Source organism: Trachemys scripta, chromosome 13 (genome assembly GCF_013100865.1).
Source record: "Trachemys scripta elegans isolate TJP31775 chromosome 13, CAS_Tse_1.0, whole genome shotgun sequence".
NCBI lineage: Eukaryota > Metazoa > Chordata > Testudines > Emydidae > Trachemys > Trachemys scripta.
The window spans coordinates 28,135,704-28,279,882 of NC_048310.1; the positions used below are offsets into that span (position 1 = coordinate 28,135,704).

Below are 144,179 nucleotides of genomic sequence, written 5' to 3' on the forward strand. Positions count from 1 at the left end.
AAGATGAAATTACTCTCTTTCTGAATAGACATTGTATTCCCAGATGGCACAGGTATAAATAGCAATGTAGATGGTGGGACAAGGCTTAGGTGAATAGACTGACTGACTTGCATGAACCGCCCGAGCAGTGCCTCCCACATAGCAGCATAGTATCCCGATATTGGAGCTTTCTCTGCTGCAGGGAAAGGCCCTAGCGGGGAGGAACAGTAGTGAAAAGCTCTGGCAGTTCCCTGTTGCCAGAGCCTTTCACTGCAGTGTGTAGCTACACGTGTAATGCCTGTACTCTACAGGCTGTTAAAGGGTAGACAGCCTAAGAGTGCATATTTACATTTTTACAAATAATGTATGGTTAAAATGTGAACTACAAGTTACTTAATGATTCCATGGATGCAAACCCTTAGTTCTCACCCCTGTTGTTGCAGACTAAAGAGAAATTAACACAGATAGCCTTACTACAAAGGTGAATGTTATGTTAAATTTCAGGGTTTGTTTGAACTTTAATTTTTCTTTTGCAGACTGGAAAATTAATTTTGAAACCTAGGCCCCATGTTCAATAATTGCGATCTTCCTTCAACTCTATCCACCGCCATGGAAATCAAAATGACCTTTTCTGAAGGTAGTGTGGCACAAAAAAGCCAAACAGGACTGGTTTTCAGTTGCCTAGGAGTGAGTCTTATTTACAGTTGACAGTGAAAGTGTGCAATATTACTGTCTGGCATATTTGTCTAAATTCTCTTTTGACTATCCTCGTGTTATCAGTGCTTTTGCTACCTTTGATTACCTCTTTTTCAGTATTACTGTCACTTTTGTTCTTCAAGTAGAGCAAAACATGCAGGTGAAGTATGTTAATTGGTTACTAAGTTAAACTTGGAAACCAAACCTCGTTTGTTTTTTTATAATGTGTTTTTTGCAAACTACTGTAAATAGCAAATCAATGCCAATGTTAAGCAAAGAGTAATACATGCTGTGTGAATTCTTGTTCTCATGAACCAGTATTTAAGGGGATGCTTATTTGCCATTCCCAGAGCTTTTTATTAATTACAGTTGTCTTTTTCATTCCTGGTTACAATATTTTTGGAATCAGCAAACAAAAGAGACTTAAAAGAGAAATCTATGGTATGGGGAAAAAGGTCTTATTATGTTTAAGAATGTTGCAAGTATGTTAAAGTATCACTTGTCTAACTACATGCAGTACTTCGGCCACTTTCACTGTGGTTATCCTTAATTCAGTGCTTTCATCTAATTCACAGTACAACCTGTTTTTAATGATTTTAACTTTTTAAAAACTCTTAAATATATTTTCGTCTTTCAGATTATAAAAGTTCTGTACTGTATCTGAATTCCATAATCACACTGTTTTAAGAGTGGATTTTATGCTATGATAATCTGGCCATGAAACTAGTATTGCAAATATTTAACTTTGGATTCAAATAATTTGATAACGGAAATATATGATCAGTGCCACCAATAAATTAATAAAACTCTCTAAAGTGTTAAGAGAAACTAAGTGTGGCTGTTATGTATACACAGTACAATAGTTCTTGAAATATTTACAATAATCATAACAATTTAATTTTAAGTGTTCAAGGTGCCTTTTTACCTGTTTCAGATTTTTTTAAATTTAATTGAGCATAAGTCAGCATAAAACACAAAGCTATTGCCGGCACAGTAACCTCTCACTACAGATAAGACTAGCAAGGCTGCCTCTTAAAGTGAGCATAGTTTGACTTTCATTTATGTTAAATTTTCACTCAATTGAGGCAATAAAATCCTTTGCTCCTAAAGTCTCTTCCAGAGGTTTTGTACTTCTGTCCTTCCATTGTTTTTAACTGATGTAAATTTTGTAGGTAAATATGTGCATTAAATAAATACTTTATATACAATAGTATGTTTGGGGGTTTTTTGTATTGTAAATTGACAAATGTGCAGATATAGGTGACAAAAGCTAAACAGTTATGTACTTTAGTTATGAACAGCTGAAGACTCCAGTCACGGAAGTATGGCTTTTGTTTTTTTGTGAAATGTCATGTTTGTTGTTCTGGATATTGATGTCACCAAAATAGGGACAGCATGGAAAGCAGCAGCCCATAGTCCCTCTACAATAATCCACCAGTCTACCTCAACCCTGTTCCAGGCACCTTCTCATGCCTAGAGCAGGTATTGTCTCTATCTCCATTCAGGGTTTGTCTACACTGGCAATTAACAGTGCTGCAACTTTCTTGCTCAGGGGTGTGAAAAAACAGCCCTCAGAGCACAGCAAGTTGCAGCTCTGTAAAGCGTCCATGTAGACAGTGCCCCAGCTCTGGGAGCTGCGCCCCTCGTTGAGATGTGTTGGTTTTTTTTTTTTTTTTTTTTAGCACCGCTACCACACAAGCAACATTAAAGCGCTGCTGCTTTAGATGGAAACTACTTTTAGTCCCTTCCAAACTGGTCTGGATTTGGACTAATGATCTACAGGTCATCCAACTTCCTTGTAATGCCTAAATCAGTGGCTCTCAACCTTTTCAGAATGTTGTACCCCTTTCAGGAGTCTGATTTGTCTTGTATACCCCCAAGTTTCACCTCACTTAAAAACTACTTGCTTACCAAATCAGACGTAAAAATACAAAAGTGTCACAGCACATTATTACTGGAAAATTATTTCTCATTTTTACCATATAATTATAAAATAAATCTGTTGGAATATAAATAGTGTACTTACATTTCAGTGTATAATATGTAGCGCAGTATAAACAAGTCATTGAGCGACATAAGTTATACTGATCTAAGCGCTATGTCAGCAGGAAAGCTTAAGTGAGGTTTTTACCCATGAAAGCTTATGCCCAAATAAATCTGTTAGTTTTTAAGGTGCCACCAGACTCCTTGTTGTTTTTGTAGATACAGACTAACACGGCTACCCCCTGATACTTGATATCCTGCGCCACTGTAAGTGCTGTAGTGTAGACCATAGCCAAGCTTATACAGAGGTCTTCAGGTCTGGGAAATGTCACAGCTAAATACAGGTGGAACAGATTGTTTAGCATAAATAGTTAGCACATTTCAAGGGCCATTCAAGGTGAAGTGGCTTGTTAACACCGGTCCAGTCATGGGAAGGGAGTGCAGAAAGGTAGGGGGGAGCCAGTTTTGGGGGTTGTTAGTGTTGTAAGAAGCCATAAATCCAATGTCTCGGTTCAGTCCATGATTTTTAGCATCTAGCAAAGTTATGAATTTAGCTCCCAGGCTCATCGCTTGACAGTGTTGTGAAGGTTTCCATTGAGGATGAGGACTTGATGGGTCAGTTACAGAGTGATGGCTTTGTGAAATGTTCATCCACAGGTGATTAAAGCTTTGTTTACACTACAGCTTATGTCTGTATAATTTATATCAATTGGGGGGTGTATGAATAAATCACCCACCTTGAATGACTAAGGCTATGTCTACACTGGCAATTGAATGACAAAACTTTGTCTTTCAGAGGTGTTAACTCCCCCCTTCTCCCCCAAAGACAAAAGTTTTGCCACGACAAGCGCCAGTGTAAACAGTGCATTGTCAGCAGGAGAGCAAACACAAATGCTGCTCTTTGCGGGTGGAAGTTTTTTGTTGGCAGGAGCTGTGTAGTGTAGACAAAGCTCTGAGGCTACATCTACGCTACGGGGGGGGGGTCGATTTAAGATACGCAAATTCAGCTATGCGAATAGCGTAGCTGAATTCGACGTATCGCAGCCGACTTACCCCGCTGTTGGGACAGCGGCAAAATCGACCTCTGCAGCTTCCCGTCGACGGCGCTTACTCCCACCTCCGCTGGTGGAGTAAGAGCGTCGATTCGGGGATCGATCATCGGGACGCGATAAATCAATCCCCGAGAGGTCGATTTCTACCCGCCGATTCAGGCGGGTAGTGTAGACCCAGCCTGAGTTACACTGACATAAGCACCGGTGTGGACAGCACTATGTTGGTGGGAGAGCTTCTCCCGCTGACATAGCTACAGCCGCTCATGGGGACCACAGTAGTTAAGTCGATGGGAGGGCACTCGCCCATTGGCTTAGAGCAGCTACATTAGTGCAGCTGTAAAGTGCCCAAGGTGTTTTTTTGGTCGTTCATCACTTTCCTGTGTGAGTTCATTCAAGAGTTTACTGATTGGTTTTGATGAGATACACCACTACGGGCCACTTGGCCTGGAATGGCCCTTGAAATGTGTTAACTACTTATGTTAAACAATCTGTTCCACCTTGTATTTAGTGGTGACACAGAAGGCACGTCTACATTTAAAACTCTGTTGGCACAGCTGCACCACCGTAGCGCTTTAATGGAGATACTCCAGGTTGATGGGAGAGAACTCTTGTTGCCATAGTTAATCCACCTCCTGGAGCAGCAGTAGCTATGTCTGCAGGAGAAGCTCTCTTGTTGACAAAGCATTGTCTATATGGGGGGTTAGTTATACCAAGCTATGTCGCTCAGGGGTGTGGATTTTTCACATGCCTGAGTGACAGTTATACCAATATAGGTCAGTAGTGTAAACCAGACCTGAGGAGGAGCGTTGTGTAAGTTCGACAGCTTGTCTCTCATGAATAGAAGTTGGTCCAATAAAAGAAGTTACCTCCCCCACCCTTTATCTCTAATATCCTGGGACCAACCTGGCTACACCAACACTGCATATAACTATGACAGATAACTTTCACAAGGCTGCAAAAAATAAAACCAGTGTGCCCCATGTAAAAGGCAAGGATAATAGTTCTGGATAATTTAGGAAGAATCTGCCTAGGCTGTGTCAGAATCTGGATATTTTTATTTCCTATTGGGTGCTGCTCCACTCTGTGGTTCCAGTGTTGGATACAACACAAGGACAGTACTTTAATAATCTAATAAATACTTTTGAATTAATCTGCCTTTGCTGCTGTTGTACAGAATTTTAAAGAAAACCTATATTCTCCTTTAAGTCCTGCCCTGGTCTCCATTATTCTATAACAGCCCATAGTAAATATGCAGCTAAGTGTTAGGGACAGATTAAAAAAAGCATCCAAATAATTTGTATCTGATGTTGCAGTGGTTTATGTGCATATTTTTGTAGCTGTATTATGTAGCAAACTGTCCATTGAATAAAATATCACATCTGTGCAGAAGTGTCCAACTACATTAATCACTTGTACTATCCAGCTGTGAACAAATGAGATGCAGTTTACTCCAGTTGATAGGGTATAGTAGTAGACTCAGAAGATGTTTTATTATTAATTTGTATTGAGTGGAGAGCTTAGGAGCCCCTAGTCATTGAGTAGAACTTCATTGGGTTTGTAGGAATCTAGACCAAGGACTATTCCTATGGCTACGTCTACACTACTGCAGTAAGTTGATCTAAGTTAAGCATCTCCAGCTATGTGAACAATGTAGCTGGAGTCGACGTAGCTTATGTTGACTTACTGTAGTGTCTACACTGCACTGGGTCCATGGGAGATGCTCTCCTGTCTACTTACCTTACTCCTCTCGTTCCTAATGGAGTACTGGGGTTGATCGGAGAGGGCTCTGACAACCTGCTAAATCCATCCCTGGTGCATTGATCACCGGCGTGTCCATCCCGTGGTAGTGTACACGCAGCCTAAGGGTATTTGAGGCAGACATACGCTATGTCTACACTAGCACTTTTGTCAGTATAATTTATGTCATGTGAGTGTGAAATAAACACCCCCCTTAAGTAACATAAATTACACCACCAGAAGCGCTGGGGTGGACAGCGCTGTCCATCAGAGAAAAACCCTAGAAGCTGTGACTCCAGGAGTGGGAGCTTTAAGAAAAACACCAACTACTGTGCACTTTGGGCTCAAACTGAGTGGATACCACGGCTCGGCTCTTCTCACCTGTGAAAAATGTAGCCGGGGCAGCCGCGGAAGGAAGGAGTGCACGGCTCAGCTTCTTTCCAGCCTGGTAAAGGAGCAGCCGGGGCTGGGCCTCGTCTGTCACACAGCGATGTGCGCTGGCCGTGCAGCTGGGTGTCCTGCCCCCGGGCCGTGCACGCTGCAGCCGGGCTGGGGCGCCGGGAGAGCCTGCAGTGGCGCAGAGCCCAGGGCGCTATTGTAGGCCGCGGCGTACGCTACCGGGCCGGCGCAGCGCCCCCTCGCGGATCGGGGACCAGCCGCGCCTTCCTCTCCACGGCGCCTGCGCAGGGGTCAGGGCCGGCCGGATTGCGGCCGCACACGTGGGGGCTCTGCGCTCGCCTTCGGCCCGGCGGGGCAGGGTCGCCGCTCCCCATCCGCGGGCAAACACCATGGGCAAGAGCAAGGCCAAGAGGTTTCGGAGCGCCCCATTCTCCCCAGCCGGCCCGCAGCGGGCGGCTGGCGGGGAGGGGCCGGCCGGGGAAGACGGCGATGGAGGCTCCTCTGCCGCTGAGCTCCTGGAGAAAGTAAGTGAAAGTAGCTTCTCCCTTCCTCCCCGCAAGTCGGTGTGTGGGGGGCTGGAGCCCTGCTGCTCCCCCCTACACACACGGCTAGTGCTCTGCAAGCAGCTCTCCCAGCAAGGGGGGGGAGGGTCTCTCCTTTTGTGGGCCGGGACCCCCTACCTGACCCCCCGCCCACGTGTGTCAGGGAGGAGGAGAAGGCCTGGGTGTGTCTTCAGTAGCGTGCTTTGAGCCGTGCAGGCTCCGGCAGATTGATGGGTAGGTGGTTTTTGAGCCTGGTTTACCCTCCCCTGAATCTGGGAGGGGAGCTGTGGCCTCTGTGCCGGAAGAGGCTGCACTTTGCACCTGGCTAAGGCTTGATCTGTGGTGGGCAGTAGGTAGCCTTGGTTCTAAAGCCTTCGCTGGCCAGTTTCCCACCTGGGATGTGTATGCTAGCACCATACAGGGAGATGGACCGCCCCCCCCCCCCCCCCCCCCCGCATCTCTTCAGAGGGGAAGTGGCTACAATGTGGGCAGTAACTTCTGTGAGAAATGCACAGATTGCTGTCAGACACCAAGTGGTGGGTTGTCATCTGTTTAGTAGAGAATCATACAAGTGTAGGGCTGGAAGGGCCCTTGAGAAGTCAAGTCCAGTCTGAGGCAGAACCAAGTAAATCTAGACCATCCCTGACCAGGTGTTTATTTAGCCTTTTCTTTAAAATCTTCGATGATGGTGATTCCACATCTTCCCTTAGAAGCCTATTCCAGAGTTTAACTACTTTTATAGTTCAAAAGTTTTTCATAATATCTAACCTAAATGTCCCTTGCTGCAGATTTTAAACCCATTATTTCTTGTCCTGCCTTTAGTGAACACAGAGAACAATTGATCACTGTTGTCTTTATAAAAGCCCTTAACATATTGGAAGACTGTTATTGGTCCACTCTGTCTTCTTTTCTCAAGACTAAACGTGGCTAGTTTTTTTTTAACCTTTCCTCATAGATCAGGTTTTCTAAATCTTTTATCATTTTTGGTGCTCTCCTCTGGACTCTGTCCAGTCTGTCTGCGTTTTTTCTAAAGTTTGGCGCTCAGAATTGGACACGATACTCCAGCTGAGGCCTCATCTCTGCCAAATAGAGCAAGTACCTTCTGTACCTTACATATGATGCTGCTATGAATACACCCAAGAATATTATCCTTTTTTGAAACTGCATCATATTGTCAACTCATATTAACCTCCACATCCTTTTCAGCAGTACTGTGACCTAGCCCAGTGTTGCACAAACTTTTTCAGTCACCATCCCTCCTAAGCATTAACGGAATCTGTTCTCACCCCTCCCTCTATTACTGCACAACCAAGGCTTCTTCAGCCATGGAGCTTGGTCTGAAGGTGGAACTGGGGAGAGGAAGGAGTTGGGGCTAGAGGTGGAACTGGTCTGGGAGGCAGAGAAGGAATGAGGGCAGAGCTGGGTAGGAGGTGGAACGGAGTGGAGTGGGACTGGGGGCGGATCTGGCCTGTTAATATTAATTGTGTTGCCTATTTGGTCACTATTAACCTTTTTAGTGACGATTGAAGCAAAACCTTAGCTGCCTGGATGTCATCCGTTATTATTAGCTCTTCTTCCCCACTAAGTAGAGGACCTATGTTTTGCTTCATCTTTCTCTTGTTCCTAATGTATTTAAAGAACCTCTTATAATGTTTTAAATCTCTTGTTAGGTGTAACTCATTTTGTGCGTTAGGCTTTCTTATTTTGTCCCTATGTGCTTGTGGTATTCTTTTTTTACTCCTTCTTAGCAATTTGTTCATGTCTCCACTCTTTGTAGAATTTCTTTTTAATTTTCAGATCATTAAAGAGCTTCTGATACAGTCATATTGGCCTTTTACTAGTCTTCCTGTCTTTTCTTTGCAATGGGATAGTTTGCAGCTGTGCCTTTAATATTGTCTCCTGAATATTGTCAGCTCTCCTCAACTCCTTTTTCCCTTAGATTTTCTTCTCAGGGGACCTTACCTACTAGTTCTCTGAGTCTCTTTTTTGTTTTTTGTTTTTGAAATCCATTGTCCTTATTCTGCTGCTTTCACTCCTTCCTTTTCTTAGAATCATGAAATCTGTCATTTCATGGTCACTTTCACCCAAATTGTTTTCCACCTTCAGTTTCATTACCAGTTCCTCCCTGTTGGTCAGAATCCATCAAAAATGTCAGTCCTGGTTACTTCCTCCACTTTCTGAAACAAAAAGTTGTCCCCAGTATATTCTAAGAACTTAATGGAAATTTTGTGTTTTGCCGAATTACTTTCCAACAGATGTCTAACTAATTAAAATAATTCATTATTACCAGGTTTTGTGTATTGGATATTTCTGTTTATTGTAGAAATGCTTCATTCAACTCCTCTTCTTGATTTGGTGGTCTGGAGTAGCCGCTCCCATGACATCACCCCTATTTTTTATCCGTTTTCTCTTTCACCAGATACTTTCCACTGGTCTGTCTCTCACCCTCTGGAACTCAAAACAAGTCTATATATTATTGATGTATAATGCAACACCTCCTCCTTCTTTACCCTGCTTGTCCTTCCTGAACAAGCTATATCCTTCTATACCAGTATTCCAGTCATGAGCTTTATCCCTCTAAGTCTCAGTGATGCCAACTAAGGCATAGTTTAGCTTGTGTACTCATATTTCCACTTCTTCCTGTTTATTTTCCATACCTCTTGAATTTGCATATAGATATCTAAGATGTTGAGCAGATTTTTCCACTCATTTCCCTCTTGTTGCTCCTATGGCCCTATTGTAATTTTCCGTCTCTCTCCCTCACCCCACAACAACTAGTGCTCTGTTAAGGTCATCTTTTTTTATGCTTACCTGTGAGCTTTTATCACCTGCCCCTTTTTAATGTAGTTTAAAACCCTCCTTGCTAGGTTGACGAGTTGGTGCGTGAAGATGCTCTTTCCCTTCTTGGTCAGGTGGACCCCATCTCTTCCCTGCGGACCTTCTTCCCAGAACAGCATCCTGTGGTCGAGGAAACCAAAGCCCTCCTGTCAACACCATCTGTGAAGCCATGGATTCTTCTCCAGGATGTGCATGTTCCTCCCTTACCGTCAACCAGGAGGATAAATGAAAATACAGCCCGCACTTCTGATTCCTTTACCCTCCCTCCCAGAGCCCTATAGTCATTGTTGAACTTTTCAGGGTCATACCTGTCAGTATCATTGGTGACTATGTGGATGAGCCACATGGAGTAGTGAGTGGTCAGAGGGACAGATGAGCCTTGGCAGCCTTTCTGTAATGTCTCAGATGCAAGTTGTAGGTAGGCAGCACATCTCTCAGGACATCATGTCAGGTCTGCAGTTGGATGCCTCTGTCCGCTTCAGAAGAGAGTCTCTGACTATCAGCACCCTATGCTGCCGCCTCCTTGTGTGTGGTGGTCGTGAGCCTCCCAGCTTGGGGGCAGGTGGCTCCTCCTCAGCCATTGAGGTCTGCTCCTCACCTCCTGTTGCAAATACTGCATACTGGTACTTTACCTTGATGAATGGGGGACCTGGGTTGAGGGCGGAGCAAAGTCTATGGCCTGAGGTGGCCAGCAGCCAGTTCTCCTTCTCTGGTACAGTCGTCGTCTGTAGTTGGCTAGCATCCTCCATCTTGGATGTTTCCATGTGCATCCTGTCAATAAAGTCTTCATGCTCTTGGATACTATGCAGACAAGCTGCCTCATCCTGCAGCTCTCTTACCTGCTTCCTGAAAGACTCAATCAACAGACACCTCTCGCAGCAGGTGGGAATGTGCAAGCTGCGTTCTCAGCAAGTTAAGACCAGGGCTTGGGCGGAAGCCTCCAGGGTCAGGTTGTCTGTCTGGCGAGGGCCTCATAGGTGCAGGTAGAGGAAAATCTAGCCGTGGTATTGGCAACCCATTGTTGTGCTCCCATGGCAGGTTCTTCATTGTAGAGTACCTGCAAGTTAAGGGAAGGGGGGAGGGCGGGGCGGGGAAATGAAAACAAAACCAACAACAGAAATGGGGGGGGAGGGGTGAAGTGATTTGGGAAACCACAGTCCTGTTAGTTTGACCTCAATTGTATGCAAGGTTTTGAAACAAATTTTGAAAGAGAGAGTAGTTAAGGACATAGAGGTAAACAGTAATTGAGATAAGATGCAACATAGTTTTATAAAAGGTAGATTGTGCCAGACCAACCTGATCTCCTCCTTTGAGAAGATTACTGCATTTCCTTTGTCTAAAAAATCAGTTGATCTAATCTAAGTTGGATTTCAGTAAGGCATTTGCTACAGTGCCACATGGGAAATTATTAGTTAAATTGGAGAAGATGGAGATTAATATGAGAATGGAAAGGTGAATAAGGAACTGGTTATGGGTCATACTGAAAGGTGAATTGTCAGGCTGGAGAGAGATTACTAGTGGAGTTCTTCAGGGATCGGTTTTAGGACCTATCTTATTTAATATTTTTATTAATAACCTTGGTACAAAAAGAGAAAGTGTGTTAATAAAATTTCCAGATGACACAAAGTTGGGAGGTATTGCCAGTATGGAGGAGGATTGGGATATCATACAAGAAGATCTTGATGTTGAAAGCTGGAGTAATAGAAATTAGATGAAATTTAATAGTGCAAAGGGACTAACAACAAGAATTTTTGCTATAAGCTAGGGCCTTATCAGTTGGAAGCGACAGAGGAGGAGAAAAACCTGGGTGTATTGGTTGATCATAGGATGACTATGAGCCGCCAGTGTGATGCAGCAGTGAAAAAGGCTAATCAGAGGACTGGAAAACCTACCTTATGATAGGAGACTCAAAGAGCTTGGCTTGTGTTAGCTTAATCATAAGAAGGATGATAGCAGATATGATTGTGCTCTATAAATACACCAGAGGGATAAATACCACGGAGTGGGAGGAGTTATTTAGTGCTGATGTTGAGACAAGAACAAATGGATACAAACTGGCCATCAACAAGTTTAGGCTTGGACTTAGAGGAAGGTTTCTAACCATCAGAGGAGTGAAGTTTTGGAACGGCCTCCTAAGGGGTAGTAGTGGGGGCAAAAAACATATAAAGCCTGAGCTTGGTAAGTTTGTGGAGGTGATTGTATGATAAGATTGCTGTCAATGGCATGTAGCTGATTTGTGACTGCTAGTAGCAGATGTCTCCAATGGCTGGTGATGGGGAGGGCTCTGAGTTACAATGAATTCTTGCCCAGGTGTCTGGCTGGCTGGTCTTGCCGATATGCTCAGGGTCTAACTGGTCACCATATTTGGGGTTGGAATTTTCCCATGGGTCAGATTCCAGAGACCCTGTTTTTTTTTCGCTTTCCTCTGCAGCATGAGGCACAGGTCACTTGCAGATTTAAACAAGTGTAAAGGGTGGATTCTCTGTAACTTGAAATCTTTAAACCATGATTTGTGGACTTCAGTAACTCAGCCAGAGTGTATGGGTCTATTACAGGAGTGAGCAGGTGAGGTTCTGTGACCTGCAATGTGCAGGAGGTCAGATTGGATGATTATGATGATCCGTTCTGGCCTTAAAGTCTGAGTCTAACACACAACCATACCTCTCTGCCTTCCTCCACTGGCAAGCTTTCAGGTGCCTCCATCTCACCAGCCATCTGTCTTGCCACATATACCTCAGCTCTTCCCTTGAGTCTTGGTACCATTCTTGAGGAGGGAAAGAGGAGGCAACTGGACATCTGAAGTTTAACTCACTCTTTTTTTCTCCCTGACTATTGCTTTTCTTAAAAGGGAAGGTCACGCAGAGTAAATGGCCAAACTTGCTCTCCCTTTGAAAGAAAAATAGTGTAGTTTAGTCTTTGACACGTAAGGCCCCCTGACCAACCCACTTCTCTGTATTCTTCCTGTTTGCCACCAGAAGCCCTGTCCTGGGGAACTAGTACGTCACATCTTCTGCCTCTTTCCACTTGTCTGCTGCTCCTGCTCTTTGAAACAGCTGTTGTTGGCCCAGTGGGTTGTAAACCCTGTGGAAAAAATGAGTCTACCTGAGCAGAACTTTAGCCTGCAGACAGGGAGAGGAGATCGTCAAGGACTCAGCAATATTAAGAGAACATACATACCTCCCCCTCCCCCCGCCAATAGATGTAGCCACTCACCCATCATAACCCTTCATTTTTCACTAGTGTCATCGAAGAGGTTTGCACTTAAAACTCACGTAGACATGTTATATGAGTGTGAGAAATCAAATCTGTTTTTCAATAATCAGACTTTTGGTAGTCCGTGATTATTTGAACTGATTGAACAAATCATTGCTTCCCTTGTCTCTTGTATGCTCATTTTTCTTTTGATATGATTTTTGCCTTTCAGAGTTTAAAACTAGGTGAAGATCTTCTGATTTTTAGAAGTCTTTAGTTCTTTTAAAAATGTAGTCTTCTTCCTTTACAGAAATAAGAAAACATGATGAGGGGGAAGACAATGCAGGGTGATGGTGGGGGGTGGGGGAGGAGGGAATGACAAGATTTGTCTCTTGCTACAATGTAACCTTCTGGTGAACTTGCTTTCTAATCTCCCTTGTCCTGTCTCCTCAGCTGCAGCATCCAAGTGCTGATGTAAGAGAGTTTGCCTGTGCTAGCATTTCCAAAATGTTGCAGCAGAAGCATGCAATCCCAGCCTTTCTGCAGAGAGATGTTGTCCGGTGTTTGGGTCCCATGTTGCTTGATCAAAGTTTAGCTGTTCGTGAGACAGCTGCGGGAGCTCTCCGGTAAGTGATTGATAATGTATTATAGAAGAAGGAGTTGTTATTGGTACAGTAGAGAAGAGGAATTTCTTGAATATTGTCATCTTTGGGTTTTTTACTTTAACCCTATTATATATGTTGTTGTAATCAGAAAAGTCTTGATGTACGAATGACTATGATCCTGATCTCACAATGAGATTCATATGGACAGATGCTCATTAACTTCAGTAAAGCACAACTAGGGTCTCATTGCAAGATCACAGCTTACGTTAGTAGTTGTTGCTACTCTGGTTCCTGCTTCCTGTGGCATGTTGTGTTCCATCTCTGTAATAGAAAGAAATACTAAGGCTAGGTCTATACTACCCGCCTGAATCGGCGGGTAGAAATCGACCTCTCGGGGATTGATTTATCGCGTCCCGTTGGGACGCGACAATCGATCCCCAAATCGGCGCTCTAACTCCATCAGCGGAGGTGGTAGTAAGCGCCGCCGACAAAAAGCCGCAGAAGTCGATTTTGCCGCCGTCCTCACAACGGAGTAAGTCGGCTGCAATACGTCGAATTCAGCTACGCTATTCACGTAGCTGAATTTGCGTATCTTAAATCGACTCCCCCCTGTAGTGTAGATGTACCCTAAGAGAGAAAATTTTAAATGCTTGAAAATATGTTTCATGTGGAAATCTTTGTTTTGATAATGGTTTGGGAGCAGTGGGTTAGTGAGAAAATTCAAAATAGCTAGTTTTTATATCTGACAAAATTGTATGGGACTAACTGTACTGCACCCTGACCTACTGTTGGCTTTCTTTATTTGAACAAAAGCATAATGTTAGCGTTTCCTTTAGAAATGTGTTTAGTAACAGTTTCCTGTAAATGTTTTGCACACACATGCTTTAAAGATTAGCTTCCAGGATATCAGAAGGAAGGGCCCGGGGATATGTTTCCCAAATGAAATCTTGCCATATTTTAGTAGGAATAAAATAGGCTCAGGGGACATCTACACTGCGGGGGGAAGACTCATGGCAAAGTCTGAAAGCCCAGGTCATCTGACTTGGGTTTGTGCTACAGGACTAAAAATAGCAGTGTAGACGTTTGGGCTCGGGGTTGGAGCCTGGGCTCTGAGACGCTTTCTCCTCACCAGGTCACAGAGCCCAGGCTGCAGCCTGAGCCTGAACATCTACACTGAACATCTATTGTTAGCCCCGTAGCGCAAGCCTGAGTCAGTTGACCTGGGCTCTGAGACTTGCTGCCGTGGCTTTGGCTCATTGCTCTGCTATCTACATAAGTCTGTTTTTTTAAAACTGAGTTTAATATATTTTTAGATTAAGAAATGTAATAGACTAAAAGCAGGTGATTCATGCAGTATCACCTTAGTAATTAAACGTTACTTTAAAGAAGAAAGTAAAACCTGTCATAACCTCCAAATCTGTTACTGTAGAAATATTTAAATATATTTGAAATATTCAAGGCAGATAACTTTATAATATGTGATCCAAGGCATTTAACTTGTTCCAGAAATCTCAGTGCTTGTGGAGGATTTGAAGTTTGTGATGACATGGTGACTAAAGATATCATGACACCCCTTGTAGCGCTTTTGAAAGAGGTATGTTAGTTGTTGTGGTGGTTTTTTTTAACTTCTATACAATTTTTAAATTTTCCATGTCTTTCTCTTTTCAAAACTACTGTGAAGTGTTTGTAAAATTGTTCTGAAGGAGTCACTTGATATTTAAGCAGAAATTCTGGCAAGATTAACATATTTCATAGTGTTAGAATTGCAAATGTGTTTTTTTTCTATTTGTAGTAGATACAATCAAGCAGAATTAGGATATTAGTTGAAAATAAATTGCACGTGTGACAATCAGCAACCAGACACCGCAAGGGGAGAACAGGGGGGTTGAATGCTAAAGAATAAGCATCCGAAGAAGTGGGCTGTAGTCCACGAAAGCTTATGCTCTAATAAATTTGTTAGTCTCTAAGGTGCCACAAGTACTCCTGTTCTTCTTTTTGCGGATACAGACTAACACGGCTGTTACTCTGAAACCATATATAATGACGTTATACTAGACAAACATGCCAAATAAGGTCTTTTGTGAAAGGTTGTAAAGTTCTAAACTTAAAAATCATTATGAGGTATGTACACAGACTATGGTTATGAAATTATGGATTTGTGTATATGGAGAACTCATATGCTCATAAACTTCAACTCCACCTCCCAGCAGGACACTGAGCAATCAGACAGGGAGAGGCACCTCCCGAGCCAGGTGTTCACACAAAATCAGACTCAAGTAACCATTGCACAACCCAGGAAAAGACAATGATGGGCCATTAAAGTTAATGAAAGTCATTGAGACAAGTGGGTGTTTTCCCACTTTGAATATCTGTAGTGATTGAAGAAAAAGAAAACCCTGCAAAGCCTTTTAAAATGGAAGGGTTTGGAAGTGAAAGGCAACTGAGGGACAGTCTCTAGATGGGAAGCAGTCTGTGGACGCTAATGCCCCCCAATATCTGGGGCGTATGCTGAATTGTTCAAAGGCAATAGGTAACTTGTATTAGAAAAGGGATTTTATTGAAGATGGAAGTGTAAACCCCGAGGGCAGTTCTGCGCTACAAATTTACATTGGCACAGCTGCAGTGAGTCTGGTGAAGATGCTCTAAACTGATGGGAGAGAGCTCTCCTGTCAGCTTAATAACGCCACCTCATGAGAGACGATAGCTATGTCAGTGGGAGAAGCTCTCCCGCAGACGTAGCACTGTCTACACAGGAGGATAAGGTCGGTATACCTACGTCACTTGGGGTGCAGATTTTTCACACCCCTGAGTGACACAGTTGTACTGAAGGAAGTGTGTGGTGTAGACCAAGGGTGAGGCTGCATCTTTGTTTGTTTGCTGGGTAACTTGTGTATGTTTGCTTTCCTTTACTATTTCATATTTGAATCTGGGGTTTTTCTATTAAATCCACTTCTTTTGTATTTGTTTTTTATCCCCAAGCAGATCTGTTGTGCAAACTGTGTGGAGTGCGTGCGCCAAAGTAAACTGATAAGTAGGGGGCCTGTTTCATGCCTTCACGGGAATGGTCCAGGTGACTGGTATTTATGAACTCGGGGAGGATGGATTTGGGGAAACTCAGGACTTCAAGGGATGATGGAGTCACCCCTCAAGGAGTGACTAAGCTGGTGGAAGCCAGGGTGAGACCTTGTGCTTGTGGGCTAGCTACTGATATCAGGGTTCTGAGCCATACAGCGTTTAAGGCACCCCAAGGTACAGGGCAGGTGGTTACAGAGCTCCTTACTCATCTGGATGATCTCCGAGATGTCACAGTAGCATAGTTGGTACAGGAGTTGCACTTCAGTATCAGTGAACTAAGGTTCACACTCCAAACACTTGCTGAACAAACCCTAGTGGATTGAAAAGTGAGGGAACAAAGTACAAGCTCCACAGGTTATTTTCTTTTGTTTATTTCGGGTCAAGAGGAATAATGAAGGAAAGGGGAGAATGAGAAAATCGAGTCCTTGTATGCAATGGATAAAAAGCAGCTTGGGAGCTTATGTTTGAAATCAGAGCCGTAGCAGCAGAGCATTAAGGCACCCCAAGGTCAGAGGGCAGGCAGTGACTGAGCCCCTTACTGGTTGTGATGATCCCCAAAATGTCACAGCTCCCTAAGGAATTGCTACTAATCCCTTTTCACATAAATTATTATACAAATGGAACACTTTATTTCTATGAGAGTTTATCAAAATTATATGCAAATCTAGAGAGAGATCCCAAGCAAGGACCTGATTCTGCACTCTGATCTGCTAGCACAGACCCCTGTGCCCACACAGAGGTCCATTGAAGTTAATGGGACCCCACAGAGATATAGGGAGGGCGAATCATGCAAGCAAATCTGATTGCAGGATCTTTACAATTTTACATTACATGCTATGTCTACTGAGGTTCACAGTGAGTGCTGTAATCCAAATTAATGATTGAATTTACAGTTGGCAACGCTGTACTAGTCACAGTAAGATAAAGTGTTTCTAATACCGCTAATTGTACTATATAGTCTCCATTTGGTCCAGTGGATAAGGCCCAAGACTGAGAGTCAAGACCTGGGTTCCATCTATCCGCTGACTTTACTGTGTTTTGGACAAGCTACTTAACCTCTGTGCCTAACTTTCCCCATTTATAAAATGTGGATAACTGTTAATCCCTGTGTAGGCTGCCCTTCTGAGACCCTTTTCCAGTCCACTGAGTGCATCCCTTTTAAGTAGAAGGTCTCCACTTCCCTTTGGGATGGGATTCCACGAACCTCCACTCTCCCATTGGGTCTCTGATTTATGCCTGCTAGCTGTCAACGATATTACGTAGTAAGCCCATGGACTTGGCACCTGCAAGAGTTTTCCTCTGGGGGTTTATGGACAAGAATAGTATGCAGTGACACAGGAACAGATTCTTGAAAACAAAGAATATTTGTTTTGCCAAAGGGTACTCAGCTCTTAGAGAAGTGGATTTAAATTAACAGAGATCTACACGTACATTGTCTTACCTACACTTGGCATTCCCCTTGAGGCCCTGGGTAGACCTGACTTAGCTCTGGTGCCCCTCTCTTCTCTTTGGGCACCAAGTTACAGCATGGTTGCTGCAGACCCCTAATTTCCAGTAAGTCTCTGTGTCAGCCTGATAGCTTCCCTCAGCATAGGGGCAATCATTTAACAGAACAGTGTTTCTCCTAAATTCTGAGTCTTTCCAGTCTGGTTTCGTTAACAATCCTTTTTGGTCTAACTATGCATTCAGACAGGGTGATTACACAGAGGGGCATATGACATTTATAAAAAAACAACATATTTCCCAGTTCTCCACATTAGCCATGTTTGTAACGTTAGTCACTCCTTGAGGGGTGACTCCAACAGCCCTTGGAGTCCTGAGTCTCCCCAAATCCATCCTCTCCGTGCTGTGAGATATGCAGATGACATTCTGTAAAAGTGTTTAATTATTAGTATTAATGGACATTCCAGTGTTTCTGAGAAGTATCTGGCACTGTTTTTTCTTGTGGCAGTCAGACAAAAGTTTAACAAGTTTATTTATCTATAAGAAAATGCTTTTGAAAATGAGGGTATTTGTGACAAGACATCGTACAAGGTGATTTTGTAAAGGTGTGATAATTTCTTTTCTGTAGAAAGGAATAGTTGAATTTGTATATGACACTGTTTGCCATGAAGAGTTGCAGATGAACTGTAATTTCTGTCATTAAGTAGCTGTCCTGAGATCTCTACTTTCAATTTTTTTCTCTTGTCCAGTTTTTTTCCAATTCCTTTTTGCCTATTTGGTTACAGTGCAGTGCTGGACTAGAGGCCAACGAGGTCTCCCCCACGAAATGCAAAGATACAAAGAAAAATTGTGTTGAAGACATAGCCAATGAGGCTGTTAATGTGCTGTGGAATGTATGGTAAGCTCCATTTTAATATTAACACAGATGCTTTTCTTATATATCTAGTTCCTTTGAAAAATGGTTTGACCTGATATGCCCCAGTGAAGATAAAAGCAATAATATCTGATCACTTCATTCCTGAAAGTAGTTTATATATTAACATGGTTATTCCTTTTCAAACTTGGAAAATGTATTTATATACCTTTCCCCATAAATGGCAAATAACAAAAAACATATTTTGTAAGTGAAAGATCTTGAAGATCCACAAAGTTATTATTTTAAAATTATTATTAATCAAACAGGTAGGACTGTGCTGAAATCTGACTTCCAAGAGCTACTCAGCCTAAACCGTGATTTTTGGCTTTTGTGCAACTACTATATCATAGTCACTCTGAAGGTGAAGACTTTTTCTGCAGTTCATGGGAGACTGAAGACTACACCTCCCAAATTTCCTGTAGGACCATTCTGTAATGGAGAAGTAGGGGAACATTATAGTCCAACCAGGAGACTCCAGTGCTGTCCCAGCCTCAATGGGGAATGTAGGCCCCACTTGAGTCCCTGCTGCTGGAGCCTAATGTTTTGCTACAATTAAACTACTCTCTGTGGGCCTGATCACACACTCAGTGAAGCCAAGAGGAGTTTTATAATTGATTTTGTTGAATTCCGGCCTCTTGAGTTCTGGAATGCTCCAAATCATGGATTGTATAAATGGGAGTCCCCTAATATTTATAGCAAAGCCACAGAATGGAAACCTAGGGTGCCCCATATACTGCTGGGCTCTGCATTCTCCACTGAAGGGGTAGAGTGGAGTTTCCTGTGCCCATTCTATCAGCACCTAGAGATCACTCCGTGAAAGTGTAAAGAGTGCTGAATCTAGAGGGAGAGGACATTAAGGAGAATGCAGAATGTCTAGGTAGGAATATGGAGTATTGAAATAGGGAAAGAATTAAGACCTATAGAACATAGAGGTTAGTAAACCTTTAGGGTGTCTGTAATGGAGAGAATGCTGCAGAAGAGTAACAGAATAGTGAAGAGAGTGCTTAAAGTGACCTATGCAGATCTGTAGCATAAAGAAAGGGGACACTGACCGGGTTCAGCAAAATGTTAAAATCAAAGGCAACTGAAGCAATGCACAACCTGATAACAGATTTGTCCACTGTGTGCTTTCCCCAGGTACTGCAATCCTGAGGGGAAGATTAAAATGATGGATCATGCCACCCTTGCTAGAAATAGCTTCCCCCTCCCTCCTGCTATCTGACATTGTAAAGAGAAATGTCACTTGTTTTAGGCAGGCATCTCCTCTGTTGGGCCAAATCCTGCCACCTCCTGTGTGGGGATGGGCGACTTCGTAGCAATGGAACACATCCAGTTATGCTATACATAAGAGCCATGATTTTCTAGCTATTAGGCGCCACCATTGTGGGGGGAAAGAGTGAGGATTTCTTTTCTTCCTCCTCCCTCTGCAGATGTTCCCAGTGCCCGTTAGTGCTTGGATACAGGATGAGTGCTTAAGCATATTTAAGCATGTGAATAGTCCTGTTACTAATTTACATTGATTTGTGTAACTGACATGAAGAAAATTATAGGTTGCACAAAGAGAAACAGAAACAATATTAATAGAAACTCTAGTGCAAACATTGGGATGACACAATCTGACAAAGACTTGGGCTAAGAGTTCGAACTGAATTTCAACCTAGAATTGTTTTTTGTTGTTGTTCATTTTGGCTCCATCATGTAAGCTGCTCCATGGGGGTGGAACCTTGAGCCCATCTGAAGCCCTACTGTCTTCATTTGGGCTCCAGGCATCTACCAGCATGGGGTAGTAGCAGGGTTGGGGCCTTAGTGTCTGACACACACAGAACTATAAAATAACTGCATGCACAAGTCTCTGTGCTGCCATATAACCTTTTGTTGTGTAACCCTTGCCCTCGATAGAACTAGATTTCTTGTATTCGTCACTTGTCAGGTCTTATTTCAAATGTAAGTGACTTTGAGACAGGGACCATGTTTTGTAAAGCACTTAACATATTTTGGGAACTAGATAAATAATAATTCTCACAAGTTTCCTGGCCATGGTTGAGTTCTGTGGTGTTTCTGATCTGTAGAAGTCACAGTCCCGTCTTAATATTTTGGTTCTAAGTGAAATAGGTGAGGCAATTTAAATAAATACAAGTAAGATCAGTAAGATAATTAAAGTAAATGGGACCTTTCAGATGGTTTTAGAAACTTAGTACAGACTCCTGAATGCCAACTATCTGTGCTGGAACAATGACTTCTTATTACTTACTGGAAAAGAACCACCCTTTAAAGTGGAAAATGTGTCCTGGAGCTGTTAGTTTTTTTAAAAAATTGATTAATAAAAATATAAATTCCAAAAATAAAATGTTTGAATAAATTGTTTGAGTTCTATTAGAGTGACTTTTGTTAAAAGTGAAAAATGTTTTATCATTCTTTGTTTTTCTTAGTGAGTGCAATGGTACGGCAGTATCTATATTTAATAAAGAAGGGTGCTTGGATGTTGTGTTACAATATTTGAAGAAATTTTCCACAAATGTAGATCTGGCTATCTCAGTAGGTAAGTGGTGTTCATCATGTAGTCTGAGCTACGAATATATATCTAGCCCTGCAATACACTGATTTATAGGGTCATGTTAATGATCCTATAGAGTCACAGCTGAAAATAAGAACTTCAAAAAGGCTCCTTCTAAAAATTACACTTTGGAGTTTGAAATCTTGTATGCTTGTTCTCACTCCAAAAGGGGAGTGATGTATTGTAGTGCTTGAGGGAGAGGGAAGGTTTTCTGGAGAAAAATAAACTAATTTAGCTTTTTTAGGGAAAGGGGATGAGTTTGTAATGGGGGCACCATCAATTGAAAAATCCCACTTCTCTGAAAATGTTTGCTCTAACTAATATTGTTACAAGTATTTCTCAACACTTCCACTGTTTCTCTTATACAGTCAGTCAGGGCTTTATCCACATAACTTCTGCATGTGAGTAACTCAATTCAGTGGGACTGCTCCCTCGGTAAAGTTATTCATGCCCAAAAGGGTTTGCAAGACTAAGCTCTTGCGTTACTTTCACCTGTTTGTACGCGTCTTTCATGCAACAAAAAAGGAGAAGAAAACCCATCTTTAGTAGAAAAAAGATTGTTGGGGCGGTGTAGTACCGTAAACTACTTTTATCCCGCACTTGTTGAAATTGAGCAGCTTTCAGGACAATAGTGTACTATCCAGTTAGAGATCTGAAAACAATACACTTTTGTTTGGTTGGTTTTTGTCACTACAGCACATTGCTTGCAGACAGTGACGGAAGATAACCCAGAGCTGCTTTCTTCTTTCAATACTTCTGCACACCAAGTATTGGAATCCATAATGTTGTCCCAAGACAATACCATGGAGCATATCCTTTTAAGGACATTGTCGGCAGGTATGATTCAACTGGACCCTAACTTTTCTATTTGGAACATGCTGTATAGAAGGTAAAGTGGGATGGGAGTGGCAGAGGTTTTAGTTCTTCATCGTGCCAAAGTAATAGCAACAAATTATGATGTTGCCAAAGTGCCAGTTTAGAAGCAGGAGTTGGGTAGATTGTTCTCAAATCTATTCCTGCCACTGTTATACCTTTGTCATAGAGCCTGGGGTTTCATATGTCATCTTTCACAACCATATAGCGTAACATAGCCAATATCTGAATCATGCCTAAAGGCAATGCTGTCTCTTGATTGTGATTTCAGTCCCAATTTGGTTACTCATTCATTAGTTCTTACTATGGAAATAAAGCAATAGTAAATATTAAAGTAACTATGTTGCTCTTGACCTTACCTATGCTGGGCTTTGAAGCATTTGGAAATAGATTTTGAACTTTGTTTTAGCAAGAACAATGTTTAAACCATTTCTAACATGATTTATCTGGCCACTCTGTGTGAGGCCAACCTATTACACTGCAACAGAGATTTTTGAAAGCAGTTTTACAACAGTCTGGCCTGTCCAGGCTGGCCAATCAAGACTTGTCTGAAATTGGTTTAGCTGGAAGTGTGTTGAAACGGACTTTGAAAATCTGTTTTCAAACGTGTTTTTTAAAGCCCAATATAAAGGGCCTGGGCCACTGGGTGCTTTGCCTTTAGCTTCACCATCTTGTGTTACATCTTCCAGTTAAGATGCTTTCTGACACTGAAGTACAATTAACTAGAATTCTCCTGTCTAAAGCACTCAGTACCTGTGCTTGGAAAGGGAGGGTTTTATTTAATTTCTCTTTATTTTTTGACTGTTTATAGGTCTGACAAATAATAAAATCAAGCAATGTAGTGTGGAAGAAAATCTCTCCCTTCGTCCTTTTAAGACCACGAATAGCTCAAAATTAAACTCATTCAGTGTCCTGAAGATCTGCTATATCTATCAGGCAAAGTGTCACCAGGATTTCCCTATGGAAATATTTTGTCCATCTTCACATAATGAGGTTTGCCCCAGCTTACAGTTTTGGGCCCTGAATGTTCGATATAGGTTGGCACTTGAAGAACTGAACAGAAAGTCACAAGTCTATAAAACTCCTGAAATTTCAATTCATAAAGGACTCGTACCTTTCTGAAGGAGGCAGTTGTTTCTCAGTTAATGCAAGGGATTGGAAATTGGGGGACATGGGTTCTGTTTTCAGCCATGCCATGAAACCTCTGATCATGGGGAAACTTTTTTGTGCCTTAGAGTCTCCTTTTGTAAGATGGGGATCTATATCTGTCTTTGAAAAGTATTGTGAGATTCTTGATGAAAGATGTGACATAGATACTGAGTACTATAGTTAGCACAAGTTCTGGTTTTGCAATGGCTACAAGAAGGCCATGCACCAGGTAGTTTAAAGGTTTTAACATTCTAACTCTCCCATGTTTAGGCTCTGTCTGGAATATAAAGGACACCATTCCATCCAGTAGCCAGGCAAACACAATTAATGCTATCCTGAAGATTTTCTCAGAATCACTAGTGGTGGATGCTGGTGAAACAGTTATTCACATGAAGGAAGCTGAAACACAAAGGTTAAAACTCACTGCAGAGGCAGAAACTGAGGAGAATGTGAGTGATACAATAGACAACTCTGTATTGAAAGAAGATGATGAAATGGAAGAACCACCTAAAGGAAAAGTCAAAAGAGAAAATGACGTTTCAGATCTACTTCCAGTAAGTATGGCTGATTGTGGCTGACATAGCACTTAGTGGAGTGTTATGCTTCTGATTAGTTTTTGGTTAACTGTCAATCTCATTTTCCCATAACTCATTCGCAGTAGGGTGAAACTTTCCCAAAAAATTCAGCCTCAGACTCCTGGCATAGAGAATTCCATCCTGATCTGTTCAAGTTTGGCAAAGTTATAAGAAACTGAAAATAGGGTCCTATAATGGAAGGTTCACCCTTAATTATAGGCAGAGCTACCAGCATGGTATCAGTGCCGCCTCCTTTTCTCTGCCAGGTTGCCGCCCAAACAGGAAGCCGCAGTGGTTGCTGGGGCTGGAGTGTGGCTTCTCCCCCCTTCCTCTACCCACCCCCTTCTGGCATAGGACCATCATGCTAACCCCCATCATGCAGCCACAGCCTCCCCACAGAGTGGGAGGCGAAGGGGGGCTTGGCAGTTGTGCCTGTCCTGTGAAATTCCAACCCTTATCCATGATTTTGCTGGGATTCTTTTTTTTTTTTTTTAAACCCTGCAGTTTACAAACGGCTTTACAACTAAACCAAATTTGGGCAGATTTTCATTGGGACCGCAAAAGGCATATGCCTGACATGAAGCCCAACCCTTGCCAAATTTCAGGTCTCTGCTCCAAAGCATGGGGGTGCTAAATCTTTTCAAATTAAAGATTGTCAGAATTTAACAAGGGCAAAACAATAGCCTCATTCTCAGAAACCGCTGAGTCATTTTGGCTGAAATTTTTTAAAATACATTCAGCCTGAGGCAGACACCCAGTCTGTCAGATTTCAGCCCACATTGTTAAAGTTTATGAAGTGCACCTCTACCCTGATATAACGCGACCCGATATAAAATGAATTCGGATATAACGCAGTAAAGCAGTGCTCGGGAGGGGGGGCAGGGGCAGGGCTGCGCACTCCGGCGGATCAAAGCAAGTTCGATATAACGCAGTTTCACCTATAATGCGGTAAGATTTTTTGGCTCCCAAGGACAGCGTTATATCCGGGTAGAGTGTAACTGAATTAATGGGAAGTGCCCGGCAACCTTAGTAAACAGTGGTACCAGTCGCACCTGTAATTCTTCTTTACAAATTATGAGAATTCGGACATATTGAAAAGGAGGAAAACAGAACAACTCTGAGTTTTTGGCAGGTTTTGATGAGATTAGACCTTTCAGGATAACAAGTGATCTGTGCCTATTAGTAGGTTCTGTTAGTCTGCAGAACGAAATACTAAACAATTTCTGGAGTTTGGCACACACCAGTGTTAGTAGAACATTTGATATTCTCTATTCTTTTAGTTTGTGACAACTATTCACAATTATTGTATTTTGTCTGCTTTGGTTGACAGTCTAGCTACTTTAAAACTAGAGTGCTATCCTCCAAAATTAAGTGTTTGTTTTCTCTAGTCTGATAAGTGGGAGCTGAAACAAGTGACAGCCTTACTGATGGCTCAGCAGACTGCCCTGGAAATCATTGTTAATATGTGCTGCAGTGAAGGTATGTCGGCAGCTTTTTCATTGTTACCAAGGCTTCCGTTTTTAGTAACATGGCAAATTTAGTTGGACTGTTCTGGGATCTTATCTGACTTGACCTGTTAATCCTCCCATTCTCAAAAGTGAACAAACCAGAGATTTGAATCCTTTAACGCCCCTTACTGTACATAAAGAATCTCAAGATATTAATTTCTAATCCTTTTTTCTATGTGTTTGACATTGCAGATTTGAGGTGTATCCGTTTCAAACTTCCCTCTTTGTTGGAATCCTTCAGCAAAATTATACACAATCTGAAGCCAAGTCTCCACTTAAGTTCCACCAGACTTAGCGATGTTGGTTAGGGGTGTGATATTTTCCTTTTTTTTTCATGACATAGCGGTGCTGTCAGAAGCCCTAGTGTCTGTAGTTATATTGGCAAAAAAAAGGTGCTTTTCTGGCATACCTTATTTTGCTGGCTGAAATCTGTATCCGCTTTTGCTGGGATAACTGCATCTACGGTAGGAAGGTTTTGCCCGGCTTTCAAATGTAGGCAGGGCCAAAGGCTCAATAGCTATTCCGTCCCCAGGTAGAGGCTGGGAGCGCTGTAGCTCAGGTTTCAGCTTTTTGTGGTGTTGCTAGGGTGACCAGACAGCAAATGTGAAAAACCAGAACGGGGATGGGAGGTAATAGGAGCCTATATAAGAAAAAGACCCCCAAATCAGGACTAAAACAACAAGGAGTCTGGTGGCACCTTAAGGACTAACAGATTTATTTGGGCATAAGCCCAAATCAGGACTGTCCCTATAAAATCGGGACATCTGGTCACCCTACGTGTTGCTATCTGGGTCCACCATCAAAGAGGGAAATTTGAACCTGATACCGTTGATAATTCTAAAAAAAAAAAAAAAAAAAAAAAAAAAAAAAAAAGGGGGAAATGTTTTAAAGAGTAATGTAGCAAATGTTTTCTTTATGGAGCTGGAACAGCAACTCTTTTGCTTACTCACTAAATGATAAAGTCATAAATGGTTGGTTTTAAAAGAAATGGACAACGCCATTGAAATGTGCATTGTTTATCCTTTGGACCTTCTGTGTGAAGAATCTCTTAGTTTCTCTTCTGAGTGCAACGATGCCAGAGAATCATGAGTTTGTTTTTAAATCATGGTTTATATATAATAATCTGGTTTTTATCTCCATTTTTGCTATAGGACTTGCTATAGCAGCTGCAGTTGAGCATCCCAGTTGCTTTTTTTAGATTTGAAATAGTGACAATAACTTTAGCTCTGTTTCTGTTAATCTGTGCACCAGATATTTTTCTTTTGCGGATATTAAGAACCTCCCCAGTCGTCTTGCAATTGTGTAAAAATGTTAGCTTGAGTTTCATGAAAGTAATTTCAAAAAGTAACTGTCTGATAGATCCCTTTTTTAAATAATATGCCCTGACTTTCATTTTTATGTATTGGGGGAGAGAGGGGAATAAATAAAGGCTTTTCTGATCCCTTGTTTTGGTTATGAGAGTTTCCTGGGCAAGAAAGAGAACAACAACACTAAACCTGCCCAGGCCCACCTCTCTTCCCACCTCCTTCCTTTATGTGCATAGATCCACCTCTTAAATTTTAGCTTTGTTGCTGTTACTGATAAATGCTCTCTTGGGGAAGAAAATGTGCATAAACTCCCCTAGAGCAATGCATGAAAGTGATGGAACTAACCACCAACAGAAGAGCAACTGATTAATACATGAAATTCTGTGCAAATATACCTAGTACATTGGGGGGAAAATAGATTTTTTTTCCATTAATTTTTTTGTTCTAGTGAACTTACTTACTGGTTATTTGCAGGAATAGTAGGTACAACATTTTCAGCTGGAAATGTGGTTTTCAGGTTGATGATGGCTCTTTAAGAATAACTTACAAAAACGTCTTCTCTCTCCCCTGCCCTCTCCACTCCCCCTCCCTCGTTCTTTATGTCCCAGGGCATTCAGTGCTGCTATTAAAGGCTTTGATCCGACATTTGGATCTGTATAGAGTGTGCAGGAAGGTGGCTCTTGAGCAGAATCCTGGACAGTCAGTAGGATTCCATGAGCACCTGGATCCACTTGCAGGATTGGAGCCTCAGTTTATTACAGTAGATCGATCTTCTGCTGTGCAATCACATTCTTGTTATGGAGCTATCTTCTTCATCTTGCATTGGCTTTCTTATTCTCTTTTATTTTCCTTTAGTGTCTTTGCATCCTAGAATTATGGAATGCAACTTCAAAAGTGGGAGGAGAGGCAGCTTTTGTACTTTGCTGACAATAGGAATTGTATGCGGACAGTGTGGTTTGTGCTGGTAGTTCACAGGGCTCTACATACATGAAGCTTCTTTTGAAAACAGCCTGCTTCCCTTTTAAAAGCGGAACAGTATTTTTTTTTTTTTTCAGTTTTGACTAGTCTCTTCAGCAGTTAGTCTGTCTCTTCTTTTTAATCCTGGTTTATTAGTCATTCTTCTGACAGTTAATAAAATAATCAAATAACTGAGGAGTCCTCAACAGGAATATTAAAATGAGCAGCTGAAACTTGTAATCTCTGACACTGTTGCTCCGGACTATAACGTAAATTTGATCCCCGGGCTGCCCACATTTAGGTGATAACTTCTTAAGTAAATCTTGCTGGTTCTGATGAAAACCGTACTAACGCCATGTATTCCTTTTGGTAATTTCTACCATGTGAAAAATTCTGCACCTATTAAATGGATATCTCATCTAATGAACAGTAATTCATAAGATTTCCTCATTTAATTAGAAAATCTCTTGTGGGTAGCTGCATATCCTGCTGTTGGTTTACTCACTATAAAATACAACCCCCTTGTGTTATTACAGTCCATGATTAGACAGAAATAAGGTCTGTAGAAATTAAGAGGAATCCAGAGATGGGTGTTCATTTAATTTTCAGTTTGCTTAGGGACGAAGATATTTTGATTTCCGAACTTCAGCCAGAGTACTGAATTCACAGACATACTCTGCTCACCAGGGGACCCAAGGGAATTAGCTGAACTGGCATGAGACAGACTCCACACCCCAGGTCCTGGCTTCCTCTCAATGGGGGCATAACTCAGGGAGCAGGAGTCATCAGGTGGGGCTGCAAATGTGGGTTTGACTGGGGATCATCTGTAATGAGGAAATATCTAATTATATTGTAATATGTATAATATTTATATTACATATGTATATATGTAAATATATCGCTTGCCCTCTACAGATGCAGTTTCGGAAAGAATAAAAATATACCAAACTCAGCAGTATGTTCCATCCTGTAGTACTTGATAAATTGAATAAGCTTAACCTAAACATGAGCCTTTTATTAAAATAATTCATATGATACTGTGTATGTGTCATGCACAGGGCTGTAGGCTTAAAATGTACTAGAGCACTAGTTCCTAGAGATTGTCTTGTCATATTTTTCTGAAGTTAAACTGGGCATCAGACACTGGTTTGCATACTAGATAATTCAGGAGTTGGGGGTGCCTAGTTTGTGTGTGACTTCAGATTTCATTCTTAAATCTGTGTTCTATTCTCAGATCCCTCTGATGACGAATGGGAAGAACTCTCCAGCAGTGATGAGAGTGATCTGTTTATGGAGAACTCCTACGATGAGGGAAGTGGGCCACCCATGTCACCCCTTTGCCTCTCTGCCGATGTTCACGCAGCACTCATGAACAACCTCATTCCAAAGAAGGTAGAACCGCTGTATATCATCTGATCACAACTCCGATTCAATCTTCTCACTGTGTCTGATTTAGACCTTAGTTTAAACCAACGAATTATTCGAATCCAACTTTAGTACAGGAAGATTGATTTTTGATCAGCCTTTAGCATTTTTAAAAAATCCTAGATATACAGCATCATTCATACAAGTTGACTTAGCTTAAATAATTCTGTGGTGTAAATGGGACTAGACAATTCCTCCGGTATGTCAGGAATGAAGTCAGATATTGGGCTTTTCTGAAACTGTACAGGATTTTCCAAGTTGGATATGTTAAGGGTGACCTGCATAGAGAAAATGGAAATTGAACAAGCCGTGGGAATAAATGCCAATTTTCACTCCTAGCCAGGTTGGGGGAGAATGCCAGAGAGCAAACTGAAATAAACACAAACTTCTTCCCCCCATCCTCCCCTTAATTGTTAATTTCGGTAGTCCACTTGCCAATTCTGAGTTTGCTGTTGAGTCCCCAGAACTCATCTTAGTAAGATTTCACAGGCATCAGAAAATATGAAATGTTCATTTTTTAAAGTGACTATAGTAAAGTTTTTCTCAAACACTGTACACCAGTCCCTGTGTCTACACACTTGGAGGCTCTCTCTGTTGCATCAGTGCTTAGATTGATTCTGTAGCATGAGCCGTTCTGGAACCTCAACAACTAGCCTTTAACTAGTGAGAAGATTTCTATAGGAGCTGTAAGAAGGGCAAAATAAATCGTCTGTGCTGACTACCCTTCACAACCTAGATAGAGACAAGGTGGGTGAGGTAATATGTTTGATTGAACCATCTTCTGTAGGTGAAAGAGACAAGCTTTTGAGCTCCAGCTGAAGCTGGAGGTCACCTGAAGAAGAGTTCTGTGGACCTTGAAAGCTTGTCTATTTCACCAACAGAAGTTGGTCCAGTAAAATATATTATCTCACCCATCTTGTGTGTGTCATATCTTGCATAGCTACAACGTATCTACAACACTAAAAACTTCATAGCCTAATCATATCATATATAACATTCTTTCTAGTGTACTAATATCTCAAGAGGATGTTAGAGTGGCTGTTAAAGATAGACATTTTAAAATCAGCAGTTCCTGATAACTAGCATCCAAAAGTTTTAAAGAAGGTGGCTGAGGAACTTGCAGGACCATTAATATTGATTTTAGGTCTTGGAATGCTGGGGAAGTTCCAGAAGACTGGAAGAAAGCTAATGTTGTGATTTAAGAACGTAAGTACGGCCATACTGGGTCAGACCAATGGTCCATCTCGCCCAGTATCCTGTCTTCTGACAGTGACCAATGCCAGGTGCTTCAGAGGAAACTCACTTGATGATGACCTGTTCTGTTATACATTCCCAGCTTCTGACAAACAGAGGTTAGGGACACTTCAGGGAATGGTTTTGCATCCCTGCCCATCCTGACTAATAGCCATTGATGCACCTCCAGGAACTTATCTAGTTCTTTTTGAACACTGTTATAGTCTTGGCCTTCACAACATCCTCTGGCAAGGAGTTCCACAGGTTGACTGTGTAGCAATACTTCCTTTTGTTCGTTTTAAACCTGCTGCCTATTTTTGTTTGGTGACCTCTAGTTCTCGTGTTATGATAGAGAGTAAATAACACTTCCTTATTTACTTTCTCCACACCAGTCATGCTTTTGTAGACCTCTGTCATATCCCCCCTTAGTTGTCTCTTTTCCAACCTGAAAAGTCCCAGTCTTATTAATCTCTCCTCATATGGAAGCTGTTCCATACCCCTAATAATTTTTGTTGCCCTTTTCTGTACCTTTTCCAATTCCAATATATCATTGTTGAGATGGGGCAACCAGATCTGCATGCAGTATTGAAGATGTGCCAATATTTTAAAAGGGTAAATGGGACATCCTAGGTAATTATTGGCCACTCAGTCTGACATTGATTCTGGGCAAGATAATGGAGTGGCTGATATGGGTCAATTAATAAAGAATTAAAGGAGGACGATATCATTCATGCGAATCAATATGGGTTGATGGCAAATAGATCTTGTCATACTAACTTGATACCTATTTTGGATGAGATTGCCAGTTTGGTTGATAAAGGTAACTGTGTTGCTGTAATAGGCTTTTTAAGCCATTTGATTTGGTACCACATAACTTTTTGTTTTAAAATTAGAACAATATAATATTAACATAGTACATATTAAATGCAATGAAAGCTGGCTAACTGATAGGTCTCAAAATGTAATGGTAAATGGGGAATCATTATTGAGTGGGTATGTTTCTAGTGGGGTCGTGCAGGGATTGGTTCTTGGTTCTAAGCTATTTTACATTTTTATTAATAACCTGGAAGAAAACATAAAATCACTGAAAGTTTTCAGGTGACAGAAAAATTGGGGGAGTGGTTAATAATGAAGATGACAGATCACCGATAGAGAGCAATCTGGAGCGCAAGCAAGCAGTTAGCTAAATGTAAATGTATACATCTAGTAACAAAGAATGTAAGCCATACTTACAGGATGGGGGACTCTCTGTTGGGAAGCAATGACTCTGAAAAAAGATTTGGAGGTTGTGGTGGATAATCAGCTGAACATGAGCTCCCAGTGTGATCTTGTGGCCAAAAGGCTATAGTGCAGTCCTTGGATGCATATATGGGAATCTCAAGTAGAAGTAAAGAGGTTATTTTAGTGCTGTATTTGGCATTGGTGTGATTGCTACTGGCATACTACATCCACAATTCCAGAAGGATGTTGATAAATTGGAGAGGATTAAGAGAAGAGGCACAAGAATGATTAAAGGTTTTGAAAACATGCCTTGTAATGATAGACTCAAAGAGCTCAATCTATTTAGCTTAACAAAGATGAGGTTAAGGGATGACTAGATCACAGTTTATAAGTATCTACGTGGGGATCAAATATTTGATCATGGGCTCTTCAGCCTAGCAGAGAAAGGCATAACACATTCCAATGACTGGAAGTTGAAGCTAGACAAATTCAGACTGGAAATAAGGAATAATTTTTTAAGTGTAGGTTATCAATCAGTGGAACAATTTACCAAGGGTCTTGATGGATTCTCCTTCCCTAGCAATTTAAAAATCATGATTGGATGTTTTTCTAAAAGATATGGTCTAGGAATTATTTTAGGGAAGTTCAATGGCCTGTTAACAGGAAGTCAGATGATGATCACGGTGATCCTTTCTGGCCTTGGAAGCTATGAATCTAGTTATTGTTGTTCCTACCCTTCCCTGCCCCAATCTCAGCACAGGTTTCTGTGGTTAGCACAATTTTTGCTTTTGCTCTCTAGGCCACTGTAACAAAAGCAGAGCCATGACTCTTACTGTTTATTTTAAAATATATGTATATATACTTGGATCCTTCTCAAAAATACACCATATTTTGTTAACAGGTTAAACGCTTTGGGTTGTTAAAACTTATTTCTAATTTATCTTTATAACTGATGCATCCCAGGAAAATAACTTTAATCCTCTAGTACTTAAAAGGACACCAACTTAAAAAATCATTTTTCTGGAAAAATATTTCACCTGCTACTTTTACAAGTAACAAATCAGATAACTGTAACTGGCAACATGAGAAAAATATTTGTTTTAGTTTGCTTTATTTGACAATGTTTGGGTTTTTTTTTTTGCTTAGTCACTCCTGACTTTACACAGAAAAAGCTAGTGAGTTTCCCCTGTGTTTGTAGGTTTTTCATGCAGTGACAAGGAAGAGGAAAACATTTTTTAAGATAAGAAAATAGGACTGTAAAATAACAAAAATTCAAAGAGGAACTTCAAGTTAGGTGTAAAATCTGAGGCAAGTTTGAGTACATTTAGAAAGAAAATTGACTTATTTCACATTGAAGGTGTTCCTTTCTAATGAAAAGATCAAACTTCCAAACATTTTGTTCAGTGATAGTATATACTATAAAATCATATTGGGGACTCTGCCATTAGTGGTTGATGATATCAGAAAAATACTTCATCTAGCTGTGCAGGTGAAGTAGTTTGATTTCTTTCAAACGAGGATCCGGAATGTCACTGGATGGTCTGAATAACATCTGATTTTTTTTTTTTTTTAAAGCCTTTCCTGTCATTCTTTGATAGTCTAATTTGCTCCCTACTTGCTAACAAGTTCTTTGTGTGAACAACAGGAAGATCTTTGGAGGTTCCCTGATTAATCTTTCTATCTTTTCAGCTGCGGGAATCTTACCTAAACTTTTTAACCTTAAAAACTTGGTATGAGGGATTGGCAAAAGTTCAGGGTTGTTAATTTGTAAAGTGCCTAGCTTATTCTTAATTGTGGGTTGCGAAGTTAACATGCCTCATCTTGTTGTTGTTGTAGTAGTAGTAGTAGTATGGCAGTGTGATAGAATTGAGAACAAAGGGGGTGTCTACGTAAGATTAACTGTATTCAAGGCCCGGTGTACTCTGGCAAACTGAACCTAAAATCTCTGGTGAGGTCCCTGGATTCTGCAGCATTGTGGAAATTATGCAGCATATTCATTTTCAATTGTTTAAAGAGGTTTTAAATTAAATATGGAAACAAGTACTTTATAATTTAATATAAAAAATCTTATGCTAAACCCAGGGCATAACTTTCGTAGAAGTTGTCAGGAGAGAAGCTGGAGATTCCGGCAGTTGAGTGAATCATGGTTGGAACTTTTGACATCTGGGGACGCACTGGAGGCAGTTTGGGATTGTGGGATAAATATATAGGTTAATGTTTCTGCTGAATGATCAACAAAGAAATAGCTAACATTAAACTGTCCTTGACCCCCAAAAAACCTGTTGCCAAACTTTTTTTCCAGATTCTTGAAAAAACCGCTTTTCCGAACAGTGTTGCTGTAGACATCTGTACACACAGTCCATCTTGGAAGCCGTTAATTAAAAAGTAGGAATTTCTTTGACTTTTTAAAATTTTCAGTGCATTTGTAATTAAATTATTAATGTAACACCAGATCTTCAATTTCAAGATTTTTTGGATCATAAACATTGATCAGGGCCATCTCCAGGCACCAGCAAACCAAGCAGGTGCTTGGGGCAGCACATTTTCAGGGGCCACATTCCAGCCAGCCTTTTTTTTTTTTTTTGTGCTTGGGCGGCAAAAGCCTAGAGCTGGCCCTGGCAGTAGCAGCGCGTCCTGCACTGGTGGCGCCCTGGGGCCGCTGCGGTTGGCGTCGGGGAGCAGCGCCCACACCTTATGACCGGGCAGGCTCCGAGCACGGGACACTCAGGCTGGGGGCCGCCACTCGGGGCACATGGAGCCACCTGCAAGTGCCGCAGGGCAACCGCCCCCCAGCGCCGCAGCCGGGGCTGGGCAAAGCAGCCAGAGCCGCCCAGGGACTGCGGCAGGGCGGCCAGGAGCGGGGCCATAGAGGGTAGGGCGCTGCCGTGCAGGGCCCATGTCCCATTCTCTGGGGCTCCGCTCCCTCTGGTGCTGCCCTGCCCCGGCTCCTCAGCCCCCTGCCGGGGCGGTCCCCCGGCTCTGTCCTCCCCGGTCCTGGAGGCGGGAGCTCTGGCTAGAGGGACCCTGTGCTGAGGCGCGGCCTGGGTGCCTGACCCTGCCATTGCTGGACCGGCTGGAGGCGAGGGGGGAGCCCAGCGCTGGGGCGGCGGGTGGGGTGGGCAGGGAGAGCCCAGGGTTGGGGCGGCAGAGGATGCGGGTGGGGGGGAGAACTCAGGGTTGGAGTGGCAGGGGGTGCGGGTGAGGGGCAGCCAAACATTTTTTTTTGCTTGGGGACGAAAAAAACCTAGAGCCGGCCCTGCATTGATACTTCAATGTGTGTGGGGTCACCCTAGAGAACTGGACCTTACAAGTCTGCTACATTGTTTTAGTAACAAGATACAAATATTTACATGCAGATACTTTGTGATCCCTAGATAAATTATACCCCACCTCAACATTGCATAATTAAATTAAAATTCCTTGTTTATATTGGTCATTTTTTTATTAATAGAGCCTCAAAAGGCGCATTTCTGTTATTTACTTTGTTCCAGAATGAACACGGTACAGTGCAGAGCTCTAACGTGTCTCCATAGCATTTTGTTAGTATCAGATGTGGATTGTCTTGGAGGAGCTTCAACACTTCAGTCACTTGCACAGCACCTCTCCCAGCTAGTGTTTTCTCAACCAGGTAAGTTTAAGGCCATAATATTAAAGAAACTTAACTCAGAAAGGTTTGATTGCTTCTATTATAAGTTAATTTTTATATAATTTTTATATATATTTTAATTATAAGTTCATTTATATTAAATGATATATCTCATTTAATTTAATACAATTTTATTACTAATCCCCTCTGCACTGCCTTCCAAATGCAAGAAAAAATGATGTTGGGAATATGTTGCCAAGCTATGTAAACCTCACGTAATCTCCTTATCTAGGAAAGCTCTGATCGAATAAAGTTTTTGGAGTGCATAGTATGTTTTACATCAGTATATGCAAGCACTAAAATATAAAGTGACTTGACCAGTGTGGGAGCCCCATCCTAACGTGAGACCACAACATCTATATTTGGTCATACCTGTGATGGTGGCAGTTTTTTCCATTGATCACATAAGGCAAGCTATTGTCAGGGGGAGCAGGACATCTCCCGAGTATGTATAAACAAATCTGAATGTGAGAGAATTCACTTATCTGAAATGACATGTCACCAGCATTATAATTCAGATTAGGCATCATAGGAAGCTATTCCCAAAGTGATTTCCAAAGCTGAAATAAACTCTAGTATTTGCATACTTATCAAAATAGGAAATATAGCAGGTGTCTCTTTCTCTGGGGCATAAATTGTGTGTATTTTTTGTGTACCACTCTTGAAAATGTATATCTCTAATAAATTTAATCATTTGCCACAAACGTTTTACATTTACGACTAAACATCAAAGCTGCTTATCAAATTTCCTGGTGTGATGATGATTTGATTTGAATGAAGATGATAAACCTGTTGGACAATTTTCTTTTAAAACAGTACTGTTGTGGAGTAACAAACTTATTCCTATGTCTCTAAAAAACTTCTGTGTTAATTCCACTGAGTAGGGTTACCATATTTAAAAAATAAAAGAGGACACTCCACAGGCCCCGGCCCCGCCCCAACTCCGCCCTTTCCCCGCCCCTTCCCCAAAGTCCCCGCCCTAACTCCCCCTCCTCCCTCCCAGCCACGCAAAAAGGGCTGCCCGAGCACTACCGGCTTTACGGTTTGCCGGGCAGTCTCCAGACCCTGCGCCCCCGGCAGGCACTTCCCCAGCACAGCTGGAGCCCGGGGGGGGAAGTGCCCAGCCGGGGGCGCAGGGTCTGGAGGCTGCCCGGCAAACCATGAAGCCGGTAGCACTTGGGCTTTGGGCAGCCCCTATGCCTCCGGACTCTGCGCCCCCGCCCGGGCACTTCTCCTCCCCGGACTCAGACTTCAGCTCTGTTTAAGAGCCAAGCTGCCCGAGCCAGCGCTACCGGCTTCGGGCAGCCCCCATGCCTCTGGACCCCAGCCGCTGGCCGGGCACTTCTCCTCCCCGGCTCCAGCTGCTCTGCTCTGGAGGCACGGGGGCTGCCTGAAGCCGGTAGCACTGGCTCGGGCAGGTTGGCTCTTAAACAGAGCCGAAGTCTGAGTCCGGGGAGAAGCAGAGCAGCCGCGGGAGAGAAAGTGCCCGGCCGGTATTTTTCCCGGACATGTTCGGCTTTTTGGCAGTTCCCCCCAGACGGGGGTTTGATTGCCGAAAAGCCGGACATGTCCGGGAAAAAATGGACGTATGGTAACCCTACCACTGAGAGCTATTGTGAAGATTTCCCAGTTTCTAATGCTGCTTTCAGATTAAGAGATGACCAGTTGATGAACAAGCATGCTGGAAATTAATAGTTTAAGGGCCCATCTACACTACAAGAACAGCATTAGCCCATGATTCTCTGCTGTGGTTAGGAGTGTCTGATGATAGATGCTCCTAGCTGTAGCAGATAATCATGCTAACACACGGTTATTGTAGACAGGCCTAAAAACACTGTAGTGAATTATGTGGACTACTGGTATAAGTAGCTGTTCAAAGTGCTAGTCTCCTAACTGGGATAGGAATCTGTAAGGTGCTACTGCAGGCTTTTACTCCTGTAAATAGCAACAAAAGAACATTAGGGGAGAATGAAAAGTGTTAAAATGTGGAAGAATATGCATGCAAGAAGTTGGTATTGGGGAGCAGTTGAGTTTTCAAAATTTTGTGGGCACAGTTCGAGTCCTAGGTTTCCCAGGGTTTACTGCATGCCAGGGGGAAACTAACAGGTGAACACGTTCTTGGCGTTAATGTAGAGATGCTAATATTCTGGGTGCATGTTGGAGCTCAGAGTCCCAGGAAAAAGACTGGACGTCTTACAGATTTTCTTAAGAGATCTAGGAAGTGAGTTTTAAAATACTTGCTTAGCTCCTTTGCAGTGCTCCTCTTCGTGCTCCAGTGGTACTTATGGTCTGAAATATTGGTGTGGGACACTTTGTGCTAAATTTTCAATTTGGCCTTAATTAGGCCTCACTTTTTGCATGCATAATTGTACACCTATATTTGATGTCACTTAGAAGTTCTAGTCCTGGATTGTGTCTGAAAACTAGGACTTCAGACATCTGTGGCATAAATTGCAGATACAAATATGAACATGAAATTGTTGGCAATTTCCACCCATAAAGCTAGAGGCCCAGTCTCTGAAAATCTAGGTTTTAACATGGAGCAGCACCAATAGATGTGGAATGGAAGGAAATTTTTCTCTGCTCTCAGTGCAGAAAGTCCTTAAAATGATTTGAAGTTTGTTCTGACTCTTTGGTTTTGTGTTTATATTTGAGCAGAATTTCCTACACACACTGAATTCCTGGAAGCCGTAACTAGTGCTATGAGGGCTCTCTTGCAAACAATGGCATCAAAGAATATATCTCAGGTGAGAGGTTTTTCTAACAAACGTGAGCATTCTGGTAGATACAGGTTCAGTAAATTTACATCAGATTGTACTTGAATGGTTTTGAAACAAACCCATCTTTAAAGAGTGCTAAATTCTTGTAACTTGATGTTTAATGTTTTAAGCGTTGTAACAGTGCTTATTAACACTGTTAGAAATACAGGTTTAACAAAATTCATCCTAATTTTTCTCATAGATAAATAAGGTTGCTGAAAAAAATATGCTCCTGCAACAGGGGTGGGCAAACTTTTTGGCCTGAGGACCACATCTGGGAATGGAAATTGTATGGTGGGCTATGAATGCTCACAAAATTGGGAGTAGGGGTGTGAGAGAGGGTGAGGGCTCCAGCTGGGGGTGAGGGCTCTGGGATGGGGCCAGAAATGAGTTCAGGGTGTGGGAGGGGACTCTGGGCTGGGGTAGAGGGTTGGAGTGCGGGGTGGGGGATAAGGGCTCCGGCTGGAGGTGCGGGCTCCAGTGTGGGGCCATGGATGAGGGGGTTGGGGTACAGGAGGGGGCTCTGGGCTGGGATTGAGGGGTTCGGCGGGCAGGGGGTTGGGGCACAGTGGGGGTGGCTCAGGGGTGCAGGCTCTGGGTGGCGTTTATCTCAAGCAGCTCCTGGAAGCAGCAGCATGACCCCTCTCTGGCTCCATGCTGATTCCATCTTCAGTCTTAACTTTTTTCATAATATACAGATGCTGCTTATCTGCTATAGGTTTGTCGGTCTTATATAGAAGCAAATGACCTAAAGATTTTTCTTTGAAATAGTGTTTCTCTGGAAATTTAAATTTGTCTGACATTTACTTTTCTTCCTTTTTTTTTAAACAGTGTATGACTCCTGAGCAGCTGATGTCTTTATGTGAAGCTGGTGTTCATAGCAGTAATATCAGTGTTAGAGTAAATGTAGTTAGCATCCTGGGAATTGCTGGCAGCGTGCTGGCAAAAATAGAAGATACGGCTGAAACACTAAAGGTAAAAAATACATGGGTAGCAACCCCTAAACTGCTTTAGCGGCTATTACTTGCCATTGTTTTATAATGCCATGTTTTTAAAAATAAGTATCTCTTTTCAGATGATTGGAAAATTTCTTCTTGAGGTTGCTATGAAGGATTCTTCTCTTGTGGTAGCTGGAGAAGCTCTGGATGCTCTCTTTGATGTTTTTGCAGATGGGACAGAGGCTGAAAAAGCAGCAGTTCAGATTAAATTGCTCCCTGCACTGAAAGAATTCCAGCCAGTCTTCAAAATAAGGGTAGGCATCTCACAAACTAGTAACCAGACCAAGGCCTCAAAACACAGTTTAAGTTAACGCTTGAGATTAGTTTTGCTGCTTGTACTACCAGGAAATTGTGAAATATGCCCACATGATTTTAAACAATTCAGTGCACAGAAGAAAGCAAAAAAAACCAAACCTCACTTACTCTTAGTATGCTTTAGATGGAAAGAAAAGTTCCTTTCTTGACAGTCAATTTAACCATGTGCATAAAGGATTAACTACGAGGCACCTTTGGTGTCTAAGTTATTGTCCATCTTTTTCTGAACTCCTGGTACGTTGATTCTGCCAACTCCTCCATGGGTAGAGAGGGCCAAACATGGTTAACCTTTAGAGAGGAGAGAGGAAATCCTCTTCTGAAACTAGTTTGACTTCTTGTTTTAATTTGCATGGGTGTCCAAATGTGCATATACTTATCCTGTTGCTGCTTAGTTAAGATAGGTCTTAACCAGAATCCTGTACTGTTAAGTGAAATTATACAAGTGAAACTTCCAATCCCTCAAATTAATTTTTTTTTCTTTAAAAGGGGGATACATTTCCAAAGCATTGTGTTGCTTTAGCCAGGTGACACCCAGTAGGCTAAAAGCTCCAATATACTTTTAAAATAGATACCTTTTTATTTCTATAGTTTATTGCTGGATGGCCTAGTATCTATTAGCCCATCATTCTAGGGCACAACAAATTCACTGTAGCAGAAGCGCTGTCATACTCCACCAATTGACCCTTCATTAAATGTGAGTGCTTTGCACTTCATTATATTTCTGAGTGCAGTGCTAGGTCTTTTCCCTAAAATATCTACAGAGGATAAATACATATTACAGATTTAACTGTGTAATTATTGAAAGGCAGGAGCATCATATCCTAGCAGAGGGTATCTGAGAAGTGCTTGGCTGTTCTAATCTGAAAAGCTGCCTTCTCAATTTTATATATATATGTATGTGTGTGTGTGTGTATTTTTTTTTTTATTGCAGATGCGGAAAGAAGGAAAAGGACAGTACAGTACAGATCAGTTGTGTGTTCTTGACAATGTAAAAATGAATTTGAGAAGATTCATTGCCTATCAAGAGACATTAGGGGGAAAAAAGACTACTTGAAACGGACTTTAAATTAAGGTTTTCTTTATTGATTGTCAAATATATAAGTTTTGAATTCTAGAATTTTGGGGAGAGGAAGTTCTGTTTTTATGTTAACATTGCATTTCATCATGCATATTTTATACTCTCTGGGAGGATGCAATATTAAAGCTGGATTCAGCATATGAAAGTATTGCATTACTTTGAAATTTCATGTTCATGCTGGTAAGAAATGGTGTTGCAATCTTGGGATATGTAAATACAGTTTACTCTCTTTGTGTGGAAACCTTCATATACCCTGGCACAAAATTATACCACAAGAAATTAGTTAAAAAAATAAAATCACAGTTACCTAAAAAGTTGAGAAAACTCATAAGAAACCTAGAATTTTTTTTAGAGGATCTAAGTAGTGGCTGAATGCCTAAGAAAGTTAAGGTATACTGTCAGCTGTGTTCAGAATTGAAAAGGCAGCTTTGGCAAGTTTCCTGAGCAAAGTGTGATAGGTACATAGATTAGCATTTGGATTTTTTGTCCTCCGAGGCTTATCAAAGAAAAAGCTATGTCAAATTCACTTTCATCCAGTATAATAAATTCCTACATGACTGGTAATTATTGTGGAAGTTAGTTTAGAAGAAACCGGCAAAAGATATTCGGCCTGATTTTTACTTCATTTTGTGGGTGTTCAGCTTTCTGAAAATCAGTTCAGTAGGCTTTACTTCCTTTCTGTAACTCCGACATGAAGGTAAAAGTTTGGATTTGGGGAAGTAATACACCTAATAACAAATACAACTAGTTTTGTATTGAAATGTGATCTAAAATATTTTTTTTAAAAATTGTTTAAATAATATCTACTCAAATGTGTTGGTTAGGGATTTTAAACTGAGACCCGTGAAATGCCTGTAAAATACGTTACCTATTTTTGAAGAAGTGTCACTGATTATGGATGCATAAAGACAAAGATGGACTTTTATATATGAAACAATTTTTATTAATTTTTTAAAATCGTTCAATTCATGAAAACAAAAGTATCTCAAATACACAATGTAGAAAAATAAGTTTTGTGGGCGGGGGGGCACTTTGGAGAACTGGGAATACAGACATTACATCTAAAAACCAATCAGTTTTATTCATTATGTGAGGTGGAGCCTTATTCAAAGACAAATAAAATTGGGAAGAATTGAACACTTTAAAGATGTCAAATATTGTATAAACTTTTGGGAGGGGAAGGGGGGGTATTTTTAGAGCTTACCTGTTAAGCCTTGTTGCATGATTGAAATGGAATATTTGAAGTGTTTAGTGTTCTGATGCTATTGTGCCAGTGCCACAGAGGTTTTAGTAGCTAACACTAAATTGGATTCTTCTAAATACTCAATATTTTAACTGTTATGATCAGATTTTTACCCCTATCAGCCCAGGAGTTTTTACCAGATTCCAGGAATGGATGTATTTTGCTTTATTATTCAGTGTCCTAGTTCCAGTGAGGAGAAGAAAAAATATATTACTTTATTCCTCTGTAAGAGGAGATTTTACTCCCGGCTTCTATGTGTGGTTTTCCTTTTTGGACAATGTTGAGTTTGTCCATTGTGAATATACAAATCATTCCTAAGTGTGAACTAGCAGACTTTTTAATAAAATATTTTTTGCAGTAAAAGTTAGAGAAATTAGTTGTTGAAAAATTAACTTGGTGGTTATTCTTCAAGAATGCTCTAGTTCAAACAGGAATTAATTCAGGGAAGACCTATGACCTGTGTTATGCAGGAGGTCATTCTGCATCCTACAACTCTGATACCTCTGTGCTAGTCCCCTCCTGTCTGCAGTTTCTGCAGGCAGTGAGAAGCTGTAGCACAGCTCATGCTATCCATACCCGTTCTCCGGCCTTCTGCCAGATCTTCTGCTTCTGCAAGAGCAGTCAAGTGGCTGTTCACTTGGCTCCTGATCTTTCTTTCCATTTTGTCCAGCAGTAGCATGCAATCTTTCTTTCTTGTCTTTCTTCTGATTCAGATATTGAGCTGTGTAAATATGGAGCTAAATCCAAGCAATGTTCTATTTGTGAGGCAGCTTTTACAGGCTCTTTGGAGAACTAATTATGCCCTGCCTGTTCTCAACCGGTTGACACTTGCACTGACTTGGGTAGACATGTTGGGTGTTGTCCCCCTATCCACTCAAGAAGCCATGACTTCAGCACAGAACATCCCAATCTGGAGACTCAGAGCAGAACAAAAAGGAAAAGAAAAGGTATAATAGTAAAAACTAAAAGGTATTTTTCCTCTGACTCCGATACCTTATCCCCTACTGAGGAAGGGGAGCTCTTGGGTTCAGATTCTGAGCAGGACATTCAAAAGATACAATAAAAGTTTTTTCCTCCTGAGATCATAGAATCCTAGGGCTAGAAGGGACTGCAAAGGTCATCTAATCTAACCGTCCTGTTTGAAACCACGTGCATCCACACTGTAGATCCAACCTGAGCAGGCACTAGAGGACAAGCCCAAAGGCAGATACCTACCTTGTAAATCCTTGCTTGAGAGAGAAATCCTATTGCACCCATCCTTCGTGGATGTAATCGGAGAAGAATGGGAAACCCTGATAAGGGTAAATGCATAAGCAGGCATTCACTTAGATACTACAAGTTGCAAGAGCCAAAAAATGCCATTATAGGTATGCCAAAAGTTAATGCTACAGTGGTATCGCTAGCAAAAGATAGGGTAATCCCATTTGAAAGGGATTCTTTCCCAAAGATCCAACTGATATAAATGTGGAAGCCACTGTCAGAATGGTCTTTTCAGCTTTGATGGCCATTCATAGGGCACCCCTGATGGCTACATGCTTTGCAAAAGCCAGTGTCCTGGCTTGATGACCTTAAAGCCATGAAGGACAGAGACTATCCTGATTTTCTGTCTACACTTAAGAAAATTTCCCTAGCAACAGCTTTTAGAGGCTGATGCCACAATGCATGCAATGAGATTTTTAGCCAGAGCCATGGATCCAACTCATCAACCAGATGCAACATCTGGCTTTGCTCCTGGAAGGTTGATGTTCGCTCCAAACAAATTCTGTGATCATCTAAATTCACTGGCTTTCTACTCTTTGGGTAAAAACTAGACAAAATAGTGGCAGACAGCGCTGCTAAACTGAAACAGTCTTACCCCTTGCCTCCCCACTCAGTACTCTGAGAAGGGACTACAAACCCAGTAACAGACAAACGCTCCTTCTATTTACCTCACAAATGTACCAGAAGAAAGAGAGCAGATACTGGGGAAAACCCTGGAACTGGGGTCAAGTGAAAAATCCAGAGTGGATCCACCATCTCTAAGGGCAGGTCTTCACTACCCACTGGATCGGCGGCTAGGGATCGATCTATCGGGGATCGATTTATCATGTCTCATCTAGATAAATCGATCCCCGTCGACTCTGGAATTCCAGCTCGCAAGAGGCGGAAGTGGAGTCGACGGGGGAGCGGCTGGGTCGACTCGCCGCCATCCTCACGGCCAGATAAGTCGACCTAAGATATGCCGACTTCAGCTACGCTATTCACGTAGCTGAAGTCAGCGTATCTTAGGTCGACACCCCCACCACACCCGCCCAGTGTAGACCAGGGCTAAGAACCCACTATGACAAATGATCATGCCTCCTCCCAGGCCTGAATCTAGGAGGCAGAATTTCCCACTTCTCAGGGCAGGTCTACACTAACAGTGCTGCATTGGTGCAGCTGCACTGCTGTAGCACGTCTGGTGAAGGCGCTCTATGCCGATGGGAGAGCACTCTCCCGTCAGCATAATTACTCTATCTACACAAAAGGCAAAAGATATGTCAGCAGGAGAGCGTCTCCTGCCAGCATGGTGCCAGTGTGGACAGCATTTAGGTCGCTTTAACTTGCAGCGCTCAGGTGGGTGTCTTTTTCACACCTCTGAGCGATGTAAGTTAGATTGACTTAAGTGGCAGTGTAGACCTGCCCTAAGAAGAATGGTCTCGGTCAACCACAGACAGGTAGTTGAGAGAGGTAGTGAGTGGTAAATACTCCCTTGAACTCAGGGCCTCTTTCATCCAATCCCCCTTCTTGAGTGACCCCATCCAGTGTGAGTTGGTGTTAAACAAAATTTCACCTCGTTCTCATAACACACAAACTAGGGGTCACCAAATGAAATTAATAGACAGCAGGTTTAAAACAAAAGTAAGTATTTTTTCACACAATGCACAAGCACCCTGTGGAACTCCTTGCCAGAGGATGTTGTGAAGGCCAAGACTATAATAGTTTTCAAAAAGAACTAGATAAGTTCATGGAGGATAGGTCCATCAATGGCTATTAGCTAGGATAGGCAGGGATGGTGTCCCTAACTTATGTTAGAAGCTGGGAATGGGTGACGGGATGGATCAGTTCATGATACCTGCTCTGTTCATTCCCTCTGGGGCACCTGGCATTGGCCACTGTCGGAAGACAAGATACTGGGCTAGATGGACCTTTGGTCTGACCCAGTATAGCTGTTCTTATGTTCCTATGTCCTGAACAATAGGAGCAATAGAAAAGATTGCCTCAGAAGAAAGGTTCTTAGAACTATGCTTCATTTTCTTCATTGTCCAGAAGCATATGGGGGGTGAGGGGTATCAGAGCCATCCTGGAACTCAAATGGCTCAACAACTAGATGAAGAAAATGGGATAGAGAGACTAGCATCCCTGTCCCAAGGGGACTTCCTCATTTCTGTGGACTTAGCAGATGCATTTCTCCACATTCCCATAAAACCATGCCACCACAGACAGCTCAGATTTTCATATTGCACAGTCCACTACCAATACCAAATGCTCCTATTTTGTGTTTTCTTCCTCCAGGGTCTTTGCCAAGTTAGGCAGGCTCAGGTTTCAGGGCAGTCACTTGTATCTCTTCCTAGATGACATCTTGATCAGAGCTCCAACCCACAGTGCCACAATCCAGATGCTAGATCTGCTTCAAGCACATGGATTTGTGATAAACACCAGGAATTGCTGCTTGATTCACTCCTCAAAAATAGCTCACATGGAAGTGGAAATGGACACTTCTGTGGTAAAGGTGTACCCATCGCTGGTCGATTCCACAAGATCCAGAACCTGATATCTGTGTTGGTAAAGTGTGCAGGGCTGACCATAGCTCATTGTCTGCAGCTACTTGGCCTCTTGGTTTTGTGTTCAGGAATCCCCTCATGAGCAAGTTCCCATATCAGGTGCATTTAGGCCTTCTCCTGAAAGCATGGAACTGGTCACTGTAATGCATGGTAATGGTTCCGAACTAGGTGCTGATCTCTCTGTAGTGGTGGACAATCACACAGCACATTTGCAAAGGTCTTCCTATAAGCCTTTCAGACCAGGAGATACAATCAGTGCCAGCCTGACAGGAAGGGGAGTGCATCTTGGGCACAGGAACTGTGCAAGGTGCCTGGAACCCCAGGGAAAGGTACCATAGCAGCATCCTGTTGGAGCTCAGAACTATCAAACTGGCCCTACAGAGGTTCCAGAGCTACCTAAAGGATGAATGTGTTCTGGTCCAATCCAACAGCAGGATCACTGTGGGGTATATCAGTAACCAAAGGGAGGACAGGGAGTGTAACTCTGCCCGCACAAGTGATGGAGATAATGGAATGGGCAGAGAGGACTCTCCCTTCCATAAGAGTAATACAAATGAAAGGAGAGCTGAACCAAGAGGCAGACTGGCTCAGTCTGGTGCAGTCAACAACTGAGAATGATGTCTGACTCAGGAGGTCTTCACTCTGATTTCATAGGAGTGCAGTCTTCCAGCAGCTGACCAGGTTGCCAGTCATAAGAACAAAAACTGGGCAAAGAACTTCACCGTGGAAGCAGACCCCAAATCCCTGGGAAGGGATGCTCTTCACACAGATGGTCACAAGACCTGCCCTTTCCACTTCTGGGGAAGGTGATCCAGAGGATAAGGTGAGAAGAAGCAAAGGTGATAGTGTGAGTTCTGCACTGGCTAAGGAGACCATGGTTCTATGAACTGACATTGGAACTATCATTTCAGCTGCCATTGAGACCAGACATCTTTTACCCAGGCCCATTCCTCCATCCAGACCCACGCTGGCTACAACCAGTAGCCTGGCTATTGAAAGGGAAACATTAGCTCGGACGATCTTCCAAAGTGATTGGAACTTTACTCTCCTGCAGGCGAGCTTCAACACTAACAACCTACTTCTCCACCTGAACTAGGTTTAGCTTATGGTGTTGAGAACACACAAAATCCCATGAATCCTGGTATCCCAGTTATCCTGGATTTTCTTCAGGAAGCCATAGACAAGGGATTTCAGCCCAGCTACATAGCATGTCCAGTGTCATCTATAAGTAGACCTGTGGTTCCTTGACAGAGAACCCTCAGGTATCCAGATTTCTTAGAGCAGTCAGGCTGGCTAAACCTGTGATTAGACCAAACTTTTCTAGTGTGACCTACCACTGGGTTAAAAGCCCTAACAACCTACCCTTTTGAGCCTCTGACACATCTCCAATTTACCTATCCTACAAAACCCATTTTTGTGGTCGCCATCATGTCTGCTACATGAGTCTCTGAACTGGCAGCTTTATCTATGCAGGAATTCCACTGTGTATTCCACGACTAGGTGATGCTAAAAATCCCAGAATAGATGTTGCCCAGGGTGAATTAATTTTTCCATGCCTCACAGGAGATTGTCCTCCCTTCATTCTGTCCAAAGCCACAGCCCTAAATAGAAAAGCTGTAGCACATTTTAGATGTTGAAGAGCACTGAAAAGTTGTGTCAAGGACACCAAATCAACTAAATGACCAGGCTCCTTGTTTGTTTCCTTTCATCTGAAGTGCCAAGGGCTCAGGGTATCCAAGCTCTCACTAGCTAGATGGATCAAGCTATACATTGTTGAGGCATATAAAGCATCAGATGCTTCTCTACTAGATGGCATCAAGGCACACGCCACAAAATCTATGGCCACCTTGTGGGCAGAAAGAGCTTGTGGTTCTACCACAGAGGTCTGTGGGTCAGTAACATGATGATCGGTTAACACCTTTATTAGACACTATAAAATGGTCTTTCTGTCCTTTGAGGAGACCTCCTTTGGCAGCAAGTGCTGCAGGCACTGATCTAGTAATAGCACTGCCATTTGGGGCAATTAACTCTAGGGGCTTGTGACCCAGAGGTCAATTGGTGCCAATTGGCAAAAGGCTCACTGTTCTTTACAAGCATCTTCTGTCTCAGACTTGACAAACTCACTGCACCCGTTACACCACTTTCATGGTATTTATCCATGGGGGTAGCATGTGAGGTCTGCTGAAAGCTTGTAACTTATTGATACCTATAATCATTGCGAGATGTGTGTATGGGTAATATTTAAGGAATAATGTAACTATTTTGAAAATTATGTCTGCGTGGTCTTGGAGTGCAAGTGAGTCACCAGGGAGTCATGTGTCTTGGTGATGGTCCATTCAAGCAGGAGGGGATTATATAATGTATTGTTTAATTGCCTACTATTGCAACAACACAGAAAAGTCAGTGGAAAAACATCAAAGATATACTATACCCATGGAAACCACTTGGAAGTGAAGAGGAACAGTATGACAGTGAGGGGATCACCCTGTCTGTGAGTAAAGACAGAAGGCTGAGTCTGTATATCATTGGGTGTGAAAAGACACCCTGGAGCCACTCACTGATTAGGCACCTTGAAACAATGGGGTGCTTCATGAAAGACTGCCCTGGCTCCTTGGGGCCAGCAAACGCTGTAGTGAACTGTGGGGGGTGAGAATCTGTTTGAATCTCTATCCTTAAAATACATTTCCTTTTGTTTTACTATGATTGATCTCAGGTGTTGTGTCTGATGCGGGACTGGTGGTCTAAGGTAAAACTGGCTAACTGGGGTGAATTGCTCCTTTGAGAATGGAGGATCTGGGACTTCTGTGGGTGTCCAGTGAACAGGGGCTGGACACACCAGGGGGACACTTTGCAGGGACTCGGTAGTTGGGGTGCATCTCTTGTCAACCGTTAAGACTGGTATAGCCCAGAAGAGAGTGCTTGAATGGTTGACAGGCTGGTTGTGTTAGGGAGCTAACATTCAGCTGGCACAAACAAGATTCCCTAAGGCTGAAGGACAATGGCAACAAGGTGACTCATTGCTTTGGATGTGCTGAGAAACATCACAAAAACGCATTCTGTTTTTCTTATCCATCCCTACTTCTGTTCAGTGCTTGCTGCTTCCCATAACTATCATAATAGTGGGAGATGCTAAGCTTGCAGAATGGTAAATTTCTTACCAGACAATTTCCTTCCTGCTGGCAGTATCTTCTATAATTCTACCCTCTGTGGATGGCTTAATAGCCAAGGAACAGTATTTAATTTGGTAGTTACACTTGTAGGCCATAGCCGACTGTACATAATTTATTAGTTGGCATTGAAGTTATTGTTACTAATCACATTGTATAAGTTTTTGCACAGTTTTGGAATGAATTGTGACAGCAGGCCAGAGAAGAGGGGTCTGGCTAGCATTGGCTGTGCTATAGGTTTGAACTGCCTCCGGAACCCGGAGATAGGGAAATAGCCAATACATATCAGAATTATGGGAGATGTTGCTAGCAGAAAGGAAATTATTGGGTAAGAAATCTTGCCATCGAGATCATCACAGGCCCCTTATAGCCTTATAATCTATTAATCTGTTTATAGGCCTCACCCTTTAAGATAATGCAACTCTGGCCGCAAGTCCAGACCCATTTTCTGCCAGGGACTTTGGTTGATGAGCTCCATGCGTACAGAAATCCAATGAGGTCAGCTGGCTGCAATAGCACGGACAGCAAATTCTTGCCTAATTTTTGTTCATACCCTTGGTGCTAGGTTTTGGTTTTGCAGTTCTTAGCCTAACTGTTAGTGGGTTTTCAGGTTTTGATTTTTTCAGTATCTTTCTGTCATTTAAGCCTTGCAGCCTGTTGTAGCCTTTTCCATGCTTGATTATGGGTGAGCCTGAAGAATTCATGAGGGAAGAGTGTAACTGAGTTCTTGCCTGGCCTGCACTGTCCTGTCTTCTACAGTCTGTGAAGATAGAAAGAGTCATTTCAAACTTAAAACGCTTTTTCCTCAGGAGCTGGATATTTAGGGCACTGACAAGTAAGATCTGATAAACTGTAGGTTGCTAAGTCAGCCCTGGTAACTGTCCCTTAGACATGGAAAATTACATGGCACTTACAAGCCCTAGGATAGCAAGAAGTTAATCGCCTGTGGTCCATAAACATGCTCTTTAGAGCCAAAAAAACCTACCAGTATTATTCCCAAAACCCCATAGTCATCTGGGGAGGTCAGGTTACACACCTCAGATGTGAACAGGGTGCTTACTTAGCCCCATAGTGTAGACCAGGGGTCGGCAACGTTTGGCACGCGGCTCGCCAGGGTAAGCACCCTAGTGGGCCGGGACAGTTTATTTACCTGCTTACGCGACAGGTTCGGCCGATCGCGGCCCCCACTCGCCACGGTTCGCCGTCCTGGGCCAATGGGAGCGTCGGGAAGCGGCGTGGGCGAGGGATGTGCTGGCTGCGGCTTCCCGCTGCCCCCATTGGCCAGGGACAGCGAACCGCGGCGAGTGGGGGGGCCACGATCGGCTGAACCTGTCATGTCAGCAGGTAAATAAACTGGCCCGGCCCGCTAGGGTGCTTACCCTGGCGAGCTGCATGCCAAACGTTGCCGACCCCTGGTGTAGACCTTCCCTAAGTCGACGTAAGTTACGCAACTCCAGCTACATGAATAACATAGCTGAAGTCAACGTACCTTAGGTCGACTTATTGCGGTGTCTACACCACACTGGGTCAATGGGAGACTCTCCTGTCGACTTACCTTATGCTTCTTTTTCTGATGGAGTACCAGAGTCGACAGGAGAGTGATCGGCGGTCGATTTAGCAGGTCTTCACTAGACTCGCTAAATTGACCCCCGGGGAATTGATCGCTGCGTATAGATCCCCTGTAAGTGGAGACAAGCCCTTAGGTGGGAGTGAATTCCTCAGGAACTCAAAAACTCCTAGATTGTTTGTAACATGATTGTATCCAGAAGTGTTATGGGTTAGGTGGTGTTGCTGCAGCATCAGGATTCCAGGCATATTCAGCTAATGGCAGGCCTCTGTGGCCAACTGTTAAAATTAATTAATTAAAAATTGCATTCCATGTACAGTAACATGTAGATCAGCTCCATGTTGTTGTTTTCAGATTTTACAAGACACTCCCTCCTTGTCCTGACATCAAAGTCTGGTATTCAGGTCGGAAGGGCAGTTTTATAATATAGGTTACTCATTGACCCACCTTCAAACTTAGCACTCTTTGCTAATCTCCCAAAGGTGGGGCTCTGGGAAGGCAATTCTTTAAAAGATTACTACTAAGTGATGATCTTGTATCTATTGCTCCCACTGATCCCCACTCCTCCTTTCTCTGTTAGAACATAACTTACATACTAGTTGGAAAGGAGCTGAGGCAGTTGGAAGCCATTCCCCTTTTAACATCCCAGAGGTTTCCATGCAGGTAGGGTTTCATGTTCCAAGAATAACTGTTAGCAAACTATTCTGGGCTCACGACCAGAGAGAAGCGCATCCCAAAGGTGAACATCAGTTACTTGCTGTGTAACTTCCTCTTCAGACTGCTAAAGATGGTTTCTATCATTTAATAGCATTAGTCACAAATAAAAAGTAGTAAAATATATCTGGTTCTATTTGATTTAATTTTACAGTAATAGGTGGAGGAGGTGCTGGATGAATGTCTAATGTCTCTGATGTTAGAAATACTGTAAAGATAAGAAAATCTAAGAAGGCCAAGTGTTCACTTGGTGAGCTTTAATGACCGCCTTTTCAGAGCTAGTCTTACTATTAAATATCCAGACTGAAAATCCACTGATTAATTGGATTTGTGATAAAATAAAGAAATTATCTAATGTTTCCAGTTTATCTGAGTGGAAAAAGGAAACTCTAATGAATCTAAAATTGTTAGTTGGGGTACCTATCCTCTCAGTTTAACTTGTTTATATTTATTTCTTCTCTGAGCATGGCGTTTAGTCAGTGAGCAGTCTTCCAGTATTGTACATGACTGCGTTATCAGGACTAAATGTTAAAACAATTTTGCAGTTACATCCACACGTCAGTTAATTTCAGATTGATAATTTAATCAGTTTGGCTTGGATAATATCTGACGGAAAAATATCTAGACTTGTTACTCCCTTGTTTTGATTAGTCTGTGTCACAGTTCATGGCAGAATTGCGTTGAAAAGTTTTAAGCCTTTTACTATATGGCGTTAATTAATATGCATGCAATTTCTGTTCCTCATCCCATAAGGCTGTGTTCAGCTATACTGTCATAACAAATTAGTATTAAATGGTTATTTACGGCCTCTTTAACCCTTCCTTTGCCTCAGAGTTAAGCTTTAATCACTTGAAAAAGATTTTTTTTAAACTTTGTAGGTAGGAGTTGGGGGTCTGTGTCCCTGAGATTTTGTTTTCTGTATATCTTGCTTCTAACCTCTTTTATCTCTGTATTTACCCACCCACTTCTCTCTCTCTGATTCACATAATTGTCACTGATTGGTATTTGCTTTTCAGATACTTCTTCACTTAGCTGATAGAGGAACAACAACTGAAGTAAAGCTCTATCTACCTTTACTAGCTAAAGTCAGATTGCAATAGAGCACTACTGCTCCAGCATACTACAATTCCTTGATTGGGACCAAATATCTTAAACTTCAGCCATACTCTTTTTGAGATTCCCTGGGCAGGCCCTGTTCATATATAGGCCTTTCTACTAACCATGTTTTGTAATAATAAAATTCAGTCCATTATTTCCTTTTAAAAGTTTATAGTGGAAACTTTAAACCAGCTTTCATGCTGTGCTTTTTTGGTCTTCTATTGAAGACCATTTTTAAAGAGCAGTGTACAATTTTTTAATCTTTGTACCTGCAACACATCTACTGAATCACATCTGCATCTTTTTGAAACAAAAACTACTGCAGGTATACATAGCTTCTTAAAATGAGGCTTCCTATCCCCCCTCTTTAGGTATATTTCCCTCTGCAATTTGTCTTGAAATAGGTATTATTAGTAGTTTTACTTATCAAATGTACTCCTGTGTATCTCTGGCTGAACCATGTTTTTAAATTCTTAAGGGCCCCCATCACCCCTATGAAAGTGTGCTCCTTTCTAAGGTGAGCTTGTGTTCATTTGGGGTTAAAGCAACAGCAAGGCATGTGGGTTTTCTGAGCCTGGAGTTTGGATTTTAAGTTGTAGCACCCCTGTTCTCACTTTGGCTTCAGCAGTTGTTTAGAGAGACCTGCTCTAGAAATGCAAATATTTCCTAGAAGTGCCCACGATTCAGATGTTAAGGATGTTGAACTCCATCTTATGTCTCAGAAGTTTGATCATAAATGGTGTTTGAATCAGGAGTAATATCACTCTGAATGTTACTGTCATGGGTGTCTAGTTCAACACAGAATTGGTCAGTAACAGTAAATTTAAGATGTTTTTTTTTTAATAGTCTGTGTGGCCCCCATGTACTGGTAATTAGTAGATCTTCTAATTTGTGTGGAAACATCCGTATCTGTCCATTTTATGTGTGGAATAGTAGCATGGTTTTGAGGTAAGAAGACCCAAGAAAAGGTATCCTAATTTAGATATGACAGTGTTTCTTGTTCTGTTCCAGAACATGACAAGGAGCTACTATGAAAACAACTACTGTTACCACTAGAAAAAGAAATAAATGTACTACTTCCACAATAGTATGTTCTGCAGTGTAGTCTGCTCCCTCCAGCCTTTACCTTCCTCAGTCTTTCCCTCCTGCTCTAATATCTGGTACAATTTCCCCTTTGTCCTTGTAGGACTGATGAGCTGCTAGAATTTTTCCTTCCGAAAAGCACTCTTGCTGAGTGAACACGATCCTTCATGATCCCTTGAACTGCACATTCTAAGCCAAGTTGCAAATGACTACTACTTGTAAACTTTGAGCCCCAATACAAGCTAAAAGAGCTACCCGGTGAGTTACACTGGCAACCCTACAATGGCCTGAATCTGCAGATCTTTAGCATGTCACAATCATTAGGCAACCAATACAAAAGAGAGGGTCATATTTTCCCTGTACTATTAAAATAATTATTTGTACAATCAGACCACTGTATGACATTTGCATCCATATCTCTGTGGGCCAGGGCCCAAATCTATGATAAAGGCACAAATGAGGAAGACAAATTGCTGAGGCAGCAGCTTTTGCATTTGATTTCTGCTGGTCTTTCATCTTCAAACTCTAGCCCTTCTTCCCATTCCCTTGTGGAGGATCCTGCTGCCCTTTTCCAAATCTTCCTTGTAAAGATTATCTATGCTTTTAAATGGATGTCCTATACATCCCCACTACTGTCACCTTTAGATCTTTCATGTGTTCCCATCACCACCTGCGAACTACCTGAACAGCATGCCCTTTCCTTCCACTGCAAGTTAAGATTTTTATAATCAGTAACCCTGAGACTTGTTTTTGATGCTGCACTGGACCAAAGATGTTTTATTTAATCAAATACTAAATTTGTGTTGTTTTTGTTATAATATTAGAGGGTTGAATGTTAGAAAGTGTGGGTACCCTCTTTTGATTGACTTTTCTTTTTAAATTCTACTGGCAACATAGCAGAAAGAAAACAAAATAACCTATATGAAAGATGCTATATGCTTTATTATTCATTGCCTTGTCTGTTAGCATGGTCTGTGTACCAAGACAGTAACTGGCTAATGTATAGAAAGCAATAGAAAACTCACAATTGGATTTGTGGGATCCAGCAAATTAAAGGACCCATGGAGAAAGATTAGGGTGTTTTATATTTAGATAGTGCTCTTCTTTCCAATTCAGTTACTGCTGGGATGGAAGGCAGGTTAAAGAGCTGGCTGAATAGTTTGAAAATATATACAAATTTTGTGAAGTTTTTGAAATAAAATACTTTGCCAAGTGAGTGAATGGGGTAGAGGAGAAAGTAAATCTAATCCAATAGAACTGATTGCAATTAAATTCCTTTCCTTCCTATTGCTCATCAGAGAGTAGGCAAAATGTGCTTTGTGATGCCCCATTAGTGGGGGGAAAAGGAGGGAATGAGAAGGTTCCGTGGCAGTTAAGAGTGGCAGTTGGAAGTAGGAGGGGTCTGAAGGAAGTGTAATTGACTGAGGAAAGATCCTATGAGGGAGGGAGAAAACAATGGGAAGTAGCATAGATTGTGTAAATGTGGAAAATTGAGGAAAGGATGGACTTGTGTTTAAGGCGCAGGAGTTTGGGTTCCATTCCCAATTTGGACAGTCTTCCTGTGTGACCTTGGGCAAGTCATTCAGCACCCTCTGTACCTCACTCTCTCTATCTATAACACATAGCATATAGAGTGTGTGTGTTGTAAAGTATCTTGAAGTGCTCCTCATGTAATAATAATTGAAGTTGTGAGGTGAGGAAAGGAAGAGGCTTGGAGAAAGAGATCACAGAGTGAAACTCTCAGAAATCCTCCTGAATAGATAAGTGAGGTCCTGCTTCTCTCTGAACAGACATGCGTGTGAGCACATCGACCTAGTATCTGCAGTATACTCTTAGCCAGAAGTTCAGTAGTGGGACCTGTTTGCAAGATTCTTTTAAACTGCAAAGCAGAACTATGTTAATGACTTTGCCTGCGGAGCTCCCCATATGTTCCATCTGTCAGAAATGATTTAACATTTCAGGAAGGTGACCTTCCATAGTAATCACCTCATAAATACTGAGATTAACATTATACTTAAATTTTTAAATACAGTTAGCACTTTCCACAACACTCCCTCGAAGCAATGCTTGAAGTGGGCCATGCTATCCTTACTCCCCTTTAGTACCTTATTCCGGAATCTGACCCTGAACAGTTAGAATGCTTAGCAGAACAAAATCAACATAGCTTTTTTTTTATATAGGTCATTAATAAAAAGCCATACATGCCACCTTAAAATACAAATCTTCCTAGCTATAACTAAATCCACAAAGAGAACAAAATTATGGCAATGAGCTACACTGGTGGACTGTGCGTTATGTGAAGAAGTACCTCCTTAAATTTGTTATAAACCTGCTGCCTATTAATTTCATTGAAAGACTCCTAGTTTTTGTGTTATTTGAAGAGGTAAATAACATTTCCCTATTCACTTTCTCCCTACCATCCATGGTTTTATAGATATGTCATATTCCCTGTTAGTTGTCTCTTTTCTAAGCAGAACATTCCCTGTCTTTAATCTTTCCTCAGATGGAAGCTGTTCTATGCCTTTCTCTACACTTTTTTTCCAATTCTAACGTATCTCTTTTGAGATGGGGTGATGAGAACTGCACACGATATTCAAGGTGTGGGCATACCATGGATTTCTATAGTGGCATGATATTTTCTGTTTTATTATCTATCCCTTTCCTAATCGTTCCTAACATTCTTTTAGGGTGTGGTTTTTTGGTTTTTTTTGGTTTGGGTTTTTTTGACTGCTGCTACATGTTGAGTAGATGTTTTCAGAGAACTATGCGTGATGACTCCAAGATCTCTTCCTTGCATGGTAACAGCTAATTTAGACCTCATCATATTGTATGTATAGGGGATTATTTTTTCCATTGTTCATTACTTTGCATTTATCAACATTGAATTTCATCTGCTGTTTTGTTACCCAGTAACCCAGTTTAATTAGATCCCTTAGTAAGTCAACTTCAGACTTAACTGTCTTAAGTAATTTTGTATCATCTGCAAACGTTGCCACTTCACTCTTCACCCCTTTTTCCAGATCATTAATGATTATGTTGAACAGCACAGGTCCCAGAAAAGATCTTTTGGGGACCCTGCTATTTACCTCTTTCCATTGTGAAAACTGACCATTTAATTCCTGCTCTTTGTGTCCTGTCTTGTAACCAGTTATTGATCCATGAGTGGACCTTCCCTCTTATCCCATGACAGCTTAGTTTGCTTAAGAACCTTTGGTGATGGACCTTGTCAAAAGCTTTCTGAAAGTCTAAGTGCACTGTATCAACTGGATCATCCTTGTCGACCCCCTCAAATAATTTGAATAGATCGATGAGGCATGGTTTCTCTTTACAAAATCTGTGTTGAACCTTCCCTAACGTATTGTATTTATCTAAGTGTCTGATAACTTTGTTCTTTACTATAATCTCAACCAACTTGCCTAATACTGAAGTCAGGTTTACCAGCCTGTAGTTGCCATGATCACCTCTGGAGCCTTTAAAAAAATTGGTATTGTATTAGCTACCCTCCAGTCATCTGGAACAGAGGCTGATTTAAGCTATAGGATACATACTACAGATAGTAGTTCTGCAATTTCACGTCTGAGTTCCTTCAGAACTCTTGGGTGAATATCATCTGGTCCTGGTGACTTATTACTGTTGAATTTATCAATTCACGATGCTTCAATCTGGGACAGTTTCTCAGATTTGTCAACTAAAAAGAATGGCTCAAGTGTGGGAATTTCTCTCAGATCCTCTACAGTGAAGACCGATGCAAAGGTTTCATTTGCTTTCTCTGCAAGGTCTTTGTCTTCCTTGAGTGCTCATTTAGCACCTTGCTCGTCCAGTGGCCCCACTCATATTTGGCAGGCTTCTTGCTTCTGAAATACTTAAATAAATTTTTGCCACTAGTTTTTGTGTCTTGCTAGTTCTTTTCAAAATCTTTTTTGACCTGCCTAATTATACTTGGCAGCGTTTATGCTCCTTTCCATTTGCCTCAGTAGGGTTTGACTTCCAATTTTTAAAGGATGCCTTTTTGCCTCTAACTGCTTTTTTTTTTTCTTGTTTAGCCATGGTGATATTTTTTGGGTGGTCCTACTGTTATTTTGGTTTGGGATATATGTTTCGTTTAAGCCTCTCTTATGGTGTTTTAAATAGTTTCCATGCAGCTTGCAGGCATTTCACTCTTGTGGCTGTTCCTTTTAATTTCCATTTAACTAGCTTCTTCATTTTTGTGTTGGTCCCATTTTAGAAATTAAATGATACTTTGGTGTGTTTCTTCGGTATTCTTCTCCTCTCCCCGGATGTTAAATTTAATTACATTATCGTCGCTATAACCAAGCATTTTGGCTATATTCAGCTCTTGGACCAGATCCTGTGTTCTACTTAGGAGTAAATCAAGAATTGCCTCTCCCCTTGTGAGTTCCAGGTCTAGCTGATCCAAGAAGCAGTGATTTATGATGTCTAAAAACTATCTCTGCATTTGATCCTGAGGTAATTTGTACCCTGTCAATATGGGGGTAGTTGAAATTTCCCATTATTACTGAGTTTTTCCATTTTTTCCAAAGCTTCTGCATTATACAAATACAATCACAATTTTGTAACCAGGTCATGATACACTCATTTGACCTAGTTACAACAAAATTGTGTCCACACAGCAGCTTTTATCATAATACAACCAAGTGTCAACTGTACTGGGTTTTCCACATCTCACATGCTACTGAGTACTATTTGTATTAGTGCATTGGAGAAAACCTGGACAACTATCCCATAGTGCCTCAGCTGCTGCTGCCATCAGAGAAAATTATGGGTGTTCATTCCATGATGTTTTCTCTCGCCCCCATTTCCCCTATTCAGATTCTGGGACTGATTATATAATCCCCATAATCCTCCTTTCTCACAGATACCGGGTTTACACTTCAGGTCGCTGAGTCTTTCCACTTTGGGAGTTTCCTGCTTAAAAGCAAAGCAGGTCAGAAATGCTTATAGAAGACAGAGAAATCAGTGACAAGGGAGCTGCACTTCAAGAGCTTTTTGTCCAATTATACTACAGAAGCAAACAACAGAAAAGTGAGTTTCTGGGCTGAGCAGACCCAACTTTACCCAGTAGTGGCCAAGAAACCTGAGAATGACAAAGTTCACTTTCAACTCTGGTAACGAGCATCAAACCATTCCTGTGAAATACTATTCCTGCTACTATGAGTTGCATTAGTAGATGAGAAGCTGCACAGCAGCACTGACTATTGCTCCCTGGCAGAGCTGTTAGGTGTTGGGAATGTGATGGTCTCTTCATGGAACCCAGAACTATAAGCCACTGTGTTAGCCCTCTGCCTCAGCAAGAGTGTAGTCTGCCCAGTTCCCCAGCAAACTCAAGACTCTACCATGTAAAGTCTTCTTTGTCTTGCAAGTAACAATACATGAACCCCAATTCCTGAGTTCCCCAAAGACATCTGTCTCTAGTGTCCAGTCCCTCTCACTGGCCACTCACAGAATTTAAGTTTGCAGCCTCTAAAGAGACAGAGCACACATACCATCCTGTTAGTTTAGCTGAGGATTCACACTTATTTATATATAACAGTACTGAGATAGTTTACAGTAAAAACTAATCACAAATTTATTCATAAAGATATTTAAGTGATACTAAGCAAGAGAAAAACAGTCAGGTATGATTACAAACAAAACAAGATACACTTTCTAGTGACAAAAACTTAATTTTAGCATGTTACAATCTTTAAGCAGTTTTCTCGCATCAAATTACCAGCAGCTCTAGCCCTTCAAGATCCAACTTTCACAGTTCCCGTTCACTAAGTGATGGACAACTAGAATGCCTTTTGGTTCCCCTTATGTTTCCCAATGTCCAATGTGTCTGCCTCAAGGGCCAGGAAGACTTTCTGGGGGTGCAGACTCTGTCCCCCAGTGTTTTCACTAAACTGTCCTCCATTGCTTGTTTATTTGATTGCTTTGTTTATCTTATACGTAATTGTACTTTCATTGTCTTCTGCCTGCAGTCAAGCTGGTCAGACAGGTAAATTCACATTCCTTTGTATAGGGCAGGCTTAATTTATGCACTACTTCCAAAACACATTCTATAAATATATTTCCAGCACACACACAGAATTATTTACAAATAATCCATACATACATCACTCAAAGATATTCCTGACCAGCATGTCACCAGATACGCATGATACCTTAAAAGATATGTTTTGGATACATATTGTGACAACAGTGTTTTGGTTGTGTTAGGCCGGATATGAGTTACAGTATAATGGGGTCTTATGAAAGCTCATAATGAGTGCTATAGAGTTAAATGAAAAAAGCCATTTTTGATTCGCATGAGTTAATCATGAACTCAGGATGAAATTGAAGGGATACCTGGTGAAACCTAACCATTCCAAACAAGTTTTGTTAATTCCTTCTCACCAGTAGTACCCAGCACCTTCCTTTACCTGAGTGGGTGGGGTCCTGGACTGTAATCCATTCTGATTTATATAGGACTTGGCAAAATGACCCTACTACCCCTCCTAGATCTCTTACCATCTGGCATTGCTTAGGCAAGTAGTGAGCGCAGACTTCTGCTTTTATGCTAAACTCTGTTTTTATTGTTACCGTCCCTGTTAATCTGTTCCATCCACCTATTGTGCCCTCATACCTCAGCTGTAAAATCTCTGTAAAACGCCTAGCAGAATGGGGCTCTGACCTTTATTGAAATAATATAAATATAAATAAATAACTAGCCAAGTGTACAGTTTGGAGAGTTCATGGTTTTTTTAAATAAAGCGAATAAGGGAGTTTAAGATATCATCTGCTTGATCACCCCAATTGGATGTTGAGCTGTTGATTTCATAGAAGAGAGAGGTCATGGGGGAGAATGTGGTAGTGGCTGTGTAATTTAATTTGGGGAGTGTATTCCATGCATACAGGTCAGGATGGAAGACAACGTACACTTTTACACATCAGCGAAGAGGCTGCTCATTCCTAATGGAGTGCCTTAGTGAGATAAGAGACTGGAAAAGTAAGGAGGAGCTAATTTGTAAAGGATCTGCAAGATAAGGATTAGGAGTTGGTTTAAAAGAGGGAATGGCACAACTGAATTGATGAGCTAGGGAGATAATTTTTGAAAGCAGCCTTTTAAATTGATTTAAAGTGGGGGTAAAGTTACAGCAGTCCAGATGGGAGATGAAGAGGATGCAGATAAGAACTTTGGTAATCTGGATACAGACAAAGCCAGATCTTAGAGATGTTTTGAAGGAAAAAGTGGAATGATTTGGATATGGCCTGCATTGAGGATCCAGAGAGAGGGCAGAGAATATTGTGGTCTAACATCTTATATCAATTCATATGTCACACAATTAGCTATATTTCTGATGCCTACTCTGATAACATATTCATTTGCTTGTCAGTTTATGCCTGTCGCCAACCCCAGTCTGTCTTTTAGATTGTAAACCCTGCAGCCAGGGGATTCTCTTTTTATTTGTGTTTGTACAACGCTCCGCATAATGCAACTTTGATCCCATCTGAGACATTTCGGCGCTCCCACAATATGTGTTCTTGATGACTTCTTCACACAACACATGGTCCATCTGTAGCTTATTGCGATGGGATAGTGTGAAGGCCAAAGTATACTGGCTTCAAAAAAGAATTAGATAAGTTCATGAAGGATAGGTTCATCCCGGGTTATTAGCCAAGATGGTCAGGGGTGCTACCCCATGCTCTGGGTGTTCCTAAACCTCTGACTTCCAATAGCTGGGCCTGGATGACAGAGGAGGACGGATCACCCAATATGTTTCCTTGTTCTGTTCATTCCCTCTGAAGCATCTGACATTGGCCACTGTCGGAAGACAGGATAGTGGGCTAGATGGACCATTGGTCTGACTCAGTATGGCCGTATGTGTTTAATAATCAGGGATCCTAGAAATCTGCTTAACACGGAAAAACGTGGGTTTTGTATTTTTACATAGAATCTTTAGTTTTTACATTTTTGGGAAAAAATAAACACACACAGTGGAACCCCAATTATCTGATCTAATTGGGACCGGGGTCAGATCAGATAATCAAACATTTGGATAATCCAGGAGAAATGGTGGGGCTCGGGCTGTCAGCTTAAAAATTGTAAATATATCAATAAAGCATTGTGTTTAACTGATACCTATATATATATTGTGGCTAGGGGAACTAAAGTTCAGTGTTTCATTTTAATCACAGAAAATGTGGATTTTTGGTATTTTTTGTAGGAGAATTTTGTTTTGTTTTTTATCATGGAAAATTAGGATCCCAGTTTATAAATAGGCCCACTACCCAAAAGAAAGGAATTCAGGGAAGTGAACTTCCTGCTTCGCTCCCCACTCAGTAGCAGTAGGGTAGGCAGTACTTGCTGCTTCTTCTCTGCCTTTTCCTCAGTCTGCGAATTGGTGCATCCCAGGATGCACAAATAAGGAATAATTGTCCCTATTAGCTTTCTTTCACAGACAGTAAAAACAAACACCAAATAGGAACATTAAAAAAAGTGTTTGTTAAAATACAGTTGGCTTGTCATGCTTTGACAAATTCAGAAAATGCCTCACTTATGTACATTAAAGTTAAGGCTTTAACTGGTTTAACTGTCCATTGCTTCAAAAGGCCTAACTTTTAAGCAGTATTGGTTTGTTTGTTTGTAGCTTGTGATGTTCTCTCACTTAAGATACAAAAGTGAGAGCAAATTAAAGATGGGATGTGAAGTGAGAGAACACAATATTGTTATAAAAACTATTACATTAAAACCAGAACTTGGATGCAACTGCAGTTCACTGTTTTATAATTATAAATGAAGTGCACACCTTGTGGAACATTGGTATGTTGCATAATAAAAAACCATGTGCTTGAAAATTCAGTTTCTCTCAATAACTGATTTTCAGGACAGATATTCTTAGGGGATTTATAAGGAATATAGAGTCTTGTACCTGTTGTTGCAAATTCAAATCCAGTTCAGGGTAGTACGGAATTATCTGATGGCTCTTTTCTGGCATATATGAAATGAGCAGGTGTTCTCAGTCCACATAATAAAAACCCTGACACTTGACTGGAAACCCTTGTGGCAGTCTCAACGGAGGCCAAGGATTGAGGACTGTCGTGCTCTCTCACTCTTAGAGGACTTCTGCGTCAGGATCAGAGCTGAGGCACGTGGATAAGGCTGTGTGGGAAAGCTTTTATTGTCTGTATTTGTTCTCTGAATGAAACCCTAGGGCAGTCAAGCCAGCTCCTTTCAGAAGTTCTAAAATTCATCCCGAACACCTGAATTATGTACCGATCAAGAACTGATTTCTGAATACTAATTACACTTTAATTTCATTTTGCTTCTATATCTTTTCCCCTAATTATTTTAATTTTGTCCTGTAATAAATGAGACAAGCAATCAATTACTTTCTGGAAAGGTAGTATGAAACATCATCTGTTTAAGACCCTACTTTATTCATGATATTATGGAAATTGCAATGTGACACTGCACCCCATATTCTTTATAGTGATATTATTATGATATAATTAAGGCATAATTATGATGCATTTTGTACAACACAGGTTGTGTGAGGTGTCATTGGAAAAGTTATGATTTGCTGAATATGATTATCCTATTTGTATGCATGTATCATTTTTGTATATGAAGTTATGAATATAGACTAGGGAACTGTATTTCAAATGGGCTTACTCTGGAAAACACCTACAGCCAACCTTTCAGGTACAACAATGAAGAAGCCAGATGGGGCTGATGGCCCATCAGCAAAGACAATGGACCCTGGAAGAACTTAACCTTCCTGTGAATTTTCCAGACAGCCTGAAAATAATGGCAGCTATAACTCAGCAAGGTATGCAAGATCACGTGACTAGATTACATGACTCTGGATTCCATCTTGGGATGTCAATATTTTTCCACAAACTGGTCTGGGAACCATTTTTTGAAACAAAGGGGTCCCACCATATGCTAAAGCTATATAAGGCAGGGAGTGACATCATTGATTGTTCTTCACTCCCCACACAAGAGGACTCCTGGAAATACCTGAGGAACAAAGAAGTGGGGAAAGTGCAGGATCCAGGCTAAAGGGATTTCTAGCCTGTGTGTGAAGACCTGAGAAACCTAAGCTGTAGAGCTAATGCACCTTGTGCCTTAAGAATCTACAAGTCTGCTTGTACCATCAGTTAGGGTGAGAATGTTAATTCATATCCAATCTATCTAGTATATTAAGCTTAGTTAGCATTTTTGTTTAATTGCTAGATCTGCTTTGATCTGTCACTTAAAATCTATCTTTTGTAGTCAAATTTATTTTGTTTTAATCTAAACCAGTGAGTTTGGAGTGACGTGCATGGGAATCTTAGCTCAGTTGCATATTCCTCTCCACGCTGAGGGGGGAGGAACTCTGAGCTTGCATTGTACAGTTCCATGTGAAGAACAAGACTATATAATTTTGGATTTATGCCCCAGAGGGGGTGCGTGCATGGGGAGCTGAGAGTTACCTTGGCTTTAGCCTTTCTACTTTTGGTTCATGCAGTGGCGAGGCAGAGAGCCTGCATGTAACTGCAGCTGGGTTTGTCCCTACCTGTGTGTATGCTGGTGGAAGTGTAAAACTGGTAGCAGGTCTGCAGCTTGTCACAGCAGCACAGTGTGAGAGGAAGCCCAGGCTGGTGCATCAGAAGGCTCAGTGGTACCCCAGTTCCAGGTGGCACCTCAGGGGGAACCCATCACATGCAGATCCCGCAATATTAGACTTCCACTGCCATTTTGACAGCGGGAGCCCTGCTGTGTGTGGGGCTGACAGTGTGAGCAGGGGGGGTAAGCTAACAGCAGGAGCCCCTGCTCTCAGCCCTGTGTAGCTCACAGTGGAAAATTGCGGATAAGTAATAATGGACCTTATTACTGCAAATAATAAGGTCCATTATTATTTTTACATGATTTTCCTTGGCTTTTCTGCAACTCGGATGCAATTTTTGGATAATCATCCCACGATTCAAGTAGGGCCTTGAATATGTTTAATTTGTATGCTGTTAAATAGTTTCCTAATAGTGTTATTTTTACATCTTGTTGACGTTATGTTGATAACTAAAATATATATGTAATCAAGAAAGAAAAATATTTATTACAGGAATTTTCACTTACAGATCTCTTTGAAAGTTTGGCCTGCATTCCTTTGCCTATAATATTAAAGAGAGTTTGACATTGTTAATAGTATTTCAGTGACTCGGGTTGTATATAACCTAAGAGCTTTGAGTCAGAGATCCTTCTAATTTGTATGAGAAGCATCTTCTATATAAGGTAAGCAAATCTGAGCTGTTTGTTATGATTTACATCAAAGAAAGGAGCTATCCGTAGCCGGGAGCAGGAGTGAATGTGGAGCTGTGGGAAGGAAATCTACTATTTGAGAAACAGTAGGAGAGAGGATGAGTGGCATCTTGCCTTAGAAAAGTAGCAGGAAAATGATACAGCCTAATAGCCCCATTCCAACTACACTCTGACACTGCTGTATTATTTATGACATACAGTGCACCACATTTAATTTAAACTGGGGTTCAGGAGCTCTTTGCATTGTGGGATATAAGTACTGAGATGTCACTTCTGAGCATGCTCACTTGGTTTTTTGTGTGTTTTTTTTTTTTTTTTTTGGACAGCCTAACAAAGTCTGCTCCCTTTGTGGCATCACACTTTTCAAGACATCCTGGCCTCATTTTGCCAGGCATAAGGAGTAGTGCTGGGACACCTTTCAAGTGATGGATTTTAAGTGTTTTATTAAACATACACAACATGGTTTTCAGAAGATTCAAATATGCTCCAGTCCGGCAAAGACTTAGGCACATGCATAACTTTACACATGTGAGTGTAAACTAAATCAATTTGGCTTCACTGTTTGCAAGATTGGGGTCTAAGCTGCAATTTGTCATTGTTATTGATCGCTGCCCTCTTATAGGTGACCTCAAATAATTTGTTTTTAAATTGAGCTTGTGCCTGTCTTTTTTTCATCATATGTAAAGAGGCTGGAAGGAGAAGGCAACTTACAAAAAATTTTTGCCTTTTTTTATTTTTTAAATAATAGAAATACCAGAAACATCAACTCAGATCTTCTGTGATTTTATTGCAGAACTTGTTGGGGTTTCCAAAAATGTATATTGTTAGCGCTTGTACCTTAATTAAAGGAATGGGGGTATTGAGTATTTAAAAATGGCTTCCTTTCTCCAAGATGTGCTATGCTCAAATCCCTACACTAGCTCCCAATCAGTTTAAAGACCTTGGTCCTAATTTTTAAAGCAATTAATGCATCAAGCCCCACCTACATCAGACAAAATTTTGATAACAGTAGCTGTGCTCCACTGCAATAATGTGGATTGCAAAACCCAGGACAAAACATGAGAGCTGGGGACAAAGCATTCTCTGTTGAGGGGATCCAGCTATGGAACAGTCTTTTAGAGGACATCATGTGAATCTAGAGTCTGATCATCTTTAGGAAATGTTGCAAAGCCTTCCTCTTTGAGAAAGCCTTTCCAGCGTAAGTGACATTCCTAATTTAAACACCCCTTTTATTCCCAGACCTCTTACAACCTTCCCACCAAAAACAAAACCTAACCCAAGTAGAGATCTGAGGGAAAAGTGTCAGTAATTCCATTAAACCCACTAAAGCCTTTGCTACTGATTTTATGTGTAAGGTATTCAGATACTATAATGATGGATGGTAGTATAAAATTCTGTGACAGATATTAAATATGAAACAAAAACATACAGTTAAATCTAACTAAAAATTCTTTCTCCTCCTAATTGCTCAATTTTCATTCTCTTGGCTTTGTGGTATTTCTCTCTCATTCTCCAGTCTTCATAGACCTTGTATATATTAAAGTAATTTAGCATCCTAACCATCTTTTACTCCCCCAAAACATCTGTTGCACACTATATGTCCAAACTAGACATGTTCACAACTATGCACAGGCTTTCCAAATATAGTTTGGAGTAGATGCTTTAGGGACCCTATGATAGGAACTGTAGCCTAGAAAACTAGAGGGCAGTTGGTTCTTACTCCTATTCTGTTTCCCAGATTCAGTTATCCACAGCCATAATCTTACACGTTAGACACAACCTGAATTTGTGAAGTAAAAATAAACCAGAATAACCCCTCCAAAAATGTTCAGACCTTTTTATGTCGTAAAACGAAAAGTCTATTTCCTTCCCCACTTTTTTGCAGGTCAACTTTAACCCAGTCTGGCAAAGAATTATCTCAAACCAATAAACAGCAACACAAAGGTGTGAACTCTACTCTTTATCTCAGGCCTTATCTACACTAAGGAACTAATCTGTTGCTAACAACAGGTGTCAGCAAGAAGGGCAGTTTAAGAGGTGTACATGGTTTGGACCATGAAGTAAGGGGTAAACTTCATTGCATAGTTGGGATAATTTAATAACATGCCTATGCAATACACCTCCCTGCAATTTAGCAGTGTAATACTCCGCGTTATTAATAAACTGGTTAATGTGTATGTGTTCTTCTGCAATGACTCAGAAGTTCATAGTTCACATGCCATGAAAGGGCCAGCTAATTCCATTTCTACCCTCACTGCTGCTGTGTAGTCCCATTTGGCCCTGAGTTCAGAATTGTTACAGTATTTTAGGAAGTGGAAACATAGTGCTTTCAAAAATCCACCAATCTGCATGTATTTTATGGAGTTAATTATAACAAAGGAAAAATATAATGAAAGAACTATCAAAGCACATCTGCCTGTATTATCAAGCATAGAATAGTTATAACTCAGTAATGAAACTGGACAATAGGAAGATAAAAGTAAATATTTTTAAAATGATTTTAAACATTTAAAACAACACAATACCTTTCTCATGTTGCTAATAAGGTAATCAAATTTTCTTCGTACTATTTATGCAGTTTGTTTACTTTTTACATTTAATTCCACTTTGTTTTTAGTCGGATTCACTTTCTCATTTTCAGATACTATTGCATACAGGGCAGGGTGATATTTAAATCAAAATAATGATCTTGATTCTGAGACTGGATCGGCCCACGTGGCCCCATCTGCTCAAGTTGTGCTATTGTGCAAAGAACCATTCGGGCGAATCCCGTTGCAAGATTAGACACTATAACTGTTTTCACTGCAATGAAACATTTCCTGGAGTGCTTTCTGGTCACGAAATCTGATTTGGCACCCGAACGCCCTAACAATTTCGCTGTCTCGCGTCAGGTCAGAGGATAGTTTAATTAGTTGATGACTGAATATTGAGTGGCTCAAAAATACAACAAGCGGGGGGCCCGGGGAGAGACGCGAGGGGGAGAATGGGGCGGGGGGGGGTAGCGATTGCCCTGTGCGAATGGGGTGGGGGAATGGGAGGATAAATGGGGTGGAGGGAACGGGGCTAGGCGCACGAAGAGGGCGAGTTTGGGAGCGAGGGCTGGGAGGTCACACCGGCGCCTGGCTGGGGACACAGCCCAGGTTGCTAGAAGCCAGGGGTGTTAATGTGCTAGAGGGGCCACGAATAACGCGGCTCAGGAGCTCCCCGCCCCGAGCAGCCGCCGCCCCTTTATTACGCGCGGCCCGTAGGCTTGGGGCCCGGGCGGGCCCCGCCTCGCCTCGCTCGCCCGCCGTGAGGGGCGGGGGCTGTGTGGAGCGCAAGCAGGCAGTAGGCAGGCGCAGAGCTGCCTTTCCATAGGAGCCGCCATTAGCGCTGGGACCCGGTGACAGGGTCTTGGCGACGGCGGCCGGCGCGGAGCGGGAGTGGAGGCAGCCGGGGTTGGTCCCCGTTTGATGGATCCCCGGATCGCCTGGTTCCAGCCAGAGCAGCTCGGCCCCGCGAACCGCCTGTGGATGCAGATCTGGGAGACCACGCAGGGGGTCCGCAACCTGTACTTCCCGCAGCAGCGGCAGCAGAGCGCTCCCGCCGGGGTGGGCCCGGCCTCCCTGCCCGGCATGTACCGCGTCCCCCGGATCGACCCCCAGCCCGACTTCCTGCCGCTCGAGAACGCCAACAACCAGCACAACCACAGCCGCCACCAGGCCCCGCCGCCCCCGGGGCTCACCGCCTGGGCCCGGCCTGCACGGGGGGCGCCGCCCGCCGCCTCTGCCTCGGCCGCCGGCAACAAGAGGAAACGTGACAACAAGGCCAGCACCTTCGGGTTCAACTACACCATCCTCCTGGGGCCCCCCGAGCAGAGCGGGGCCCCCGCCCCGGGGGACGGGCCGGCCGCCAGTGACCAGGCCCAGCCGCTCACCCCTTGGAAGGGGAGGAACTACAGTCCGGGAGTCGTGGGGTAAGCGCCCCGGCGTGGCCGTGAGGGGAGCGGGGCAGGGGGCGATACGGAGCAGCTGGGGTGGGGGAGGCCTAGGGGATCGAGAGGTGGCAGTCAGGGGGAAGGGGGCGGGGGGAAACACAGCACATGTGAGGAGAAGCGACCCGTATGGGGCCGGGGCCGGCCGGCTCTTTGGGGGAATCTGCTCCCCTGGCGCCGCCTCTTCTTGCCCTGACGGGACGCACATGGGGTGGGAGGGCGAGCAGAGCATGCTCAGTCCCCATCTCCCGCTGGCCCTGCACAGACACGCATATGTGGGGGTGGGGTGGGGCCTGTTGCACGCCCTCCTGCTGTCATTGCACAGACACCCATATTTATGATCGGGGGGGGCGGGGGGAGAGGAAAGAACGAGTGGTCTATAACCACCTTCTGCTGTCACACATCAGGAGCATCTTTCACAGGCATCGCTCCCTGCTGCCATTGCACAGATGCGCACTCACATGGGAGAGGGAGGGGAGGGATGGTACCTACTCTGGCATCTTCTCTTGCGGTCATTGCCCTGAGGCAGGCTCACATTTGGGGGAAGGAAGAGTTATTTCAAAGGCATCTTCTCTTGATCTGTTTTCTCTTGCATGCCAGGGCAATAGGCTTGTTAGAAATATCTGAGAGAATTATACAAGGAAAAGTGGAGGGGTATATTGCACAACCAACATGTTATACACCAATGAGCAGGAGTCATCACCTTTTCTACTCCCAGATATATATGCAGGATAGGACTGCTAGGAGGCATATTGTACATGTGAGGTTAACGACCATAGTGGATGAAAACCTCCTAATTTGATTGCAGACACTCGCAGGGGGATAGTATCTAATTTCAGAGTACGTAAAGAAAATCTTCAATTACAACAAAATGTGTGCAGTTCTGGAAATGCCCAGGGAGGTGTCTGTATGAATACTAATGTTGCAGACACGCCTATATGCAGGAGGGAGGAATTGCCTTGCAGACTCCTGCTGTCACTGCATGCACTCGTGTTGTGGGTTTCACCCTTGGTTTAATTAATGAATGTCTGCAGAACACTTTGGAGATGGGGGGGGGGGAGCTTTAGTATATACATATTTATTTGTAGAAGCCCTTCCTACTGTCAGTGTGAATGCACATACACATGGGAGGGGTGAGACATTTTTCTCAGACATCCCCTGTCATGCATATGGCACATGGTGGTGGGGAAACACTGTAAAAACAGCCTGCTATTGCATGTATGTACACTCGCACCAAGGAGATGAGCATGTTTTTCAGAATTCTAACTCTTCACATATCTTCTAAAAGTGCACATGTATTCGAATCCACTTGGTGAGACACTTTGCACCGACCTCTTGCTCTCATTGCTTTTATGTCCTGTTGTATTAATACAACAGTCTACGTACTTCACAGACCTTTCCTTCTGACACTGAGTATATTTCCATAGAGAGTATATTTTCTGAGGTATGATGGTACAGATATAAGAGTGCCATTTCTGCGGTACTCTCCAGCTGACCCTGTTTCCCTCTCTGAGAGGCAGAAACACACAATCTGGGGGAATATCCATGTGAGGTTAGCTGTGGTTAGACCTCTTCTAACTGTGTATGTGTGCATCTGGATGTCTTGTCTAAATTGCCTTCTGTGCTGTATATATATTTGGTACTATGTCTAACACAGCCCACACCATCTTGTGATTGGTGAACATATGGTGGGTGGGGTAGATGAACAAACATCACCTGCTGTCATATTCCCATTTTCTATGTGAAGGTGACACTATTTTCATAGATCCACCTAATGTTATAAGCCCATGCATAAGGTGAGAGATCTGGGGAGAACCACTTAGATGCTTTTTACTTCATGCACACATTCATATACTCTCTGGATGGAGATTGTATGATGATGGATGGCTTTTTTTTAAGCTTGTGTGTTGCAAAATATAGTATCTAACTTTGGATAGTTGTCTTTGTAGTTGCAAGACAAGAGCATGTCAGTTGGGGAGTGTCTTTGGCTAGTTCAGCGATATCCCTGCTTCAGTTCTTTGCACAAAGTGAGATGTCGTTGCATGGTTCACATGCTAGATGTAATGTGAATGGCCTTTCTTAAGGCCAAGGTGCACTTACATTAAGCAGGCAGCTGTTGAGCTCAGGTGTCTTCCAGGGGCTCATTGAGATGGACTTATATTTTCAGTAATTACTGGTGCTTTTGGGTGGCTCTGTGTTTGTGTGCCCATCTTGAAATGTCTCAGAGGGCCCTGATTTTCAGAAAGTGGTGAGCATTTGCTTTTTCAAAATAAGGCTATTTCAGGGTGTCTCAAGTTGGGAACCTAATATTGCTGGTCACTTCAGAAAATATTAACTGTGTAACCACAGGCTTCCTACTCTGTCAATTCTTGTATTGCCAATTCTTGTATTGCCTTCTACAGTACTTCTAATCTTTTAGTTAAAATGTTACACTGTAAGTGATGGGATCCTGTATAAAGTTCTGCAGTCCTTACAGAATGAAATCTTCCATAACCTTTGTGAAGAGTTTTAAGTGCTGGATAGTTTTAGCTGGGGATGGACAGTTTTTTTTTTTTTTTTTTTTTTTTTTTTTTAAATACATTGGTCAGAATGTGTCAAACACTTAATTTTTTAAAATAACTTTCTTTGAGTTTATTTTCTGTTCTGTCATATTTACTTTGAGATGGGAGGATTTAAAAAAAAATTTTTTTCTCCTTATAAATCCAATGTAACTTTTCCCACTATTGAAAATCCAGAAGACAATGGATGAGCTTCAGGGAGATCTAAGGAAGTTATTACTTAGGCCTTATGGGTGACATCAATCATAGCAGCAGAGTTCCAGTTGGATAATCAGTGTCACCAGAACCCCCAGATGAAAGTAATATAACTTGAACTCAGTGCAGATTGTACTTTTTGTTACATGAATTAGGGGAGTTAATTGGTTTACAATTTAAATGCTAATTAGATCAAAGGTGTTTTAGTTGCTGTCAGGGATTTAAGAAGATGCTGTCAGAGGTATACAGGCTCCATGTTGAAGCTGTCCTAAAAATAACTCTTTGTACAAAAGGGTTCCAAGACAGAAAAAAATCACAGCTTCTTATCTTTGCAAAGATAACTTCAATCAGAGCCAGGCCATTGGGTTTGCTCGTGATTATGGTACACAAATTATTGACATGAAATTAGAAAAGCCCCGACATTGATGTTATAAAAAAGTATATGCAAGTTGAAGCTTTCTGTTTATTTTTCACTTTTGTGTTAGTTTCTTTAGTATGAAGTTATGAAATACATAATAACTCAGATCTAATCTTTCTGAAAATTATTTCTAGAACTCCTTTACTTACACAGTTACCACAGTTGCAATGTGATATTTACATTCCTCATGGGGTGACATCAATTGCATGTATAACTGGTTGTGCAAAATGGGTGTACAAGTGAGAATACAAACAAACACGTAAGCATCTAGGGTTTCAACATTCTGAAAATCAGGTCAGTAGTTCTTACCTTCAAGGACAGTATAACAGTATGTAATATTGATCACTGAAGTTTAGAAGGCAAAATTAAATTAAATTAAACATGCATGTTGAAATATTGGCAATACTTTGGTATACATATGTATCTCCTAGACAGCCATCATGTTCCATCAGTTTCTGTTTTGATGTTGGATTTGGGTTTGGAAACATATTTGTGTTAAAATGTTTTACGTATGTAATGAGTATAAATGAATATTAAAATGATACACTTGTGATTTGAAATATTAAGATTCAGAAATTATGGTGTCTTCAGTGTACTGTTTTCATACAATTTTTTTGCATCATCAAGCATTAAATATTAAGCATTCAAAAGTCAGTCAATTCTAAAAGTTAATGCTGGTCCTGCAGAGTTAAGTGAACTGTAGTATACATTCTGTGTTATATGGTATATGTTGCTAACAAACAATAATATATTAAAGCTTGCATTTATCAGAGATAAAGGGAATAGAAAATATCACATGGCCACATTCTTTTATTCCCATTTTCCATGCTCTGGAATCCTTAATTTGGCAATTTCCTAACTGATCTTGTACATTTCTTGACATTAAAGTCACCTGTGAAAGTTACAAGTTGCTTTACACCAGAGCTTTAGCTTGCGTATCTTACCTGCTTTTCAGACTTTACCAATGGTGATGTTAAAAAGAATAAAACCAAAAACCTGATTGAAAAGTTGTAATCCATATATGTGCAAGATTAGTGGAATATATTTGATACTGGCAAAAACTACTTAAATGAATTTGCTTTGCCACAGTACCCTTAGCAGTATATTGTTTTGAGCTACAGTGGCAAAATAGCACTAAAGTAGTGGTAATGATCTATAGATATAGATATTATTTTTAAGATATGAAGAAAATTAGGTGTATATTTCGTAGATTTCAGTGAGTTCTAATCAAGCCAAGCTAAATCTGGAGTTTCTGGTTTATAAAATGTCTCAGCCAACATTTCAGGTGCAAAAGAATGGGGGGAGGAAATTAGACTGATCATGGAATTGATTCTGAACTTCAGAGGCTGCTATCACAACTGAAGTTCAATGGAGCTGGTAAAATGTTTGCAAAAATGAATCTTCACATCCTTCTAATTCAGTCTCTGATGTTATAATACAGTGGCATAAGAATGAAGGCAGAGAAAGTAAACGTCTGAGTTGGGCAGAACTGTTAGAGCATATTATGCCCGGACTCTACTCTAGACAGACTGAAAATACACTTCTGTATGAAATACAAGTAGCTGGTCTCTATGTATGGGCTAGACTAAAAAAGATAGTGCTCTGTTACAAATGCTACTCAGTAATGTTTCTCAAGACTGAAGGTTGTGAGCTGAAATTTGGTCTTCTTCAGTAGCTGTCCTGCTCCTTCAGAATTCACTTGTATTCGAAATGCATATAACCCCAACAGTGGCCACATTTGAGAATGTCTTGCGAGACACCTCTTTGTCCAGGCTTTCCACTGTCAGTTCTGAAGTTTTGGACGCTTTAACTGGCTTTTTCCTTTTATACCGCAGAGATTTGTGGTGTATTGCAGTGTTGTTGGCCTTGCCCCACCTATGACTCCTCAGTTGTCTCTCAGCTGATGCTATGAGGGTAGGGACCAGGTACTAGCTTGAAAATCACCTAGTCCTCATAAAAACCAGCAAGTAACTAAATTGAGGTGGTGAATTGCAGGGAGTAGGAAGGTTCCTGCAGGAGTCCCAGGATCAAAGAACCCAGTTTATGATTCACAGGTGGATGGCCTAAAGAGTGTAATCCTACAGGGAGCAGGCTAGGAAGGAGAATGGAGCAGAGAAGCTCATCTTCCGCCCCAGGCGGACAACATGCAGAGTGTAATCCTTTTGGGAGTTGATCCGTGAGGAGATCCTGGATCAAGAGGAAAAACATGTTGATATACTGACTATATTGTTGGTTTTGAGCAAGTAAAATTGAAGCCGAGAAGAGAAGTGAAATTTTTGTTGCTGGAGAATGTTCTTAGGTGCACAGGCCAGTGAGTTAACCCAAATGTTTATATGGTGAATTTGTTCTTTGTTTGGAAATGTTAATGGATTTCAATTTAAATGATGTTAGGTGCAGTCAGGTAAAATGGAGAGTGACATGTAAATGTGAACCATAGTAACACTATCGAAAGGGAATAGCTCTAAACCATAGAAGAAGTCATGATTAGAATTCAGACCTTCCTGATTTATTTCATAACTAGATAATCCCATCACTGTTGTACTAAAGGATGTACCCCAAAATCCACATAGATGAAGGAATTTTGGACATCTGGAGACATAACTCATGATCCATGATGTCAGAAGATTACTTTGGAAGTTGATTATTTATTTTTGTAGGTGTGCATTGTTTCTTTAGGAAAGGTGACCCAGAGGGCTTACAAACAGTCTAGTGGGGAGGTGGCTATGATGGCGTCATTGATCATAAACAGTTCCATATCTTGTGCAACTAACTTTTTTAACCAGATGACTTAAAAAGTTGTTGGTGATTAAACATGGTTTGATGTTGGATTAGCTTGCATATTAGAGGTTTGGAAGTCCTTCATTTTTAGTAGTAAACAAAAATTGTAATAACTTAAAAACCTGTAAACTTTTAGAGGTAACTTAATTTGAGAAAAACATTTATAGCAGTTGCATTGTTTTGCTGAATATGTGGAGAAATTGATTTCAGAATATGAAAGTAGCAGTTGAATGTACTGTATGTATTTTAATGTATGAGAATAAATGGTTTGAAAAAATCCACAAACAATAATTTATGATCTTTGTAGGAAGGTCTCATCCAGTTTTTGGTAACCTGACAAATATGTATTAAAAAGTGAAAAAGATGGTGAGGGGAAAAGAACAAGAAGGTGTCTGGGTCACAAATCCTTTTCCTTTATAAATCTGACGAGATCTGCCATCACTTTTTGACTTTGGAATTAAGTGAATTATAGCTTGTTTTGACTGTGTAGACTTCTCAGGGCTTTTCTACACAGACAGCAGCACAACTTCACTAGTGCAGCTGTGCCACTGTAGCACTTCACTAAAGACACTACTGTGCTGACAGGAGAGCGTCTCCTGTTGGCTTGGTTAATCCACCTCGACGACCTAACACTGGGGGTTAGATCAGTATAACTACGTCACTCAGGGGTGTGGATTTTTCACACCCCAGTGATGTTGTTATATTGATGTAAGTTTGATAGTGTAGACCTAGCCTCAATCTATTAACTGTGTTTTGTGGAAGTCAAAATCGGAGCTTTGCTCATAACCTCAAGAGGCATGTGATGGTGGTTCCACTGTTTCAAAAAGTGAGATAAAACAAATATGCTTTGGGGCAGGATTCAAAACGTAATGCTAAAGGCAGTTTTGAGACCTTTTTGAAGTATACTGTAAATATTATGTAACCATTTTTTAGGACATGCAAAACCGTGGAGTGCGGCCAAAATGTTCAGCATGTTTATATAGATGACTAAAGGGGACACGGAGAGGCCTGCAGGTTTCTACACATGCAAAGAAACCATGGGTTATTTTTGTTCTTGTGAAAAAGTACTTACTTTTTATTTCTGTTTTCATGACTTGGGCATTTCGTCCCTTGGGGGTGTCTTAGTTTAAAAGAACAATGAAACAACTGGCATTACTTTGTTCTTTTTTTCAAATCAAGCTTTTGCATATTAAGCAGTGTTTTAAGGTCACCGCTCTTATGTACTTTGGTGATTTCTCAGACTTGTAAGCGTGGACTCTTTCCATAGCAATGTCTGGTTCGGAAAGGGGTTGTAGGACCTTCATTCCTTGAATCCCTTCACCCTGAATCCTCTATTACTATCATGTGAGGGCTGTATCTTTGTTCTAGTTTTCCTATGGCACATTAAGACAAAGTCCAGCTCAAAGCCTGGCATATAATTTCGAGCCCAGGCAGCTAAATTAAAATGTACGAATAGCCATACTAATTGCTAAAAATTAAAAATGACCTGCTCCTTTTTAAAGAAAAAGAAACCACTGAAAAATAATTTAACCATCATCATGTAATATCTAACTCCTATTTAGTTTCGAAATAATAAGGTAAAAGTCAGGACTCACTGGTTCAACTCTGAAGCCTTTTTTTTTTTTTTTTTTTAGAGGCATCTAGTTAATTTTAGGAAGCTGTACATGTGATTTTTTTTTTAACTGACAAAATATGCAGTTTTGTAATATTTCATACTTGTTTTTAAACACTTCTTATCCTCCTAATTAACATAACCAGAATAAATCTTGACTTTTCAACATTGGATAGTTAAATGTGTTTAAAAACAACTAGTGTGCCCAAAAACTGTAGAGTTGGCTTTAACTTTAGCTTTTTGTTTACATATGCACATGATGTAGAACTCTTAGCTGTAAGAAAACAAAATGAAGACCCTCTATTATATTTAAAAAGCATTATAATAACACCACTTTCTTGTTCTTAATGTGAAAACTTGAGAGCATATTTTAAATGCATGATGGCTTCTTAAATTAGATAAAGTCTTGTAATCTTAGATGACATGTCTCATGTAAGAGAGGCAAGGTGGTGAGGTAATATCTTTTGTTGGACTAACTTCTGTTGGTGAGAGAGACAAGCTTTCGAGCTTACACAGAGCTCTTCATCCGATCTATGAAACATACTCAGAGTGTCACAGCTAAATACAGGATGGAACAGTCTCTCTAATATCCTGGGACCGACATGGCTACAACAGCACTGCATACACGTCTAATGTAAGTTGGCTGTAGGGAAGGGGAATTTTGTCCTGCCTGAAAATGTCTGTCTTCTCATTTATCTGCATGTTGCTCTGACTTATTGATTTATCTGCATGGTTTAATGTCTCTTTCCTTGGGAGGGTGGGAGGATATCCTGGTGACCAGGAGTGCTGCCTTAACATCCTTTCTCAAGTTAAATAATTTTACAGGATTAGCAACTTGACCTTAAATCATCTTGAAACTTGAACCTACAGTAGGAATCTTTCCCAATACCATGACTCTTCTCACCTTAGAACAGGATAGATATCTAGACTGAAGCAGAGGAACCCGTACTTTTAAGGTAGCACTAAAAGAAATTTAGGAAGCATTCATCTGGTTCAGTACAGGAGTACTGGCACTTACCCCATCTGTAATTACAGTAAAATGTTGTATATTGCTTGGCTGTGTCATGCAGGAGCCTTTACCCCCAAAAGGTACTTTCTGATGACCTAGATGTTAATCCTGTTGTTAGTAAATATATAGCCTGAATAGAGTGAATCTTTAATCATGGTTTACTGATCACTCCGACCACCGAAGACATTGCCCTTGGTGCAATCAAGTGAGCCCTGATTCCTCTGGTGCAGGAAATCCCTTACTTTGGCAAAGTCGCTTTTTAAAACTTGTCACTAGCTTTCTAATCCTTTGTGGAGGCTTTGGAAGCAGCCAGTCCTTTCTTGGATGTTCCAAACAAAACAGACAGTCTATCTTTCTGAACTCTGTAGATGTGTGTGCAACAAGTTATTGTATACATGTATCAAGACAACAGCTTTGTTTTCTTTTTGTGGTTTTGGTCTAAAATTGATACATAAATTGTCTCTGAAAACTGTTTAGTTTTTACTTGAATTTGGACCTTCATGGTAGAATGACTTTATCCTTGTGGAGTCAGATGTTTTTGGTAAACTGAAAATGCATGAAGCTTACTGAAGTATTGAGCTCAACCTAATGCAAAGGGGAAAACTGTCTTAAGCTGAATAATGATGGTGACTGCAAAGGCTCAAATAGAGCATTGGGTCAATATTTGAGCCAGGCTTAAAACTATTGGATATACAGCTGGATTTTTCTCTAATTAATTCAACAGTCCAACTCAAAAACCTGGGAAATAGTGTATTCCAAGATGTCCATGCAGAAAACCTCTTATTGACTTGGCTTGATGTTTACTTTGATTGTGGTTTGGACTTCAATATCTGTTCTTCAAGTGATTGCACACATACTTTCCACTCTTGGTGTCAGTGCACCCTGTGCACAATCATCGGAAACTTTCTCCCTTAGTATACCTGCTGTGCAGGTTGGAGACCTGCTGCTGCTGCATGCCACTGCATTCAGTTATCAAGGGCAGAGTCATCCTCAGCCTCACTCTGTTCCTTCTTTCTTCCTGTGATTTTTGTTGGAACTCTCATCTATACCAGAACACTTATTTTTCTACAGCTAAAACTTACTAACTACACACAATTCACAAAGGTGAAGAGAAATAATTTAAATTATTTTATTTTTATTTGATTTCCTCGTTTGGAGTTTTCTATTCAAGGTATACCCTGGTCACTGGGTTTCAAGCCTTCTTGCTTCAGGCCTATGCCAGTGAACGACCTGCACAATAACTGCCTGAAGTGCTTGGGGGAAGCACATCTGAAGGAACAGAACCAGATTTGCAGGGAGTTCAAGCCTTGGACGAAGAAGGATAGAGAGGATAGGCTGAAATTCCAGCTGGTGGAGGTGATGCTCCAGCCACTCTTGGAGCCATTCTGGTCTGACTCTATGCCAAGTACTGTGGCTTCAGGGAGAAGTGATTTTCAACTTTAGTGGAATCCCAGTACTGTCCTCCCTTGCCTGAAGAGAGGAAGAAATACAAAGCTTCCAGAGAGGCACTGGCCGGGGAAGGTCTCCACCCTCTAAGTCTGCTAAGAGGGTTGAGGGAGTTGAGTAGAGTGCACCTGAAACCTAAGCACTCCTCCAAATTGGTGCCAAAGCCCAGTTGGCTCTGGTTATGCAAGGGGCACTGGCTCAAGCCCGGTGCTGGAGGCAGCACTGTCAACTTTTTTGGCACCACTGCAAGAGACCAACTTGGTGCCAATTGCCCCAAATGCATTTATGGCAGAAAGAAACCTGCTCTCCCTCTTGGTGCAGGTGTATCCTTCCTTACAGGAATCTGGTCGCTCAGGACTGCTGCCACTTGTGCCTGCAATTCAGCCTCCTGTACCACAGGAGGAGGAAGCTCCTCGGTACTATCAAAGGGAAACCTGATCACTCCCACCATCCAAGACCTTGCCCTTGGTGCCTTTGTGGTGGCATTGCTCCATTGAATACCAGGCTCTCAGCACCAATCCCTGGCACTGACTGGATCGGCCCTGCCATGGTCAGAGGAAGGGGAATCCTTGTTGTTGAACTTGGACGTGGATTCTTATGGATCACAACTCCAAAGCAGGACCCACTGGTCTCCACACAGATTCTCTCTTCCCACTTCCCACTGTGACCCTTCAAGAGACTTGCCATGGGAATGTGGCCAGAACAGTGGTGCCCTGCCCCATATCAGTGTTCATTTTGGAGCTCTTAAGGTTTTCCCCCAGCTTCCAGATCTTTCCCACAGAATGCATATTCAGTGCCCTTGTCTAGAAAGGCTTAGTCTATGCACTGAGTAGCTCTGTTCCCACAGTTTACCACACACAATTGCTACTGGCAGCACACAGACATTATCACTACTGTTGAAGCTGCATTTGCTCAGTCCAAATGTACATCTGCCACTACTGTGCCAACTTGTTGATGTAATTGCTGGTTGAATTGCTTCAGCAGTACACTTGCCCCATCCATTGCAATCTCTCAATGCTCTTGCTCACCCTTCAGTTACAGATTTGGAGGCTTAGAGTACTGGCTCTGTCCCATGTCAAGATGACTGCACACAGGCCCAAGAGCAACTGAGGTGGTATTTGGCTGATCTCTCTTTTGCTCAGCTATCTCCACTAGCTCCTGAACCCCCAGAGCAGCAGAGGAGGACATGGATGGAATGAAAATGATAACTTTAGTCTCATGGCATATCAGCTGGGGGGAGGTCAAAACCCAAAGGTTGGTTGGTTAGTTAGACCTGCATGAGTTTCCCAAAGTGTGCATATTTTATTAGGGTTGCCACAGCTTTCCACTCGCTACCTCAGTAGCATCTGAGACCTGAAAAAGAGAGTAGAAATAGATCACTAACTACAGTGAGTAACAAAGCTTGCACTCATCTACCGTCTTACTCATCCCCAAGAAGAAGTGCATCTCCCCCTTTCTCCCCATGTCCCACATGTCTTAAGAGGAAAGGGAAGAGCAACCTTTAGTTCAACCCTAAAACCAGAATGGAGAGAAAATAATTGTTATTGAATAAATGGGTGAAATTGAGCATCTTATCTTCTCGAAGCACTGGTGCCTTTGCATTGGCAGTGATCACCAGCCCTTCAGGTCCAGATGATTCCCACAGTTTGAACAGAGGTTTGTGACTTGTTCCTGGTGCACCTGCAAGTGAGAGAGTGCAGGAGAGCATATCCCATGCCTTTCAGTGCACATGTGTTTCTTCCCTTGCAGAATAGAAATCTTGAAGCACCCGTTGGAATAAATAAAAAATGTGAACAGATGCAAATATGTTTTAGTTTATCGCTGTGTCTGCTTTACTGAGGCTATTGTGGGATAATACACAGATCTTGCCTACAGGTCGCAGGGTTGCTGATGTGGCTATGATGTGTATATCTATAATGTGGACATACTGCACTGGTGCAGGTTGCAAAAATACAGTTCTCGATCTGTGTTTATATATATTTTCTAATGTGTCTATCATAGTGGCACTGAAGTGTTGTCAGATAATTAAGAGAAAAATAATCTTTGCTTTGAGATTGTCAGCTTATCCTCTCTAAAATCCTTCACCTGTTATGTATTAACATTGTAAACTATGTCTAAATAGAGCACTGGATGTAAATAATATATGTATGATTAAGGGTTCAGTGTAAAAAACAATTCCAGTGGGGCTTGTTGGTATCAGAACTTTTGCTTGTAACTTAAATTGCATATGGTACCTTGTTAGATTTGAAACTTCTTGTAAAATCATCTGTGATAGCTATTAATCCTTTTATAAAAATCTTTGACTGAACATTTTAATATAGAAGATCCAATTAGTGATTTATAGGGATTCTTTTGTAGATCACTTTAATATTTCAAAATGTAATGCAAAAAAACATTTCATAAAGCTTTGACCAGTGTCTTGGTTTTCCAAGTAGCAAAACAGTACATCTGATTTTACTTGAAAAATTTTCATTGGCTACCTGTACAAAATAGTGGCTGTTAAAAAGACATCAACATACTGAAAATATTGTTTTCCTGCAAATTAAACATGAATTACTTGTAAGCTTGCCCTACATTTACTGAAGCTTAAAAGGATCAAAATTGCTGTGTCAGTCTTATTGCAAAGGCTGAGTCTAGTTTAAGTTGCTCTGTGAAGTAAATGCCCTCTGATGTTTTGTTTTTGTTGTTGTGTAATCATAACTCAAAACAGTATTCATTAGTGAAGTTGAGACTTGCAGCCATCTTCAAACTTTTGGTCCTTGTATAGCTGTTAAACAAGCATACATGATGCTGTTTGTTAGTATGATACAGTACATTCTGAGGTACGACACACTTTAGTCTGTAGTAGTAACTATCAAAGCAATAGCATTTTTAATAGCTTTGGGAAACCAGCTTTGGCATTTTAATTATGAACAGCCTAACCCCAAGACTGCAATCACTTATTCATTTCCAATATCCCAACAGACTAGCATATTTTTGAACAATTTTACTACAGACTCCTCTCAGCAGAGATTTCACTAGAGCTACATTTGAGATCCCTTTCCTTGAGGGTAAAAGGACCTCTCAAGCTAAACCAGTCATTTGTCCTTGTTTAGATATAAAAATTTTATTAAAGTGAATGTTTAAAATTAAATATACACAAGTTAAGAGGGAAGGTACTGTACATCTGGGGTCAGGCTTGGGTTATGAGGGATTACAGGTGTCGGTTGCAAGGGTGAAGAGATGCATACATATCAGATAACCAACATAGACCCAGATTGGGGTGCAAGGGTTTTTCAAATGTCAGTGGATAAGTGGGCTCGCTAATAATGGCAGACAGGCTTTGCAGACTCACTTGTGCTTTCATGTACACTCTTGTTATCAATAATGAAAACACATCTATCCAGAATCTTTATATCACTAAGCTTGATAAATGGTTTAAAAAAAAAAAAAAAAACCCTCTGTAAATGTGGAAATGGCCACTAGAATTTACTGGCAGAGCTAGATCATGGGAAATGGTTTGAAAGGCATCTGTGTTCAGGCATAACTGTTGCTGCATAAACTGAATTAACTGACAAACTGATCAATGCATTGGGTGCCTTCCTCTTGAGCCTCCAGAACTGATGTCGGTAGCTTAGTAAGGATTATTGTTGCTTTTTCTTGAAATGTGATGGTGGTTTAAAAGAATCTCTTTAAAGGACACTGTCAGAAGTAACCCCACCCCATCCTCAATCTTGCTCTTTTAAAAATATGTATATGATTCCTGATGTTCCATCCCACCATCTAAAATAGGGGCAACAAAAATGACTTCCCGAGTGAGAGTTGTAATGTGTTGTAATATCAGTTCCTCACTTTGGTATCCCATGGACCTGCTGTGGACGAAACCTCTATAGCCTCCAGGAGTGACAGTGAGTCCTCTCTGGGCTTGTATAAGCACAAGTGCTGCTTTATCTGTACTGCTATAGTTTGAAGTATAAAGGTTTGTCTACTGATATATCTTTATACCACTATAGCTATTTTTATACTGGAAGGAAAATAAGCAATACGGGCATAAGGCACCTCCATACCAGTATAACTGTGTCTACACTCTGGATTCTAATTATATAACTATTTTGGTTTATTTAAAAAAAAAAATCCTCAATCCTGACAGTGTTTATACTTGTACAGAAACTGTGTGTAGACCAGTCTCATGCATAACCATCGCCCAACTGCAAAACCATCAGCTAGTCTTCAGCTAGGATTTTTAACTGTTCCAGCTCCAGATTTGGAGAGTTGATATTTTTCAGTACCAAGGTAGATCTCTTTTTAAAAGGGATGTTGTCAACTCAGTTTTTTTTTTTAAATTATCAGTTTCTGATAAGAGCACCCTTTACTTAGTAAGTCTTGATTTAAAAAAAAAAATTCTGTTCCCTTGTTGTTTATGAATACCTATTTTAGCAAGTGAGAAATTGGCACACTTTTCAGCGGAAACAGTGAAAATTATACAAAATGTGGCGGAAAAGAAGCATCTCTTTTACTTCTTTCTGTTAGTAATCTTAACTGCTACCTATAACTATAGTATGCACAAAATTTAGATAGAAATGTTTGGGTTTTTTAAATTGACTGTGTTCCTCTAAAGTGAAATTTGGGTGCTTTTTAAATGTTGGGCTTGTCAGCCTTGCTCTAGTTGCTTTATGAAGCTAATTTCAACACCAATCCTTTCCCCAAATTGAACTGAAAAAATTTTTAAGCTAGCAGCTTTCACGTAACCTCACTAAAGAAGATGGGACAGGTTATTCAGAGAGGATAAAAACAATTGCCCATAATTTAATATTATAGATGTTCTAGAGCAATTATGCAGTTGATGTATTTAAGTACATTGTACTTAAACATACTGGACCTTTCACTGTTTCAGAACAGAGCAAACAAATTTTGGCCTTCTATGGTGTCTGTACTGAAGGCATGTAAGCTGGCTTGAAAGTTCTGTACAGCATATATAGCCAATTCTTGCTACCTCTGACATCAGTTGCAAAACTCCCATTGCCTTCAATGGGAGCAGGTTTAAATTTGCGACTAAGACCCTGATTCAGCAAGGTACTAAAGCAGGTGCTTAACTAACTTTAAGCATGTGACTACAGTAGTCCCATTGGCTTTAGTTTTAAGTTAGTTTGGTATATGCGGGCAGTTAAAGGCTCTCTAGCTTATCTAACGTTTAAATTGCAGCCCAACTCTTCAGTGGGGAGTATAGTTTACACATCTCTGGCTGTAGGTAGCTGTGGGAAGCCAGAAGTGTGCCTTAAAGGCTTAAGCAAAGGCTTTTTTCATATGACCCTATTCCCTTCTAAATTTTTCAGCAGTGAGAAATGTCAAAATCAAAACTGTGTAATGTTTGCCTTTTTTAAAAAAAGCTGTCTTAATTGTGATTGATTGTGTATCAGTAATGCAACATTTTCCAGTGATTAAAGCCCCCCTCTCTGTAGCGTATTTAACACTAGAGTCTCCCATGACACCGTAGCCACATGATCTGCTTTCTCACATTCCTATAATTTGTTTTTCTTTTCTCTTGCTTGTCTCACTTTTCTTGTCACTGTCTTTTATCAGGTTAACTTACATTTTATGCTTTTGTTTCCCTTCACCTCTCTGACCAGATCTCTCCTCCTCCTCTTGCTCCCGTATCTGTTGTGAGTGTTTCTCATTGTATGTCTCCTCTTCCTCATCTTTCTGTCTACAAATTATTCCCTGCTTTGTTCTTTCTCTGTTGGAGCTGTTCCTTCACCCCACTCCTGTTTATGGGATGTTGTTTTTTATTTTCCTGTTCTCCTTGTTTTAGGAGAAAGCTGTTGCATATTCTCTCACTCCTTTCTTTTTTCCCCCAACCACATCCACTATACAAGGCTATTCCTTGCCTGGGATAGTGCAGAGCAAAGACCTGTGTAGCCCCACCTTAGTGGAGGAGGGAGAACAGAAACTGAAGACTGCAGGCACAGTTTCCAGGAGACTCTAGAGAAGCGGATACACCCATATGTTTAGGCATGTATCTCAGATTGGGAAACAAAATGCTGTGCAGTTTTCTTGTTGGCTTTGGAGAGTTAAATGTGAAAGAAGGAAGAAAACAAAGGATCAAAAACCACCTAATTATGGACTCAGCAATGGAATATTTCCACTGCTGTATTGAAAGTTGTAAAGATACATGAAGTTGCGTGATATCTACTAAAGAATGTTAGCAGAAGTGATTTTTGTTTAGATTAAATGATTTTTAGATTTGCAGGTCTGCTTTGTTTGAAACATCAGACTACAGAATAAATTTTTAAATTTGACTATTAACTGTGGTATAATTGTTTTCTGTGACAGGACTAGTTTTTTATACCCATCAAATCTATGATTAAGGCTATGTTTTAGTCACAGGTATTTTTAGTAAAAGTCATGGACAGGTCAGGGGCAGTAAACAAAAATTCACAGCCCATGACCTGTCCATGATTTGTACTATATACCCCTGACTAAATCTTGGGTGCTCTCGGGCTGGGGGTGCTGGGGAGGGTCTTGGCGGGGCTGGCAGGCTCCCTACCTGGCTCCACGCAGCTCCCCAGGAGTGGCGACATGTCCCTCAGTTCCAAGGCAGAGGCACAGCTGGGGGGGACTCCGTGTGCTGCCCCCGCCCCAAACGTCGGCTCTGTAGCCCCCATTGGCTAGGAACTGTGGCCAATGGGAGCTGTGGGGGCGGTGCCTGTGGGCAGAGGCAGCACACAGTTGTCTGGCCATGCCTCTGCCTAGGACGGAGCTGAGGGACGTCACCGCTTACGGGGAGCCCGCCGAGGTAAGTGCTGCCTGTGCCCCTACCCCAGCCCTGAGCCCCCTCCCACACCCAAACTCCTGCTGGGGTGCGGGAGGGGCGTGGTGGCCTGAGACTGCCCCAGCAGCAGCCAGTGTGGCTGGTCCAGGGGCTGCCCGAGCTACTCAGGCGGCCCATGGGCCAGTCGCACCAGCAACTGCAGAAGTCATGGATGTTCTAGAAAGTCACAGAATCTGTGACCTCCGTGACCATCACACAGTCTTATCTATGATTATTCAGTATTTAATAGAAATTTCTTCTTTTCAAAAAGAAAGCAAGAAAGTAAATTGTGACTTAAGTTTTTAAACTCAACTTGGAATTTTTTTCTGAACTCATTGTAGAAGAGAAAGCAGACATCTTCAAGAATAAGTTTATTCTTATCCTGTCAGTGAAAGATAAGGCTTCTTATTCACTGAAGAAATTTGCCTGCATTCTTGAGCTGAAACAATCCTGAATCTACTAAATGAAGACAACTTTCATCCTGATTGAGACAAAGCTAATTCTAAAATAGTCTGAACAATATTTCATATCTTTTTCAAAATAAAATAGGAATAAAAATTATCCTACAGTTCATGTTTTCCCGTAAGTCTTCATTAAAACTCCAGGAATGAGACTTTAGATCAGAAATTAATCCTGTCTCTCCTTGACACTTGCCAAATGTATACCCATCAAGCAGAATTTTTGCTTATTTTGTTCCTCTACCACTTAATTAGTTGATTTGAAAAATTCTAAAAAATTGTGAATAATTGATTCATTTTATGGTGTTTTGGGGTCATACTACTTGTTCACTAATATTCATGTGATAGCCAGTATACATGAAAACGTACCTGGTACAAAGTTGTGAATGTGTCCCCCTCCCCCTTCTCTAGTTAAGAGACAAATATTCAGTAGAAAGCAGAAAACATACTGAATAACCAGTCACACACCATGAATAGTAAATAGTTTATCAGCTGTTCACTGACTATCTGGAATAATTTTCAAAAGGCTCCTAAATCAGTTAGGTACTCCTAGAAATTCTACTTGGTCTGAAAACTTAAGCATCTGAACTATTAATCAAATAACATTCTGAGCTGTAAGGATTGTGAATCTCTTCTTCCCCCAAAATACCATATTGTAGCCTCTAGCTTTCCTATGAAAAATGGGGTTCCTTTTCTTGGGGCGTCTGATTTTTCACCCATTTAAATCCATAGTAAAGCCTCCTTTGATTTCAGTGGATACAGAATTGAACCTTTTGTAAAATCATTCTTAAAGGAACAGCTAGTTTAAAAATCATTTTTAAAAAATCCTTGCTTACAAATAAGTGTCCCAAGAAGGGATTTTAATTAAACTTAAAAAGAACAGGAGTACTTGTGGCACCTTAGAGACTAACAAATTTATTAGAGCATAAGCTTCTATATGCATCCGAAGAAGTGGGCTGTAGTCCATGAAAACTTATGCTCTAATAAATTTGTTAGTCTCTAAGGTGCCACAAGTACTCCTGTTCTTTTTGCGGTACAGACTAACGCAGCTGCTACTCTGAAACCTGTAATTAAACTTAAAAACCTAAATTGTGTCTTTAATTGAACATAGGATTGACATTCAGTAACAAGGTATTTCTGCTCCTGAGCATGTGACATCGCCCCCTGGTTGGTTGGGTTTTTTATTTCCCCCCCCCCCCTCCTATTCTGCACCCAGAGACTTTCAACTGGTCTGCCTCTTATTGAGGTCCAGAATAAGATAAGTAAATCTGAATCCAGTTACCAGATTTGCATGACTACTTGAAGATGAAAACTGATAAGGGTATGGCTACTTTTTACAAAGTCAACTTAATCTCTGAACAGGCTGGGTTGAACTTTTGCTCAGCCCCAGAATTCTGGTGAAGAAAAAATACTCCATCTGTAATCAGTATCTTCAATCGTTTTCATGAAAACAGTATAGCCCTTAATGTTCCTGCTAACTTTCACTGATCCCCATGATGGATTTACGGTACTGCAAGTGCATTATGTTACTTAAAATTGTGTCTTGATCATTTGGAATAATAGGTGAATTTCTAATATGGGAATGTAAATCCAATTAAAAATACAGTAAACCGTACTGTGAAGTGTTTTATTATTGCTATACAGTAGTTTCTTTGAAGAGAACTCTGCCCCCTGCTGGAAGCACTGGCACCTGAAGAAAGAGTGGTCACCTGGAAAAGAGGGGCAGTGAGTTGAGACCACTGAACGGACTGTTTTTTTGTTGTGCAGTTTAAAAAGACCAGGCATCTATTTTTGAATTGAATAATTAATTGTTACTGCATTAGCAAGGGACTTGCTGCACAAGACTCCTTGCTTCCGATGAGTTTTGACAGTGTAACAATTATTATTGCAGTGTAACAATTTCTTTAAAAAAAAAGAAAAAAAAAAAAAAGGCTTTGTTTTAACTTAGTAACTTAGTAAATGCAGTGGCATTAAATAGTAAGAAAATCCTGTCATATTGCTAGAACTAATTTGTGGATACTTTTCATCTTTAAGCTAAAGATTTAAAATTCCTAGAATTTAGATTTAAGATGCTTGCAAACACATTCAGCATTCTCTTTAGTAGTCTAGTTAGGGTACATCTATACTGCACACTATTGGCAGTGGTGTGCGGTGTATGCATAGCCACATGCATCTGTGAAAAGCAAGCTGTGTCTATACTGCAGAGTGTAGCTACACAAGTCAGTGAAAGGCTTTGGTGCTGCCTTCCCCCTGCCCGGAGCCTTTCAAAGCAGGAGTACGCTCTGGTAGTGGAGAGGCAGCAGGACACTACACAGCTAAAAATAGCAGTGTAGACCAGGAAAGCACTGCTTGGACACATAGAGAACTGTGTGGAATACATACCCACAGGGTTCAGGCATGGCTTTACTTCCAAAAACAGTGCTTCACCAGCTGCTATTTATACTTGTGCTGGGGGGCGGGGGTGTAGCACATGTCCTCTACACACCACCTTAAGGAGAGTGCAGTGTAGATGTATTAATGGTCTTTTATTCATGCATTTACAGTAGCTCAAATATTTTCTAATGTCATTCTTCTAGAAATATCAGTTAATTAGCATATCTGGTACCTATTTTGGAAAATAAAGCTTTAACTAACTTTCTCGGAAGTCCAGTGCACTTATGACTTATGGTTGTATATCCTTGTGTGTTTCTTAATTGCCTGTCTCTTGGCTTTGTAGCTTGCACCATTAGCAGTTAGCAAAATCAGACATGCTAAGTAAAGTATTGGGAACAGGAATGTTAACATTTTAAAGGAAAATGAGAATTTTTTTCCCCATAATTTTTGTTGGATAAATGACCATGTCAAACAAATACAACTACTTATAGAAGGTCCCTGATCAGGGTCAGGTGATGCATCAAACAATTGTTGTATAGGGATCAGTTGATATTCTGCATATTATTCTGTTTAATATATAGGTGTTTTTACAGAATTGTTGCTACTTGAGTTAACAGGAATGTAATGCCCATTAAGAACCATAGGGGACAAATCTGTAACAGAGTAATCTTATTTTAAAGCACGAGAACCAAACTTTGTCACTCAGTTTACTGTTTGCTAATGAAGTAACTGTGTTAATGGACAGCTCTCTGCTTTGTCCCATAACCTTTGGAAACATTCAATTTCTAATTTTTCCTTTTTTTAAATTACGAACCGGAAGAACGAAGTTATCACTCTGTTTTTGTTTTTGTTTTTTTGTTTTAAATTCTGGCAGACTGACTGTTTAACTAGCACCCTCTTCCTTTGTCACTGCAGGCTGTACTTAACAGTAAATCTGTACATTAATCTGTGTACTCCTGGCCATTACCTCGGAATCTCAGTAGTAAGTGGTAATGTGACCCAATGACTAAAAAATCAAGCCTCTCTGTTACCTAAAAAGCTCTGTTGGCCATGGAGTGTTCAGACTAGAGTTCCCCCAGCATGTGCGTCTCACATAAACTTAATTATCCTGACAGGGTTATAGTGATAGAACTTATAAAATATTAGTTTTATATTACAGACTGAATTGCATCAGGATTTCTAAGAGGAAATATTAAGTGGTGGACTAGGAGACCTTTTGAGAAACCAAATGATTAGGTTTTTATTAGCAAATACCTCCAAGTAGCAGATCACAAACAGTATATTGAGGGATGTGTGTTTTAGTCTCATGTTGAAGATTTTTGAGTGAAAAATACAAGTGGGGAGAGGAGGAAGGAGTAAGACAGTAGGAAGCCAAGTTTTATAGTAACAACCAAGTAAACGCTGAAAGAGCAGCTGTTCAATTTTGCAGATTTGCTGTTAGAAACACTCTGTAGCAATACCCGAAGAATAGAATGTCCTGCATAAGCATGATCTAGTGATGCTAGTGTAAGAGACTAAAATTAAACTAATTATACAAAGAGCATAGCTAGATACTAAGTAAAAAATAAAGAAAATATTTGATCCTCTAATCCCTTGTCAGTTTTAGTAATCTACAGTGTAACTTGTAATAGGAGAATATTAAAATGTTTCAGACAGATGAAATTTGAGTTGCGTATCTCTTTAGTCATAATACTTACTGTCATGTCCCTTTCAGGTGTACTTCATCTATTTCATGACATCTGTGGTATAGCTTTCATTGTGTGTGGGGGGGGGGAGGGGCCGGGGGGAGGCTAGGAAGACTTACCTTTCATCTGAGGACCTCAACTTTGTAAATCAGTCCTCTTGGCAGTCCATCAGAGCTTCTGGACAAGATGCATTTGTTTTGACAATTAACTTTTTTTTTTGTTTTAATTCTTTTTAAAACATTTAGCTGCTACTATAATGGGCACTGTAGGAAACAAGTGAAATAAACTCATCAATCCCATGTCAGGGATTTATTTAATCTTGCAGGAATTCAATGACAGTTTAAATTTGGTGGTGTTGACAGAGAAAACGTGGTGAAAATGGGCTTTAGTCTTCTGGTTAGTTAGGAGGATGTTGCTATGTGCTAGTGCAAATGGATACACAAATTTCCTGGACTTGTGGATTGAGACTTGTGTTAAATTATACTTAGTGTAGCTGTTTAATTAAAACCACACCCAAAATGTGTGGGGACTTATTTTTAAAACAATGCAGCTGATCAGCTGACTGCCAACTTCATTCTACCCTGTGTTCCATTGATGTGTGTACACAGCTCCTTTTTAACACTAATACGAGAATACAGTGCTTAGTGTGAATGTTTCTGCTTAGGAGTGGACAAATAGGTACATATAACTGAGATGACTCTAACTACGGACAACTATTTGTTAGTTGACATTTGTTTAAATGTCTCAGAATTGATTTTGTGTGGATTAACAAATCACTTGTGCTGACACTGGCGATTAATCAGTTAGTGACAAGGGACTAACCGAAAAGGTTAGCTAAAAGGCTTTTGTTTAAATATTTGGATACTGTGCGTACCTTGAACTCATCATTAGAAACTTCCTTGAAGATTTAAAGCTTTATATATCATGCTGATGCTAACATATTTAGTAGTGCTATTTCTTTCACTTTTAGTGTGACCAAAAGCAGCTTTGATTAACTTCCATGTTCTTCATAAACATGATATAAGAATATCCTATGTTTTGTAGATTAATGTGTTGAAATTAAACTTCCGTAAATCTGAATTTACTTTTGTTGAAGGCAGACAATAGTTTTGTTTAGTGTTGAATGTCCTTGAAATATTTCTAAACCATTTCAGATAATAGCAGCCATTTTAATTTTTCTCTTTTAGTTAACTTATCTTTTTTCTCTCGTCAGTCTTCATGAAGAAATCATTGATTTCTACAAGTACATGTCTCCCAGACCGGAAGAAGAAAGAATGCGAATGGAAGTGGTGAACAGAATAGAAAACGTTATTAAGGAGCTCTGGCCGAATGCAGATGTGAGTAGGGCTTGGCATGCTCTAACAAAAAGCTTTGTTTTTGCTTGTGTCTTCGTAAACAGTGTTTTTTTTTGTTTTGTTTTTGTTACACTACCACTTTTCCCCGTTATTCCATATATAACTTTATGCTCAAATTGTGATATAGAAGATATTCACTATTTCTATGGCATCATAGTTGAGCTTGGTACTTTAGACATGTACAGTAACTCCTCACTTAACATTGTCCCAGTTAATGTTGTTATGTTGCTGATCTATTAGGGAACAAGCTCGTTTAAAGTTGTGCAATACTCACTTATAACTTCGTTTGGCAGCTGCCTGCTTTGTCCACTGCTTGCAGGATTCTCTGGAAGAGCAGCCCCTCCTTGTGGGGATTAGAATCAGGGGTGGCCAGCAGTCTCTTCCCCCCCCCCCCCCATCAGCTCCCCTAAATTCCCTGTAAGGTATGTGGCTTGGCAGCTGCCCAGCAGCAGTTCAGCTGTCCCTCCCCCCCTCCCCCTGCTCCTGACCTTCCCTCTCCCTTGGAGCTGCTCTCGGGAGCTTGCTGGGGGGGAGGGGGGTGCTGATATCAGGATGTCCCCCTGCTCCTGCCGTGTCGTCTCCTCCCCCCCCCCCCCGCTCCCCCTTCCCGCTCTGTACCCCCTCTCCACAAAGCTGAGGAGAGGGACAGAGAAGAGGGAGCTGGCTGGAAGCTGTTGCTTCCTGTCTGAACTGGCTGATCTGCTTAAAAGGGCAATGTACTTGAAGTGGTGTCAGTGTATTTAAAGGGGCAATGCACGTCTCTCTCACTCATGCATCTACCCCCCAGCACTTTGGAAAGTCAGCACCTGTGCAGCGGTGTGTGTGCTATCAGGAGGAGGGAGTGGTGTGCTCCAGCTGGATAGCATGGGCTCATCATCATTTCAGTTTTTGCAGGGAAGGGTTTGCAGCTACTGCCCTGCATCGGTTGTGTTTCCTCTCTCCTGTCTCAGTCCATGCTGCCTTGCAGAGTGTGAGGCTACATTAACAGTAGCCTTTTAACCCTTGAGGGCTCAGCTGAGTGCTGGTGGTTCATCATTTAGCAGCAAGGCATTCCCTGGGAAATATTCCACTCTCTTACTCCACCACCTCAACCAAGCTTCACAATCATTCATTGCTGTATACAATATTAAACTGTTGGTTTAAAATTGTTTATATACATATACAGTATAAGTTTTAATGTCTTTTGTCTGGCAAAAAAAAAATTTCCCTGGAACCTAACCCCCACCCCCACCCCCCATTTACATTAATTCTTATGGGGAAATTGGATTTGCTTCACATGGTTTTGCTTTTTCAGGAACATAATTACAACGTTAAGTGAGGAGTTACTGTATATGAACAAATGCCCTGGTTAGGGAAGCTAAATTAGATATACTACCAACAAAGGAAGGGTATGAGATCTAACCAGAATTATATTTGGGTGTTTGTTACCACGCATCTCATTAGTTCTTAACTTTTTTTTTTTTTTAATGTTACTTAAGAGTGTGAGGTAAGGCAGAAGTGTAGGAGAACATGACTGGTGGGGGAGGCCTACCTGATTGCATTGAGGTGGCTTGTCCTGCTGGAAAAGAGATGCTTATGTGCATACAGGTATAAGAGATAGTGTAGGAAGGAACCATGACTTAGATCAGGGTTTCTCAGGACAATTTTTTTTGGTGGCCTCAGAGTGCAACCACCAACTCTTGCTGGCCGCTGTCATACTTTTCACTCAAATACTTACTCGCTTTAGGCAAAACAAATAAATATGCACATATACATGTCCAAAATCATTGTAATTTATTTATTGCTAGCTTGTAAGTCCTGTTGTTAAAAGTGATATTAACAAACATACAAATATCACTTTTCACAGCATACTTACTCAGATCCAGCAAAGCTGGGGACAAATTAAGCCCTGGATTCAGGGGTTGGGGGAGACAGCAGGAGCCAGGGGTGATTTGGGTCGGGGGAGACCCACCACCCCTTGGAAGGTGTGGAACTTACCAGTTGCCTGCTCCTCCAGCGTTGTGCCCCAGCTGTCTCCAGAAGGGGCAGGGCCCAACCCCTGCTTGCAGCCCTAGCAGCCAACACCAAGGCAGTGCATCCAGGAGCAACAGTGGTGTAGATGATGACGATATGCTGTAGCTCATGACTCAACTTATTGTTGTAGTTCTCATCTTGTAAAATCCTTGCATATGCTTTCAAATTTAAACTGTTCACTCTGTTTTTTAATTTTAAATAAAGCATTACTACAATAAATTAACTCCATAGAATGTAATTTAGAAATACAATATTGTTTCACTTGCCCCAAGGATATTAGTTGCTTGGTGTTGTTTTACTGGGGGAAGCTTGAGTGGTGCCTGGTCTCTGTCCATGGCTCTAGCCAGTGCTATTCACATTACCTTCACATGTAAGTTTTTTTTATTTTTGTTTTTAAAACCCTATAAATTTCAGATGTGACAAATCTAGGTACAGTATAACTTGAATTTGAAATTAACTAAGATTAAGTGTTCTTGTATACTTTGACACCAAAACACACAACCAATAAGGTGTAAACACTGTGAACAAGCATGTTGAAACCATTTATGAGCACAAACAATAAAATAAAATAGCCTGTCCGCATGAATGAAACTTTAAAACAAGACATGGTACATACATTGTATGCTTTCCGCACATCATTCAAGAAAGGGATAAAAAGTTGATTGTGTAAAACTATATATCTTAACCTGTAACTTTATGTATAGACTTCAGAAATTGTCATTTGCTCTCTTACTTGAGGGGGATGTGCTTAGAAGGAAACATTCCTAATAAGTGAGAATTGTTCTTGGCATCAGCTGGTTCCACCATAGGAGAGGCTTTAATTACACTGAAATTGAACAACATTTAGTGATTTTTTTTTTTTAAGTGAAGGCATTTAAAATAAAATAAAAGAACTTGACGACGTGAACATTAAATCTTGCTAGTATTGTATAAACAAAAGTTGTCATACAATGAAATTCAGAGGAAAGCTTGTCATGTTAACCTTAACTGTACTTGGATATTACACAGTCCTCCGCGTTGGTCAGAGAACAGTTGATGTTGCATGCCTTGTGCGATTATGACAATACCATAGTTGGACACAAGATGGGCAGTAGTAAGCTTAAGTCTATTTAATCTGGCAAACATAAAATTCACTGTTTTAAACGTTGGGGTGGGAGAGGAATATAAACTGGCTTGCAAAGGGTTCCTATTTTGCATTAATTGTGGGTGTTAGGATTTGTGTTTGTTAGAATGAATACCTCTGGGTACGTTGCATGGTAAAGGTTCTCTTAGAAACATTAGCATTGTATTAATGGCTGCAAAATCCAAGACAGAAGGAAGACGTCAGTAAGGCTTGGTCTATGCTAGCAACTTCTGTAAAACTGTGTTGCTCAGGGGTGTGGAAAATCTATATCCCTGAGCAGTGCAGTTATATCAATCTAACTTCCAGTGTAGACAGTGCTATGTCAATGGAAGGGTTTCGCCCTTCAACGTACCTACCACCTCTCAGGGAGGTGGAGTACCTATGCCGCTGACAGGAGAAGCCTTCTTATTAGTGTAGGTAGTGTCTTCACTGAAGCGTTACAATGGCGCAGCTGCATCAGTGCATCTGTGCCACTGTAGAATTTTAAGTGTAGACATGCACTAAGATTGTAAAGATGTTAGCAAAAATATAAATAGTTTACATGCAAGCAGAAAAATGCACCTGCACCAACACAATAAGAATGCTGCAGGATAGTATTAATAGCACTCCTAGCACACTCCAAAAAGTTAGTGCTTGCAACACTTCTATAAAGTAGATGGTAATATATATTTGTGGTAGTACAAAGGTATAAATGGCTTGAGAGCTAGAACACAAACTCTTTTTTTGCCTGGATGTTATATCAGACTCTTTGATGCTTTTCTCTAGTATTATTATTTTTAAAAATAGTTTCTTACACATTTAAGTATTTTTAAAATGAGGGATTTGTAATGGAAAAGCTGATGGAGCTAGAACTCTACTGTCACGAGTAGCACTTTAATTAGAAATAATATTTATTCTGATATTGTCTTCTATCTGTACAGCTGCTTACTGTCATGTATATTTTTAGGCCTATTGCTGCATTGCTCTATTTCTAATCTTCTTTTAAAGTTAAAGATGTAAATACTTGAGTTTGCCAGGCTCCTCTGTTTTATGGTCATGTTAAATATTTCAGTAATACCTAAAACTACCAGTGGAGGGTAGCAATAGTCAAACTTTTCTGGAGACTCGATTAGATAATTGTTCAGAAATTTAAAAGGTGCATTCTAATGCCCTATTTTTCTGTTACAGGTGCAGATATTTGGAAGTTTTAAAACTGGTTTATATCTACCTACTAGGTTAGTACCTTTTCAGTAACTTCTTCTACATTGTTTAGGCATATTTTGAAGTCTCTTCCTCTGCTGTTTACCTTTATCCCCCATTGCTGTATGTTGAATTTTTGTGCACTGAGAGAGAATAATGTTCCTGGGATGGAATATGCACTTGTCATCTTACTGTTTTCTTAACTACTGACTTATATCATGTGTTTCAAATTCAAAGCTGACTTGTATACAGGCATTTGTAGAGAGTACCTGTTTCAGTGATGTTTAAAAAAGACCATATCTTAAAAGATTGCTTCATGTTTTAAAATGTCTGACTATCCCTTAAAACTGCTCAAGCCTGAAGGTAAATATTATATTTTTATTCAGCCCTCCCAATAAATACATTGTAAAAATATAAAGAATGATTGATGAATTATATGAAATAGGACACATCCCCCTGTTTAGATCCTGCTTGCATTAATTTAAAATGTGACCCCTTTGATCGTATTATCGAGTATAAATTTAGTTTTATAATTCAGTCTAATTACAAGATTAAATCAAAGTAAAAGTTTAGATTTCTCCCACTTCACTGTGATTTTTCCAGCATGTGATACCCTTTAAACCTGACATTTGAGGTCAAGTATTAAGCTATTTATATTAAAAGAGAAGCTGAATCCAGTTTCTAGAAGAAGAAATTAAAACATCAGCATATTACGTAGTCAGTTTGGTTGACATAAATGATTGTAGATGTCTTTGTTCACAAAGATAGGGGAATAAAGCCTTTTCAAGAATCCAGGCTGCTGCTGCCTTTATTTAAAAAAAAAAAAAAAAAATCTATACAATGAGCCTAACAAAAGAGGAGGCTATTTTTTAGCTAACCGCTTAAACCAAAAGAACTCTTAAAGCTATCAACATATACACCGGGGTCAGCAACCTTTCAGAAGTGGTGTGCCAAATCTTCATTTATTCACTCTAATTTAAGGTTTTGTGTGCCAGTAATACATTTTAATGTTTATAAAAGGTGTCTTTCTGTAAGTCTATAACCTATAACTAAACTATTGTTGTATGTAAAGTAAATAAGGTTTTTAAAATGTTTAAGAAGCTTCATTTAAAATTCAATTTAAAATGCAGAGCCCCCTGGACTGGTGGCCAGGACCCGGGCAGTTTGAGTGCCACTGAAAATCAGCTCGCGTGCCGCCTTTGGCACGCATGCCATAAGTTGCCTACCCCTGATATACACTAATCAGATGCTGAAGATAAAGTCTGTCTATTTAGTCCCACTCAAGCTTCTATTACTGAGAAATCTTAAGTAGCTAACTGCAGACTTAGCTAAATACATTACTAATTTTCATCAAAAGAAAGTTCATCACAAGATCGCATTAAGATCTTGAATGTAGGAATTTGAAATAATTTTGCTAATTAAAAATGTAAAATATAAGTAATCTTCAAGCCCTAATGGTTACAGGATAAATTCCTATAAGCAATTCAAAGACTGTAGTTTATACTTTAAAGACCTTTAAAAACATTTTTTTCCCAGGGAACATTTCAGAATGAGTAATTAGTTGATTCCCAAACCTGACTACAATATTCTTCTCTGTTCACAATTGTTATTTCTCATCTACTCTTAGGAGGAAAATGCTTAATAAAATTAGGAACCAAATTAAAGAAACTTCTTCATATAATTGGCTTTGACTTATGAAGCAACAAGAAAGAAATCAAACTGAGTTGCTAAATTTCTGACAAGTAGGCCTCTCAGAAGCACAGGTCCCCTGAGAAAACATGTTGCCTGCTTAAATTTGGCTTTGTTCTTTCTTCAGACAATTTGGATTAATCAAAAATAGATTAGGTGCTGATAATTCAAGAAATATATGCATCATTATTCACATGTCTAATAGACTTAATCCCCTTGCTGCTCCAGTCTTGATGCTTGGCATTTGTTTTGAGCCCTTCAGTGGTTCAGATTTTGATTACAATTTGCAAAGTTAGTTTTTATTCACTACCAAAACTCAATTGGGAGAATTTAATTGCAATCTTTCTGAACTCTTGATGCAGTGGTCAGAGGCACTTCTGTCTTGCCGGCGTTTCTTCCCTGTTCGTTGTTGTTGCTCTGGAGCATGCCTACTTTGCTATTCAGAAGAATTCCAATGCTTGGAGTATTTGATTTAATAAAACAGAATTGAGGCCAGCGTGGTACACTGTGCCTCTTCATTCTACTTTGTTATTAGTCTCCAACATGAACACAATTTTCTCTTGTTTCTTTAATTTTTTTATTCATCTCTAGCTACACCGTTAGTCTAGATCTGAGGTTTTCCTGTTAAAACACCCTTTGCTGGCCTTTTTGATTCTGTTGTTCTAAAATAGAATCCCTTGACTATCCAATTACCTCAGTGCTGGGGACTAATTAGATAACAATTGTTTGTCTGGTGGGGGTCAAGTAATGTTATCCTTCAGGTAATATGTATTCTCAGGGTGTTACTATATTGCTCTCTCTGGCTTGGGGCACACTAGAAGCATTCTTTGCTGCTACCAAATCTGTTGAGCAATGAGTTGAGCACTGATTTAGCTGCAAGTGCAGATCAGAATAAAATAGTGCAGCACCATTTCAGAAGAGAAGGTTTTAACCGTAGTTTTCTGAAATGTGCTGAGTGGTGCTTGTTCCTGGTCAGCTAAACAGTATATAGTTGGACTGGTGTTTAAACCTGTCTGTTGTTAACACTGATTAGAATTTGCACACAGACAGCCAAAGTTCCTAATGTGGCTTCTGTAAAAGTACAAAATTCTAAAATCTGCATGAAAATAACTTCTGAAATAAGGTAGATTCCCCAGTATTTCTCTTCCCCCCCCGCCATAGTTTACTTTGGCAAGCCAGTTTATTGGTGAAGAATAATCTGTCTAGGCTTAAATCCTTCCCTCTTCACCCAAATCAGACTGGTCTAGTGCCTGATTTGGAAAGCAGACCTTAAACTACAAACCAAAAAAGAAGTTTGGAAAAATATATAGCTCAGCTTCTTCAAAGCCTCCAAAAAAAGTTTTCACTGTTTTTTTTTAAATTTTAAAGACTCTTATGGACCCTAATAAAATTGCACAGTCATCTAGGCACCTTTAAAATTTCTATTAGAACGCTCATCAAGGCTGTGATTACCATTAGATGGATGCTATCCTCACTGATTTATGAAATCTGTTCTGTCTGAAGACACTGCTAGTTCATGCACATAAAGAAATAATTGTTTTTGTCTTGAAACTTGTAGTTTGTAATACTGGATAGTTAACAATCTGTTCTATCAGTTTGATCCACTACTTTTCATGCACACATCAGAGAGAAAAAAATCCCCTGCAAATCTCATCTATAGCCCAAACTGGGCTCCTATCCATCTCCTCTCTCTCCTGCAGCTAAAGATGCTCTGATGGTTTAATTCTAATTAGGACTTGCTATTTTCATATTCAAAGGAAAATTACTGAGACTTAGTAAATAACTAACTTACTTAACCTTTTTCAAAACTCTGCTTCAGTATTTATTTAGTGAATAGGTGTGTAATCTCTCTTGGTGAAGGGTTCTATCTTTGATATTTTTCAGTTAATTGGTGGGGGGGGAGGGGAATCAGTTTGATGCAGAGTAGGCTGGAAAGCAGTTAAAATCCAAGGGTTTCAAGTATCAGAGGGGTAGCCGTGTTAGTCTGAATCTGTAAAAAGCAACAGAGGGTCCTGTGGCACCTTTGAGACTAACAGAAGTACTGGGAGCATAAGCTTTCGTGGGTAAGAACCTCACTTCTTCAGATGCAAGTAATGGAAATCTCTAGAGGCAGGTATATATCAGTGTGGAGATAACGAGGTTAGTTCAATCAGGGAGGGTGAGGTGCTCTGCTAGCAGTTGAGGTGTGAACACCAAGGGAGGAGAAACTGTTTCTGTAGTTGGATAGCCATTCACAGTCTTTGTTTAATCCTGATCTGATGGTGTCAAATTTGCAAATGAACTGGAGCTCAGCAGTTTCTCTTTGGAGTCTGGTCCTGAAGTTTTTTTGCTGTAAGATGGCAACCTTTACATCTGCTATTGTGTGGCCAGGGAGGTTGAAGTGTTCTCCTACAGGTTTTTGTATATTGCCATTCCTGATATCTGACTTGTGTCCATTTATCCTCTTGCGTAGTGACTGTCCAGTTTGGCCAATGTACATAGCAGAGGGGCATTGCTGGCATATGATGGCATATATAACATTAGTGGTTAATAAGGGTTTCAAGGTTGTTCTATATACTTATAAATTACTCTGATTAATGTAGTCATTACATCAACTTTTCATATGTTAACAGCTCATAGTTCTTCTGAATACTATTTCCATTGTTTTTTAATGGAAAGGTGGATTCATTTATCCCACTTCTCATTATCAAATTGTCAGGATGATAGCTTGCTGTCTGATTTTAGTATATTTACAGTGTTGTAACTGTGTTGGTCCCAGGCTATGGGAGACGCAAGGGTGGGTGAGGTAATATCTTTAATGGACCAACTTCTCTTGGTGAAAGAGAGAACTTTTGAGTTCCATCTGAAGCCTGAGGTCACCTGAAGAAGAGCTCTGTGGAGCTCAAAAGCTTGTTTCTTTCACCAACAGAAGTTGCTCTAATAAAAGACATAACCGCCTTGTCTCCCTTAACATATTTTAGGCATTTAAAAATGATTACTCTGATGTTGTGTATTAATTTTTATCTTCCTCCTGCTTAAGAGAATTCAGTGACCTGTTTTACTTATTTTACTTTCTATTGGCGTTTTTCCAATCCTATACTTTTAAATGCCCACCAAACCTAGCGTCAGTACATATATTGACTTACTATTTTTATATTTTCTTGCATTTTCAGTGATATTGACTTAGTTGTGTTTGGAAAATGGGAGACTTTGCCTCTGTGGACCCTGGAAGAGGCTCTTAGAAAGCACAATGTAGCAGATGAAGGTTCAGTAAAGGTTCTAGACAAAGCAACTGTAAGTCTTTTTCCAGTTTAATATCTTCAGGTATACTTCTACTTTGTATCATTTTACTCAGACTTTGCTTTGTGATGGTTGGAATCAAATCTGCTTATTTAGTGACAATTTTATTACTCATAATGTGTCTTGTAATTTGTTTACTCTATGGACAGATTTGCTGCGATATTTGTGGATTTGTCTAAATTGCACTGCAAACCTGGGTTTGTGGACCCAACCTTGAGGAGTTGGTGTTTGAGCCTGGTCTTAAGCTTCCATGCTGCATTGTAAACCTGGGCTTACAGTTACTAGACTCAGGTCTCACAGCCATACTAATGCATCCATACGTCCCTATACAGACCTTCTGACTCTGTCTGTGATTTGAGCTGCATCCACACTGCAAAATGACACAGCTTGGACCCCAAACCACAGCAAAACTTGGGTTCTGACCATCCCCTTATCCGGGTCCTAGAACCTGGCTTCTGAGTGCTTGCTGGCCCAAGTCAGACTGATTTCTATGTGGATGTAAAGGGCGCTTGGGCTCAAACCTGAGTGGGAGCCCAGAACTAGTGTGCAGTGTAAACCTACACTGTCTCTCTTTCCTCTTCTCATTAAGAATGTTTGCATGAAATCAGGGATCTTTAATTGTTGTGCATTTGTCGCCCTCTGGTGTTTGCTTCTCACAAGAAATTATACTGTTTTGACTTCACAACTACCGTATATACTTGTTCATAAGGCAAATTTTTTAGTAAAAAAGGGAAGCACCAGAGAAGGGGGTTGGCTTAGAAACGGGTATAGAGGGGAAGAGGTGGGACACAACCCCTCCCTGCAACAGAGGAAGGGAAGAGGCGGGGCCAGAGTCTCTCCGCTTCTGGCCACACTGCTCTCCCCCCAGCCTCCGAAGCAGCTGCAGCTTTGGGGCTGGCAGGCTGCAGCCCCGCCCCCTTCCCCCCCCCCCCCCCCCCCCCGAGCAGGCTGTGGCTGCACCACCCGGCCCATGGAACGTGCCACGCTGCCCACCATGACGGAGCAGCTCCAGCCAGGCCAGAGACATCCTCCCCAGATAAAGTGGGAAGGGATGAGATGGGTAGAGTGTGGAGGTCCCAGTCTAGAGGTGGGGTCATGTGAAGGGTGGTCACAGGGGTTACTCCCCTGACTCCCAGCTTCCCCACCCTCAAATTTCCCCACCAGTTGCTGTCCCGGCCCATCGGAGTAAGCAACTGGCGTGCTGGGACACTTTGTTTACTTAGGTTTACCTCTATTCCTGTGGACGCTCAAGGCAAACAAACCATCTCAGCTCACCAGCAGCTTATTCTGATGGCCCGGAAGCCAAAGTTTGCTGACCCCTCAATTATAGGGTCGGCTTTTGAATGAGTCCCAAAATTTTTCCATTTTTACTTATCCATCTTGGGAGGGTCGGCTTATAAACAAACCGGCTTATGTTCGAGTATATACTGTACTCACTTTACAGCATTTTAAAATGTTTCAGAACAGTGTTATGCATAACAGATTTTAAATTGAAAATAGTTTCAGTACGAGTTAAAAATCATTCCCAATTCAATTAAATGTATAAAAAAGGGGTGAGATCTTTAAATTCACAGCGCTCCTGCAATCTTTCTCTCCCTCCCTGCTTTCTACAAATCTATAAAACAGTTCAAATTTGCTAGTGTAGGTATTTGCACATCATCTTTTAGTAATGAAACTAAATATATCTTGGAAACTTAGTAGATTACTTCTCCCTTTCAGATAGTTAAATATTAACTTTATCTCTTGCTCTTTTGCCAGGTACCTATTATTAAACTGACAGATTCCTTCACTGAAGTAAAAGTCGATATCAGCTTTAATGTACAGAATGGGGTTAAAGCAGCCCAACTCATCAGAGATTTTATCAAGGTTAGATAATTCTTTATGCTAGCACTATGGAGTTGTACATTGATAATTCACTTTATAATAAGAATGGGGTAAAGTAAAATGCAGGATCAAATATTCAGACACTCTACTTTATCCTTTGTCAGTCTGGTACCAAAATATTGCCACTCTTAAGGCTCAAACAAAGTGAAGAACATGTTGCTATCTAAACAACCTGGAATTAAATATTCATGGAAAGTATACAGAGAAATTCTCACTGTATGTTTGCAAGAGGAGGTGCATTAGCATCAATATTAAATGTGTCTTATTGAGAGTTCAGTTCCTTTATTGCTCATACAGCAGATAATCAGGCTCTATTAATCAAAGATAGAACAGCATAATATAGAGTTTATACATTATCAATTGCAGCAGTTACATCTTCACTCTGTTCTAAATTATGAGCTTAACTGTGCTCATATTTGTTTCCCCTTGTTTACAACAGATTGGAGACACCTTTTCTTTTTCTAGGTTTTGTACGTATTTCAGATATTAGTAGACTGTAGAGTACAAGTGGCCTTAGACTACTGAGACATTTGAAGTAACTATACCTAGTACACTGTTCATACTTGACAAAATTTACCAGAGCACACATCTTGCTTCTGACGGATTCTGCATGTACAAAGAAAAAAGTTTACAACAATTTGACTGGTAGTGAATTTCCACAGTAAAGCTTAGCATGAGTACAAGGCATTCTGGTAATACAGTTCATAATTATATAGCTTAATCTACATAAAAAGTATTCTGGAAATATATTGGCTAACTATCTTAACTACTTTAGTTATTCATGCCTGCAATGATTAATACAAGAGGTTGGTGCAGAAAGCCAAAATAATTGTGTCAGGCTTGTATAGTATTAATAAATATGGCATTCATTATTTAATTGAAAAATGACATATTAAGTTCCTGTGTAAGCTTGAAAGCTTGTCTCTCTCACCAACAGAAGTTGGTCCAATAATAGATATTACCTCACCCACCTAGTCTCTTAACTATTTGAATAGTTATAACCTCAGAGCAAAATTCTTAGATCTCTCGACTCAGTAAAGCTTTTTGCATGGGTGAGGCAAGCAGGATTTAACCCTTAATGTTAAAAATTGATAGTATAGTTCTGCTGTAGTAACATCAGGTTGTGAGCCAAATTTTCAGACCTCAGGGGTTTCAATAGCTGACGAGAATGTTAGCATTACCTTTTGCTTGCTAAGGCTCCAATTTTACAAACGCTTATGCATGCGCTTAACTCAGAGGCATGTGAGTAGCCCCATTGGCTTCCATGAGACTATTCCAGTTACTGAAGTTGTGCATATGTGTTACAAGGTAGGGTTCTTGTCCTTAAGCTAGGGGAAGAGCATAGAAATGTATTTAAACATCTGTTCCAAAACTGTTCATGATCTTCCACCGGAAGAATTATTCTTTGAGTACAGTATTTGTCCACATGGATCACACTCTTAAGGGTACATGTGCCCCAGGAGCACAAGATTGGATTCTTTTGGCCAGCAGTGTCAACTGGGGTTGTACCTGTCTCCTACACATCCTCATACTCCACCCCACCCAAGGGCCCAGCTGCCTCTCAGATTTTTCTTAAGTCCTGTGGCAGAATGATGGATCTTAGCTGTGTCCACTTAGAACCCTGTAGCTCTCCTCTATTAGAGTTAGGATTAATGTGTGTTTAGTTTAGTACTATTTAGCCTGTTGGCAAAAAAATTAAATAATAATTAGAAAATATGAGCATCCTCGGTACTGAGGCATTGACTTAATGGATGAAGCAAAATCTGAGCTTTAAGTCCAGCCCTACCTGTGAGCTGACTATGCCAAAATGAATGGGCATCCTAAATATCACTTTTTGCCTTAGAGAAGACCACGTTCCTGACAAATGTTCCATCTATGATCTTTCTTCAAACTAGAAGCCTGAGATGCTCACCTGAAATTATTTATACCAGAGCGATCAATGAGGGCACTTCTGACTCAGAATGTGGTTCTGCTGCTCATAAACAGCATTTGACCTGTTCTCCAGGAAGCCAGGGTGACACCTCAGGTACCTGGGTCTCCACAGCTACCAGAAGACCTCCTGCCTTGTCTCTAGGTACCAAAGAATCAGTATAGGCCTCGAGGAGTCAGTCAGGTTCTCCTGCTGACCATGGCAGAAAGGGGCATAGTTCTAAGGCCACAGCACAGATCACTTTCCCTGGTACTGTCAAAGAAGAGACCAAAGAGTCATCATACTTGTCACTCTGCCACTGCTCTTCCTTCAAAGCCTGATCCACACTGCAGATCAGCTTTACTGCCTGATGCATGCTCTTTTGCGCGCGACTCATCAGTGTCAATCTTCACAGTATCACTTTCCTCCGAACGTGCAGTCTCAGTACAGTGTACATTTATAATTTCTAGAGACTTAGCTATTAGGGCATAACTACCTCTTCAACGGTAGTTATAATCAACCTGGCACTTACAGCATGAACGTGCAGGTTGTAGGTCCCTTAGAAGTCCTGTCCTCTCTACGCTGGTGAAAAGACCTGCAAAAAGTCTACCAAGGCATCATATTCATGTTCCCATCTCCCACCAAAACTCTGTTAACAGATGGTTCTAAACAAGACTGGGGGCACTCCTAGACAGTCTTCAGACACAAGGTTGGTGATCCCCAACAGACTCTCATCTATACATGGACTGAAATTCGATATATTTAACATGAGGCTCTTTCCTGCTACCATTCAAGTCTTGATGGTCTACAGTGACACAGTATGTCAACAGAAAGGGTAGAGTGACATTATCTGTTCTCTGACAGCAGGCGGTTTCATCTACACGACTAGTGCATACAACACTAAATCAGTCTCATAGCTCTACACTACAAGGTATTCAGAGCAATCTGGCGGACTGTTTTACAAGTTATGAGTAGACTTTTAAAGACTCAGTCCTCAATCAAGTCTTCCTCAAATGAGGTTTCCAACCACAGACCTGTTTGCCACCAACTTGAATACGAAATGCTTGGCATTTTTGCTCTCAAGGACACATGAACCCAGGTTCCCTTTTGGATGCATTCCTGATCCAGTGGAACGGACACTTGATGTGTGCCTTCCTGCTAATCCCATTAGTCTCCAGAAGAGTAAAACGGGACAATGGCTGGCTAATATTGATAGTACCAGCATAGGTACATCAGTTCTGGTACTCCAATCATACATATGGACCCCTGGTTTGTACATCTGACAGAACGGAACCACTCCATAGAGGTACAAGATATTTTGATTCAACGCATAAAGGCTTCTACAAGACAAATGTATAGTTCCAAATGGAAACGCCTTTCACTCTGGGAAGTTCAGCATGATCTTCAATCCCCATCTATTCCTGTTGTTATGGACTAGTTACCCTTGAAACATTTGGGACATTCAGTCAGTTTGGTTAGGGTTCATTTAGCCACAATATTTGCTTGTCACTCTCCAGTATATTCTGATATCCATCTATGTCTAAGTTCTTGAAAAGATGTGATCCACACACTTCCCCCAGTAATGGACTTTCCCTTTCCTGGGACCTAAATATTGTATTCCTGGACCTAATTAAGCTCCCCCCGACCCCTTTGAACCTTTAGCTTCATACTCGGTATGCCACCCTTCTATGAAGACAGCATTTTTAGTAGCTGTTGCCTCTGTTCAAAGGGTGAGTGAGATTCAGGTGTTAATATTAGAACCTCCTTATACTAAATTTCACAAAGACAAGGTAACTCTTAGTCCTCACCAAACATGGTCTCAGACTTACATTTGAATCAATACATAAACCTTCCAGTGTGTCTCTGTTCCCAGCTACAAAAACTCGTGAAGGAGCAAAACTTGATGTGCTCTGTCTTGAGGGTTCTCTCCAAATACCTCAGGCTTTGTTCTACGTTCTGCAAGTCACCTAGACTATTTGTAGCATCTGGGGACAGGACTGGAGGGTGGACTGTTGTGACCCAAAGACTTTCATGAAATAGGTATTGGATGGCATTAACATCTCCTATGAACTAAATTAATTAGCTCCACCCTCTCATATTAAAGTACTCTCTACTAGAACCCAAATTATCTCCTTGGCATGCTTGAGGAATGTCCTTGCATCAGAAATGTTCAGGGCAGCAATTTGGAACTTTAGTACATACTTCTGTCCAGCACTACTCACTAGTTGCAGGTACTAGATTTGATGCCTACTGTGCTGGGGGGAGCTCTGCTGTCTATTTAGATAAGACCCCCTGAAACCCTGCTCTGTAGAGAGAGAACTGGTAGCCAGAAACCCAGAGTGGGATCCCTGCAGACAAAACACGTTCTAAGAACCAATCACTGTAAGGTAAGTGATTGTACTTTCTGAAATAGTTTGTAGATGTAATGACTTTGTATTTAATAGGTACTTCAATGGGCTACTCCAAAGGTGTTAAGTTATAAGTGTCTGCAGGATCAAGGCCTCAGTTTTTGTTTTGGATATCAACTGAGAAGTGGGAAGCTTTGTTACCTGTTAAGTGTCTTGCTACACGTTGGAGAGACTTTCCCTTAGTTCTCAGTGCAAATTTGTCTAATCTTGTAAGAAAAGAAGTATGTCTGTGTGTTTTGATTCAAACAAAGCCAGCTCATTTCCTCTTTACTGCTGTATTAATTAAAATAGATATTAGTAATGGAAGACCGCTGCCCCTCATTAATTTAAATACAAAAACTGTTTTGTCCATAAGCAAACTGCATTAAGTCCACCTCTTCTCTGTTACATGTCTAAAAAATGCCAATAGATGTCTTTTGGCCATCACTTTACCATTTTATATAGTGAGTCACTGTTTACATGTTTATCTTGGTCTCAGCCAATTTCAGTGTAGATTTCACAGCAAATGTGTACATATGTACAATATTAGCCTAACATTGGTGTTGTTCTTTTTCAGAAATATCCTGTATTACCATATCTAGTTTTAGTATTAAAACAGTTCCTGTTACAGAGGGACCTTAATGAAGTATTCACAGGTGGAATTGGTTCTTATAGTCTTTTTTTAATGGCTGTCAGCTTCCTCCAGGTAAGTTAATGAAATTATTGATGCCATTAGGGCAAAAAGGATTTGTTTCTTGTTTTAAGTTACTTAAGCATTTTAACTTAAAATTAATTTTTGTTTCACATTTTCCCTCAAATTTATAGTATGATTCTATTCTGAAAAGTGACTGTAAAAATAGCATTGTGGCATTGCATGTCTGTCACTCAGTGACTTACAGATTAAATTTGCTCAGTTTAGAAGTATTAAAATATAAATATTCCCCTTAACTGCCAGTTGAACCTTGATCTGAAAATCAAGATGTTCTTTCCTGCTCATGCAACATCAGAAACATTACCAGTGAAGGCCAGACTCTGCACTCTATGCCTGTAGACCTCATTGTCTACAGTTGCACAGTTATAAATGAGGACAGAATTTGGTTCTACAAATGGAATTTAGTTAAAAACTTGGTGAAAATATGACTGATTCTAATCCAGATCTCACGTTCATAGCTGTGTTTTGCTTTGGAGGGTTTAACAAGAATAAAAAGTAGTCTAAACATTTTTATCTGAAATTGGCCACTTTTAGAACCACACTCAGGGTAATTTCTTGGCATTCCTTTAGCCTGAAATTATCTCTTCAACCTCTGGATATATCCTGAACAGTGGTAGCACAAGAGACATCCTATTGTTCTGTTGGGGACCACCTTAGAGAGATGTCTACACCAGGGGTCGGCAACCTTTCAGAAGTGGTGTGCCGAGTTTTCATTTATTCACTCTAATTTAAGGTTTCGCGTGCCAGTAATACATTTTAACATTTTTAGAAGGTCTCTTTCTATAAGTCTATAATATAAAACTAAACTATTGTTGTATGTAAAGTAAATAAGGTTTTTAAAATGTTTAAGAAGCTTCATTTAAAATTAAATTAAAATGCAGAGCCCTCTTGACCGGTGGCCAGGACCTGGGCAGTGTGAGTGCCACTGAAAATCAGCTTGTGTGCCACCTTTGGCATATATGCCATAGGTTGCCTACCCCTGGTCTGCACTGTACACCACTGGCATATTCATAGCTACACGTGACAGTGAAAGGCTCTGGGAGGAAGCAGGGAAAGGTTCTGGCCACAGGGAGCTGCCAGAGCCTTTCTGTGCTGCCGGAGTCTTTAGCTGCAAGCAGGGGAAGGCTCCGACAGATCCACCCTGCTGGAGTCTGGGGTCTCTGCTGCAGGGAGCTGTCAGATCCTTTCCCTGCTATGGAGAAAGACTCCAGTAGTGGGGAGACAGCGGGACACTATGCTATTTTTAGCAGTAATGTGGCCATGGGAGGTGCTGCTTGGGCATATAGAGAACCATATAGGCTATAAACCCTAAGGTTCTGGCATGTGTATATGCTACTTGCTTTAGCAGTGCCTCACAGTCTACCCTGCTGTTTATACCCATGCTAGAGGGGCGTGCAGTGTATGTACTCTACACACCGCCATAAGGAGTGTGCAGCATAGACATACCCTAAGAGTGAGAGGGTAGCTTAAGTGTTGACCATTTCATTTCTCTCTCAAGAAGACTCAAAAGGGAGACAGTTCAGATAGCGGGTTTTTTTTTTTTTTTGGCATGGAATACCACCATAAATTTCATTAACATAGGTGGTTAACATCCATCAAAGGCTAACCATATATCTCACTACAACCCAAAACAAATTACGTGGAGAGGAGAAAATTTGTCTTCAGTGGTTTAACATCCTTGATAACTATGAACTTGAATCAATCTGTGGTTCATACAGATTTATGCTTTAAATTAGATGAAAACTCCTAAGGAATAAAGACTAATGTGCCCACCAACAATGCATACTAAAGCTGTATTCCATTAAGAGCTTTTGACCATATCACAGCCATGAGTAAAGCACAAGCGGTTTGTCCATGTTAAAACCCCCAAGATCCAATAAAAGTATTAATTGTAAATACTTAAGGTATTTGCAGGATTTATTCTCTTGTCCGCTTCTCTTCCTTTCTTCTATCTTGTCTTCTCTGTACATGACTTATGCATTTGTCAGCTGTACATAAAATATGCAGGTATCTAGGATAATCTTGTACTAATGCTTGCATAATGTTATCAAGAGGTTTCAGGTGGCATTTTAATTCTTTGAGTAAAGGAGTACTGTAATGTCCCAGAATCCCAAAATGGCAATATAGTATTACTTTCCTAAGTTGCTTCTATATTCCTTTTATTAAAAATAATAATAATAATCCCTTCCCCCTTCTGTTACGATTTAATTTCCTATTCATTCCTCCCATTTTTCAATCCTGGGAAGATATGTTCTTATATTGCAATGATGATGATGTATCTTCAATTTCCTATAGCCCAAATACTTTTAATCCAATTGAAACTAAAGCATAACATTTTCAAGACTTTAACATTTGATTTCACACCCACAGATAGAAGCACTTTGGTGGTATATCAGTATCCGATATATCATTTATGGTAAACTAGGCTTGCCTCCATAAGTTTTATCACTTTTTTTATTTAATTAGAACAGAGTACATAATTAGGTTAACATTTAGCTACAGATATCTTTATAATACCTGTTCATTTCGGGTTATACTTACTCATTATAGAAATTATACAGCATGTGACACACGGTTTTGTTTCTGTTGTCTTTGGTTAGTTATCCCAAACACAATTACATGGGATCACCTGTGATATTAATTTCTACAGGATTCAGCTAATTGTAGTAATAAAATATTTTTGCACTAATTATATAATGCACAAATATCTGTTTAGCAATATTATGGTACTTCTGAGAAGTATTGCAGAAATTTGAAACAGTTAATATATCACGTTCTCGCTTTTCCGTATGTTTTAACTTTGAACAAATTATATGCTTTAATAGTAAATATATTTTCATATATTCATAGTAGTAGAATAGCTTGATGATCAGGCATTTTAGTCTGTTCCCAGCAGCTGTGAAATAGTGGTCAACTAAAAGAATATTCTGGGTACTAAGCAAATGAGCTGAGCAAGCATACATCGTTTTAAGAACATTGAGTTACACTCAACCCAGATCTCTTTTGGTGACTAATGGAATTTTTGTAATCAGTAAAATGCATTGATACCCACTTAAGTTTTTACATATTCTAAAAGGCAACTTCAGCCAGTTACTCATACTTCAGAATCTATAAACAATAGTGTATGGCCCATGTTTAGACAGCTGGCCAGGCTAAATTATGCTTGTGTTCCAAGCACAGGTCTGGGAATTGAACTCCAGAGTTGTAATCCATGCTCTGACACACACACTTTTCTGGTTGCCTTGGAAATTCACATAGTTTCTGCATTGGTAAAATTTGGGGGATGCTTGCATGCCTCAGAAGGATGCTGTAAAATGCTTTGATACTGTCAACTATTAAATACTTTAGTCAAGGGACATAATTGTATATAGATAGGTTATTTCTAGTCAATATAAAAAACATTTGAAGTCTGGAATCTTTAAGACAAGAGAAAACAAATTTATTTTTCCTTGTTTAATAGCTACATCCCAGGGAAGATGCCTGCATCCGCAGTGCCAACTATGGTGTCCTTTTAATAGAATTTTTTGAATTATATGGACGTCACTTCAATTACCTGAAGACTGGAATCCGAATAAAGGATGGTGGTTCATATGTGGCTAAAGATGAAGTGCAAAAGAGTATGCTGGATGGCTATAGACCATCAATGCTATATATTGAAGATCCCCTACAGCCAGGTATCATAGCTTAATATGCAAAATGTCAAATATGGCATACTGACTATTGTCAAAAATTTAACCCAAAAGAGTCAAACAGGAAAAGTAATTGCTTTAACTATTTTTTTAAAAAAATCCTCATTCAGTTTTTGAAGAGTGTGTTTATGAATTCCAAGAGAAAATGCTCATTTTATTTATAAAGCAGTCCAGAAATATGGGTTAGCCTGTCATCTCTGTAGAACCAAAAGGACACTATGGCATGAGTTAGTGACCCGAATACCTAGTGATTTCACTGTGTGTTGTTTCAACACTGATTTTTCCATTAATAGGGTTCAGTTTTTGGTATAATTGACAGTGACTAAAGGGTGATCATTGCTATTACAAAGGCTTATTTATCTGAAACCTCATGTGGAAGATGACATAAAAATAGGTGTATGTATGTTTTATACAGTATATGCTTTGTGTGGATTTTCCAATTTTGACATCTACTTGTATCATAGATTCCAGTTACTGCTGGGCTTTTAGATTCCTTTGTGTATTTTTCTCAGTTCATTAATGTTTGAATTTTTATCCCCCACAAGAAATGATTTAAGGTGGGTCAGGATTTCAAAGAAAGCAAATCCTTTTTTCTAAAAGCTCACTTTTCTGTGAGCTCTTACTCCAGTGTTTCAAAGTCAGTAAGCATTGCATAGAATTAATGGATTATCTATGTATTTATTTTTAAGGTAATGATGTTGGGAGGAGTTCATATGGTGCCATGCAAGTGAAACAGGCCTTTGATTATGCATATGTTGTTTTGAGCCATGCTGTATCACCAATAGCTAAATATTATCCCAACAATGAAACTGAAAGGTAAAAGTTTAAATGTCAAGTCAAACCATTAGTTACATATATTCCTGTGTATTTAAAACTAATCCGTGCTTTGTTTTTTTTGTTTTTTCTTTCACAGTATATTAGGTAGAATAATTAGAGTAACGCAAGAAGTGGCCTCATACAGAGAGTGGATATCAAAGCATTGGGGAATGCAGAGTAGGACTGAGTCTTCATGCAATGGTAAGGTTTGGCTACCCAGTGTGATCCTTGCTTTGCAAGCTTTTGGCATGGTCGGCAATGTAAACAAATTTTGCTGCCTTTGACCCAGATCAGTTAAAGGGCATAGGTCTAAAAATGAACAGTGCATTTTACATTTCATCTATAACTAAAGAAGTGGCTTCTGTCTGTCTATATGTAAGAAACAGGAACAGTTTTTAGTTTTATACAACAGTGACAATTGCCTTAGCGCAGTCTACCCTGTTTCTATGTGACTGATTCTCCCTCTACTCTTGCTCCTTATTTTACCAATTTTCACAAAAATACCCAGGGCGAGATTTTAAGAAGAGCTCTGCACCCAATAATTCCCATTAGGAACCTAAATAAAGAAGCCAGATTTTTTGGACTGAGCACCCAGGGCATCCCACTGAGGGGAAAATGGGAGCTGTTGGGTGATGAGCACTTTATAAAACGGGTCATTTTATTTAGACTCGTAGATAGCTGAGCACTCTTGAAAATCTATCCCAAAACAATCCTATCCAAGACGAGGAGAGGTAATTGATAGACCACAGAAATGTTTTTTCCCTTTTGAACTTTCATGTAGTTGGACTATGCATAGTTGGTGGCAGTTTTTCATCACATACCGTAGTGGGGTTTTTGAGTATGGGTCCAGTCCTGAAGCTCTTACTCATATGTGCAGTTAATTGACTTCAGTGGGACTCCTGAGGAAATGCTGTGCTATATTTACAAAATGCAGCACTTAATAGAAATTAATACTCTTTCTTCTATTTACTCTTTTATTCCAGGTAATGGAGTAACTTTGATAGTAGATACTCAGCAGCTAGACAAGTGTAACAATAATCTCTCTGAAGTGAATGAAGCACTGGGGAAATCTAGAAGTAAAACTTCAGAAACACTCAGTAAACATTCTTCAAACTCTTCATCAGGTCCATTGTCTTCCTCATCTTCTACATTGTCCAGCTCTAGTGACGTAGTAAGTATTAAACGTTTTTGTTTGAAACTTGATTAGATTTTTTTCTCTTTTTGTATATGTACACAGTGTAACAATATAGGCATAGCCAATCATTTCTTACATATCTCAGATTTGTGTAAGGGGAAGCTCTTTATATAATTCCTATTTATTCTAATGAATTGTTTTGCCAGAAAACACATAACTGACATAATGTACCTCTACATTTGTATGAAAAGTGCTCTCCCTTATGAGTACAGTCACATTCTTTGCCTCCTTTTCATCTGTAAAATACCTGTGTTTCAAAAGAGATAGGTAGAAATAAATATGATGTAGGAAAAATTTCAAAAATGCCTGATAAACACTTGTTTGAGTAGACTCTCCATTTTTATTTCTTTAATCTGGTTTGATATACTAATTTAAAGATCTCATGGAATCAGTCATGCATCAATGTATTTGCAAGCCAGTGCCCATTTGTTGGTTGTTTTGAGAGTCCTGGATTAAGAGAATTAATATTTAGCAGGACCAGCATGTTTATCTCCTCAATTTTGTCCACTTTAGTTTTATTTAAAACATATAAATTTACTAATACCTATATTTGCATGAAGGATTCTGACGGAACACCATGCAAAACCTCTAAACAGTTGAGTTGCCATCAATCTACTACAAACAGAGTGGGGTCACAAGAAATAGCACTGGAATCCTCCCAGTCCAGTGGGAAAAGGCAAGGCAGCCAAACAGCTAATTCATCCAACAGCACAAACAAATCTCAGGTTTGTGAAATGTTTAAAAGAAATCTTAAACGTTTTAATAACTTTAATGGTATCTGTTCTCCTGAAAGTATAAAGACCTTATGGAAAGGACAGCTTGTGGTGAAAATGTGGAGCCTTTCTTTTTTTCCCTGCTGATGTTCGTTTCTACTTTTAAACCACAGTAGAGTAAGAGGGCTATTTTCCTTGTGAGGTATTGCACAAATACAGTTTTGTGTGGTTACCCCCCCCCCCCCCCCCCCCCCCCCGAGAAAATGAGCCTGACATGTTAGCTATCACCTGCTTTTAGCTGTACTATAAGGTTTTATATTCAAATTTTAAGACCTGCCTCCCAAATTAAGAGTTTCAGTTTTTATTGGAGAAATGCATATTTCATTAATTTAGCATAAAGATCAAACTTTCACCCCGCCTCCCCCAAAAAATTATGATAAAAAATAATTTGACTGACAATCTCAAACATCAGAAGGCTAATATTCTCCCCCCCCCCCCTTGCACACACACACACACAATACAGTAGTCTGGAAAATCATGATTTCAAAGCAGTGTTCGATTTGCACAACTTCAGTTTATGGTGACGTGTCATTTTTTACAGGAATATAGTTAGAACAGCTTAAATATTAAAAATAGTCTGGAATTTTATTCCTGAATGGTAGAGTTTCAGAACTATTTTTCTACTTATTTAGATATAAATATTTTTACAGACATCTGTTAAAGATTTCCAGCGAATAGTAAATTAGACACTTTGCAAACTATGTATCTCAAAGGGTGCACCATAAAGCACTTTCTGTGCATTGAGATGTGGGTGAATGTTGCCCTCTCTTTGTGCAAGAAATACCATTGGGTGTTCCTCATCTCTCCCTTTTTCTTGACTCTGAATCTGTTTCAGTAAGGTGTAGTGCAACTGTTACCATTCTGGCTTGCATGTAGCACACAAGTAAAACCAGTCTTATCCTTTTTAAAACACAGGACTAATACTTCACTTTGTACCTTGAATTAAGTTATGTAATCCTGTCTCTTTTAATTGTATTATTTAAGGGCTGGAGCCCAGCATCTTGTTTGTGTCTCTTCTGAGATTGCTGAAGTGAAAGAGAACTTCTTGTGCTGCAGGCTAAGCACAGACGTGATTCTTCCCTTCATGTCAAGCTCTTTTCAAATGCACTGCCTCTTGAAGTTGTAGTGGGTTTTTTATTTTTTTTTAACCAGTAATACAAGTGTTGTAACAGCCATATTCTATTTACTCTAATGTTGATTTACCATGTCCTTTTTCTTTTACAGCATGGATCAGCAAGGTTATTTCGCTCTTCCTCCAGCAAAGGCTTCCCGGGTCCAACAAACTCAAACCATGGTACCTCAGTGACAAACAAACAGCATCAAGGCAGCAAATCACATCAGTGTTTCCATGTCAAAAAGAGGAAACACAAGAGAGACGTGCCCCTTTCTGACCTTTGTAGATAGTTGCCTATTTTATGACTGTTCTTCTGTGTGCAATGATCTCATGCTACAGGATAATTTGATAGTGACTCCTTGGATCTCTTGTGGAGCTTCAGACTGTTCAGACATTGATTAGCAACTGCATTTTTTTCCCAGCTCGCCACGGAATGGATCATGAAGATTGATCACTGCAAAAAGAGGAAAAAAGGCTGATCATTTGATGTCAGATGCTACAACAGGGTCATTTAGCATATAAAATCTTGAATGTAAAATAAATTTATTTCCCATCAGCTCATGCTGAACTGTAGAGGTAGTATTCAGTGTGTTTGGCAGATTACAAACAAAACACAAAAAAAGGAAAAAAAGGTGAAAAATTGTATTTTGAGGGAAATCCAGCCTTTAAAGATGAAAAAGTAATTCATGCATGATTTTTTTATTATTTTTGCATATACCATTTTATTGTGTGTGTGTGTGTGTGTATATATAGATGACCATATAGGAAAATTGACATTTGTAATAGTGGATTTGTTAATACTTTTTACATAACATTACTGTTTAAATTGTAAACAGAATTTTTCTCAGGATTAGTTTGGAAAATAATCTGAATTGTCATCTTAACATCTATATAAAGACACTACTAGTTATATTGCTCAGAATTGCTTTTCCTTCACATTGAAATGACTTAATAGAACATTTATGATCTTCAGAAGTTGTTCCTCTAGAAAGAAAAAGGTTTATGGTGGCAAATGAAGTCTCATTTGTATAAAGTGTACATGTACTTTTGTGTAAACACTGACCTTTTGGTCAACTCTGACAAATAACCTTTACCTTATTTTCTAGAGTTCCAGGGAGGTTTTCAGTTGGTCTGTCATCCTTTTCCCACCACCCCGCCAGCAGTCTCCCATTTTTAAAGAAGAAAAGCCACTTTGGGATTTTTGTCCTTTTTGTTGCAGTAAAAGCCAACTCCATTTGTTACAAATGTTTGCATTCCTGGGCTGCTCCAATCCCATGCCTTTTGTTTGTGCCTTTTTTTCCCTCAAAGTCACTTTTTTGTCTTTTTTTTTTAAATATATTTTTGCTAAACTCATGTGGGAAAGAATAACTGTTAAAGCTATAAGTAAATTTTCCTATTAAAATATTTTTTCTCATTTCCCTTTTATGCATTTTTATATTGACACTAATAAAAATTAGTCTTCAAATATAGTTTGTATTGCCTTAAAGACCCAAACCTTTCATAGCCTCCTAGTATTACTTCATTGAATTTGTTACCTTTAATCAAAAGTTTTAATACTGTCTGGTTCAGTTACACATTAAATTTTGGTTGCAATAAATTAATGCCATGAAAGCAAATTAAATGTATGATTACATTCACATGTATACTTTGAAAAAGAAGTTGGGGGCACTTTAATGATAGACTGATAAGTAGCATTTACTTTAACATTTTTTTCTTTAAAGAGGAAAGAGTTTGTGTTCAGCATACCTGCATGCATTTAATGCAGCTGTCTTGGAGATGTTTTTATAAAAAGTACTGTTGGCTTTTAGAACTACTTTTTTTATATACACGTACAAAACATTGCAGACCAACCTGACCTTTAATGGGCAGTGATCAGTGCAATGACTTTTTAAATAAAATAATGCTAAAACAAGACCCAAACTAATGTCATCACTGAAATAAACATTTTCAACAACATATTGGTGTTTTACTTCAAAAAGGAAAATACATATTCCAAAAGATGGAAATCCATAACATTTACTCATACAAACATTAAGAGCTTAAAAAGTGATGTTAATTTGACAATGTTTTAAATTTTAGATTCACATTTTTATTCTGATCAGATAATTTTTAACGAGATGTTGCGCTTTTGTTCATAGAAACTAGTACACGTTGTACCACATTATGCATAATCACAGTATTTATTTTGTTTTAGATTATTGTGAATGTGTAGATTTATGTTCACCTTAGGGAACAATTATTTATAAATTATATTAATCCAGTATTGTTAGCTGCTATTAGCAAAACTGTTCCAAACACTTAATACTTGCAAAGATCTGTATCGCATTTACCACACTGAAGTGTTTTTAAAAAGAATCACCCTCATTGTTGAAAGCAGATGAACTCTTAGGGTGCAGATATTAGTGTTCCAATAAGCATGTGATAATTTTAAGGTGGTGGTAGCGGGAAGATAATCTTGATTCCGTTGGGAATTTTAGGATTGCCTCAATTTATGGTTTTCATAAATTTAATGGAAAATAGCTTTTCCAGGACTGCAAGTTTCTTTTTGGTAAACAGTATCTTTCTAAAAGAGAAAAGAAGCATGAAGGAAAAATTGAGGTGTATTTTACATTGCCTCAGATGACCAGCATTGTATTCATAAAATACTGTATATCTTGCAAATCTTTATTTAAACAGAACAGTTGAACTGTTCATTTTTCAATCTGAAGTAAAATACTTTCAAGACCTTTTAGTTTGCCTGCTCATTTGTCTTGTATATTTCATCTCTGTATTTGATTCAAGTCTAGTTCCTTTTTGAGTTTCAGTACTTTTGTGAAGATTTTGTGACTATATGAAAAAATAAATGTTTAATCTAAATACTCTAGTTTATCAGCATTCTTGACATTCACACATTTTTTTTCTTCTGCAATATTGTAGCTAGAACAAGGTATTTAAAAGCTCCTGTTCATAGTATGATTTTTTTTCTCATTCATTTTTCCAGATGTACTTCTTCTTTGTATGACTGCTGCTTCTTTGAGTGATTGTATATGTCCATTCCACTTCGGGAATGTGCGTACCCAGTGCACTAGCATCGGAGACTTTTCCATCTGCAGTACCTGACGGTGGCACACGCAACCTCTGCTGCCTCATGCTTTTGTGTGTGATGGTTTAAAGGGCAGAGCCAACCCCCTTTAGTTCCTGTTTACTGCCCATGACTGTTATTGGAGCATTCTACCTTACTGCTGCAAGTTTTACCTTGTTCTTAGTGTTGTTAGTTGAGTATGAGGATATTTTTAATATTAGGTTTTCTTTTACTGGAGTACTTTGTGTACTCTTCAGTTCCCTCTGTTTGGGTACTGGTGCTGGGGCTTGCCTCAGACTCCAGACTTGCAATGGAGGCAAGAAGCCAGTGCTGGTTAATGACACACTCCAGGTGCCTAGGAGAAACTCAGATCTGGGACAGGTGCTAAATCTGCAGGAACTTTAAACCGAGAACTAAAAAGGACAGGGAGATCGTGCTGAAGCACTTTCTGATGGAAGCAACCCTATGCCATCCTCAGAGCCTCCTTGTTCGGGGCATGCACTGAGCATGTTTGCTTTGAGTAGGAGCACTCCTCCAGTCTTGGTAGAGGCTCGACATCAATCTTTTCCAGTACAGAAGAGGTGGCACCGGAAGACGGCATCAAAGAACACAGCATCCTGAACATTGGGGTCCCCAGCACTGAAGTCCAGCAAACATACTGGAAAGGAGGGTAGAGTGCATTCGATGCTGATAAATAGCACCTCAGACAGGGTAGCTGACTCTGGCCCTTGTATCTGCCTTGTTGAGATCAACCGCTAAGGTGAAACCATTTGGCTCAGCCGTGCCGTCGTCATTAGCTCAGCAACAGCAAGAGACTATCCCAATGCATTCAACACCTGAGGCCATATGCCATGTCACGCAGTCTGCCAAGTTTCAGTACCAGTATTGCTGGCGAATCAAGAATCGTTTAACCTGCTTTGGATGGTCATTCACGAGGATTTGCAGACTACTGGAGTTGGGCACTCTAGTACCCTTGTACAGTGTTGCTGAAAGGCAAGCCAGCAGTGATTTCCCCAATGCCATCCTCTTCGGACCCCGGCACCAACAGGAGCTGCACTTCCTTGCTCAGATGAATCTGGTTCATCATCAGAGTTGGAAGTTGGCACTTGTGCCACAGCTGCATCACATTAGCCATGTATTTCAGTAGCAGCAAGAGGCCCTATTCAGGATTGGGGCTGTCTGTGTTGTGTTGTACAAATCCAGAGATGGTCCTTGTATCAGAGTTTAATTTTGATTGGGACCAGGACAACTGAGAACTTCAGATTTTTTTCCTGAAACAAATCAATGTACTGTACCAATGCATGATCCTACAGTTTTAAATGCAAAAAGAGGGGAAAGCCAGCCACTAGGTAGATACATACTTTTTGAAGATACTTCAATGCCTGTTCTTTTATGAACCTTTCAAAATCCAGAATAACAAAGCTTTCTGTTTTCTTGCTGCTTCAGCTACCAAGAAACATCTCAAGTATTTAGAAGAAAAAATAAGAAATATTTTTAATATATTACTTCAGAGGAAGACTATTGTTCCTTTGTTTACCTTCCTTACTGATTGTTTTAAAAAAAGTTTGAATATTTTTTAGAAGGGTAGAACTTATGTAAGCTGTTTGTTCTCGTACTCATACCATTCTTGTAGTGTAGAAAAAAGCCTGATTCTTTTCCATACAGAGTTCTTATTTTATAATGAAACAAGTTAACCAGCCAGTAAACAAAATTTCTTTGAGTGATGGTCCCTGTTGTGTTCCACTTGAGGGTTTTACGAATGTGCACAATACATCCTCAGCTGGGGAATTTGAATGTAGCATCCATTGGACTATGCATGCACCCTGGATCGCCTCATGATTTCGTCTGAGGCGATAAAGGATCGGGTGGACTGACTGCGTCTCCAGTTCCGTCTCACCACCGCATGGTTCGGATCAGAACTTTCAGTGTCCTAATCTGTGACTCGCCTTTTAAAAAAAAATTATTCTACCTAGTTTTAGAATTTTGCAATTTATAGTGTTTTTAGCTGTTTTATAGTTGTTTTACTGAGTAAGGTAAATAGTTTAGGTGGTTTGTGTTGTTTGTTTGTTTTTGTTTTCCGTGTTACCCCCCCACACCCATGCGGACTATGCCGAAGACCCCAGGCTTTAAAATCTGTGCCTCTTGCTCATGTTCCTTCTCTGTCAGCGATGAACATCAATGCTGCCTGTACTGCTTGGGAGAAGCCCACATTGCATCCAGGTGCAGTATCTGCCAGTCATTCCCCAGCTGTACCCAAGAAGGCCAGGCTCTCCATCTCTGGAACTGTGGTGCAAGATCTGTGTCTTCCTGAACTTCACATTCTATGCAGGCTCCTGAGGATTTACAAGGCTTGTTTCTTATTTTAATGATATTTTTTCTAACACCTCTTTTTGCTAAACCAGGGGTCGGTAACCTTTCAGAAGTGGTGTGCCGAGTCTTCATTTATTCACTCTTAATTTTAAGGTTTTGCTTGCCAGTAATAATGTTAACGTTTTTAGAAGGTCTCTTTCTATAAGTCTATAATATATAACTAAACTATTGTTGTATGTAAAGTAAATAAGGTTTTTAAATGTTTAAGAAGCAGTTCAAGAAGGGGTGGAGCAGGGATAGCTCAGTGGTTTGAGCATTGGCCTGCTAAACCCAGGGTTGTGAGCTCAATCCTAGAGGGGGCCAAGGTCAAAAATCTGCCTGGGGATTGGTTCTGCTTTGAGCAAGGGGTTGGACTAGATGACCTCCTGAGGTCCCTTCCAATCCTGATATTCTATGATTTAAAATTAAATTAAAATGCAGAGCCCCCCCCCAGACCAGTGGCCAGGACCCATGCAGTGAGTGCCACTGAAAATCAGTTTGCGTGCTGCCTTTGGCACATGTGCCATAGGTTGCCTACCCCTGTGCTAAACCTTGTGGGAGATAATTTGTAGAAAAACAAATGACTTTAGAAAATATCCATGTTTCAAGTTCTTTGCTACATCTGATATTTTAAAAATGGACTCTTCCCATGTGTATGTGGGGCATTCCTTATGATCCTGAAACAGATCACACAACTATGTGATCAGAAGTTACTCCGCCCATCCCAGTGATAAACTGAAAATAAAAAACACCCAGTAATTTCAGATGAGGATTGACATAACATAAATAGTGTTTTGACTCCAGCTTTAGTCTCAATAGATTGACTCTTCTGCATAAAAGTGGATAACTAACTCTAGAGCCAAAGGTCTTTAACTGATAATTCTGCATTGCCCTTCCACTCTGCTCTGTGCTATCTGTACACTATTATGTGAAATCTTTGGTTGACATTCTGTGCTATACTTTGTTTTTCCATAGACTGCTATATTTTCTGCTTTTCCATTTTAGTCACATCATCTCTTATTAGTGCATCACTTGCCACTCCTACAGCTTACTCATGTCTACCAGCCCCACTGTGGTTACTCTGTATCTAGTCAGATTGAGAGGCAGAACCATACCAACCATTTAATCTTGGGTGGCCTTAGACCATTGACAGATCCTTCTGTTTCCCTCAGGTCTAAATCTTCTGTATTTCAAAGTCCAATTATTGTAATTTATTCTTAAGAGGGGCGGATGGCATTAAGTTTCTAAATGATCTTTTGGTATGGGGTGTGGGTGTTGCATTTCTGAGAAACCTCCATGGATATGTTAGGCAGGCTCCCAAATGGCTGCTAAAACACATGAGTAGGTGAAGAGACCTAAGCAGCACCTCGGGAAGAGTTCAGCCTGCAGAATCCCCTCCATCTGTGTAGGTACTGCTTTAAATCACAAAGTAGGAATGTCAGCCAGGCATACGCTGGAGAGAGATTTGCATTATTTAATTTTTTTTTTTTTTCTAATGTGCAGGTTTGGCCCACGTGCATATTTTCTGTTCAACTTGCATTGCTGATGGAATAGCTGGATAGATCTTCAAATGCTCTGCTCTGTGAAATCATAAACACCATCATTTATTTATTTAGTGTTGTTATAGCTCTGGATGAATTCAAGAAAGGATCTAAAGAAGCATGGCTGAGCCCCAAATTTGTCTGGTTGTGCTTCCCAATCTACGTGGAGGGGAGAATGGATACATCTATTGCATCTCGGGCAGAGTTGGAGACTTAGAGAAAATTATCAGGTAAGACACAAGTTTTGTTTTTCAATCCTGCTGTCAAAGCTTTTAAACACTGCTTATTGGAAGGGAAGTCTTGTGTGTCACAACCTAAAGAAGCTACGTTACAGGGCATAGGCCTGTGCTTTGGGAGCCAAAGGTTATGAATGCTATTCCCAGTGCTACATATGTGGTTTACATTACAGGATGCCTGAGAATGTGTACGTTATGTAGCACTGGCTCATTAAAGATTACTCTGGGCAACTTCCACATAAATTTAGAATACAGGCCAATGATGAGGTATGCACCCCACTCAGGCCCTGAATGGGTTAATGTGGACCTGAGGGGCCAGTTGTGTTACCTAGCTGCACCTGAGGGGAGAGCTATGCTTACCTGGGGCATGAAGCCCATCTGGGTAGGAGCAGGCTAGTTATTGTAAAGAGAGTAAGTTTGTAGCAAGAAGGAGCTGCAGGGAGAGTGTCTGCAGTCCCTCTTTGCCAACAGAGAGGTGGGGAGGAGAAAGCCCAGGGGAAGGAGAGGACAAATAAGTTCAGGGATTCTAGCCCTGAAAGAAGTGTCAACCTAGGGAATCTGCAGGGAAGAGAGCTTGAGAAAGTCTGGGTAGGAAGGAGCCCAGGGAGACTGCAGTGGGGAGTGGGACTGCACCAACCTTGGTTGCTGGTTACAAGGTCCTTGGGGTGGAACCCACGGCAGTTGGAAGGCCTGGCTTCTCCTACTTGCCACTGGCAAGGTGGCATGAGTCTGGAAAAAGGGACAAGGACACTAGAAAGACCCAAGGCAAGGGTCTGAGGAACAGAGGCCGAGAGTTGGGGCCAAAGATCCTCTGGTGAGGACATTGGACTGTTTTTGTGTGGGTGTTTTGTTACCACAGAAGAAGTGGATTAAATTGTGACCTGGCTGGTGGCCCAAGTTACTGAAGAGAGACCATCGCAGTGAAGGAGTGACTGTCACCAGGGGGCATCTGAGTGGAAGACTGCTTCTATGCCACACCTGGCTATGAGGAGATGCTCCTGCAGTGAGTGAATTCCTTTTACAAGGCTATTTAGGATCATGGCAAGTGATCCGAGATCTTCAAACAATGGTGAATGGCACATGAAGAGCTCTTATAGAAGCCCCTTTCCTAAGCCCATGGTATGCTATCCAAATTTTCCCTCTTCATCTTTGCTTTAAGGATATAATGCGTGTCAATTTTTTTAATACTGGTGTGAGTGTTATACTGCAGCTCCCTTTCCTCATCTGTTAGATCCAATTGAGGATTATCATATCTTCATGTACTTACCTTTATTTTATTAGTGTTTAATCTCTGCGTCTATCAAGTGCAGAATCCTTTGAAATATGAAAGGTCTGAAATACCCTGAAAAACTCCTATTTCGTTGTAATTACAGAGGCATTGAGCAATAGGGAAAGCAGACTTCTTAATTAAGAAAGCAACATAATTTCTGAAAGATTGGAGACACAATTTCTTGAAGCCACATCACTGGGCACTAATAGTGCACAGACCTTTTGTTTGGTCTGTAAGCTTCATTTTGTAGCCAAATAGTACTTACGCTATTTACAATTCTGTGGATCTCAAGAATATTTTCCAGTTATCAATGGCATAAACATTGGAGGTTTTTACTGTTTTTTCTATGTGAGTCATTTTGCCAGGGTTCTGATTCATAGTTTAGTCTATAAGTTTAAAGTTCTGGTGCTTTGATGGTTTTTAAATATGAACCGAGGCAAACATTGAGAGTGAATTGGCTAGGATTTAAAATCCAAATAGCCTTCTTTACTCTGTATCCCATTGTACTTAAGCAGTTCAGCCCAATGTTTGTGGATCCAAGAGGCTCAAAACTGGGACGTCAGCAAAAAGAGTCTTTGAGCTGCTAGCTGTGCTGGTTGGCATTCCAGCATTAGATTTAAACCCAATCAGTTTTAATTTGAACTGATGTCTGTGGTAGCGTACATTAACTAGTAGAGCACGATCAGCAGAAAGACCCTCAGCCTAGAAGCGAGTCATCTTCACCATTGGCAACTTTTCTTTATCAACTGCCATCAAAGATGTTCAAAGCAGAGGCACTCTATACCCAGGCAAATTGGCTTGCCAAAGAACCACATACCGGGGGACTCTGAGCAATGAATCTGTTCGTTTCCCAAATTCTGCAACAGATTCAAGGAGCTGGAAGCTCCTGTCATAAATACCTTCTCTATAGGATTGGCAAAGAGCTGAAATCATGAGTCCTTTATAAAGAAAAATCTTTTAAAACTCAGGCAGTCAAAGTACTCATTGCCCCAGCATGACTTCTGTGGTCTTTGGTACTACAGCCTCCAGCACTGTGCATCAAGGCCTCAGGTTGTCCGGCTCACTCCCTCCCTTCTAACTTAGGGTCCAGGCTTTCGCCCTAGGCCAGATTCCCTAGTGGTTGGGAGACTGAGAATCCACACTTCAGGACCATCATATCTACTAGGCATCTAGTCACTTCCCAAAAGCCTGGGATGGGGTGAGGGAGAGTTTGATTGTGCTCTGATAGAAAATCTCCCCCCACTACAACTCCAATCACCTCCATCTTAGAATTTTTCAGGCAGATTTTGAATTTTGGGTTGTAAACTGGCATGCTCAAGGGACAAACTTCTGCTCTTTAGGTAATATCTCTCAGGACCATGGTCAGCTACTCCACCGGAACCTCAGATCCCTTCACCTGACAAGCTGGAAGCTCTATGGCTAAATCCCAGAGAGCTGGTTTGCTCAGAGCAGGTTCATCAGGTCCTGTTAGGTAGCAGGAAGCTCTTCATCAGGGCTACTTACCCCTCTCAAAGTGGAAGCAGTTCTCTCTCTCTGCTTCCCAATGCGGAGTCTTCTCACTGCAGGACATCCTCGAGTACTTACTACATTGAAACAGCAAGGTTTAGCTGTCTCCTCGATCAGGGTTCGCCTTGCAGCAATATCGGCTTTCCACCCTTAGCTGGACAAGCAGTAAGGTTTTTTTTTGTTTGTTTTTTTTCACTGTCTATCCATTTCCTTAAGGGCATAGAAAGATTATACTTCCAAGTGTAAGACCTGTCCCTCCCTGGGACCTAAGTAGCGGGTGTTAAAGGAGTAGGAATTGGAAAGGGAAGACTTTTTTTAAATTTTATTTATTTATTTTTACAATCTATATTGAATGATTTGTTACAGAAACTAGATTTAATCTAGAACCTCCACAGGCCTTTATATCTGGATGCTGTTAGTTCATTAGCTGTTAGACTTATTATTTAGAGGAATATTGAAAAACTCAGTCTATATTCTATAGAACTGTTTCTATATCTAATTGAGGTTTCTCAGAAGAAGAAATCAACTGAAGAATGTGCAGAAACCAGGTTGGGGGGTGGGGGTGGGGGAACAGCTGGGTGGCAAGTACAAACAGCAGAGGGAGACCCATTGATCTAGACTGGTTAAAAACGAATTTACAGATAGGAAAATGTCCTTTTTGTTCAAATGTATGGATGGGGCAGGGTTTGACTCTTCACCCTATGGGTGCTTAACTAACCAACCATTCTGATATATTCTTACATTAAGGTAATCAACATTCTACTGCAATACTCTTCTTCTCTGGTTCAGAGTTTATTCACTGTAGCAGATTATTTTCAGCTCTCGCTATCACCAAAACATTCTTGCTAAGTTGATTGATTGTTTATGCAGACTTGTAATCTAGCACCAGAATTACCTCTGACTCAAAAGCTCCTTCTCTCTTTCTTTAATTTCTTTTGATATCTGCATAAGAGAGATTGCTGTGTAAGATTTCTGGTGCAAATACTTTCTCCTGCTTTTGATTAGAACATGGCTGCATTTGATATTGTATATTGTGAAGTAAAAGATCTGAATTAATAATTGCTATTTATATTTCCTTTCCCCCATTTATAACTTCCCAAATCTGCCATTTCTTCGCAATTTTCCTTTAACAGCCTATTCTCAAACAAAGTATTTGTTCAATCCCACAATATCTAGGAGCCTGTTAGGATTTTTTTCTCTTCACTGGAATGGACCTTGAATCAAAATCAACTGTGGTTGCCTGGCAATCAGTAACTGTGAAAAGACCACAGCATGTCAGAAAATGTATAGATGGCTACTCCAGCAGCAGCTGGAAAACTCTACTATATTTCCTTCCTCTACCAGGAACTGTATATGTGTTTTCTTTTCAAACCCTTTGGTAACACATTATCAGAAATTAGCATTAGTTCTGTTATAATAAAATAACTTTTCCATAAGGGTTTCCATTGACATTAGACCTTTCTTCCTATGTTACATGTTATCAACTCATGCTAAGATCATTTTATTATGTTACCTTGTTTTGCATAATAAAGTCCTGGAAATCTTATTTATCAGTCTAAATACACATCATTGGAGCATCCTGACACCTCTAAATGAATTAATAACTAGATCAATAAAAAGCTACCTATGTACACAGACAGGAAAAAAACCTACTGCATAATCTTAGATACAGTATTACCAACCGCAAGCATTCAAACATAATGAGTCAGGCCCCCAAAGAATCATGAGATTTTTAAATCTCACGATTTTTAAACCAAACCAGAAAAGAAAGATTTAGGGATTTTTTTTCATTCCTGCTTGTTTCTGAGGCTTTATGATGCATGTTCATTCATGTTCTCAAGCTATCCTGTGTAACCATCATGGCTAGAACTTTTTTAATGAAAGGAGAGTCTCTCCTCAAACCAAATGCTTCCAGGAGTTACAGCCTTGAGGAGAACATCAAATATTATGTCCTTTGGCACCTTTAAGACTAACAGATGTATTGGAGCATAAGCTTTTGTGGGTGAATACCCACTTCATCAGACACAGGCAATACATCTGTTAGTCTTAAAGGTGCCACAGGACTCTCTGTTGCTTCTTACAGATCCAGACTAACATGGCTACCCCTCTGATCTCAAATATTATGAGACTCTCTTAATAAAAATCACAGGAGTTGGTGACAGCATGGACACATCAGTATTGCCAGCTTTAAGGGATCAAAAATTGTGAGTCAGACCCCCAAAAATCCTGAGATTGGCCCAAAAAATCATGACATTAAAAATATGTATATTGTGGGTTTTTTAGGCCAGTCTCTTGATTTTTGAACAATTAGTGTTTTCCACTTTTCCACATGTACTGGATAACATGAATGCTCCCGCAGCAGGAGCCAAAATCATCTCCCCCCCCCCCCCCCCCCCGTCTCCTGCCAAGCAATTAATCCTGTACCCCAACCCTCAGTTCTGTCCCCACCCAGATCCCCCTCAGTTCAGTTGCCCAGCCCTCATCAACTACCACTGCCCTCAGTTCACATGATACCTTACAAGGCATACTTTGTAAAAACGTTATTACAATGGTGTGTAGGGTGTGAATATATACTGTCACACTAAAAATAATAAATAATCTCTGAAACTCTTCAGTTTTGAGCCATGCTGATGAATCATCCATCAACCACAGAGCAAACTTCTTGGACAGTATATTGAAATATAGAAGTTGAGAACATGGAAGCTGAAGAGTTAGGAGAAAAGGGAAGGAACTAAGTTTTTTCCAGTTACTAATGAAAAAGTGATGATCTGCTTATCTTATGCACTGATAGTTTGTTTAAAAAAAAAAAAACTTAACAGAAATAATTTTTAAATGCTATCATTGTATTGAGTAAAAGACGTAATGTTTTACATTACAATGGCAATTTGAGGGTTATTTTTGAAGTACAAAACAATAGAAAATAATTGATTCTTGAAATAACACCAGTCTCATAGCTTTTCCTGCATCATTAATTTCTCTTGTTATCAGCACTTAGAAGTAAAATTTCTCTGTGCAAAAACAATGTTACCCATGTTCTCCACACTAATTAGAATATTTGTATCTTTAAAGACTCTATGCAATGTTACTTAATGAAGAAAAATTATCACCATCTATTTTGGAGAGCAGTCGTGGTCACTAGAAAGATTATTAATTAGGATATAGTGTTCCAGTTTAATTGTATGGTCCCATTATTAGAAAGCGAGTCAGCTTTCATTTTTTGTCCATTGATTGATTTTTTTCATTGATTGCTTCCCCTCTCCCCCCACTTCAAGTCTTCATGGAAAATAACATTGTTCACACCCATGTTCTAGCTGGCCATTGGGCTGTGCTTCAACTCCCAGAGAATATGCAGTTTAGACCTCATCACGGGCTGGCTGGAAAACAATAATTCAGTTTTGCAAAAAATCTTGGGGTTTTGATAATTGTTTCCAATCCAAAGTGGAACAAACCTAAGACCTTTTCAATTTTGGGAGGGTGAGATGGAGGAGAGAAACCCCCACCGCACAATAACCAGTAGCACATTGGTGAGGGCACTCACCTTGGCTGGGGGGAGACAGGTTGAAATCCCTGCTCCGAATCAGGCAGGGCCCCCCTTTAGACTAAACTGATGGAGAAGTTTTAAACTTTCATCTGGAAGTTCTCACTGGTTTTGACCAGAAATTACATCCTAGACCTGAGAAAGAGACTACCAGCCCCGAATAAACAATAGTTCAGTAGTTAGGGCACTCACCTGGGCTGTTCCAGTACCTGCTCCAAATCAGGCACAGTGCAGGGACTTGAAAACACCCCACACACACACATACACACCTGCCCACACACATTTCCATTCTGCACCTCAGAAAGTTTAGTTGAAATCAATGCTTCTGAGAAGTTTTCGTTTCAATTAATAGGTATTTTCCAACAAAATCATTTTGCCAAAGTGCATGACTAGCTCTACATCTTTAAATAGCTATTAATAAACTGGAAGTATCTATGCCTTGGTCTTACTTCCAGCAAGACAGTTTCACCCCCAGTTTCTCCTCCTTATGCCTTGTCTAAAGTTCTACCAGTTACACCAGCATAGTTACATCAGCATAACCCCTCACAGATACTTATTCCAATATAAGAATCACTTTTTTCAGCTTTGCTCAGCCCCTTTCTTGCACAACATAAGATAAAACCAAATAAAGACACTTTTATATTGGAAGAAGAGTGTCTATAGGTAAGGGTGGTGATCATATTGGTAAAACTATATCACTTTAAATTCACACCTTAGCAAAGGCGTTTATATATAACCTATCTAGATAGGGCCTGTGAATCACCTCCTCTGGAATTGCTTTGCACACACAAGATACACCGAGGAGCCAACAACACCTTTCTTATCAGCTCAGTGCCTGTCACTGTAATTTCAGAGACACCTAGCCCTTTTTATTTCTCTAAGAACTATGGGTGAAATTCTGGTTCTGTTGAAGTCAATAGGAGTTTTGCCATTGATGTCTATGCAGCCATGATTTCATCTGGGTTTTTGTTTTTGTTTTCCTCTGGCTCTGGCGTTATAATTTTTCAATCTCTGTTTTTCAGTGCTTTGAACACTTGTAATTTGTTGATAAATACAACTTAATGGACAGTAGGAGGAATAATCTGAAGTACTCATACACATTGGTGGGTTCTACATGAACCATAACCATTCAGGAAAGAAGACTGCGGTGTCCTATGGACTGTTCAGTGAAAATTCAGTAAGCAGCAGCAGTTTAAAAGCAAATAAAATGTCAGAAGCAATACCAGAGTCAGGAAATGAAATAATCAGAAGCATAGAAAGATGTCCATATGAAGAGAGGAGGTAAAGATTGTGCTTCAGTAATATCTAGTGATATTACGTTCCACAGGTTAATTATGTATTGTATACATTATTTTTTATCAGTATTAAATTCTGTGCCCTTAATTTAATGTGCCCTTGCTCTTTTATTATACAGGAGGGTAAATAGAAGAGGCTGATCTACCTCATTCATAGTATTAATCTTTTTGTATATCTCTACCCCATTCCCTCTTATTCTTGGTTGTTGAGATTTTTAAAACAGTGCAGGAGATTTTGCCACACCTCTTCCATGTACAGCTGAATCTCTTCCCTGGCTTTGAAATTAAAATATACTTGGGCCTCCAGCATCTCTTTTTGCCCACATCACAAAATCACCTAATTTGGCCTCTTTCTGGCAGCATCAAAAAGAGACCAAGGACTGAATGGAGACTGAACAATCCTCTTATCTTTGGAAGTAGTCTTTTCATATCAGGTTTGGGGTACTTCAGTGTGTTTGATGATGGACATGGCATAGAGTCCCTGCCTCAACAGAGGTTGGAGGATAGGTGCAAGCCTACATCTTGTTGTATGTATTATTATCTTTTGGGATTTTTTTTTTAAAACCAAAAAGTCTAAATGAATCTCTAAGAAGCCAGAACCTTTCATGAGCACTATAAATTCACGCTCAAGGCCGGACTCCTAGCTGATATAAAACCAGTGTCATTCTGTTCGTTTGATTTTTGTAATGGAGCTTTGTTGAGGTATACAGCTGAAGATCTGGTCCACTTTTTAAAAAATGATTTAAAATAAACTAATCAAAGCTTGGTCAGTTCACATTATCTAGTAAGGAGAGATTTCACCAAGAGTTTTCTTCAATATGTTAATTAGATCTAGGTTTCTGCAGCTCATCTGACTCATGATTAAATAAAGGTATTTTCCACTGGAAAAAATGTAGACAACCACTTTGTTTCTTTCTGATTATTCTACATAGCTGCAAAAAAGCCAGTGTTTTGTTTTAGTTTCTATGATGTGTTTCCGGCTGCTACCTCAACGAAGATTTTAGAAGTGTAAATCAAAAACTGTTTGCAGTATAATTTTGTCATTCTGTGTGAAAATAAAGAAATCTGTTTTGTTCTCTCTCTTGCTTAAATCCACAACTTCTTTCATTTTATTATAAATTTAGCCTCAGTGTTAGGGAGCCAAATGGAAGGTTAATTTTTCTCTTTTAATTTCTTCCTCCTGTCTCTGTCAATTATTCTCTTGTTTAACATGGGCTTGCTTTAAGGAAACTAAAAAATATCCTTTCATAGGCCCTCATAAGAGTTTTTAGACAGGGAAGGACTAGTTCTTCAGCATTTAGAATTGCTGACAAATGTTCAGATTTCAGAAGAAAATGTTACATTTTAATACGGTTAAAACAGCTTTAGCGTAGTCAATTACTGTAAGAAAGGGATGACATACTATTTAAAACTCTCTCTACAGAAGAATACTAATTCGTGATCACTTTGGATCAAATTATATAGTCCTTACTCAGGCAAAAATCACATGTATGTTTAAAAATAGAAGGGATTATGCAATTAGACAGGCAGCCTCTCTCAAGGTACAGCCCAGGAAAGTGCAAAGAACCAGTTCTTGTTTTACCTTTTAGCCTGCCCATGACAAAGAATGTTAAGCATGAGTAGGAGGGAAGATAGGGAGAGTTTCTGGTTCTGAAATCCAAGAAAGTCAAACAAAGCATCCCAGTCAAGGCCACGGTTAGAGAACAAAATTTTAAGATCCAAAGGTGACCCACATGCTCAACACTGTCTCATCCACTTTATGGTGTGAAAACTGATTATTTCTAATCAACACTATAAATGTGTCATTTTGTCTTGCTGTAATAATCATTAATGCACCTTTGCAGCCTCGAATGGATCCATCATGCCAATAAGGGACAGCAGGGGCACGTGTCCCGTCTGCCACTCTTCATGATATTAGGTGCACTACAAACAAAGAGTCAGGTAGGGCACATCTTTCCTAGCATGCTCTGCTGTGAGGCTGCGTGACTTCAGATGAACAGGATGTCTTGAAAATGCATTGTGCATTTAAGAGCACATTATTATACTTATTAAATAATAACCACCCCACATGCAAAATATTTCAAGGCACAATGCATTTTCAAATCACCTCTTTGGCTTTGAAAAAATATTCTGAGAAGTTGCAGCCCCCGTTCCTGCTGTGCCAACAAAGTGCTGCAGCAGAGCAGTTTGCAATCTAGGAACATTGCCTGTGTTTATTTGCACAGCAGCACTTTTTTCAAAATCCTGGTATCGATCTGTTTGTAGAGTAATCAGAATAATCTAGGGAAGTGCTTTAAATAAAATCTGCATACAAAAAAGTCTGCAAATAAAATAATGTGGAAGTGGACTTGCTGAGACCAAGTTCTCCTCTCAGATAAGCACTGATTACTTTTACTGAAGTCAGTACCTGAGCTGTGCCTGTTCTGAAGGCAAATTAAACCCACAGTGATTTAGCAGTAGGAGAGGTTTCCTTTTATCTGTCTCACACAGTTTTGATGATTAATATATTTTGCCATTTCAGCTTTCTAAATTTTGGACCTTTGTCTCTTTCATGTTTTAATCTTCAGTGTTCGGCATTCCACCAGTTTAAATTTGAACAGAAATGACTGTAAAAATGAGACTTTTTGTATTTTTTTTTCCATTCTGTTTTTTTATGAATGACATAATTTGTATTTGGAATAAAACAGCATCACAAGAAACCTAGTCTGAATTTTAAAAAGTAAAACTTGCTGGTGTTTGCTATATTTAAATTTATTTTATTAGTGTATTATATTAATCAATTTCAACAAGCATTTTTAAAGGAATTCTGATTTTAAAAATCATTAGTTACAGTTGCTTTTAATGAACTCTGGAAACATGAACTTTAAATTTCTTTATCTCTTCCATATGCACCCTGATTTAATTATTGTAAAGTTGTGGGACTTTCTTAATTTTTAAGATACTTGGTTAGAGAAACAAACTTGCCAATAATAACTAATAATAACTGTTCACAGATGCAAATTAAAAACACAGATGCAAATTATATCCAAAATATGGCCCATGTAATTTCAGATGAGTTCTGGTGACTAAGGGCCTGGTTTTTAAAATAAACACCTAGGGCTAACAACTGCACTTTGCACACTCACATGCACAGTTACGCATCTATATGACTGTTTGGGGGTGGAATGCTTTTCCTACGCAAACTAAAGGCTAGATTCTGCCACCCAGATTCATGTGGGATAGTCCCTTATGCTGAATTCAATGGGACTACTGTTACCTGTCAGCTCTGTGTTCTTGGAGAACCAGGCCACAGTATCCAGCAAGTCTGACTCATGTACCGGCAGGTCTGCCGATGGTAGTGGAGGGGCGGGGGGCAGCAATGTTAAAGCGCTGCCCCTTCCCCATCAGAGAGACCAGCGGAGGGTAATGAGGGGGTGCAAAGGGGGCAGGAAAGTTAAAATGCTGCCACGGCAGCGCTTTAAGTAGGGTCCTTTAACGTTGTTGCCGCTTTTGCCCCCCTGGCCACCGACGGGAGGGGGGCAAAAGGAGCAGATGCCCTGGGGTCCAGTGATTTAAAAGGGTCTGGAGCTCTGGCTGCTGCTACCGAGGCAGCAGCTGGAGCCCTGGGCCCTTTAAATTGCTGCTGGAGCCCTGGGCAGAGCAGGGGGCGTGGAAGGGCTGGCTGGGGATTGCTCACCCCCAGCCCCACCCCTTCTGCCCAAGGACCCCCCCGTTCTGGGGGCCAGAGCTGGCTCCTGTACCGGTAAGTCTTTGGAGTTACTTTCAAGGTGTGTGTGTGTGTGTGTGTGTGTGTGTGTGTGTGTGTTCGTTCAGCTGATTTTGGGTTTGGAGGAACCCAGCGCTGGGGAACCTAAATCCTGCAAGATAGCTCCATTGGGAGGGAACTTGCACAAGAGAGAAGTAGAGCTCTGTATGAAAACACAAGTGACAAAAGCAGTATATTGATAAAATTACAGACCTCCCCCCCCCCCAGAAGAGTAACCCTAATAAATGAGTGTACCCCCAAGTAATGGGCAAATCTGGTAATACTACCCATCGCATGATGAGATAACTGGCTCTGTGAATGTGGAGAAAGCAGTGGATAGGATATATCTTGACTTTAGCAAAGCTTTTGATACAGTCTACCACAACACTCTTGCCAGCAAGTTAAAGTAGTATGGATTGGATGAATTAACTATAAGGGGGATAGAAAGCTGGCTAGATTGTTGGGCTCAACGGGTAGTGATCAATGACCGATGTCTAGTTGGCAGCCGGTATCAAGCGGAGTGCCGCAGGGGTTGATCCTGGGGCCGGTTTTGTTCAACATCTTTATTAATGATCTGGATGATGGGATTAATTGCACCCTCAGCAAGTTCGTAGATGACACTAAGCTGAGGGGAGAAGTAGATACACTGGAGGGTAGGGATAGGGTCCATAGTGACCTAGACAAATTGGAGGATTGGGCCAAAAGAAATCTGACAAGGTTCAACAAGGACAAGTGCAGAGTCCTGCACTTAGGAAGGAAGAATCCCATGCACCGCTTCAGGCTGGGGACCGACTGGATAAGCAGCAATTGTGCAGAAAAGGACCTGGGGATTACAATGGATGAGAAGCTGGATATATGAGTCAGCAGTATACCAAGAAGGCCAACGGCATATTAGTCTGTATTAGTAGCAGCATTGCCAGCAGATTGAGGGAAGTGATTATTTCCCTCTATTCGGCACTGGTGAGGCCACAACTGGAGTATTGCATCGTTTTGGTCCCCCCATTACAGAAGGAATGTGGGGAAATGGGAGAGAGTCCAGTGGAGGGCAATGAAAATTATTAGGGGGCTAGGGCACATGATTTACAAGGAGAGGCTGAGGGAACTGGGGTTATTTAGTCTGAAGAAGAAAAGAGTGAGGGGGCATTTGATAGCAGCCTTCAACTACCTGAAGGGGGGTTCCAAAGAGGATGGCGCTAGGCTGTTCTCGATGGCAGATGACAGAACAAGAAGCAATGGTCTCAAGTTGCAGTTGGGGAGGTTTAGGTTGGGTATTAGGATACACTATTTCACTAGGAGGGTGGTGAAGCACTGGAATGGGTTATTTAGGGAGATGGTGGAATCTCCATCCTTCAAGGCTTTTAAGGCCAGGCTTGACAAAGCCCTGGCTGGGTGATTTAGTTGGTGTTGGTCCTGCTTTGAGCAGGGGATTGGACTAGAAGATCGCCTGAGGTCTCTTCCAACCCTAATCTTCTATGAGGTGCCAACCATTAAAATGGGCAGAATGTTGCCGTTTGAAAATCAAGCCCTAAATGTACGTCAAGTATAGTGACCTTTGCCTGGAAGATAAGTTGGCAACAGTAAACAAGCAGGAAAAAAAGCACGAGGGGACAATCTCAGAGTAACATCTACAATGAAATGGCTTTTGCATATTAATTAACATGACTCTATGTCTAGCATTTCCCCTTTTATATTTGTCAGATCTGTCTGGCTAGCACACTTTGTTATGGAAACTAGTAGCAGCCACACTCAACAGTTATGTATATATAGTTTCTGTTTATAGAATGGTTTAGTACCAATGATAGAACTACCCAAAGACAACACTATATTGATTGCATTGGCAAGTACAGGGCATTTAGATCTTAGTTTACGATGGCATATAAAGACAGTATTTATATATATGTATATATGGCACTGAATAGTCTGTCCACTCTCAAGTGCCTCAGAATTTTGTTAAAGTGGTAAATGAAGTCCATCTGTTCTGAAATGAGGCCACTTATGATCTCAGCACAGCAGTATACTTTCCATTTCCTGCATTTCTTTAATCTTGTAATCTAATCCAAGTTTCAGTAAAAGAAAGGAGTTCTTTTTAACAACTTCTTCACTGAGAGATTTTATTTTTCCCTTGCAGTGACCAGGAGACTATAAAATGGATATTCTTCATTGTTATTGAATAATACTGTGCACTTATATAGCTCCTTCTGTCTGATGGTTTTAATCTTTTTTCTAATGCTTTTTAGATGTGATGTATGGAAATTATAATTAATCTCATTTTAACAATGGGGAAGCAAGATACAGCAAGGTTAAGCGACTTACCCCAGCTTGCAAATGAAAACTGTAGCAGAGCTGGGAATATAACCAAGCTTATTGATACCACAAGATCACTCTTTTCCCTCTCTATCTTTTTTAATATTCCCCGACATAGGTAAAAGTGGATCATAATTTCTTTCCAAGACTAATTTAATTCCAGAAATATTTTAATCATTGGGCAGCCTCAGAAAATCCATGACTTTATTTGCCCACCAACTCTTCAATGAGACTCAGAGAATTCAGCCAAAATGTTGTGTGTGTGGTATGTGAGTTCTGTATTAACAGATTCATTCTTTTGATGATAAACTCAGATACATGATACTGGCCACAGTACTTTTATCTGCTGGCTAACATCAAGTGTACTCTTCAAGAATGCACTATTGAGTAGCCCAATTTCTACAGCTTGGGAGGCATAAACAGCAAAGATACCTTATTATGCACTAAAAGTACAATTTTACCTTACTAACATGGTTTAACAAGTCCCACTATCTTTTGTGGTTTTCTTCTCCCTGGTGGGAGGGCCGAGGGGGTTGTCTATAGCATTTCTGCTGCCTTAGGCAAACTCGCAAATATCCACTTTTCACAGTCTGAGAGCAATCATTCCTGACTAGTAAACATTTTGTGATAGCTAATATTTTGCTACTCTGTATGCCCCCCAAGGGTCTGATCCAATGCCCAGTGAAATCAGTGGAAAGACTCCCCTTATGGCAGAGCCAGCCTTGGTCTGAGTCAGTTACCAGAGCTGCAAAATCTACTGGAGCACCAAACTAATGCCCACTGACTGGACACTTGCAAAAGAGCCTTGTGAATGAACAAGCACTCCTTTGGCTACTAGAATAGAAAAGCAGGCTCTCATTACATCACAACCTATCCCGATGACATCATTCTTATCTCTCAGAGAGATCCCAGAGGATAGGTTTAGGTAAATTGCTGTTCCACATGGATGGCTCTCATCATGAGAGTCTCACAAAGGGTTCCACCTTTCACCCGTGCTCTTCCAAGTTTATATATGGAGCTACTAGAATGGTGTGGGAGGAGGCCTGGTTTAAAGTGCTTTCAGTAGACTGATGATACTCTGCTCTATTTCTTCATTTTGTCTGATTCAGAGAGTGCATTTGAACACCTTTCTCAAGTGTCTGGAGGAAACTGAGGACGGGCAAGAGCACACTGGCTGAGGCTCAGTCCAAAGACTGAGGTGATGGTAGATTAAGAGAAGCAAATAGGGGACATGGCAAAGATTATCACTCCCTCTTAGCAAGAATGTCTGTCCACAATTACTCAGTTGAGTTTGCAGTTTAGGCACCTCGTTTGTCTAACAGCGGATTGGAGGCTATAGCACAGCCGTAGTTACTAAAGCTGCTTTTTTCCTTCTGCATCTAGTCAGGGAGTTGCAACCCTTTCTCTCCACTGCTGACCTCACTTACAGCCATTCATGCTCTGTCACTTCAAGTTAAACTTGCTACAATGTAGTCCAGAGGGCTACTCCTTAAATCAATTGAAAGCTGTTGCAGAATGCGGCAGTCACTGATAGGAGGTATATATTACAGAGCACATGATGTCAGCGCATCAATTGTCTGCACTGGCTGCCTGTCGGTTTCCAGGGAGGTGGCCCATTGATTTCAACGGGCTTTGGATCAGGCCCTATACTGGAGATTAACAACTCAGTGTAACTATTATTTTATTATTAGTAAAGCACAGGCAACACGATTGGCCCTATGCAAGACAAAATGAAAAGAATCCCTGTAAATCAATATTGTTTCAAAAAAAAAATGGGAAAAAAAATTCATTACAAGAAATAAAAAGCCCAAGTTAGAAAGGTTTATTTCTATGATCCTTCAAAAGTAAGGAAGCATTGCATTGTACAAGGGTAGGGTGACCAGATAGCAAGTATGAAAAATCTGGACTTTTTTTTGTTTTTATTTTTTTTTTTTGGTGGGTTATAGTTGCCTCTCTAAGACAAAGCCCCTAATATCTGGATATCTGGTCACCCTGCACAAGGGCCCCAGAGGCTAACATGAGCAGTAATCTACCTGTCACTTTTGCAAGCCCAATACCCCCAGACTATACAGAGGAAAGTGGTACATAAAGAGTCACATTTGTTATTTTGTGACCTCATGGCACTTCATGGTGCCCAGTCCCCTTTTTTATTTTCACTGTAAAATACATACCTTTCCTTTGAGGAATCTTCCCTGGACTGCTATGATGTTTAGGTGCAGGGCGTTTGTTAATTTAAAAGAAATCCAGAAACATTTACAGTTAGTGGAGCAACACTAAATTGGTATGGGATCAAATTAATATGTCCTTTTTGGGGGTTCTGCTCCCTCCTCCCACACAGACTCACTGTGCGGGACTTGAGCAAATCTCTTAGGGCGGCATTTTCACTCCTCTCTAAAGTTAATTATTCTACTTGAGCCTATTTCAGAGATGCTGTGTATCTTCCTCCAGCTGAAATCAATGGGAGCCATGGGTGTTTAGCACTGCTGAAAAAGTAAGAGCCACGGAGTCTGGGCACGCACAATCAGTGTCCAGTTATGAAAACATTGTCTGTAAAGTCTCTGTGCTTTCAGGGTGTGATCCTGTATTCAGTGGTAGTGAATGGGCCCAGCCCTGGACAGGATTAGTCCTTTTTTTCCCAGCTGTAAAAGGGGGGAACAAAATATTCTATGTTTTCACAAGGGTGTCATCTAATTTATTGGTAAAATGCCTTGAGACCCTTAGCTGGAGATCACTAGAAAGGGGCTATGTTTTACTGTTTCCATCTCTAATTTCTGTGACTCTGGGCATGTTTCCTGAGCCAGCTGACTTGGGTAATAACAAAGCAGTTTTTGAGAAGCCCAAGTTGATGAAATTATATATCTTATCAGCCCCAGTAGAAGAGTCTGCAGAAACAGGAGAGGGAGAGCAGGTTGCAAAGGTCAGTAGATAAAGGAGCCTGTGTTTAATACAGTCCAGCCCTGGGGGGCAGCAGGAGAACAGAGTGGAGGGGAGGCAGCACAAAACAGCATCCAGGCACTTCTAGTTTTATGTGTTTGTAGAAGTGCAGCAAATTAAAACAGAAAACAAAGCGTTTGGATGCATAAGGAATGGGATAGTAAATAATGCTGAAATATAATACCCCATATAAATCCAGGGAACACTGTGCTCAGTTCTGGTAACCCTATGTCAAAAAGGACCTAGCAGAACCAGGGGGGATTCAAATAGGAGCAACAAGCGATTAGAAGCCTGGAAAAACAACATATGAAAAGGCCTTGGATTGTTTAGTTCCGAAGGCAGCTATTTTTCTCTTTTAAAGACAGGAAATATTTATTTTTCCCAACATGGAAACAGAAAAAGAGACAACGACCCCTCTGAAGGGGAGACAAGCTTCAGTGTAGAACTGCTGTTCAGTTTTCATCAGTTCAGAGGAAAGTGCTCTAGCTTACACAAATGCCATTAGAAGGCAGCTAATAAAAGGAAGCTATGATAAAGGTATGCAGAAAAGGGAATGGCATGGAGGTGATGAATTGGGTGTCCTGTTCGCTCCATACCACATGAATAAGGTCATTTGGTATAACTGCAAAGCAGCAAATTTAAAAGGGAGCCGAAGAAGAAATAGTTCTTTTACACAATGCACAGCTAGCCCGTGGAATGCCTAGCAACACGGCATCGCTGAGACCAAGAATGTAGCAGGCTTCAACACTAGGCCACTGCCAGGGATAACAAGGCAATCCGGGGGGGCGGGGGAGAGACAGGCAGGGCACAGCCAGAGCGAGTGCCTGTTTTGGAAGAGAGAGAAATCTCTACCCATAAACCAACTTCTAACCCAGACTGTTGGGACGGCACGTCCCTTGCGGGCAGGCCATTTGTGAATGTCGGGCTTCTGGCGCGCTTGTGACTTGCACTTGCTGAAGCATCTGGTGCTGGCCCCGGGCACTGGACAGGCTGGCTCTGGGATCTGACCCAGGGTACTGCCGAGTCCAGGTTGCCAGGAGCAATGCCTCGAAAGAGGCCGCTCCAGGGTCTTCACTCTCCCCTCAGCAGCTCCCAGCCAGCTCCTGGGGCTTTTGCCGTTCCCCGCACCCCTGCTGGCGCCACCTGTTCCTCTCTCTTCTCCAGCCCCCCGGGCAGGTTCCCGGGGTCCTGCGCCCCCCTCGCCCACCCAGGGACTCCTGCTGCTCTTCGCACGGCACCGGGCGCCCGCCTCCCCCGTGCCCCGCCCGGGGCCGCCCCCGGGAGCAACGAGCCCCCTCGCCCAGCCCGGCCCAGGGCCGCCCCGCGCCGCGCTCACCTGGCTGGAGGCGGCGCCGCTAGGGGGCAGGGAGCTCGCGGCGCTTTTCCGCCCCGGGGAGCCGCGGCTCACCCAGGAGACTCCCCGGAGCGAGACGGGAGGCGCGACCCGCCGCAGCAGGTGAGTGGCCGGCGGGAAGGGGCTCCCGGGTCCCCAGCCGCGCTGCTGCCCGGCCCAGGGGCTCCGCTCCGCGCGGGCCGGCTGGGCGGACGCGGGCTCGCCGGGCGGCAGCGCCCTGCCGCTTTCGTGGGCAGGAGAGCGAAGGGCAGGCTCCGGAGCAACCCGCCACACTCGCTTCCTCCCTCAAGCGCCTGGCTCCGCTCAGCCCGGGGCAGCCGGCCCCTGCCCTGCTCCCCTGGCGCGTGAGCTCCCCCGGGGGACCCTGCCCTTTCACAGCGCCCCGCTGCTGGTCCCGCAAGCCGGCCTCTGTCCCGCTCCCCTGGCGCGCCTTGGGGCGTGAGCTGCACCGGGGAGGGGACGGGACCGGACTGGACCCTGTCCTTTCACAGCGCCCCGCTGCTGGTCCCGCAAGCCGGCTCCTGGCCACTGATCCCTAGGTTGGGCCAGCTCATGGAAAGGGGGTTGTCGCACCGTCGGGCTGGAGCCGCTGAAAGGGAAGGCGAAAGAGTCTTTTTTAACATCTCCCAGAGATAACCGGTGCTCTGGTCTGTTCAGTGTGGAGCTGTGTGTTTCCTCTCTTTACCGGCCCCCTCCCCCTGTCATATTTTCTATTTATTCATCTTGGGGAATAGAAGTTAATTTTGGGTCATAGGGCCAGTTGCTAGTTGGACTGAAAGTCAGCTTCTCTCTAAAGCAAGTTCAATTTGAGACAGCTGTGTGTGTATTTGTCTAGTTTCTTCCATTATCCTGTTCCCCAAATGTTAAATACAAGTCTTCCAGTTCTAGGCCCTGGTTCTTCAAACACACCCAGGCCTAATTTTACTATGCTGAGTATTCCCTCAATGGGAGTAAAGTTAAGCAAGTGTGTAAGTGTTTGTAGTATCAAGGCCCTAGAAATAAGATTTTTAGCTGACCTATGTCAGAATCCCTTTGAATTTCATACAGTTTAAAGATCTAAAAGTGGTAAAGACCAACATGTAAAATATTTTAAAACAACTTATAGCTTTACAGTAACCCAGGCATACATGGAAGTTAGTGAGTCAAGATGTCTCACTGTATGACAAATAGCAGACAAACTGCACCCAAGGAAGCTGAATAGAGATGATGTAAGACTTGCCAGAACCTGTTTCTGAAGTTGATGCACTTGATGGTAGCAAATTATAGTAAAACCAATTGTGACAAAAATATGTGGCAAAGTATGATTGAGAACAGAAAAATTGAGTGAGCCAGATCATATGTTCCAATATGCGTGCAAAACTTTCATTGAAGTCAGTGGGAGTTTTATGTGTATACTGGAGAGCAGAAGTTGTCCTGTGTGTTTAAGTATTTTCTTAAGGGTAGAAATTCTCAATCCATAATAAGTGATTGATGGGCCTTTCTCTGTAGAAGAGGACAGCAGCAGACAAACAATATTAGCATCTGAGAGTGGAAGTTATGGCCTAGCTGGTAAATCTTACTTGGGTCAGGAAGTTCTAATAAAACACTGAAGATATAGAACCTTTTGGTCCTGCTCAATGTGTGTTTGTTAACTGAATGGAGATACTGAAATCTATGGCAGGTAGTTCTACAAACTACTTTCTACAAAGACTTACACATGTGCTTAACTTGATTGTATTGTGAGTAGTCCTATTGAAACTGCTTGCAGTGTGTGAAGCTAAACAGCTTTGTAAATCTTTGCAGGATCAGGGCCTTAGTTAATGATGACTCATTTAAGGCATAAATGACTTTCCATTAAAAGTAGTCTTCTTGAAAGGATGTAATTACATTTTACAAGCTATAGCAATCAAAAAGCCTACATGCTTCTGATAATAAAAATGCCTTGCTTTTGTAGATGTGAGGAGATCTGGTAAACTCAGGGGCTGATGATTGTTCCTTGTTTACACAGGCCAGATGATTGAAAACATAACTTACTGGCCTTGTCTTTTGCACCGCAGAACAACATAAAGTCAGGAAGTTGTCTTAACAGTACTGGAGTGTTTTGGATGCCTTTTTCTAATATTTCTTCATAATGTGGCTTGACACATCACTGAAAGGGGTATTAGGAAATCAGAGAAAACTTGCAAACATTTCTAAAGAGATTGGTCAATGATTGGTAGGCCAAAAGAATCATATATCTGTGATTCACTTCTAATTTCAGTGGGAAAGTTTTACACTATGGAGACTTATATGACAACTTCAGCTTAATAACAGGATAAAAACATTCCAAAAGGTTACCATGGCAATCAAACTCTATTATTGGTACTTTTTATTTGTTTGAAATAAATCAAGTACTACATTTTGTAATGTCATATCGTTAACACTGAAGACAGGGATCTCTCCAGAATCTATCAAGCCTAATGCTTATTTCATAAGTAAGTCTCTCTACAACTCTATGGTCTTTGGAAGTAATTTAGAATCTACTGAAGAAACCAGGACTTGGTCAACAGGAGTGCTGACCATTGGAAAATACACTTGAAAGCAGTTTTGAACTGTTTTAAAGTAAATACTAACTACAGTATTTGAATTTGGCTCAGTAAGGAAGAATCTGCTGTTTTCAAGTCAGACGTAAATAGTAAAAACATTTAGACAGTGTTTTGTGATTATGATTCGTTACAGGAAAAAAGTGTCCTGTCTTGTAACAGGGACGCTGGAAGACAAGCGAGCATTTTGAAGATCATTGATTAGAAAGAGAAATAACCAAAGTCTTATTGTGTATACACACACAGACTAGCAGTCTTAATACCCTGTTCTGTATTTCAAAATACTGAAGTCAACTCTAAAGAGGGTACATGCACTTGAGGCCAGCACCAAAATACAAATTTAAAAGACCTACAGCTATTTAATAAAATATCTTTTGAAGATAGGTAGACACTGACAATATTGTAATATTCTTATTTATGTTTTAATAACGCAAGTACTGAGAAAGAGAAAAGAAACTTTCTAAAAGGTTTTAATTATGTCCAAAATCAAAATGCCTTTTATTTAAGGCATCCTAATTTAAGAGTATTGGCTTATGAACTTTTTATTTGCACTTTCCATCTCCTTTAATCAAAAGATTAGATTGGTATTATGTCTGCTGTTAAAACCCATGATGGATTACACTTTGTGTGTGTGGTGACACAAGTGCTTAGGTTTTGAAGTTATTTACTTTGCAATGGTTGCCATTCAAGTCAACAGGGGCCAACAATCACCATGTGTGATACTGCAATATTCCATTGTACTCAGAATAGCAAATAATAGTGATGTCCAGAATGTGACTGTCTGGTTATAGTAAGTTAAAGTTGACTTTTAATGGTTACCACTGTATGTCATGTAGGATGCCAGAGGCTACTGATAACAGAAATCAGGATCCCGTGGGCATTCTTGTAAAACAGTCATTGCATTTTTAAAATTGTTCCTAGTAGGGCCGTTGATTAATCACTGTTAACTCAACTCGATTAACTTAAAAAAAATAATTGCGATTATTAGCAGTTTTAATCGCACTGTTAAACAATAGAATACCAATTGACATTTATTAAATATTTTGGATGTTTTTCTACATTTTCAAATATATTGATTTCAATTACAATACAAAATACAAAGTGCACAGTGCTCACTTTATATTATTCTTATTACAAATATTTGCACTGTTAAAATTATAAAAGAAATGGTATTTTTCAATTCATCTCATACAAGTACTGTAGTGCAATTTCTTTGTCATGAAAGTGCAGTTTACAAATGTAGGATTTTTTTGTTACATAACTGCACTCAAAAACAAAACAATGTAAAACTTTAGAGACTACCAGTCCACTCAGTCCTACTTCCTGTGCAGCCAATTGCTAAGACAAACAAGTTTGTTTACATTTGCAGGAGATAATGCTGCCTTCATCTTATTTACAATGTCACTTGAAAGTGAGAACAGACATTCACATGGCACTTTTGTAGCCAGCATTGCAAGGTATTTATGTGCCAGATATGCTAAACATTCGTATGCCCCTTCAGGTTTCGGCCACCATTCCAGAGGACATGCTTCCATGCTGATGACGCTCATTTAAAAAAAAAAGTTAATTAAATTTGTGCTTGAAATCCTTGGGGGAGAATTGTATGCCTCCTGCTCTGTTTTACACCAATTCTGCCATATATTTCATGTTATAGCAATCTCAGATGAGATTTAAGAACACTTTCACTGCAGATTTGACAAAATGCAAAAAAAGGTACCAATGTGAGATTTCTAAAGATAGCTACAGCACTCGACCCAAGGTTTAAGAATCTGAAGTGCCTTCCAAAATCTGAGAGGGATGAGGTGTCATAGAATCATAGAATATTAGGGTTGGAAGAGACCTCAGGAGGTCATCTATCCAATCCCCTGCTCAAAGCAGGACCAACACCAACTAAATCATCCCAGCCAGGGCTTTGTTAAGCTGGGCCTTAAAAACCTCTAAGGATGGAGATTCCACCACCTCCCTAGGTAACCCATTCCAGTGCTTCACCACCCTCCTAGTGAAGTAGTGTTTCCTAATACCCAACCTAGACCTCCCCCACTGCAACTTGAGACCATTGCTCCTT

The 144,179-nt window shown here is 40.8% G+C and overlaps 4 protein-coding genes across 6 annotated transcripts in view; all 4 read left to right on the plus strand.

The window, feature by feature from the left end:
* Window positions 1–1,885, plus strand: part of CNEP1R1 (CTD nuclear envelope phosphatase 1 regulatory subunit 1) — an 8,518-nt gene extending 6,633 nt beyond the window's left edge. The window contains exon 6 of the mRNA XM_034788460.1: window positions 516–1,885. Coding sequence (XP_034644351.1) covers window positions 516–557 — 42 coding nt within the window. The 3' untranslated portion in view covers window positions 558–1,885. The remainder of the gene's footprint in view (window positions 1–515) is intronic.
* Window positions 1,886–6,148: 4,263 nt separating this feature from the next.
* On the plus strand, window positions 6,149–41,539 carry HEATR3 (HEAT repeat containing 3). Its single transcript, XM_034788696.1, has 15 exons — window positions 6,149–6,370; window positions 12,872–13,044; window positions 14,530–14,617; window positions 18,327–18,439; window positions 20,887–20,996; window positions 21,708–21,848; window positions 23,304–23,587; window positions 24,997–25,087; window positions 28,615–28,772; window positions 33,562–33,644; window positions 34,751–34,887; window positions 37,564–37,652; window positions 38,496–38,639; window positions 38,740–38,916; window positions 39,909–41,539. The coding sequence occupies exons 1-15, from the start codon at window positions 6,236–6,238 to the stop codon at window positions 40,029–40,031; spliced, it is 2,046 nt and encodes a 681-aa protein (XP_034644587.1). The 5' UTR covers window positions 6,149–6,235; the 3' UTR covers window positions 40,032–41,539.
* Window positions 41,540–67,312: 25,773 nt separating this feature from the next.
* TENT4B (terminal nucleotidyltransferase 4B) lies at window positions 67,313–115,884 on the plus strand. Of its 2 annotated transcripts, XM_034788883.1 has the most exons (12): window positions 67,314–67,966; window positions 90,517–90,640; window positions 94,962–95,008; window positions 99,815–99,935; window positions 101,700–101,807; window positions 106,699–106,827; window positions 110,294–110,507; window positions 111,212–111,338; window positions 111,436–111,539; window positions 112,322–112,509; window positions 113,094–113,258; window positions 114,531–115,884. In XM_034788883.1, the coding sequence occupies exons 1-12, from the start codon at window positions 67,464–67,466 to the stop codon at window positions 114,708–114,710; spliced, it is 2,010 nt and encodes a 669-aa protein (XP_034644774.1). In that variant the 5' UTR covers window positions 67,314–67,463; the 3' UTR covers window positions 114,711–115,884. The 2 variants fall into 2 exon arrangements, with proteins under 2 accessions (XP_034644775.1, XP_034644774.1); XM_034788884.1 differs by lacking the exon at window positions 113,094–113,258 and having other exon boundaries at window positions 67,313–67,966.
* Window positions 115,885–139,583: 23,699 nt separating this feature from the next.
* The window catches only part of ADCY7 (adenylate cyclase 7), a 116,004-nt gene continuing 111,408 nt past the window's right edge, over window positions 139,584–144,179 (plus strand). For both annotated transcript variants that reach the window (XM_034788880.1, XM_034788881.1), the window contains exon 1: window positions 139,584–139,655. The gene's annotated coding sequence lies outside the window, so the exon portion shown is untranslated. The remainder of the gene's footprint in view (window positions 139,656–144,179) is intronic.

Excerpts from the sequence above, each read along its gene's own strand:
- HEATR3 (XM_034788696.1), top strand. The coding sequence starts at position 6,236 with ATGGGCAAGAGCAAGGCCAAGAGGTTTCGGAGCGCCCCATTCTCCCCA. Across the intron at positions 14,618-18,326 it reads TTGTAGCGCTTTTGAAAGAG|TGCAGTGCTGGACTAGAGGC; the intron begins GTATGTTAGTTG and ends ATTTGGTTACAG. Across the intron at positions 18,440-20,886 it reads AATGTGCTGTGGAATGTATG|TGAGTGCAATGGTACGGCAG; the intron begins GTAAGCTCCATT and ends TGTTTTTCTTAG.
- TENT4B (XM_034788883.1), top strand. The coding sequence starts at position 67,464 with ATGGATCCCCGGATCGCCTGGTTCCAGCCAGAGCAGCTCGGCCCCGCG. Across the intron at positions 111,339-111,435 it reads CCCAACAATGAAACTGAAAG|TATATTAGGTAGAATAATTA; the intron begins GTAAAAGTTTAA and ends TTTCTTTCACAG. Across the intron at positions 113,259-114,530 it reads ACAGCACAAACAAATCTCAG|CATGGATCAGCAAGGTTATT; the intron begins GTTTGTGAAATG and ends TTTCTTTTACAG.